The following is a 144179-nucleotide window of genomic DNA, read 5'->3' on the forward strand; positions in this document are numbered from 1 at the left end:
AGTCATAGCATTTAGGTTTGTAGAGTTTCTTTGCCATTTTTGATCCAAGGGGTGCTTTTTTCAACAGGTAGCATGCTCTGGGGGCAGCATTTTAAAGGACAATTTGCCCCCGCACAAATACATTTTTGACAAAAATTGTGTCAACGGACATCAAAGAACATGACGTAGCCCGCTGCTTTACCTGAGGACTTTAAAAGTCTCTGCAGTAGCTTTTGTGCTTGGATTAAAGGGGTTGTCTCGCGAAAGCAAGTGGGGTTAAGCACTTCTGTATGGCCATATTAATGCACTTTGTAATGTACATCGTGCATTAAATATGAGCCATACAGAAGTTATTCACTTACCTGCTCCGTTGCTGGCGTCCCCGTCGCCATGGATCCGTCTAATTCTGATGTCTTCTTGCTTTTTTAGACGCGCTTGCGCTGTGCGGTCTTCTGCCTGGTGAATGGGGCCGCTCGTTCCGGAGAGCTGGTCACCGCGTCGTCATCGTAGCTCCGCCCCGTCACGTGTGCCGATTCCAGCCATTCAGGAGGCTGGAATCGGCAAAGGAACGCACAGAGCCCATGGTGCACCATGGGAGAAGACCCGCGGTGCACCATGGGAGAAAACCGCAGTGCATCCCTGGGAAAGGACCGGCGGCCATCTTTGGGAGAAGATTTTTTAAAGTCCTTATTTCATCGGATCGGTGAGTAGCAAGCGGTTTAAAAACCGCTTTAATTTGCTATTTTATGCCAGGGGGGTGACAGGGGGAATGGGGTAAGGTAAAATTTTGAGGTTTGCCACGAGACAACCCCTTTAAGCCAGATGAGAGTCCTGTTCTGGGACAAAAACGTGTTGCCTTGATTCCATAAAGCTTCAGATCCCTTATTGCTGACCCCTGCTCCTATTCCCAGCGCGCCGTGGTCCCTGGCGGTTTTCTATATTTTTTCATTAGTTGACGGAGGCTGCTGCTGTGCCATTGTGGGAGGCTGCTGCTACTGTACCTAATAGGCTTGTATAGGTGTTGTGTCATTTAACAACAATTTAAGGTACCATTATTTCTTATACTACCATTTATTTATATGGTGACCTTGCCCTGCTGCACCATGGAGCGCTTTCTTTTCTATTGTTTATAGAACTATTGTCAGACAGAATGGGCCAGAGTCTCTTGTTTGCTAGCAACTTGAATGAACATTGATCCCTTCATTGCCCTAGACCACCATTACCCTTTCAGACCAACAGGGATGGATATTGCATGGAAGCCTTACTTGGCATTGTATCGCAGTATTTGGGTAAAGTGTGTGTGCGGCAAGATGAAGAAATAAAAAATTCCAAAATAATAATAAATGTATTTATTTCTTATTATTTCTATTTCTGGGTACATTTCAAGATGGATAATTTTAATGAGTACATGAGTATAATAGTCTTTTATAGTCTCTCCAAAATATAGACAGGAGAATAAAATTATAAATGTTCTAACAACTTCACTGTTGGGAGTGCTGAGCCACTGATATTACTTCTGTTAAACTCTTTATTTCCTTTTCGACCGGGTTATTAGCCTTATTTCTGTTTTGCTTTCCTTAGTTGTCAAATATGTTAATTTATTTACAGCTCTTTTTTTCCCTCCTCTCTTATCTGTCTACCAATATGCAGTTAAAAAAACTAACTATTTCTCTCCCCGCTCAAAATAACTGTCGCCGTTTATGCCAATACGTTCATTTCCATAAGGGAGTGGATTTTTGGCTTTCACAGGGGGTTTGGTAGGCCGTGTCCTGACCAATATGGCACTGGAGAGTTGCGGTCTTAGACACCATGTTGGTTGGGAGCTCAACGATATATATTCCCAGTGCAGGGGTATGTTCATGCTATGTTCTAAGTTTCAGTATAGTTAATCATTTTTTAACTCTATCTCTCAGTGTTTATTTCTCCTTGCGACTATCCTTAAAGTGCATCCTGCCCTTGTGGAACCACCGACCTCCTGGTCTCGCATTTCTATATCCCCCCATCACCCTTTCTCCATCATGTCTCAATACAGAGCACCAATCAGATGTGAGATAAAGCATATTGTCTAACTTGTCTTCTCCGACTGTCAGCCCGCAACAGCTGCATTCAGAGTGAATTCAGCATCCTACACTGCTGGAAGAAGACTCATCAATCTGAGTCGCTGATAAGCACTGTGAGTCCCAACCAGGGTCTTCCCCATACTGCAACCTTCTTCATGCCCCTAAATAGAGCAGTGCAACCGGTCCACTGCATTGATGAGTGGTCTTAACATTCTTTTCTTCTGCTGTTGGCTCACCGTTAGGGCCGCTAACTATCATCATCAATTGTTGTGCATTGTTGGGAAAAGACTGATCATCAGCGAGAACACTTGTGAATTTTCTGTGGATGCAATTTATTAATGCATTTTGGGAAGTGATTTGAAGAGAAAATGTTCGGAACATATTGGAAGGCGATGGTATGTGTTGGCCAGGTATAGTATAGCCTTGTGTGGCACAGAGTGCTGAGGCAGCAGCAATGCAGTCCTAACCCCTCGCTCATGACCTGAAGGTTGCAAGTTCAATCTCTACTTGGTTCAGGTAGCCAGCTCAAGGTCAACCCATCCTTCCAAGGTCAGTAAAATGAGTACCCAGCTTGGTGGGGGTTAATTAATAAATTACCTGAAAGCACTGCAGAATAAGTTGTCACTATACAAGATTTTATATTTTAGTACAGCCAGAATTTACAGTTGGAAAGTCATTATGACAGAGGCAATGTGAGGGGCAGAAGAAGACACCTTACACCTGTACTTATTTTCCAAGGGAACGATAGACACAGTGTCCTGTGGCACAGTTGAGTAAGGACAATGAAGTAGTCAGAAGGGACACATAGAAGATTGTCAGTAGTCTGGAGACATTATTGGATACTACAGCGAAGTGTGCTATTCCATGAGGCAAGGAGATGGTGTCCAGGATTTGCCAGAGGAGAACACTTGAAGAATGAGCCAAATGAACACAGAGCCAAAGTCAGAGAAATATGGAAAGGCTTACGTAAACCTAGGCTGAAAGTACCATGACACAGCCACTTATAATCTGTAGTTACTGGAGTTAGAGACTGTTCATAATAAACAAAAGAATTTCAGCATGGATCTAGATGGTGATATTTCCCATACACAATTTTCTGAAAATACAGGAACCACGGGATCTAGCACATGCTGGACCTGAGCGGTGCTAGATGGAGCCATTGACAATAATGGGTCTGTCCATCTTATGGTACGACCAACACTAATTTCCCAGAAAGAGTAGCACAGCATGTTCCACTATTTCTTCTGAGATTTTGCCCCGGTTAGGGGGTCACAGCAGTATGCTCTATAAGTAGTCATAGCCGAAAGTTTTCAGACTAACACAAATTGTGTCTTTCACAAAGTTTGCTGTTTCAGTGTTTTTAGATCCTTAAGGCTACATTCACACAGGCAAGTGTGATATCTCGCTTGTCAATGTGCGTTTTACCCGTGGATGCAAGACATTTTTCATGCAAAAAACACCCTGCATCACTTTTGTGAAGCTGCGATCCTCCGGCGCTTGTTTCACGCGTGTCAGGGGATCGGTGAGTGTTTCCAATTGATTTTAATGGGAAACATCACATCGCACTCGTGTGCACATCGCATAGCAGGGAATGTGTTTGACTGTCCCATTGAAAATGATGGGTGATACGTTCCTTAGGGCTCGTTCACACGGCCCTGATTTTGGAGCCTATTACACAAGCAATGCACGGCCACGTGACACTCAGTGAATGGAGTAATGAAAGTACATGAACTTTCATTGATCCGTCCACATCAGCATGTAAACACTGCATGTAGATACATGCACGAAAAAGATCGCAGCATGCTCTATTTCAACGTGTATTACACAGCCCTATTTTTTTCTATGGTTAGCGATTGCAATGCTGTCCATACGCAATACATTGAGTATAGGCAACAATACTTATGAAACACCACTATAAAACAGAGCGGGAAATTGAAAAAAAGAAAAAAAAGTCACACTGCACATAACAGCGTGTGTGAGATACACTGTTACGTTCAGTGCACACGCTGCCATACACGGCGATAGCTGGCTCTCTGCCAACTCACACAGAGTGAGCCCTTAGTTAGATGTTTCTGTGGTATACTGAAGTTCACTTATAAATAATTTTACCCCAGTCCCTGTACAGTATTTTCTCTGATGAAGCCCCCTTCATACTGTTTGGGACAACTGGAAGAGTGATTGTCCGGAGAAGATGATTCATGTGTTATGCCAACAGTAAAGCATCCTAAGTCTTTGCCTAAACTTTGTATATCTGTCAATAAAAGTTTAAAAACTTATGAAATTCTTAAAATTGAACTTCTATATACCATAGAAACATTTGACTAAGGCCATATTCTAGAGAGCGACTTCCAGCACACAAACAACCCATCCATGCAAGACATTGCACATTGCAAATCCTATTCTCAATTTAAAAAAGCCAGTGTAAATTCACCCATTGGAGATAATGGGCAATAACATTGTGCAAATTCTGAGCATCGCACAATCGCAGATCTAAAAACACTGAAGCAGCAAAGTTTGTGAAAACCAAAATGTTTGTCAGTCTCTGATCTACAGACCTTCCTAGCTACATTTGGTACTGCATTTGAGGAACTTGGCTATGTTTATTCTGCCAAGTCTGCTCTTTTGCATTTACATCAAGGATCCATGACGGATGACCAGTATATCATACAGTTTCACACACTAGCTGCAGAATTAGAATGGAATGACCAGGCACTCCAGGCAGCATTCTGGGACGGGGTTTCTGGCAGAATAAAAGATCAGTTGACTGGCAGAGATTTACCCTCATCCTTAGAGAACCCCATCTGTTTGGCCTCAAGAATTGATATCTAATTCAGAGAACGTCTAGGTGTCATCTATCATTAGAAAAAGAAAATTTGTCTGGCTCCTAGTTTCTCCAGACCACTTCAGCCTTCTCCTGTTCTGTCTTCTAAGGAACCCATGGAGAGAGAAAGAACTAACCTCTGTCTGAGGAATGCCTGAAAAGGCAAACACAAAACCTATGTCCATATTGTGGGTGTGATGGACATTTCCTAAGATTATGCCCAGAAAAGCTGGAAAACTTCTGCCACTTAGGGCCAGTAGCAGAAGATATCCCAGGTGACACTGGGTCCTCTCCAAACTTTTTACTAACTGCATCTTTGACCTGCGGGAACTCCGAATTCTCTACGGAAGTATATCTGGACTTAGGCGTCGCCGAGAACGGCATTCATCAAGCCTTAGTGATCAAGCACAGGATTCCTACTATACCCTTTAAGAAGCTTATTTGTGTAACTTCTATTGACGGAGAGCTGCTGTTTAATGTCTTCAGGAGTGTCTCAGTTCCATTGGATCAGTAAATTGGAGTTCTGCACAGAGAAAAAGTTTTTTTGCTGGTTCTACCCAGAGCCATAAACTCAGTGTTTTGGGTCTTCCTTGGCTTTGTCTCCATTCTCCGGTCATCGACTGGCATTCTGAGCAAATCTAGTTTTGGAGCACCCACTTTATACTCATTATCTGCATTCTGTTTCTCCAGTTCTGAAGCCAGAAGTTCTTCCTGAGTTCCAGGTCTACCTCAGCCATATGCTATGTTTGCAGATCTTTTTTGCAAGAAAGAGGCTGAGACCCTGCCACCACATAGAACATATGCCCAATTGATCTCCTGCCAGGTGGATCTCCACCTAGAGGTTAAGTGTATCCGTTGTCGATTCCTGAGACTCAAGCCATGTCTAAATATGTCAAGTAGAATCTTGAGAGAGTTTTCATCCAAAAGTCTTTATTTTCCAGGTGGTACAGGGTTTTTCTTCATAAAGAAAAAAGATGTTTTTTTGAGAGCTTGTGCTTATAGAAGTATAAATGCTGTTACCATAGAAAATAAATATCCATTAACTCTAAAATCTGAACAGTTTGACAGGATACAGGGGACTACCATTTTTACTAAACTTGATCTCCATGGGACATACAATCTCATCAGAATATGTGAGGGTGATGAGTGGAAAACTGCATTCAACACCAGGGATGACATTATAAATATCTTGTCCTGCCTTTTGGTTTGTGTATTGCCATTGGTGTTTTTCAAGAATTTGTAAATGATGTGTTCTGAGACCTTATGTATTCCTGTGTGATCACTTACTTGGATGACATTTTAATATTTTCATGTGATACTACCTGGCACCACAAGCATGTCAAAATAGTCTTAAAGCGTTTACAGCAGACCGGCCTTATGCCAAGCTTGAGAAATGTCTATTTGAATAGTCCAGTTTATCCTTCCTGGGGTATATCATTTCAGCTCAAAGCCTCAGTATGGACAAAGAGAAACCGTCTACTGTTCTCAGTTGGCCTTAAACTCACAGTCTTAAAGGGGTTGTCCCGTGCCGAAACGGGTTTTTTGTTTTTTTTAATAGCCCCCCCGTTCGGCGCGAGACAAACCCGATGCAGGGATAAAAAAAACAAACCGGATAGTACTTACCCGAATCCCCGCACTCCGGTGACTTCTTACTTACCTTGTGAAGATGGCCGCCGGGATCTTCACCCTCGGTGGACCGCAGGTCTTCTGTGCGTTCCATTGCCGATTCCAGCTTCCTGATTGGCTGGAATCGGCACACGTGACGGGGCGGAGTTACGAGGAGCAGCTCTCCAGCACGAGCGCCCCATTCAACACAGAGAAGACCGGACTGCGCAAGCGCGTCTAATCGGGAGATTAGACGCTGAAAATTAGACGGCACCATGGAGACGAGGACGCTAGCAACGGAACAGGTAAGTGAATAACTTCTGTATGGCTCATATTTAATGCACAATGTATATTACAAAGTGCATTAATATGGCCATACAGAAGTGTATACCCCCACTTTGTTTCGCGGGACAACCCCTTTAAGGCCATCCAGCAATTTATATGATTTGCAAACTATTACCATCAGTTCATACCACATTTCTTACCTTTGTCTGCTCCATTATCTGACATGACTCTTTAAGGTGCGAACCCTAAAAATTGGATATCTGAAGCTGCAGAGACCTTTGCCAAACTAAAACAAATGTTTGCTAGTGCTCCTATTCTTTATCTTCTCGATACCTCAAAACCATTCTACCTGGAGGTTGACACTTTTATATCAAAAGAATTCCAAAGGAAAAAAAACTGTTTACCTTTGCTGAGAAAAATGACCCCACTGTTGACCATGAGTTACAGGAAGTCAAGTTTGCATTTTAAGAATGCAGACACCTATTGGAAGGAACTGCTCATCCATTCCACATCTACAAAGCTCACAAGAATTTACTTTTATTCAAAAGGACCCGTTCCTGGTTCTTTGATGTGTCTGATGACAGGCCTGAACCTCAATCCATCATCGAACCTGCAATGGAAGTCCTCCAAAATACTTCCAGTGGATTGAGTCTGGTTATCTTCCCGGAACATATGCCTTAAGATACCTGCTTTTAAATTTGCACCCCACTTCTAAATTTTATGTCAAGTCAACCCAGTAACATGCAAGCTCCTCCTGCCATTCTCCTGGAGAATTCCAAAATCATTCCGCGTGTCCCTCCTGAAGCCATTAATTCTTAACAGACATATGCAACCTTCCCCTTCTTCTTCACCCAGCATTGTTGGCGAAGAGGAACATGAAGTCAAAGAGACCTTAGACATCAAGAAGATAAGAGGGAAACTGTTCTACTTGGTGGGTTGGAAGGGATACAATCCAGAGAAAAGATCATGGGAACCTCTGGAGAACCTCTGGAGGGTGGCTGAGGGGGGAGTACTGTCACAGCGTGCTGCTGCTGTTGCTCACCTTGCTCATCTATTGCTGCAGTCAGGCATTGCTGCCATTCATGCTCTGTACACCTCTTCTCTGTTCACTCCCAGACCTCTACCTTTAGGGCTCATGCACACTCCCACCAAGCTTCTTAAAGAACCATTGCACACTCCCATTACTTGTCCCCCTCCATATACTATATTAAGCATCAATCCCCAAGGGTGGATGCCTCAGCAATCTGGTCTCCAGTTGTGAAAAAGTCCTTGTTTTGTTCCTGGTTCTGACACTCTGCCTGTATTTGACTATCTGTACTCTTAGACTTGGCTTCTGTATCCTAGATTCTGTTTTGTCTGCTGCCTGCCCTGACTAATAGCCTGGACCTCATTTATACACCTGTGCTGCCAGCCCTGACCCAAAACTGTTTATGTAGGTTGTCAGCTCGGACCTTCAGGTATCACGCCTTATTCCAGTGCAGTGTCAGCAGCCACACAACCGTGATTATCTGTGCATGTAATGGCCTGGGGACTGAGCAGCATAGCTAGCATTCTATTTGGAGGGGTGACGTGTGAAAACTGGGGTTTCCCAGGCAAACTGGTGTGTGGTAAAGCGGATTCACATCTGTTTCACAGCCATGTCAATTAAAGGGATTTTACCACAATAGACTTTTATCACCTACCCAAAGGATAGGATAAAAAATCTGATCAGTTGGGGTCTCACTGCCGAGAACCCTAACAATCCCCAGAACAGGATTCCTATTTTTCTCTCTCTCCATACTGCTAGCTCACCCACAGAGAGGAGAAGATTGAATGGCACCATTATTTTTAATGGGATTGCCAAAGATAGTTGAGCACTAACATTCCGCAATTTCTGACACCCATGGAAATGAATAGAGCAGAACCCACATGTGCAACCGCTGCTCTATTCAAGGTGACATCACTGCAGGTGGGTGCAGCAAGTCCGTATTGACAAGAAATAGGGACCACCTTTGTTGGGATCGGTCAGGGTTTCAACAGTAAAACCCCCACTGATCAGGCTTTAATCACTTATCCTATGGATAGGTGATAAGAGTCTATTAGAGTACAATCCCTTTTAAGTGGTTCTGTCATTGCAAAAAAGAAATTCCATGCTTACTAATTCCTCCCCCGTCAGTCTTCTTACCAGATCTTAACCTCACCGATCTTCTCCTGGCTCCTCCAGTCCCCCGTGTTATGTCACCTCCAGCCGGCCAGATCCTCTTCTTCCTGTGGCGAAGTGTACATTACCAGCATTCTGCGCAGCAGGTAGCATACACTGACCTGCAGGAAGCATGTGCGATGTCTCACCGCTAGTGTTTCATATACTATATGAAACACTAGTAGCGAGATATTGCGCATGCGTGCTAAAGCAGGCTGCCAAGGATCCGGCATTCCCTGTAAGGCAGTGAACGCTATGTCACTCATAGTGTTCACTGCCCTGCGGGAAGCAGAATGCTGGTAATGTACACTTCATCACAGGAAGAAGAGAATGCGGCCGGCTGGAGCTGAGGTGACCCGGGGGACTGGATGAGCCAGGAGAAGATGGGTGAGGAGGAGATGTGGTAAGAAGGCTGCCTAGGGAGGAATAGGTAAGTATTGATTTTTTTTTTCCAATGAGAAAACCCCTTTATGGTACTACATACAGTTTAGCATATTTAACTATAGTTGGCTTACAATGCATCAGTGCACAGGGGAGTATCTCCACAGCATAAAAGCTCCCAGTCGGGCACTCTCGTGTCAGCGGCAGCGGCAGCTGCACTGACCCCTCTAGGAGCCAATGACAGCTGCAGGGGAAGGGAGGTATACGATATACGCATGTCAGAAGAAGCACAAAGGGTGGATTCACACGGGCGTCGGAGTTTTTAACTTTCACTGCCGGCGACGTAAAAATGCATGAATGGGCACACAAATCTAATGTTTGTGCGCCCGTTCAGAAGGCCCGGCGCATATACGACCGAGGCTGCAGTGGTATTGGGCGGGGGGAGACAGTTTATATCTGCTAAACTGTGTCTCCCCCTTCCCTCCCCCTCGCCGTCTCTCAGCAAGGAGGAAGGATGAGGCGGGAGCTTGTGTGCAAAGCTCCAGCCCCCTCTCCGCCCCTTGTCGCAGCCAGCAGTGGGGGGCGGAGCTTAGCTCAGCCCCCATCTCACCCTCTTCCATTGCAAACAGCTGTCAAGGGGCGGAGAGGAGCAGGGAAGAGGGTGGGAGTTTAGCAGTCACGCTGCTAAACTCCCTCCCACCTCCCTTTTCCAGCAGCTAGCATAGGCTCCCATAAGAGTACATGCAGTCGCCGCCAGAGTAAAAGCCCCAGGCCGAAATGCACTATCTTCGCCGTCCAGGCGCTTTTACACCGTGGAAATATGCCCACATGCACTGATGCATTGTAAACCAATGCATCAGAGGGGCAACGTATATCGGCCAGGCATGAAAACACAGCTGATATATGCCTGTGTGAATCCAGCCTCAATGAAGCAATTAATATCCAATGCTTTGCATGGTCTCTTTTTATGTGCGACTTTTTTACACACCGAAATACCTGCGTAAATACGGTCGTCTGAATAAGCCCCGACACTTAATTAAGTGCAAAAGTGGTGATTAAATAAATATTTAATATAAAAATTGTACTTTCCGTACAGTTTCAGTTTAATAAAATAATAAAAAGGGGAAAAAAACATATTAGTATAAATTTAAATTCAAAGCAAATTAAAAAGTTATGTCTGTTAAACCACGAAAATCACTGAAAAGTTTCTGGTTGTTCAAGATTAGTGGGCAGATTCAGCTCGCTATGTCTGCATATTTCTGGAGAAGTCTGTACTAGTTCCCAGCACTTCTTCCTTATATCACACCTGCTGCCTTCATACCTGCGACACTCTCAAGAAACTTGAACCTGTGCTCTGCAGTCAGCCATTCAGCTCCAGTGTCACATATTCTGCAGTGCTATGTGACACTGAGAAGGATCCGGGCTATCAATTGGCTGTAAGGAGCGAGGCAGGGCTGCTAATAACAGGGAAGTGGTTAGACTGGGAGTCTCGCTGCACCCTGATCTCAGCCACCTTTGGGGACTGGTCGAAGGATCAGAAGTAGGACAAGAGCATTCAGCACCTTGGGGGGATCTTGTGCATTCTTGCAAGCCACAGCTACGCAGCAGGAAGTGTTTGCATTGAACATGTCTCTGCATCTCCTGGTCAGATGACTGTTCAACCCTATGACAATCTAGCATTCAGCTTTTGTGCTTCCCCTTATAATCTAACTACAACGCATTGTGTTCTCGTCTTGTTTCGATGACAGACAGCAGTGACTTTTTCCAAGCAGCTGGCCAAAGCTCCTTCTGGAAGCCACAAGATCATCTTGTCATCTGCCTAGCAAGTATTACATTTTTGCAACTAAGCCGTAGCTGTGCCAAACTTAGCGCAGGCCTCTCTGAAGTGTTTTTGCCCCCTTAAACCCAACATTTTTTTAAATTTTTCCAGTCTTCTCTAAAACATATTATAAACTTTTCTTCTTTTTTTTCTAAGAAAAAGTTTGCACCTAAACTTAGTTTTTGGTGTTTTTTTTCGAAGGGCTTCCATGACCGCATTCTAATCATGTGCCATGTTGCAGCTTGAGTATTTTGTGGGCAAAAAATGGTGAGGGGAGTTCTTATGAGCATTGTGCTTGACAATGAAAGGACAAATGGCTACGCCGCAGGAGAGTCTGTATCTGGAGAGGTGATTCTGGAACTGTCGGAAGATATTCAGGTGTTAGGGCTTCACCTACGTGCACACGGGGGAGCATTCGCAGCTCTTACGGTGAACAGAGGAGAATGGGTTGAATGTCTTAATGAGAAGATTACCATACTGGCAGCATCCACAGGTGAGAAGCCCGAATGGAGGAATATGCTTTGTAAGCTTTGGACATAAAACTTAAAGGGGGAAACGAAAATTTATGTTGCAAGTGTAAGCGGGTGGGCTGGGTCCTCTATGTATATCTGCTACCCATTTGAACTCTACATTGGTTCTATATTCATATAAACAAAGCTTAACTGTACTTCATGCAAACTTTTCACATGTCATAGGGACCTGCAAAAGTTTTAATCGGTGGGCTTCAAGTTCTGAGACTCCCATTGATTGCTAGACCAAAGCAGAAGTACGCATCCTAGCAGAGACAGCGCTTGGATGGGCGCTTCTTAGGCCGGATTCACACAAGTGTATGCGTAATTGTGCCTTGTTATCGCGTATGGTACGCTGGGTATGTGCATGCACAGCTATGTTTTTTACTATACTTTTTGCGCACACAAATCATGCTCATTTGCTCATGCAAAAACACCCACAGCCACAGTGCCTAATTTAGTTTAGTCCCGTATTTTTTGTGCGACGGAATTGCACATGCAAAATACGCAGTTCAGAACGAACCCATCAAAATCAGTTGGTTTTATGTACTGCGAATTGCGCACGCAAATACCGTCGTGTGAATCCGGCCTTAGGATTTATTCTAGCAGCCAGTGGAGGTCTCCGCATCCAGATGACCACCAATTAAAAGTTTTAACAGGTCCTTATAAGAAGTCAAAAGTTTGTTTAAAGTACAGTTACACTTTAATAACAGGGATTTCCACAACAGGAGTAAAAGCCCACAATATCAGTAAGGCCCCCTGTCCACGGGCGTGATTTCGCCGGCGGTAAATCGCCGGCGAATCAGGCCGTCTGAAAGCGCCGGCCCGTGTCCACGAGCAAAGAATCATTGCAATTCTCTGCTCGCCACCGGCAATTCGCAGCATGCTGCAAATTGCTGCGATTCTCCGCGGTCAGCCTATCTGTTAGATAGGCTGTCTGCGGAGATCCGTCTGCCGACTCCTGCTCCCGGGAGGCGGAGATCCGCTGCGGGACACCGCAACGCCCGTGGACAGGGAGCCTGCTGAATGCACACGGCCGGGTGGGATCCCACAGCGGAATCTGACCCTATGCCGGGCTGGTGACCCCTGCATACCTGTCCGGATTCTTGTTATCTGTGCGCAGTACAGATAATGCCGCGCCGACGCTAGGCGATGACGCGAATCCCGCGGCCCTTGTGCTACGGATTCCGCTTTGCAAATACGCCCATGTGCATTCGGCCTAAAGTTTCCATTAATAACTTTTTTTCCTATATGTACCCTTTACCTGTGTGTTTTTGGGTAAACATCTCTTACATGCTGACTTATGACTGTGATCATTTATTATTTATTTATTATAGCATTGGTTCACTGCATTTATAAGGCCGGCTTCACACAGACATATTTTTAATGGGTTCATTCAAATTTCCGTATTTTTCACACGCCTTTCGTTCACACAAAAAAAATAGAACATGCTCTTTCTTTCTACGTATTTGGGCACCAAAGATCCCCATAAGGGCTTATTCATACAGGCATATATCGGCCGGGTTTTCATGCCCCAGCAGATATACGCTGACCATCTGATGCATTGGTTTACAATGCATCAGTGCACAGGGGCGTATCTCCGCAGCGTAAAAGCGCCTGGTTGGGCGCGTGCACGTCGGCAGCAGCAGCTGCATAGATTCCTATGAGAGCCAATGACAGCTGCAAGAGAAGGGAGGTGGGAGGGAGTTTAGCAGTGTGACTACTAAACTCTGTTCCCCTTCTCTTCTCCTCTCCGCCCCTTGCCGCTGTTTGCAATCGGAAGGCTGGCAAGGGGCGGAGCTAAGTCCCATGCATCACATTATATATGCTCGTGTAAATAAGCCCTAAAAGACAATGGAGGGGGCAAAAAGTACAGTAAAATACACCGATGCACATACAAAAAAGTATTGTTCATTCCACAAAGATACAACACTTAGGTGCCGCAAATCCGCTTATGCTGGTATGAAACTCGCCTAAGGGCTCCTTCACACGAGTGTTTGTGCAAGCTACAGTGCAGTGTATTTGCGCTGTAAATGAGGTTGATTAGTACGCGTATCGGGCCATTTTGATGTACTTTTTGTGCAATTAAGGCATGTTCATTTGCGTGCAGCAGACGAACACGTCCTGATATAAGTGAGTATATAGTGTACTGAGGTTCAGAGGTGTTTTTTTCACAGAATCGCGCAGCATATTGTGGCACATATATAAACCTATAAACTTTTATGGGGAACTTTAATGCACAAAACCGAGCACAAAAACTGAAGATGTGTACGAACTCATTGATATCAATGGGTTCTATTCTCTGCGTATTGTGTGCACAAATACACCCGTGTGAAGGAGCCCTAAGAGTACAGTAATGGTCTGGCCTCACTGGCATGATGCTTTCCTTGCATAACAGAAGACCTGACGCTATGACAGATCTGAACAGTGACCAATAGATCCCATGGAGTTATAATGGGATGTGTTGAGTGGTCTATTGAGGGTCAGCTGTTGTAACTGTAATGTAACTCAAGGGTCTGCACCAGCGCAGGTTTTGGTGCTGATTGGATTTGGCCGTGGACAGAAGACCCAAATTCACGTGGATTTCAGGGCAGCGATGGGAAGTACACTGAGTGGGTTTGGCTTCATCTATTATGTGTTTAGTGTTTTAGTCAAGTTATGTAAACAGTGGAACAGTATTAGAATTGCTGACACGGCTTAGTTCACACTTGAGTTAACCGGTCTGTTGGGATTCATGAAGCCAAGAGCAGTGCAGTCCACAGCACTATCCGATTGCCAAAATGGACTCAAGAAGGATTTTTTCCCCTAAATGGGGAAAATTGGCTTCTACCTCATTGGGATTTTTATTGGCCTTCCTCTGGCTCAACATTGGGGGGTAATAGGCTGAACAGGATGGACATATGTGTTTTTTCTGCCTTACATACTATCACTGGCGTAACTATTTGGCATGCAGGGGATGCGGCTGCACCCGGGCCCCGGAGCCTTATGGGGCTCATTAGGCCTCTGTTCTCTATATACGGAGCCCAGTACTATGAATAAAGCATTACAGTTGGGGGCCTTGTTACAGGTTTTGCATTGGGACCCAGAAGCTTCAAGTTACGCCTCTGTGTTAGGCTGCCTGTCAAGAGGCGATAATCCGCTTGCCATAAATCGCCCACGGATGACGCTCTGTAAAGCGGGATTTAAATTGTGGCATGCTGCGATTCTCTATGGTGAGCCTGTCTATTAGATAGGCTCATCTCGGAGACCTGTCAGTGCTCCCCCCTCCTCCCCTGCGGCGGAATATCGCTAGCGATATTCCGCCTTGGCTGTCGACAGAGGGCCATAAGGGGTTAAGAGAAGTTGGAGGGGGGTGGGGCCCAAAATAAACTTTTGCACCTGGACCCATGGGTCTTTAGCTACTCCCCTGCATACTATGCTACTAGTTTGCTATGACAGATACCAGAACCCTACTGATCCCCTTATAATAAGGCCAGTGGCTTCACACTGGCATGTGTTTCACAGCCCAATATGGCCCTTGCAATCCATGTGAAAAACATGGAAACAGCCTCACATCACTGCAGCGCTGAGGGATTTCCCCACTGTGGCTGTCACAGCCGCCACAGAGGATCGTGGATTTCTCCCATCATTTTTAATAGGGCCGGCGCTGCTGCCACCAGCCCCATTGAGAACACTGTGTGATATCGCTGAAAGATAGGACATGCTGCGATTTTTGTTTGTTTTTATTGTCTTCTGCACAGTATTGGATCGCGGTGCCATGCAGGAAAAAAAATCGCCAATGTGAATGAATCCATTCAAAAGAATGGGTTTCAAATCTGTGCGTCTCGAAACGCACAAATCTCGCACAATTTTCTCACCAGTGTGAAGCCGGCCTAAAAGGGATATGTTAGGATTTGCTGCTATATGTTCGAAACCGGCGCTGGCATAATTGTCATGGCTACATTAAAAACAGAAGTCAAGAGACTAGTGTGAGCACGAGTGTCAGCTCGAGTGTCAGCTCAGTTAGGCTGGCTTCACAGGAGTGTATTTATGTGCGCAGTACGCAGTGAATAGAATGATTGATTTCAATAGGTTTGTTCACATGTGCGTATTTTTCGTACGCATTTCAGTTACGCGAAACAAATCACAGCTCTATTTTTCTGCCCATTTGCGCACCAAAAGTCCCTGTAGAAGTCAATGAGGATACACAAATGCACACACAATACATCAGGAAATGCGTAGAACACTGCGCAATTGTGCAGGAAAAAGAACAGCACTTGGACTCATTAGACTAATTATAGCTGAGAACATTGGTGCATATTTCTTTGCCCACGTGATTGCGTGTGACTTGCGCTTGCAAAAAGTACAGTAAAGTACGCTGATTGTGTGAATCCAGCTTTAGGCCGCCTGCAGAAGGGCAGAAATTCTGTCCCCGCAGAATTTCCGCCCCTGGACGCCTGCATAGGATTGCATTCCAGTATGCAATCCTATGCAGACGGACGCGGTTTGTCTGCGCGAAAGCACGCGCAGAAAACAAACCGCGGCATGCTCTATTTCTGTGCGGGGCTCGCAGAAACATCACTCGCCAGCCTCTGGCTCCGGTCTGCGCATGCGCCAGCTGCCCAGCAGCCGGCACATGAAAGAGACGGAGCTGCGAGAGCAGGTGAGTTCCGCGCTGCTCTCTGCAGGCGCTTGGGTCGGGTCCTCGCAGCCGGATCCGACCCAGTCATCTGCAGGCGGCCTTAGGCTACTTTTACATGGGCAAGCACGATATCGGCCCGAGAAACCCAGCCTAATATCGTGTTTGTCAACGTGCGTTTTACCCATGGATTAGAGGCTCTTTTCATGCAAAAATGCCTCGCATCACTTGCAAATTGCGATCCTGTGGCGCTTGTTTCACGCTCATCAGAGGATGGGCCGGTTTTTCCCCTTGATTCCAATGGCAAACATAACATCACACAGCATGCAAAGTGTTTGACTGTCCCGTTGAAAACAATGGATAATGCATTCCGAGGGACATGGAAAAAATAGGACATGCAGCGACTTTTACCTTGCAGCATCGCTCTTGTGTATTGATATCAATAGGAAACCTCGCATCGCGCTCACACGGCATGCAAGAGCTATTCAATGCATTAAAAAGTCCCAATGAAATCAATGCATTCCAAGTGAAAGATAGAGCATGACACAATTTTTTTTCACGCGCCGCGATGCGGTATGGGAAAGCATCACTCATGTATACGAGTCCATTCAAAATTTGCGCTAATGTGAAGGTAGCATCAGTCTTTAGCAGCAGAAATTCTACTGCAGATTTTTGCACAATTCCGCTGCAAGATCCACATGTGTTTTGTGCAGATTTGTATTGGATTTTACTGTGCATTTGCTGATTGCAAAGGGCAAATTCAGCTGTGCAGATCTGCAGCAAACAACTGGCTGGCTGCATCCCGTGGATGCGGGTAAAAAAAAATTGCGACAGATCATATCTTTGAGTGTGCCCTTGCATTGTATCTCCCATTGTTTTCAATGGGGCCGGCGGCATCATTGCACCCTGTGCTAGGTGCACGCTGTGTGATGCAAGGTTTTCCCATTGAAAACAATGGGAGAAACTCTGCGAACCTCCGCCGCGGATGTTCTCTTTTGTCAAGCTTTTAAAAACTCTAGTTAGTAATATTTGTTCTATGGAAAGATGAGTTCCAATTACTATGGCCGCCATCACAATTTCCATATGAGTTATCACCCAGCTTTTCCAGACACTGCAAATAGTAATGACCATAGTCCTAACTAAACCGATGTGCCAACCAGGATTCTTGGAATCTTAGGTGATAATACCTATGAATGGCAATGACTGCCATAATGGTGGTCAACAGCTTTGCCAGGAACTGATATATATTAGAGACGGCACATCATTTTGACAAGAGGGGAGAACCCAAGGCCTAATGTCCATGGGCAGATCAGATTCCGCATGTGGATTTCTACAGCGGGAGACCTGCAGGAACCATTTGCAGAAGACCACGGATGTAATGATTTTTTTGCAGATCATCAGCATGGAAAAATATCCACAACCCCACCTCCCAGCCTTTTTCCCACCTCCCTAATTGATTTTAACCTTCAAATCCGCAGTGCATCCGCAATAGTATTTGCGGATGCACTGCGGATCTTCTGCACCCATTGACTACGGCCCAATGTCCACAAGGAGATTTGATTTGCGATAGTCACGCAAATCATGCTAGCCATAGAGAAGCATGGGCGTCGGAAAATGGATTTAGAATGCGGATTTGTTTTGTGGACCAATGTCAGAAGAGTTGTCTAAAGACTCTTCTGATATTGACTTGCAGGAATGCTGCCTTCCAATAGGTGGCGCTGCAGAAGTGTTGTTCCATCTTACCTATTTGAATAGTTCCCAAAGGAGCATGAATGGCCTTAAGGCTGCATTCAGACGAACGTATATCGGCTCGGTTTTCACGCTGAGCCGATATACGTTGTCCTCGTGTGCAGGTGGGGAAGGATGGAAGAGCCAGGAGCAGGAACTGAGCTCCCGCCCCCTCTCTGCCTCTTCTCCGCCCCTCTGCACTATTTGCAATGAGAGGAGGCGGAATGGGGGCGGGGCTCCACCCCTGTCCCGCCTCTCCACATTGACAGTTTGTCCGCCAGGGTCCTGTGGTATAGCATCACTTTCGAACCCCTTTCCTCTTCGGGTATGAGAGTGGAAAGGTTCTCCTTATACCGTGGGTCGAGCAGTGTGTACACCCAGTAGTCCGTAGTGGCCAGAATGCGTGTAACGCGAGGGTCACGAGAAAGGCATCCTAACATGAAGTCAGCCATGTGTGCCAGGGTACCTGTACGCAACACATGGCTGTCCTCACTAGGAAGATCACTTTCAGGATCCTCCTCCTCCTCCTCCTCAGGCCATACACGCTGAAAGAATGACAGGCAAGCAGCATGGGTACCCTCAGCAGTGGGCCAAGCTGTCTCTTCCCCCTCCTCCTCATCCTCCTCATGCTCCTCCTCCTCCTCCTCAACGCGCTGAGATATAGACAGGAGGGTGCTCTGACTATCCAGCGACATACTGTCTTCCCCCGCCTCTGTTTCCGAGCGCAAAGCATCTGCCTTTATGTTTTGCAGGGAACTTCTCAAGAGGCATAGCAGAGGAATGGTGACGCTAATGATTGCAGCATCGCCGCTCACCATCTGGGTAGACTCCTCAAAGTTTCCAAGGACCTGGCAGATGTCTGTCAACCAGGCCCACTCTTCTGTAAAGAATTGAGGAGGCTGACTCCCACTGCGCCGCCCATGTTGGAGTTGGTATTCCACTATAGCTCTACGCTGCTCATAGAGCCTGGCCAACATGTGGAGCGTAGAGTTCCACCGTGTGGGCACGTCGCACAGCAGTCGGTGCACTGGCAGATGAAACCGATGTTGCAGGGTGCGCAGGGTGGCAGCGTCCATGTGGGACTTGCGGAAATGTGCGCAGAGTCGGCGCACCTTTCCGAGCAGGTCTGACAAGCGTGGGTAGCTTTTCAGAAACCGCTGAACCACCAAATTAAAGACGTGGGCCAGGCATGGCTCGTGTGTGAGGCTGCCGAGCTGCAGAGCCGCCACCAGGTTACGGCCGTTGTCACACACGACCATGCCCGGTTGGAGGCTCAGCGGCGCAAGCCAGCGGTCGGTCTGCTCTGTCAGACCCTGCAGCAGTTCGTGGGCCGTGTGCCTCTTCTCTCCTAAGCTGAGTAGTTTCAGCACGGCCTGCTGACGCTTGCCCACCGCTGTGCTGCCACGCCGCGCGACACCGACTGCTGGCGACGTGCTGCTGCTGACACATCTTGATTGAGAGACAGAGGTTGCGTAGGAGGAGGGTGGTTTAGTGGAGGAAGCATACACCGCCGCAGATACCACCACCGAGCTGGGGCCCGCAATTCTGGGGGTGGGTAGGACGTGAGCGGTCCCAGGCTCTGACTCTGTCCCAGCCTCCACTAAATTCACCCAATGTGCCGTCAGGGAGATATAGTGGCCCTGCCCGCCTGTGCTTGTCCACATGTCCGTTGCTAAGTGGACCTTGGCAGTAACCGCGTTGGTGAGGGCGCGTACAATGTTGCGGGAGACGTGGTCGTGCAGGGCTGGGACGGCACATCGGGAAAAGTAGTGGCGACTGGGAACTGAGTAGCGCGGGGCAGCCGCCGCCATCATACCTTTGAAAGCCTCCGTTTCCACAACCCTATACAGCAGCATCTCCAGGCTGACAAATTTGGCTATGTGCACGTTTAACGCTTGAGCGTGCGGGTGCGTGGCGGCGTACTTGCACTCCAACACTTGCGCTAGCGACGGCTGGACGGTGCGCTGAGAGACATTGGTGGATGGGGCCGAGCACAGCGGAGGTGAGGGTGTGGGTGCAGACCAGGAGACGGTAGTGCCTGTGTCCTGAGAGGGGGGTTGGATCTCAGTGGCAGGTTGGGCACAGTGGGAGAGGCAGCAGTGCAAACCGGAGGCGGCGAACGGCCTTCGTCCCACCTTGTGGGGTGCTTGGCCATCATATGTCTGCGCATGCTGGTGGTGGTGAGGCTGGTGGTGGTGGCTCCCCGGCTGATCTTGGCGCGACAAAGGTTGCACACCACTGTTCGTCGGTCGTCTGCACTCTCAGTGAAAAACTGCCAGACCTTTGAGCACCTCGGCCTCTGCAGGGTGGCATGGCGCGAGGGGCGCTTTGGGAAATGGTGGATTATTCGGTCTGGCCCTGCCTCTACCCCTGGCCACCGCACTGCCTCTTCCAACCTGCCTGCTGCTGCACTTGCCTCCCCCTCTGAAGACCTGTCCTCAGTAGGCATAGCAAACCAGGTGGGGTCAGTCACCTCATCGTCCTGCTGCTCTTCCTTCGAATCCTCTGTGCACTCCTCCCTTGGACTTACTCCAATTACTACTACCTGAGTGATAGACAACTGTGTCTCATCGTCATCGTCCTCCTCACCCACTGAAAGCTCTTGAGACAGTTGCCGGAACTCCCCAGCCTCATCCCCCGGACCCTGGGAACTTTCCAAAGGTTGGGCATCGGTCACGACAAACTCCTCCGCTGGGAGAGGAACCATTGCTGGCCATTCTGGGCAGGGGCCCGGGAACAGTTGTTGGGAGTCTGCCCGCTCCTCAGAATGTCTCATTGTAATGGAGTGAGGAGGCTGGGAGGAAGGAGGAGCAGCAGCCAGAGGATTCAGAGTTGCAGCAGTGGACGGCGCAGAACTCTGGGTGGTCGATAGATTGCTGGATGCACTTTCTGCCATCCATGACAGGACCTGCTCACACTGCTCATTTTCTAATAAAGGTCTACCGCGTGGACCCATTAATTGTGAGATGAATGTGGGGACGCCAGAAACGTGCCTCTCTCCTAATCCCGCAGCAGTCGGCAGTGATACACCTGGATCAGGAGCTCGGCCTGTGCCCACACCCTGACTAGGGCCTCCGCGTCCTCGCCCGCGTCCACGTCCTCTAGGCCTTCCCCTACCCCTCAGCATGCTGTATTACCAGTAGTGCAGAAACAGAACGCTGTAATTAAATGTGCCGCTTATTGGCCTGTGGTTGGAGGCTGACTTCCCTTACGGAACGCACAGCAGAGCCAGGAAACAATTTTGCGCACGCCTGTAGTGAGACGTAGGTGCGTATGACTGAGCTAGTGGAATTCACAGCGCAGAAGCAGTCAAGTTGCCAAAGGCCAGTAGTAGGCCTTAAGTATTTTGCTTCTATTTTTTTTAAAATGCTGAGCTGATACAGCAGACAGATACTGTAGGCAGCGTATAATATTATGCATACTGTTTCCCTCTGGCGGGATGACGGCGATCATGTAACAGAGACAGCAGATCCAGGAAACAATTTTGCGCAAGCCTGCTGTAACGCTTAGCTGCGTATTAATTAGGACTACAACCCCCAGCAGATAGATACTGTAGGCAGCGTATAATATTATGTATACTGTTTCCCTCTGGCGGGATGACAGCACTGATGTAACAGAGACAGCAGATCCAGGAAACAATTTTGCGCAAGCCTGCTGTAACGCTTAGCTGCGTATTAATTAGGACTACAACCCCCAGCAGATAGATACTGTAGGCAGCGTATAATATTATGTATACTGTTTCCCTCTGGCGGGATGACAGCGATCATGTAACAGAGACAGCAGATCCAGGAAACAATTTTGCGCAAGCCTGCTGTAACGCTTAGCTGCGTATTAATTAGGACTACAACCCCCAGCAGATAGATACTGTAGGCAGCGTATAATATTATGTATACTGTTTTCCTCTGGCGGGATGACGGCAATCAACTTTTTGGAAAAAGCCCACTGCGTATATAGCCTGACTATCTCTTTCCCTGCCTCACCAGTACTGCCCCTATACTCTGTACAATGACTGCAGACTGCGGACGCAATGATCTGCACGGCCGATATACAAAAAAATAATTGTGCAACACTGCTAAAAGCAGCCTCAACAGTACTGCACACGGTCAGATGTGGCCCTAAGAAGGACTGTTGGGGTTCTTGAAGCCTAAAATCACTCCTAACACTCTCCCTATAGCAGCTCCGGCACCAGCAGCACTTTCCCTGATCTATGTCAGAATGCATCTGTGGCGAGCCGCGGGAGGGGCCGATTTATATACTCGGGTGACACCTGATCTCGCCAGCCACTCACTGCAGGCTGGTGGTATAGGGCTTGAACGTTGCAGGGGGAAGTTGTAATGCCTTCCCTGTCTTTCTATTGGCCAGAAAAGCGCGCTAACGTCTCAGAGATGAAAGTGAAAGTAACTCGAACATCGCGTGGTGCTCGTCACGAGTAACGAGCATCTCGAACATGCTAATACTCGAACGAGTATCAAGCTCGGACGAGTACGTTCGGTCATCTCTACCTGTAACTTTTTTATTTTTTGATGTACGAAGCTCTATGAGGGCTTATTTTTTGCAAGACGAGCTGTAGGTTTTATTGGTACCATTTTGGGGTACATACGGCTTTTTTGATCACTTTAATTGCGTTTTTAGTGAGGCAAAATGCTAAAAATTAGCATTTTGCCTCAGTTTTTTAGCGTTTTTTTACGCTTTTTTCCGTGCACAGTTAAAAGCATGTACAACTTATTGTACTCTACGTAACGGACGCTACAATACCAAATATGTGGGGTTTTAATTTTTTTCTGCTAATCTGAGAAAAAGTATTTAAAAGAGGTTTTTTTCCTTTTTTTTTACATTTTTTTTAATTCATTTTTTTTATCTTTTTTTTTTTTACAACATTTGTGACCCTCTGGGGGACTTTCACCACAGCCCTGATGATCGCTGTTATAAGGCATGGCAGAGCTACTGCCCTGCCATTAGAGATGAGCGAGCATACTCGTCTGAGCTTGATACTCGTTCGAGTATTAGGGTGTTCGAGATGCTCGTTACTCGAGACGAGTACCATGCGATGTTCGAGTTACTTTCATTTTCTTCCCTGAGAAATTTGCGCGCTTTTCTGGCCAATAGAAAGACAGGGAAGGCATTACAACTTCCCCCTGCAACGTTCAAGCCCTATACCACCCCCCTGCAGTGAGTGGCTGGCGAGATTAGGTGTCACTCGAGTATTAAAATCTGCCCTCCCGCGGCTCGCCACAGATGCCTTCTGACATAAATCAGGGAAAGTGCTGCTGCTGGTGCTGCTGCTATAGGGAGAGCGTTAGGAGTTATTTAAGGCTTCAAGAACCCCAACGGTCCTTCTTAGGCCATAGAAATCGCAGATCGCACCTATGTGCGATCTGCGATTCCTGTTCTCTTCTCTATATGCGCTCAATGGGGCCGGCGGGAGCAGCGCCGACCCCATTGAGAACATATAGAAGACAAATCATTCTTCTCTGCCACAGCAGTAACAGCTGTGGCAGAGAAGAACAATGTTTGCCCATTGAATTCAATGGAGCCGGCAATACAGCAGGTTCCACTGAAAGCAATGGGCTGCCGGCGATCGCGGGATGAATGGTCGGAAAGGGGTTAAATATATAAGCCCTTCCCTGCAATTCATCCAAAAATGTGTTACAATAAAAATATATACCGGCGTATAAGGCGACGGGGCGTATAAGACGACCCCCCAACTGTCACCTTATACGCCGGGAATACAGCGGAGCAAAGAATAAAAATCATTACTCACTTCTCCTGGCGTTCTGCGGCGCTGCTGCAGGCTGTCGCTCCCTCCTGGTCCCCGGCAGAGCATTGCTTTCTGGACACAGGGCTTGAAATCCCCGCCTCCAGAAAACACACGTGCCTTCAGCCAATCACAGCCAATGTGAGCACACTCTGCCATAGAGATAAATCGGGATATGGCACAGGAATGGGGAATTGGTTAAGTATGAAACATCGCTCCCCAGACTGCTTGTTTCCTCATCCTTGAGCCTTATAATGTAGTTTATGGGGCTCAAGGATGATGACAGGTTCTCTTTAATGTAAAGGTATGCTAGCCAATAGCTTAAAGGGGTTGTCCAGATTTAGTAAAACATGGCTGCTTTCTTATAAGTCCAATAGCGCAGGCCGTTTCATACCTCAGGGAGCAGTACACCAGAGTCGCACAGCTCATGGAGGTGCACAGACAATTCTAAAAATGGTATGCACATTTGTAATTCGTCTTTATGGTTGCTCCCGCAGCCTGCTACTTGATTAGGCCATAACTTGGAGTCCCCAGCTAGTAAGGGCGCCTTCACACTGGCGTTTTTCTCGCACTTTTTTTCACGCAAATTTCATGCGTTTTTTTAAACGTGAAAGTCAAAAGGACTTTCTAATGTTAAAAATGCATTGCATCGCACAAAAATCACAATGCGTTTTTAACATTAGAAAGTCCTATTGACTTTTGCATAAAAAAACCCCATCAAAATCACGTGAAAAAAATGTGCGAGAAAAATGCCAGTGTGAAGGCACCCTAAGGCAAGTCTGCATGAAATCTTAAGATCCTGAACCACCTTTTAATGCCATCAAGGCAAGGGCTCTTGGGAAAAGTCTAATCGGACCCCGGTGAGCATGATACGTAGGCTTTTAAGGAGTTACTTTCATTGTTGGAACAGGATTTGCAGCTTCCTGGACTGGATTAGATGCATTTCAGTGACAGTATGTGCAGACCCAACCTTTCATGTTGTGTGTGACACTGTGATATTGGAGTACCAGGCTCCGACATACGGTAGTAGGTTACCCATTGAAACCGAATATGCTACTGCTAATTATAGTCCCAGTATTACAGAGAACCAGCATCTTATTACATATAGAAGGATGTAAGGCACGCACGCACATACAGGGCCGTGTAGCTGCTTTAGCCTTTCAGTAATAATGCTTCAGCTTCCTTCTAATACTTGTGTCAGTTAAGAAGAAGAAATTATGTATCCATAAGTAACTTATTTCTAGTTTAAAAATAAATAATTTCTGCCACATTTTCCTACCACCTTTCTCTACTAGGGCATTAATTCAAAGAGTTGTTAGGCCCCCTGTCCACGGGCGTTGCTGTATCCCACGGCGAATATCAGCCGTGGAAGCTGCCGCCCGGTAGCAGGAGCTGGCACACAGTTCTCCGCAGGTCAGCCTATCTGACAGGCTGAGCACGCAGAATTCGGACAATTCTCTGCTCGTGGACACGCTATGGAAAGCTTCAATCGGCGTGATTCACCGGCAAAATCACTGCCGTGGACAGGGGGCCTTAGTATAAGGCCTGTTTCACACAGGCTTCAAAATCGCGAGATTTTCAATGCTTTCCAATGGTTTCTTTCAGGCTACAAAACCTCTCATGTGAAAGAACCCATTGGAAACCATGAGCTTCACAGACATGCGTTGCATCACTAGAAAATTGTGCTATTTTGTAGCCCGTGTGAAACAAGCCTAAATGTTTGCTATTGTATAAATGAATAAAGGAAGCTGCAGCGTAACCCGCCACAAAGACAGAGATGGGGAGGAAGTCTTTCCCCTTTCTAAGGGCTCCTTCAGACTGGCAATCGCGTCTTTGTTCCTGCAATTTTTCTTTGCTTAGATGGCAACACAAATATCTTATCCAGGAAACGTACAAACTGCAGTAACGAGAAGAGATGAGCATCTCTCAACTCAAATCTCGGGTTTGCCTGGGGGTCTGCAATGATTTGGGGTTTTGTATTAGTTTAGGGGGCTAGACATGTATTTTGGGGTCTGCTATGAATTCTGTATTCATTTTGGGGTGTAATGTAGGGGTCATATGCATTATTTGCAACTTAAATGCTTCAGGCTTGGGGCATGCCCTATATAAATGGATGGGGCATATGTAAAATAATGTTGTACTTCTAGTACCAGTTAGGCTGCCTGTCCACGGGCGTTGCGGTATCCCGCGGTGGATCTCCGCCGCCCGGGAGCAGGAGCCAGCAGACATATCTGACAGTTAGGAGAAGCGCGGCAAATCACAGCATGCTGCGATTTACCGGCCGCGAGCGGAGAATCGCTATGATTCTCCGCTCGTGGACAGGGGGGCTGCACTTTCCATACCAGTGCTATTGAAAACGTGCACTACATTCCCGCGGCCGGACTATCGCCCCGGGGGACGCAATGCAATAACGCCCGTGGACAGGCAGCCTTAGGGTAGCAATACAGCAAGTTGTTACCGTAAGAATGATAGTTGTTTGTCTAACACTGGACTAGTCGATGAAAGACTAATGATTTGCCTGTGTAACCAGACAATAATACATCAACCAGCAACTATTTTTTAGGTTGGCTGAAATGAAGTGACAAGTGAATGAATTCTCACTCGTCACCTTGTTTGACCGTGTTTATACAGAACTCTCGCTTACATTGAATATATCAGATGATAGTTATCACGTGTAATCCCACCTATAATACAATGATCCATGGGATCTCAAAAGTTTGTAAATATCCTTTAAGGGTCCTATAGGGAGCTAAGTGTGGTACAGTAGAACTTCCGGGGACCAGTCTTGCAGCTGTATTACAGTTGTGTGGGACCAGCCTAGAGAATACGTTGCACCTATCTATCCTTCTTTAGGGTATGTTCACACAGGAAAATCTGCACCAAAATTCACATCAAATGGTACAGATTTTGATGTGGTTTTGAGTGTCAATCCGCACTACAGTCCATAGTACAAAATATGCTACGAATATAGGTGCGCATCAGCACCAAAAATACGCTAGGTGTGAACGTACCCTTGAGGCCAGCCTCACACTGGCGTGGGCGGTATCGGTACGTGTTTCACAGTCAGATATCGCCCTTGCAATCTATGTGAAACCTGCGAGGCATTTCCACTGGAAGACAGCTTTGCATCAATGCGGGGCTGAAGGATTTCCACGCCTCGGCAGAGGATGGCGGTGTTCTTTCATTGTTATCAATGGGGTCACGCTGCTACCGCCGGCCCCATTGAAGACAATAGGCGATATTGACAAAAGATAGGACATGTTGTGATTTTTTTTTTTTACCGTAGTCGGCGGTACCATGCAGTTAAACATCACAAATGTGAATCAACCCATTCAAAAGAGTGTGTTTCATATCTGTGCGAGATTTGTGCATCTCGCAACAATTTCTCGCACAATTTCCTTGCCATTGTAAAGGCCCCCTAAAACAGATGTACTTAAAACCCATGCCTGATGAGTACATTTCAACATGCAGTATTTTACTAAGTATATTCTGCTGCTATCATATTTGCAAAAACAAACATATAGTAGATTTTCAAGATACAGCAGAAGGCTAAATTAGCTTTTTGTCAACATTTTGCTTCGCTGTACTAAAGACAGGCCTTATAGGTGTGCAACTACCCCGGGCAAAGCACTCTTCTGGAGACCAAAGGGTAACGTAATACCCCCTCGCTCATCTGAGGCTCCCTCTGCTCTCATGTTCCCTGTGCTGTAATCACAGCCTGGCTATGCCCACTTTATGGAGCCGCAGGGATGGAAGATCTGCCATGTGAAGAGCAGAGGGAGCCTCAGCCGATTGAGGGGTGGGTAAGAGCTGTCATAGGGTGGGGAAGTGGAGGGGAACTAGCATAGTACATACTGAGGGGAGAGGGGTAAATACTGTGCAGGAAGAGGGGCTGGAGTGTAGGGGGCTATATCATACTATGTTATGGGGTATAGGACGTATACTGAGAGGGAGAGATACATATTCTAGGGGAGGGGAGAAGGGCTAGAATATTACATACTGTAGGGGGGATATGCCATACTCTGTATGTGTGTTAGGTGGAGAGATAAATTTGTGTGTAGGGAGAAATACAAACTGTGGGGGAGGATATTTAGGGCCCATTCACATGGCCAATTTTTATCTCCAAGTTTGTTACTGAGTAAACTTGGACAGAACTCGGACCCATTAAAACAAGAGGCAATGCCCACAAGCAATTTTTTTCTCAGACTGTTAGTCCATATGAAAAAAATTGTAGCATGTCCTATTCTGGTCTGATTCACAGATGAGAGTAAGACATGAAATGCCCACCACAAGAAGCTTGGGCACAGTTCGAGCTCTGCCATTGAATAAGACCTTACTTTGGGAGTGGAAGATAAACCACACTACAAAGCAAGATGGATAGATAGATGCAGAGGCGTAACTTGAAGCTCCTGGGCCCCAATGCCAAACCTGAAACTGGGCCCCCAACTATAATGCTTTATTCATAGTACTGGGCTCCCTATATGGAGAAGAGAGGCCTTATGGGCCCCCCAAGGCTCCTGGGCCCGGGTGCAACCGCATCCCCTGCATCCTCTATAGCTGCGCCCTTGGATAGATGTATACACACACGAGAGAAATTATACCGTGGGGAAAAATACATGTGGGAGTGATCTATACGCTATATACTATGGAGGTAAGTCTACTATGGGGAGATTTATACTGGGGGAAGAATGATAATACTACAAGAGTGAGATGATACCCGGGGTTTTACGTAGATAGCTTGGGGGATAATTAATACTGGGGTGGATAATGTTGGTGGGAGGGGAGAGATAATACGGGAGGGGCGGGAGAGTGATAATATCTGGGGTGAGGTATATAAGAGCAGTATATTAAAGAAAATTAAAGATAGGCAGACTATCTGTAAAGCTGGTTATTTTTCATTATTAATACATTGAGTCTATAAGAATACATTGTTTGCGACGGTGACATAGCCATTCATTTTTTTTTATTTTCTGTACTGGTTGTGTGTGTGGTGGTTGGGAGAGCTGGGGCTGGGGGGAACCTAAATAATTTCTGCGCAGAGCTCCGTCTAACCAAAGGCCGGCCCTGGCTGCACTCATTCTTGATTTAATGAGTAGACAACTTTAAATTGGGTTGCCTTCACATGTGGCAGCGAGTCTTTTGGGTCCCCAGTGATGGGTTGCAACAGCTACGCTCTACATCCCCTACAGCTCGGCCCCCATTATATACATTTCACTCATACTTCTAACTTTACACAGCTGAACTGAACTTTGCAATGGCATTCTACCTGCATGAATAGTGATAAACACATAGGGGGACATGAAACTGCAGAAAAGGAAAATTCTCTATTGCCTATAGTAACAATTCACAGTAGAGCTTTCATCTGTGCTGTCATTGATGGCTATGGACACTGTTTCATCAATCTGCACCATTGTATATCACACCCTAAGGTTCATCGGTTGTTACGCTTGGCAGCATTTTTTAGCAAAGCTAGTAGCTGAGTCAACATGGAAGTTGGTCATTTCGCAATAGATCTATCATAACAGTATGTGTATATGTACAATGTAACTATAGGTCACATTTTCTCTTCCTTGTTATTTTCGATGCTTCTATAACCCCTTTAAAGAGACTTTCTCAGCATCTTTTTGCACCTCTATCTGGGGCAGCATAAGGTAGTGTAGGGTACGCTGATTACAGTGATATGTCTGCTGGGTGTATCTGCTGTAGTTCTGGAGAAACTTGAATTTTATCAATAGCAGCACATGCATAGAGGACTACTGAAAAGTCCTGGATATTCATGAGCTGCAGGCTAGTCCCACCCTTCAGCTACTTATTGACTGCTGTCTGCCTATTGCAAAATTGCAAAATTATGAAGCCAATGGCTTCCAATGGCTCCATTCACATGTGCGATGTTTTAACGCTTGTGATGCGGCGTTAAAACCAAATCGCAGCATGTCCGTTCTTTTTGCGATCTCGCCATTGTTTCTAATGGGACTGGCGGGAGCAGTACCGGCCCCATTGAAATCATTGGGAGATGATCATGATCCTCTGCCACTGCTGTGACAGCAGTGGTAGGGCACTCTCCACAGTGATTATTTTGGGGGAGCTTGAAATATAAGCCCTATCCCAAAAATAATCCATAACTGTTGAAAAAAAAACAAATCACCTTAGAAGCGCTGTCATCTCCGGCGCATCTTTTAGCAGGTCCTCAGCACTTTTCTTCAGCTTCTGAGAGCTGTGACCAATCAGAGGCGGCGCTCAGCTGTCATTGAAAGGAGAAGCTGAAGAAGAGTGGCGGGGACCTGCTAGAAGACGCGCCAGAGATGACAGCGCTTCTACGGACAATTAGAGATTATTTTCGGGGTAGGGTTTATATTTAAACACACCTCCGCCTTCCCCAATAAAATCCATGTCAATCCCATCCCGATATCGCTCTCACCAGTGTTACCATAAGAAGTGATTGCATATTTTTGGGATATGCATTCACTACCTGATCAGTGGATGTCCAACTGGTGGCACGGTCAACAATACGTAGAACAGAAGAACCACAATGCTACTTAAAGCGACCCTCTGGTTTGGGGACAAAACTCTGTCCGGGGACCAGAGAAGGGGGAGCTGGTATATTACCTGTAGTTGATTGTGTTGGCCGTCATTCGGTTCTGCCTGTTCGGGTGGCATTTTCAAATGACCAAAGTGGCCACTGATATATTCAAAGTACACAATGCACTACTATGTGATTGGCCAGCAGTAGTGTTGAGCAAATCAAAATGGTCAAACCATTTCTTTTTTCTCCTCCTATTCCTCCAGTACTGATGTTCAACTCTGACCAAGGGCAACATCTGTTTTGGAGTTTGTGTATTATCCATGTTTGTGTGCGTTTCCACAAACTCCATGCAAATGTTCTCCTTTGTCATGTTTGAACCTAAGACGCCAGCACCGCAAGGCATAAGTTCTAACTTAGGAGGAGAAACTGAACTTTTCAAAAGTTTGGTCAGCACTAGCCAGCAGTAATCATGTGAGCAGCGCTGGCCAATCACTGAGCTGGTATATAAATTGGTATTCTAATGCACTGTGGACCATTGCGTAGTCAAAAGATAGTGGCAGTCATTTGAAAATGGGACCCAAACCAGCGGAACCAAATGAAGGCCAACAATATCAACTGTAGGTAATGTACCCCCTCCACCCTCTGATCCTGGGACAGAGGGTTGCTTTAAGTACTGCAGTTCCTTCACAGTATTTCCCTGAACAAAGGCAGCACAACCTCATTCACTAGAAGGTTCCCTGTCCCTCCATTCTTGGGGTCAGTGGCCGTCCCATCGCTCAGTTCCCCTCTGATCATAATGTTATGGCATATTTTTAACGATATGCCATAACATTTCAAGATGATAATGCCCCTTTAGGGACCACAGGGAATCATTTTGTTGCTTGCATCTGTAACATTGCTTTTATGAGGCCTTAAAGGGGTTGTCCCGCGGCAGCAAGTGGGTCTATACACTTCTGTATGGCCATATTAATGCACTTTGTAATGTACATTGTGCATTAATTATGAGCCATACAGAAGTTATCAAAAGTTATTGACTTACCTGTTCCGTTGCTGGCGTCCTCGTCTCCATGGTTGCCGTCTAATTTTCGCCGTCTAATGGCCAAATTAGACGCGCTTGCGCAGTCCGGGTCTTCTGCTTTTCTAAATGGGGCTCCGTGTAGCTCCGTGTAGCTCCGCCCCATCACGTGCCGATTCCAGCCAATCAGGAGGCTGGAATCGGCAATGGACCGCACAGAAGCCCTGCGGTCCACCGAGGGAGAAGATGCCGGCGGCCATCTTCACCGGGTAAGTAAGAAGTCACCGGAGCGCGGGGATTCAGGTAAGCGCTGTCCGGTGTTCTTTTTTAACCCCTGCATCGGGGTTGTCTCGCGCCGAACGGGGGGGGGGGTTGAAAAAAAAAAAACCCGTTTCGGCGCGGGACAACCCCTTTAAGAAAGAGTTTTCTTACATTTTTATTCAAGTTTTCTTTTAACTATGGCGGTGTTTTTGGTTGGCAGTTGGAGCTGATCACACGTACGGCTGCTATACCTAAACAATCGCCAGGACATATATGTACGTTAGAACGAAGGAAAGGCTTCCTCCTTGTGACATACACTACCGTTCAAAAGTTTGGGGTCACCCATACAATTTTGTGTTTTCCATGAAAAGTCACACTTATTCACCACCATGCGTTGTGAAATGAATAGAAAATAGAGCCAAGACATTGACAAGGTTAGAAATAATGATTTGTATTTGAAATAACATTGTTTTTACATCAAACTTTGCTTTCGTCAAAGAATCCTCCTTTTGCAGCAATTACAGCATTGCACACCTTTGACATTCTAGCTGTTAATTTGTTGAGGTAAGCTTGTGAAATTGCACCCCACGCTTCTAGAAGCATCTCCCACAAGTTGGATTGGTTGGATGGGCACTTCTGGCGTACCATACGGTCAAGCTGCTCCCACAACAGCTCAATGGGGTTCAGATCTGGTGACTGCGCTGGCCACTCCATTACCGATAGAATACCAGCTGCCTGCTTCTGCTGTAAATAGTTCTTGCACAATTTGGAGGTGTGTTTAGGGTCATTGTCCTGTTGTAGGATGAAATTGGTTCCAATCAAGCGCTGTCCACTGGGTATGGCATGGCGTTGCAAAATGGAGTGATAGCCTTCCTTATTCAGAATCCCTTTTACCCTGTACAAATCTCCCACCTTACCAGCACCAAAGCAACCCCAGACCATCACATTACCTCCACCATGCTTAACAGATGGCGTCAGGCATTCTTCCAGCATCTTTTCATTTGTTCTGCGTCTCACAAACGTTCTTCTTTGTGATCCAAACACCTCAAACTTGGATTCATCCATCCACAACACTTTTTTCCAGTCTTCCTCTGTCTAATGTCTGTGTTCTTTTGCCCATCTTAATCTTTTTCTTTTATTGGCCAGTCTCAGATATGGCTTTTTCTTTGCCACTCTGCCCTGAAGCCCAAAATCCCGCAGCCGCCTCTTCACTGTAGATGTTGACACTGGTGTTTTGCGGGTACTATTTAATGAAGATGCCAGTTGGGTACCTGTGAGGCGTCTGTTTCTCAAACTAGAGACTCTAATGTGCTTATCTTCTTGCTTAGTTGTGCAACGCGGCCTCCCACTTCTTTTTCTACTCTGGTTAGAGCCTGTTTGTGCTGTCCTCTGAAGGGAGTAGTACACACCGTTGTAGGAAATCTTCAATTTCTTAGCAATTTCTCGCATGGAATAGCCTTCATTTCTAAGAACAAGAATAGACTGTCGAGTTTCAGATGAAAGTTCTCTTTTTCTGGCCATTTTGAGCGTTTAATTGACCCCACAAATGTGATGCTCCAGAAACTCAATCTGCTCACAGGAAGGTCAGTTTTGTAGCTTCTGTAACGAGCTAGACTGTTTTCAGATGTGTGAACATGATTGCACAAGGGTTTTCTAATCATCAATTAGCCTTCTGAGCCAATGAGCAAACACATTGTACCATTAGAACACTGGAGTGATAGTTGCTGGAAATGGGCCTCTATTCACCTTTGTAGATATTGCACAAAAAAACAGGCATTTGCAGCTAGAATAGTCATTTACCACATTAGCAATGTATAGAGTGCATTTGTTTAAAGTTAGGACTAGTTTAAAGTTATCTTCATTGAAAAGTACAGTGCTTTTCCTTCAAAAATAAGGACATTTCAATGTGACCCCAAACTTTTGAACGGTAGTGTACATGTGTATGCAAATATTGGAAATGGTTAAAATAATTGTTCCATTTAAATCTAAACAAGAGATCTGATCTAACTTTGCACATTACATTACTTGTAAGTCTTGTACTCGTCTTAAATGACAGCCTTTTGTATTATATATCATCATAATCCTTTGCTGCATTTGACGGCTTTAGATTTGACATCTCCAAGTTCTCACTAATGGTTCAGCGTCTGCTCAGAGTTTGCTGTTTTGATTATGAAGGCTCAGTTAAGCCACTAAATGTGTCTGACATTACGCCTGGGTTGGTTTCAAGTGACCAGGAAAGGGCAAAATACACACCAGTGTGGTGGCATCAAATGGCATTTGTATCATATGTATAGTTTGCAACAGAGTATACATGGCTATATAGTGTATATATACTAGTCATTTGGCAGATTACACATGAAAACCCTCATGCCTACTTTTTTTCAGAATTGAGGGGTTTCAGGAAACTGAGATGTGTGAAGTTTTTTTATGGGGTCAACACACTGGAAAAGCTTACTCATTATGCCTGCACATAGCATGGAGGGAGTAGTGATCACTGGTGAATTACTGACTAACAAAATACTCACATCCAAGGTTAATCATTCTGTATCCAAACAGTTATCGGACAATGAATAAAACCAAGAAGTAAACCTCTATTGCTGTAAATGGCTTTTTCGTTGGATATACAAGAGATTTTAGCAACCTGAAAGGATGAGTTCCGGTGTCGCCATCTGTGTGGCTTGAAACTCAGATGACCCCATGATGGTTCCACTGGTCTGAAAACACTACATAGAGCTGTGCCTTATGAGTGAGAGAAAAGTTTGGAAATAATTATGCAAATTTGGTCCATGATCTGATTCAGTTTTTAGCAAGATGCATTTTACAGCAAAAACTGCCTAAACACTTTAAAGAATGTTGGACCATTGAGTTGGCCCTGTAGTGTGGCACAGACTGGCACATGAATAGCGGATTACCATATATACTCGAGTATAAGCCTAGTTTTTCAGCACATTTTTTTTGTGCTGAAAAAGCCCCCGTCGGCTTATACTCGAGTCAGGGAAGGGTTAATAAAAAAAAAACCTCCATACTCACCTCCCAACCGGCGTCTGTGTCCTTGGCAGTGGTGCGGCAAGCTGCTTGAATTCCTGTGTTCCCGGCAGTGATGCGGCAAGCTGATTGAATTCTCCTGGCTGTCCTCCCCAGCCATCCTCTCTACTTGGCTCTTCCATCCCCCGCTGTCAATGCTGTGATTGGATCGAGCGCCAACCAATCACAGTCGGCACTCGATCATTCACAGTCAATCAGTGAATGACTGGCGCTCGATCCAATCACAGCGCTTACTTACACAGCGCTGATAGTGGGGGATTTGAAAGCCGAGCAGGGAGATAACAGCGGGGAGAATTCTAAAGCAGCTTGTCGCACAGACACAGACGCCGGCTGGGGGGTGAGTATGGAGGGCTTTTTTTTACCCAGTATATACTCGAGTATAGCTCGGCTTATACTCGAGTCAATAAGTTTTACCAGTTTTTTGTGGTGAAACTTATTGACTCGGCTTATACTCGGGTCAGCTAATACTCGAGTATATACGGTAATTTATTTTCTGTTTTTGCATTTGCTAATATTCTGCAAATCTGTACAGAACTTTTCTCGAACAGAACTCACAAACTACTCTCCCCATCTCAGACACACGCATTGGGACCACATTTTAGGGAGCAATTAACCTTTTGGTATGTTTTTAGATTGTGACAAAAAAGGGGCAAACACAGATAGACTACATAAACCACATGCAGCTGTTGTGCTCTGCTGGATCTGAACCCAGACACTAGTGATTCAAGGCAAGTTTGTGTTGCCCATACTGGCTCTAAAGCTTGATATCCACAGCGGACAACTCTTATTATCTCCATTTCTTGGACCTTTGTGAATGCAGCATGAGGTTTAGTGGGTAACGGCAGATATACAGTACATGAATGTCCATGTTTAGAGTACCATTCGGTTTTTCATTTTGGTGCTATGGTCTCCTTGCTCCACATTTGTGCAGGACCTCCATTATACAGTATGTCCCATGAGCTTTATTGGTGTTGGTTGACATGAAAAGATTATTGACAGTTAATATGTATGTTTTGGCGAAACAAATGCATATTGACCTCCATTGTGTCTTGTAGGTGAATCAAACAGGTTTACAGCTGGGAATCACAAACTTCCTTTCAATTTCCAGCTTCCTAATGGGTAAGTGTACTTCTGGACATCAGATTGTATTCAGTCTGTTCAATGACATTTTATCCTTGTAAAACACTGGCTTTAGTAAACCTTTCTATGCTTTTGGTGTAAAATACTTTGCATGTTCGCATTTGCCTCCCAGAAACTCATTAATATAGGACATGGCGCGCTCCCTAATCTAAGGTAGAAGAATCAGAAGTAGTGCATCTGAACCCACCGCCCCTCAAACTTTTTTCTAAACAAATAGAACCTTAAATAGTGACTCCTAAGCAAATATCCCCTAAATAAAGGAAGACTCCTTATCGGACTTGCCTCTTAATCTTGCACCTTACAGCCCTCTTGCACACAACATCTTGGCGAGAGCGTCCTGACTAGAGATGAGCGAGTATACTCGCTAAGGCACATTACTTGAGCGAGTAGTGCCTTAGCCGAGTATCTCCCCACTCGTCTCTAAAGATTCGGGGGCCGCCGCGGGTGACAGGTGAGTTGCGGCGGAGAGCGGGGGGGAGAGAGGGAGAGAGAGATCTCCCCTCTGTCCCTCCCCGCTCTCCCCCGCCGCCCCCCGAATCTTTAGAGACGAGCGGGGAGATACTCGGCTAAGGCACTACTCGCTCGAGTAATGTGCCTTAGCGAGTATACTCGCTCATCTCTAGTCCTGGGGAAATTATTTGTAGCAGTGCCTGATAGTCAAAAGGACTGCAACAACATGGACATGTGAGTATGTACTCGGGACATAGAAGACTTGTCCAAAAGGTCTGTCTATATTTTTTTCTTTTTTTGAGCCCCAAGAACTTCCCATACCTTCTCGGAGAGTTGGCAAGCATGTTTCAGCTATAACTGTTACTCCCTGTGATTGTCCTCCACAATAAAAGTTCCTGACATTCCATTAACAGTGTGACATCTGGAGGATGAGTCACGTACTAGGATCGCCATCGTTTTCTCATAAGACAGTTGGCACACAGAGCAAATTCACTTCTACACTGAAGTCTATCAGTCTGGCTCCTTTCAGCTTTATTATGCTTCTTCACAGCAAACTTTCACAAAATCACAATGGAAAACAAATCCTGTCCGTCTGGCCTCTTACTAAACATTAGCAATAACCCTCTCGATACTCAAGCCTAGTACCGAAAGCTTCACACACAGGGTGCATCTCCTACCCTGTCTTTCGAGATGGTCACTACCGTACAGTACTTACAGGCCTTTTACATAGTCTGTCTCTTCAGACTGAGAGCCCTAATTGAGTGTCGCACATTTTTCTTTAACAAGCGCTCTTAATCTGACAGCTCCACAACAGAGAAAACTCCTTTGTTACCAATCACACTCCTGACATCTGGCCCCCTAGTAGCTCAAACATGCCACTACAGTGGCTCCTATGCCACAACATACAAGGGACAGGTCTGCCCTCCACCTAGACCTGCAACATTAAAAAGATGCTCACCCATAAATCCTTGTTCTAGCATTACGTTCAAGCTTCCTCTCTTACATCCACATTCAAAGGTACAGGTTATACCAGTCTGGAAGCGCTTATTCCTATTATATGAATGAGCGTAGATTGCATAGAGTACCACAATCTGTTATATTTCTACTCTCCGTGCATCCCTTGAAAAAATAAAAGCCCTGTGACTCCACGATTTCTTGGTTTTACTTCTTTTTATGGTCACAAGTGTTAGAGTGCATTCAAAAGGACAGGAAACATCAGTTGTAAATCTGCTGACAGGACTATAAAATGTTGGCTTGATATTTCAGCTGTCAGGTTCCTGGTGGGGGCGAATGCCTTTAACCATTTTTGCTCTTTTTTATGCATTTTAAACTGGAATGTTAGATGTAACTTGTCATAAACTGGAACATATAAAACCTTGAAAAAACAGAAGCCAGAAAGCCAATAAACTAAAGAGAAGCTCCATTGGAGTATGGCTGTCTGAGCAACAACATCATATCTTTACAAGACCATGGATATCTGGTGGCGTGACCTGCAGGCCACTTCCTCTGCTGCTAAGGATATTCATATTAATACTTGACAGACAATACAGCTAAAAAGTGATTTGTTAGTGCCTGGGTACGGGCTAGATTTCAACGGTGATGTGTCTTCAATGACATCACTACTGACGAGTAGTGTCAATACGCGTCGAGTGCAGAAACTGGACCAACAGTGGTCTTCCAAACCTGGAGCAGAAGTTAAATATAAATGGTAACTACATTACAGATTCTTTGAGTTTATCATTTTATTTTTCCATTTGTCCTTAATATTTTAATATTCTCCCACCACAATATAGTTTCTACTTTATACAGGGTTGCTATTAGAGATGAGTGAGCATACTCGCTAAGGACAATTATTATTTATCCATCGATGTCGCTGTATGAGGGCTTGTTTTTTGCGGGACGAGTTGTATTTTTCAATGGTGCTATTTAATGTACCGTATAATGTACTGAAAAACTTTTTAAAAAATTCTAATTGGAGTAAAATGAAAAAAAAAACGACATTCCGCCATCTTTCAGTGCGTCTTGTTTCTACGGCGCACAAACTGCAACAAAAAAGTAATGATAACTTTATTTAATGGGTCAGTACGATTACAACGATACCCAACTTGTATAGGTTTTTTTTTACTATACTACACTTTTTTTTTTCAAAGACATTTAATTTTTTTCAATTATTTTCTGCGGTCATCTTGTGCGCGCAATAACTCTTTTATTTTTCCGTGGACATAGTTCAGCGATAGCTCATTTTTTGTGGGATGTCCTGTAGTTTCCGCTAGTACTAATTCAGACTACATACGACTTCTTGATCTCTTTTTATTGCGTTTTTTCTGGGAGACGGTGACTAAAAAAGTCTTTATTTTTTTTTTCGGACGACGTTTACCGTGCGAGGTAAATAATGCACTACTTCGATAGTTCGGACTTTTATGGACACGGTGATACCAAATATGTATTTTTATTTTATTATTTATACTTTTTAATTATAGATATGGCAAAAGGGGGGTGATTTAAACTTTTTTTTTTTACAATTAAAAAAACTTTATTGCTCTTTTTTTACTTTACCTTTAAGTCCCCCTGGGGGACTACAATATGCAATACTTTGATCGCTCCTGCAGTAGGACGTAATGCTATAGCATTACGTCATACTGCATTCTGACGGGCAGCCTATCAAACCACCCCACAGGGATGGCTTGATAGGCAGTCTCTCAAGCAGCCCTGGGGCCTTTCAGAAAGCTCCCGGCAGCCAAGACACCTGCACGGCTCCCCCATTCTCACCGCTAGGGGGCCGTATAGGACTCCCGAACAGCGTTCGTGGGCTTTAAATGCCGCTGTCAGAATTGCATTTAAAGAGTTAATGGCCGTGAATGGCCGATCGCAGCTATTGCCAGCGGGTGTCAGCTGTAGTAAACAGCTGATGTCCATGCTGTATGCAGAGAGGTCAACCCGCGACCTCTCTGCATACATACCCCGACGCTCCAGGACATAAATGTACGTCCTGGAGCGGGAAGGGGTTAAGGGCAGCGCTCTGAGTAAGGGCTCCTGCACACTTGCGTTTTTCTTTTTTTCACGCAATACCTCTGCGTCTTTTTCACGCGATTGTCAATGGGACTTTCTAATGTTAAAAACGCATTGCCAGTTGGTGCAAGATCAAAACTTCTGACATGCAACTAAGTGACAACATGGGGTTAAATATCACCACGGGGGTTACATATCACGCCAAACAGTCACTTTCCTTCTTGTTTGGTTTATTTACACACAATCTTTCACAGAAAGATAGGCGACTGGGTCTCCAGGGAAATAATAAATGCTTGAAACAACACAGTCTCTTCCATATAACGTCCCTTCACAGTCCTTTTCAAAGACCCTTCAATATGGTCCTCCACAGGGTTGAAGGTACAGCAATAACAAGTCCATTTGCTTTGCACAGACCTGTGGATGTACAGAGTGCAGCTGGTCCCGTTAGTGCCTTCAGACCCTTAGTCCACGGGCAGGCATACTCCAGGGGTCCTGTTGGAACCACGTAGCTCCCAGTCTGGTCGCAACACAGCCTTAGCTGAAGTCTGGTCCTCCCAGACACACACCTCTGCTAGGTGTTGAGGTGAGGGGCGTCTCCCTGTCCACCTCTGGCCTTCTCAGCCACACACTCTGGGCTAACAGCCCTCCAGCTCCACTGAGCTGTTTTTTCTGGCTCTCTCAGCCAGACACTCTGGGCTAACAGCCCTCCAGCTCCACTGAGCTGTTTTTCCTGGCTCTCTCAGCCAGACACTCTCTCACTTCAGTAGGAACCACCCTTTTTATACCACTGACCCCACCTGTGGGTGTTTTCCCTCTCGCTTCAGGCACCAGACTGATTGTCTGTTGCCCCCTACAGGCCATCTTCTGTAGCACACCCCTACAATGCTTTAACTTAAAGGGTTGGTCCCATGAAATTAAGGTATACCCTATGTACAGAATAAGGAATAACTAGCTGGTTAGTGGAAGTCCAACTCCTGGGACCTTCACCAATCACAAGAATAGGGGTCTTAATACTCCTTGTATGAATGGAGCTGTGACTGCACATGCCAAACAGTGTTTTTTTAATTCATTTCAACGGGATCACCGCAGTTAACTGAGTCCTTGAGCTCGGTTATATCCAGCAATCCCATTGAAATGAATGGAGCAGTGGTGTGGATGTGTGCTGTCTAGTCCAAGTGGTCAGACCACCAATGATCATTTAGTTATCCCCTATCTTGTGGATAGGCTTTAACTCAATTTTGTGGAAGAGCCCCACTAAGGTCAGTTACAGTATGTGAATTTCAAGCTACATGCTGCAAAAGCACTCGGCTCTTCTTGTATCTAAGTTGCAAGGACGTGAGTTGAGTTGCTGTCATGTACATTTGGTCCTATAATAATAAGCAAATGAGCAGCACCAGCTTGTAAGACCCTATTATTATTTCTGTTACACTTGCAGATTTTGCTGTGGATATGTGGCTAAATCCCACAGACTGATATGCATCGGATTTTTGCATCCCATGTAGACATATTTTTAGTCTTGCTGCTCTTTCCAAGTACACAACCTAGTCTTGCTGTGTAGCCACATCTATTAATTTTTCTTAGCAATGCTCTTGTCTAGGGGCAGTGGGCTCCTGGATTGTATGTGACCGCCTTCACCATACAGTAGTTTACCCTATGTAAATAGACAATCTAGCGGGGAGACAGCTTGTCTTCTGCAAACCTCTGCCATTCCAAAATAAATACTTACAGATCTGCATCCTAATTACCATTTTCCATTCCCAGGAAGTCTAGTTTGGTACTGCTTTTTGCAAGTGTAAATATATTAAAAACTCTTATCTTCTGTGACACTGCTGGATCTCCAGAAGAGCGTAAAGGTCTAGTGTTGTCTGATGCAAAGGTTACATCATTGCTTTCTTGCTTGCATCCTCAAAGAGATTGTATATGAGTAGAAAAACAATGTTGCTTTCTTCTAAAAACCTTTGCCTGTGGGCTATGTCTGTCTAGTATTGCAGTTCTGTTCCATTTACTTTAATGGGGATAAGTTGCAATGCCAAGCACAGCCCAAGAGTAATGCTGTTTCATGATAAATGAAAAACTTTTTTTTTTTTAATTCTCGATAACCTTCTTCAAAGGCTATGGGAACCTTACTAAGATGTGTGTATTGATTTTTCATGTACAAATTCCCTGCAGAAAAAAAAATGATGCACTTAGACAAATTTTTTTGCATGGAGTTTTCCTTATCCTGCATTTAGAAAGCCTCATACTTGGTTTGCAGGCTCTCCTACATTCAAGTTTCTGGCTGGGGGCCATTCTCAGCACTGATTAGCAGGTCTCTTTCTCATGAATGAGCATAAGCTCAGCTTTCCCGCCTCTCTCTTCTTTCAAAGGAGGATTCGTAGCATAACCACACCCACTCAATACTTCATAGCTATCCATCTCTGAGTGGCTAATGGTCCATTCCCCCTACTGCTGACAAAATCAGAAAATTCACCCAAGTGAGTGACAGTCCTCTGTAGTAATAGCTTTCTCTGCTCTCTGTCCTCCTGATCTAATAGCTCAATGCAAAGGTAGTGAATGCACATTCACAGCAGGGGAGGAGGGTAGGAGAGGAGACAGTCAGTTTCTCTGACTGATGGAATTTGCTAAGATTTTAGTCCTCCAGTCTGCAGTGCCTTGGAAAATCATACAAGAACAGAAACCAAGCAATCAGAATTTTTTTATGAAAAACAATTCGAAAAAGTCTTTATTTCAAAAAATGCATTGTTAAAAAAAGAGTGCAAATTTGTACACAGCTTTTAACAGTGACTACAAAGTTTTCAAGTTTTGAGAAATATAATCCTAAAAAATAACAATAATAAAATGGTATTTCTGGAGATTCCCAGAACTGATAAGTTGAGATAAAAGTAGTCATCATTGGAGAGAGACAAAGGCAAAGATTCGGGTGTCGGCGGGGGAGAATGGTAGGGAGATCTCTCTCCCCCCCCCCCCCCCCTCCCCGCTGCCTCCTGCTCACTCCCGCAACACAGCGCTCACCCACGTTGGCACCTGAATCTTTCGAATATCTGTCCTTACCGAGTATGCTCGATCATCTCTATCAGTTTCCCTTTAAAAGGGTTGTCTGAATTACAGCTAATCTGTAAAACTCCTTTCCCATGCATTAAAATAACATATAGTCTGATCGATCATCGAACTCTGTTATTGGCTGAAGTACCTGTAACGTCCCGTAAACAGGCTGGGGCAACCTGTAAACTTGGCGTCGGAAGATGACCCAGAGCAGCAGTGTGGGACACGGCGGGTAGAGGTGAGTATATGAATTTTTTTTTTTTATCTTAGTGAATGTGAAAGGCATTTTATAGATGAGCTATAACTTGAACAATCCCTTTAAGTACCATAAACTAAGTTACTATGCATATAGTTTAGGTGATGGGGATTCGGGGACTTGTCTCATACTCGCCCAGCCACCCATTCCTGCTGTATTTCCCGGCAAAGTCAGTGCACATACAGAAGTGTGACTTCTTCCGGGGGCTTTAGCCCACACAAAGCCTTCTGAAAAGAGTCAAGCTGGTGTGCAAGCACTGATTTCACTGCGGAACAATGGAGCTGCAGAGTATGAAAAAAGGCTTCCCGGACGTCACATCACCTAAACTATAAGCACCATAACTTAATTTATGGTGCTTTTAGCTCACAGTCCCTTTCAAGTCTTTCTTAGACTGTATAGCAATTGTAGATTTAGGTTTATTATTATCCCTTTTAATAACTTCTTTCTTTTCTTGCTACTTTTAGACCTCTGGTAACCTCTTTTAATGGCAAATATGGCAGTGTGCAGTATCGACTCACCTCAGTCTTGGAAAGACCACTATTACCTGCTTACATTGTCCACCGCGAGCTACGAGTCAGCAGCCGTATTGATGTCAACTCTCCATCACTGCTCGTAAGAATCCCGTTAATCACAAGAAAGTTTTTTTTTCCTTAAAACCTTAGTTCTCTCTGGATGACTCCATTTTATTTGTGTTTACCTTCTAATAGCAAGTACTTTTATGTGTCTGCATTTGGTATCTGTACTGGTAATGTATGCAGGTGTGCCAATTTGTTTTATTAGCTCCACATCACACAGTCCCATTTACCGCAGAGTCTGCATTTGTAAGGCTCGCTGTCCTAAACGTGAATAATGACAGCTGCAGAAGACATAATTATGGGAGACTTATTATTAATCATTGCAGGTCTGCTGTCTAACGCAGACCATTATATGTCACGTATCCATCCATTTTTCATGCCATTTTCTACCACTAAGTAAGTGTATGCAGCTGCTGGCAGAATCCTTTCAGCTATCATGCCCTAATGGCAAATTGGATCACATTAAAGCATTGAACTCCATAATGACTGCAAATACATACTATGGCTGGGAGGATCAGAGCATGAGTAACAACACAGTGGTGAGATGTGGAGCTAATGAGCTTTATTCTTTTATCTGCACCCATTTTATCAAAATAATATACAATTATACCTTGCACTTTCATGACAGCTATACAGGAGCCTAATGCTTCAGTATTTAAATATGAATGATATCATCACAGAAAAATACTCTGGCGGTTAAAGCCGATTTTAAACAACACCAATTTGGCATAAAATATCATGGAATTTTTTTTTTCTTGTTATTGGAAGGGAAAAAATATATAAAAGAAAGTTATAGAACTTTACAAACTCTAGGACTTTTTTTTTTTTTAGCCATTTCACATTTCCGATACAAAAAGTGTTCAGCCCTTTGGACTTTCATATCTAACGATATTGGATTGACTTTTTTTTTTAATCGTTTAACTCGATTATAGAACACAAATGCGTCCAGCTCCCAAGACCCCCAAGTCATATTAGTTATTAACTGCTAGGTGAAGTTACAGTCAGACATATTTTCCCCACAGACTTGGCTTCAAAATTATTGAGCTTAGACTCTGAACAGCATTCCATTTGGTGTATACAACAGGTTAAACTCCCGGCGGAAACAACAAATGTATTCATAAGGTTCCATTCACTCAACAAAGGCTAAATGAGTGGCTTTTGGCTCAGTATACCATTTTTATTGTTCAGCTAGAAAGAAAATCGCAGCAGACTGTCAAGGATTACCGGACAACTATGCAAGGTTTGGGTAATTCCAAAAGTTGTCTGCCAATTCACAAAAGTTCTAGAAGTGCTGTGAAGTGGCACTGGACACGGGCCTGGGCTCTCCCTTACACACTGGAGGAGAGTGGCAGATGGGTTCAACCCCCGCAGGGTTACCATTGTCTCCTGGTCTACATAAGTGGGTGCTGGCGCCAACAGGACTTTTGTGGCCTGGTTTAGGCCACACAAGTTCAAAGGAGGGCCTTATTTTAAAGTAGGGCTGGGAAGTAGCAATAGCTCGAAAACTCCATGGAGAAGTTGCAAATGGGTCCGACATTATTGTTGAAGAACTTTTTAATAACAGAAGCTACTGGAACTAACCGGAAGAGATGCCTGCCCATGAGCCAGAAACAAAAGGTGAAGTCCTTGTCTGTTTGCCAGGAACAATAGAATGACTGTTCTGGTAAATGTGGAACTGTCTCTAGCCCAGCTACTGGGTCTGTAATACAAGTCCTTTTCCTTTCAATGAGCCTCTCCACAGTACTTATAGCACTTAACTACATACCATGGTATATATGGGGGCAGTAAAGAAGGTGCTAGCTGCCCAAATTTGTGGAACAGTAAAGTGGTTTTCTGTTCGTCGTGGATATTGCTTCACCTCTCATACTAATGCCAAAGAAGGCAATCATTTTTGTGTATTACGCAGCAATTCTAAGAAATACTGTGTATACATTCCTGTATACTGTGGGTGGTGAAGAACTTGTTAAATTTGATGTGGTAAAATGCTCCATGTGTAAGAAGGGAGGGGGGATTAGAAAAGTTAACTTGGTGTACTCAAAAAAATAGCATAGAATTTAGTTATGGAGACTTAATATGATGGTGATGATTACTAAAGGATGTGTTCTAGGTGCTCAGATTGTAAAGAGTAAAAGCCCTAGATGCTATCATACATTTACGAAAGGTGGTAGAAAAGCTATGCTTTAAACATTAGCAGGTTACTCTCAGCTAAATGTTGTCTGGAAGGTTATTTAAAGTTTGATATGTTTTGAGGCATATGCCAGGGTTTATTATGAGATGCTGCAATGATAAATGACTATTGGTGAGCTTATGGGGGTTGTTGTACAATAACCATACACATAAGCAATATACAACTGCTGTGGATTGTGTGTAACAGTGTAGTTAAATTTATGTAACAGGCTAAGTTATTGCCTCCGTGGAAGTTGTGTGAGCACTTCTGATTCCAGACATAGTGGCCATCGGAAGGTGCACATCACCAGGTCACCGTGCTTGGCAGGCCATTGTGTGTTGGATGGATAAATAAGAAGACACATTGTACTCTGCAGACTGATGCATGTTTAGGTATAAAAGGCAGAATATGTCAAACCCATTGGCTGTTGCATTGGGGTGGTAGAGTGAGCAGAATGCTTGGTTATGGCCTAGTCATCAGCCATGAGTGAAACCCTAGAAGCCTGTATAAAGAAATTAGGTTCAGCTGTTAATTGCCCATATTTTTTGTCCCAAAGATAGTCTTATCTCCACTTTGTTGCTGAGAGTGTGGAAGCCCTCCCTTAAGAGACTGAGTGTTAATTCCATGAATTTTCAGCACGTCTCTAAAGGCCCTTTTACATGCAATGATTATCGCTCAAAATCCGTTCAAATGGCGGAAAACGAGCAATAATCATTACATGTAAATGTGGGCATTGTGCACTTTGCATTTGAACGATGATTTTAAGGTTAACTTAAAATCCATCGTTTCGCCACTGAGAGATAAAGCAAACATATTTATCTCTCAATAGACCCACACTGTTTTCCCCACCACATGTTTTAACTAGGCGGAATAGAACAATGCAGCTGGACATGTGTTTAAACACAGGCTGGGCTCTGTAAACAACTCGTTGAGGTCCTTTAACATGCAAATGAAGATGATAAAGTGTTAATGGCAATTAAACCTTTATGCAAATAGATCACAAAATCTTTCAGTTGTTTGAAAATATTATCTTTGCATGTAAAAGGGCCCCTAGTGTTTATGTTAGGCCTGCTTATTTGTGAAAAGACTGAGTAGCTAAAGAGTCGGTAATGGAGATAGTATTGCTTTATGAAAAGACTGTAAGTACAAAAAGTCTGCTGTGTAGTAAATAGAAATATACTTTTTCTTGCCAGGATCGGCAAGTCTAGATACTGTTGCTAAGATTCTACAGTCAATATTTTTGAGCATTAGTGATTTGCATTGCCAAGGTGTGTGAAACGGTTATGCAATGTTCTGAAACTATGTGCCAAACTAGTGACGGGTCAATTAAGCTACCAAGTAAAGATTGTTATCTAGTTCTAGTTCACTGCAACGTGTTCTCCATCGATTTACTGTCCTGCCCTCGGGGCACTCCAACAAATGTTCTATGGTTGTCATTGTGATAGGGCCTGGTGATGTGCCAGTGAGAGGAACCTGTTTTGCACTTCATGAGTGCATGATTCTTAGAACCTTCTGCATGCTGCAGAAGTACTGCACTCATCTAGCCATCTACTGCCAGTATACCAAAGTCCTGTGTCCAAAATCTCATAAATTAAATAAAACGACCAATGGTGAAGGCATATATAGGTTATAAAAACATAAGTGCATAGCTATAAGTTACAGTGCAAGTAATCAAAATGGCATTGTATATAAAATGTCTCATGTTTTTACATATTGCTGTATAGTAGCAATATCCAAAGTACAAAAGTTACAGGTGGTAAGGATTAAATAAATATATGCATACCTATAGTTGTCAACGGCTATGACCTTCAACTATAGAGTATGCCATATGGATCTAATGAAAATAATGTGGAAGACTTTATAACTGTCCTCCTTTTTAATGGTTATAAAGTATACTGCATGGACCAAACATACAGCAGATTCATTGTAATGGTGGAAACGGAGAGTAGAAACGGCAAATGACGTAGTATCTGGTGTAGCCTATCACAGCTTCCAGAATTTAAAGGATCTGCTGCTGATGTCTTGGTGCCAAATACAATAGGACCCCTTCAGAGGTCTTGTGGGGTCAGTGCTCTTGTGTTTTCAGAGTTGTTTTAGCGACATGAGGGGACCTACAAATGATTATGTAGGTGGCTATAATATTAGTGTGTGTGTGTTACCTGTGGCAAAACATTTTTGTGGTCACGGACATAGCTTAGAGCAAATGAGAGTTATCATACTGAAAGGCAACTTCAAGTCGCAGTATCATAGAAGAATTTTGGAGTATAAATTTATGGCTATGTTTGATACCCTCAAGAATGGAATGAACCTCGGCCCGGGATGCTTGCATGAGTGGAGAATATGAAAGGTTATATTTCTTACACTTTATTGGAAATACCCACCTTCCGAACTGAAGCAATTCATGGTAATGTCCATCCACAGGTATCAGGGTGTGCTACGAAAATATTTCCTACACCATTACTTCACACCTGCAGTCTAATGACACCATTCTCAGTTTACTCTTGACACATTGGCATAAAAACCAATGCTTGCTCAATTTTGTTTATTCTAATGTAGATTCACACTGAAACTGATCCATGGAAAACTTGCCTCCAGGGTCACATGTTTAATTTCCATACAGGGAAGCTCCAATTGTGAAAGGACAGCTGTCTCTAATAAAGTGGCAATTCAGTGTATTAACACAATATACACTCGTTGACAAAAAAAACTATGCACCCAGATAGAAATGTCTGATGGCTGCAAAACTTGTCATGCAGTTATGTCATAGGCAGATATGTAAATGATTACAGTTGTGGTCTGATTGGACACTGGGTCTTGCGACCAGAGGCCATAAAAGTACTTCTCACATTAAAAGGCTCTCAGGGACTACTTTTTGTGTAGTGTACCTCTTGTCAAGAGATTGTTGACTGCTAGGCAGGTCTCTACAATGTACGCAGACATTTTGCCCAGTTAATAGACTTTGAGAGGAGGCGCATCTCTGAAATGAGAGAAACAGCATGGCCCTGACAGACCACCAGTAGCGAGAACCATTTGATTTGCCAACCAGCACGAGCAGATCCAACGGTTTTGTTGTCCACCATCCAGACAGAGATGGCACCTTCATTATAGACCCCAGTCTCTGCCTGGACCATTTCCAGCTGCTTAGCAGATAGAAACTTGGTTTCTAACCATTACATGTCCTGCCGTTAACACCCCAACACCGTCCTCTTTATTTGTAGTGGTATTATGAACAAGAAACTTGGACTGCTATAGACTGGAACTGTAGCATCTTTGACAATGATTCCAGGTTCTGGTTGGGAGCTGATGACAGTAGGCTTCAGCAGCTGAGAGTATGCAGAATCTAGAGGCCCAGTTCCAACATGTGTAGGCAAATGTGCAGCAGGAAAACATACAGAGCCTGTATGCCTCCATGCCCAAACGCATCTCATCATGTATCCAAGCTAGAGGTGGCCCAACAGGGTACTAGAGCCTCCATGCCCAACCGCATCTCATCATGTATCCAGGCTAGAGGTGGCCCAACAGGGACCTAGAGCCTCCATGTCCAACTGCATCTCATCATGTATCCAGGATAGAGGTGGCCCAACAGGATATTAGAGCCTCCATGCCCAACCGCATCTCATCATGTATCCAGGCTAGAGGTGGACCAGCAGGATACTAGAGCCTCCATGCTCAACCGCATCTCATCATATAACCAGGCTAGAGGTGGCCCAACAGGTTACAAGAGCCTCCTTTTGAATAGTTTCAAATAAACTTATCATTTCGCTCTAATACTGTAATCCCTTACATATATCATCATTACATTCACATTAATGAAGTTTCATCCAATTCCACCAACTCCTTCTTGGTGCCTTTATTTTTTTGTCAATAAGTGTATATTACTACGTGGTCTAATTAAATAAAAGTTTCAGTAGTTTGAAAAGAACCACATTTAAATAATGTTTTTCCTATGTGTTTATACCTAAGCGTGTCTTTCAGCATAATGTTATCCTGTTGAAAGCAAAAAAGTGAAATCCATTAGCACCGCAGGTGATCAATGCTGTATAAACATTGTAAACTGTGACCATGTGATAGATAGACATAATCCTCTGTTTGCCTTTGATATGATATGCCTGCTATGTTCCTATCTGGATAACCTATTTGCTATCTCGTAAATGCACCTTTTAATCACAGCAGATTTCCCTTAATGCGTGTCTGTTTTCACCATCCCTGCTTGCGTTGTGTGTGTGTTTATATTCCATAAATGCAGTATGGGAACTATTTCTTTATTTTCTAGACACCTGTACAACAATCCAAAGAGAAAACAGTCGGCTGCTGGCTGTGCACCTCAGGACCAATTTCTTTAAGTGCCAGAATTGGGAGAAAAGGTTATTGTAATGGTAAATGTAATTTTTTTTATACCACTTAAAGTGTTTAAAGAGGTTTTCCTACCGAAATCATTTATCACCTTTCCACTGGATAGCAGAAAAAAAGACCAACGTCCTTTTAAAGTAAAAAGTTTAGTTCAAGCTTTACTATGTAACATTCAATCCAGAAGACGAAAGCACTTCTATTTCAGGCATCTGTTGCGCCTTCCTCATTTGCGCTCCTGCTGTATCCACGGGATAGGTGATAAATGTATGAACGCTGCGGGTTCGAATGCTGGAACCTCCAAGGATCGTGAGAATGATGCCACTCTTCCCCATAGTGAATGGAGCTTGGTGCACATAGCTGCATTCACTTTTAATGGGACTGAGGGAGATGGTCAAGTACGTCACTTGGCTACCTCCACAGATAGTGAATGGAGCAATGCTTGAGAGAAACTGACAGTCGAAACATCTTATGAGGAAGGAATAATGATTTTTGGGGATTTTTTTAGTGCACCAAGGATGATGCCTTTGGAAGTTTTTCTAGTGACTGGAGCGGTGGTCATGCATACACACTAATGCTTCATTCACCAGGGAGGACTAATGGTGTGCCATCTGGGCAGTCTCAGTGGACGGACACCCAACGATCATACGTTTATCAGCTACACTATGGATAGGTGATAAATGTGTTTGGTTGAATAACCTCTTTATGATAGATTGGATTATTGGATAAAGGGTTTTCTCAGTAGCTCAAAGATGGACCTTGCCTCCTAGCTCATGCAATGAGCACTTTTCTGCTTTCTTATGTCATGATGGTCCTGTGTGTTGCACAGAATAACTATAGGCAACTACAGATATTGGAGGAGATTTGCTAAAGTGCACCAGAAGGGTCATAAATAGTACCAAAATAATGGAGTACACAATGAGTGTCCGAATATCTGATTTGGGTTTTAGTTGTTTTTCGTTAAACATTTTTTACATCTACCTCAGCAGCTTTAAGAAGTGCCTAGAATGGGGCCATGGCAGAGAGGAGTCATATAATGAACCTAATTTACTAAAGACTAGAGATGAGCAAACCTACTCGCTTAGAGTAATTACTCGATCGAGCACCGCGATTTTCGAGTACTTCCGTACTTGGGTGAAAAGATTCAGGAGGCGCCGGGGGGCGGGGGAGGCGTGGCGGAGCAGGGGGTAGCACCGGGGAACAGGGGGGAGCCCTCTCTCTCTCCTTCTCCCCCCCACTCCCCGCTGCAACCCCCCACTCACCCACGGCGCCCCCGAATCTTTTCGCCCGAGTACGGAAGTACTCGAAAATCGTGATGCTTGGGCAAAAAAGGGGCGTGGCCGAGTAGGTTCGCTCATCTCTACTAAAGACGTGTACCATTGTATGGTGCAAAATATTGTTCTATAGGTATGCCAGCCATGAGGTGGCCTAAAGAAATGTCTAATCTGCCTAGCAAGTTAGTCGCAACAAATTTTGTCATGTTGTGTTCCATTATCATAAATTTGGTGCAATCGTCTCTCCATCAAATTCTAAAACGTATGTCTCCTCTAACATATTGATAAAGCTTCCCTATTGTGTCTACTACAATATATCTATAGGCACTTAGGCCTCATGCCCACGGGTGGGTTGGATTCCTCATGCGGAAGCCCGCAGCGGAATATGACCCTGCTCACGGCTGGCAATCGCACATACCTGTGCCGCCTTCTTTTTTCTGTACTGTGGATGTGTGCGGAAGGGCCGGCTGGCACACATGCACAGTATAGTTTGTTTTTATAAGCTCCTGTTTTCTTGTGGAATCCGCAGCCCGTCGGACAGCCTGCATCGACTTTAATGGAGCATGCTGCTATTTGTTTTCCGCATGCGGAATCTGGAAAACTAATTTGTATGTTTTAATTGAGGTTTGGATGCCCATGCTTTCCTATGGACGACTTGAATTGCGGGAAGCCCATGCGGATTCCGCGAATCAAATCTGCCCGTGGACATTGGGCCTTAATCTTCCTCTCTATTCAGTCTATGTAAAGTTATTTATATGAAGAATCTTCATGAAAACTGACTTTTAGTTCTATCCTTTTAGGGGAGGCCATACCGATCTATGCAGAAATTGAAAATGGGTCATCGCGCTTAGTAGTTCCCAAAGCTGCTATATTCCAAATCCAAAGTTTCATTGTCCATGGAAAGATGAAAACACATAGACAAATGCTGGCCAGGGTGCGCGGGAATCACATAGCATCTGGAAGCACTGAAACCTGGAATGGAAAGACACTCAAAATACCTCCAGTAACGCCCACAATTACGGACTGTCACATCATCCGCGTGGACTACGTTCTAGCAGTATGTATATGCTTGGCATTTTAGACACCTTTTACAGTAGGGCTTGTACTGTCCTTGTCTTGTATTCAAGACTCGACTCCCTCTAAATGTATACAATTTATCACAAAGTCTGTAAACTAGATTGGATGAGGGTTGTAAACTTTACCCAAAATTCATGGGGAGTTATCATCCCCCTGTCCCTCAGTGTCATTCACACTAACTTTCTTTTTATGAATGGCTAAGAACACAGAGGGGCAGAGTAAGTTTCATTGACTGTTTTCTTTTCTTTATCCTACTCTTATTCTCCTTGTTCACATTGGATGAGCTAGCAGATTTTAACTACTAAACGACTATAAACACCTTGCGGCCCTGAAGTGTATATGGATCGGGAGCTGAGTCCACTCGATAACCAGTTTCTGATAGCTAACAGCTGCCGTCAAAACTGACCGTACATCTAAACAGTTAGCAGGAGGGTACCCCATTGTTATCCCCCACAGTGCGATCGAATGATGTCATCGGGTGACGTCATCTCTAGTTGCTTGTACAGTATGTTTAGACAGGTAGATCATTGTTCAGAATCACTCACTTCTCACTAAATTCTCGCTCAGTGCTTCACATTCTATGTGAGACCCTGAACGGGGAGCCTTGAGACGCAGGTTCATACCATTGCTTCTAGTCTTTCCTTGTGCAAATGAGAATAGGGCTGATCCCTCTGCAGTGTGACAACCCTTCAGATATTTGTTGACAGTTATTACGTCTCCTCTCAACCTTCTTTTTTGCAAGCTAAACATTCCCAGATCCTTTAACCGTTCCTTATAGGACATGGTTTGCAGACTGCTCACGATCCTGGTAGCTCTTCTCTGAACTTGCTCTGGTTAGCCAATGTCTTTTATTTTTATTTTTTTAATTGGGGGTGTCCAGAATTGGACACAGTATTCCAAATGAGGTCTGACTAAGGAAGAGTAGATGGGGATAATTACCTCATGTGATCTAGACTCTATGCTTCTCTTAATATGTCCCAGAATTGTGTTTGCCTTTTTTGCTGCTGCATCACACTGTAGACTCATGTTCAGTCTTTTTTACATGTGCTGCTGCTTAGCCCAATTCCTCCCATTCTGTATGTGTTTTTTTGTTTGTTTTTCTTGCCCAGATGTAGGACTTTACATTTCTCCCTATTAAATACCATTCTTTTAGTCACCGCCCAGTGTTCAAGCATCTCTAGATATTTTTGAATTCTGTCTCACTCACTTCTCTACTGTTAGCTATCCTTCCTAGCTTTGTGTCATTGGCAAATTTGATTAGTTTCCCCTCAATTCCCTCCTCCAGATCATTTATAAAAATGTTAAACAATACTGGGCCTAGGACAGAGCCTTGTGGTACCCCACTTGATACATTCTTCCACTAGAATGTGCAGCCATTTATGAACACTCTTTGAGTACGATCACTCAGCCAGTTGTGAATCCACCTAACAGTTGCCTTGTCAAACCCATATTTGGTCCTTTTTGAGATACTTTGCATGTTGAGATCGCATGTTATGAGATACTTTGTCAAATGCTTTACTAATGCCAAGATATACTATATTGACTGCATTTTTCTGATCAACCCGATCCGTTATTCTGTCATATAAGCAAATTTGATTAGTCTGCCTCTTACTTTTGCCTGAAAGAGATTCCCAACAAATGTCTGGATAGTTAAATTCTCCCATGATCACTATGTCATGCTTTTTTGAGAACATGGCCATCTGATATAGAAAGAGTTCATCAATATCTTCTGCTTGTCCAGGCGGCCTACAGTAAATGCCTACAATGGTGTCCTTTCTGTTGTTCTCTCCTTGTATTTTTACCCAAACAGTTTCTACAGAACTGCCATGCTCTGAAGCTTGAATCTCTGTGGAGATGAATGTTTTACTAACATACGATGCTATACCTCCTCCCCTTTTTAGGTCTATTTCTTATAAATAAGTTGTATCCTTCAAGCCTTGTATTCCAATCATGTGTGTCATTCCACCAAGTTTCTGTGGTGCCTATGGCATCATATTTCTCTTCCTGTGTTAGGAGCTCCAATTCTCGTTGTTTGTTTCCCATACTCTGTGCATTTGTGTAAAAACATTTTAGTTTGTGATCCGTGTCTCTTGCTCCTCTGCTTTCCTTCTGAATTTTTTTTGTCTTTGTTCTTGTTTTCCAATTTTAATAGCAAAGTTCTCAATTGTATTCATTTGCTGTATATTTTTGACTGGCCTTTTACTTCCTTTCCCATATTGTTCTAGGTATTCAGAATCTTTTTACTTGTTCAGCCTTAATTTTAAATAGTGGTCAAACAATTTTGATTTAAAAATGATTGAAGAGCTTTTTAGAGCCCTAACCCTCTTCATGGCATTATGTATTCTAGTGGCTGCTAATGCATGTTGTGATGGCGTGATATTGACAGATGGAGACAGAAGCATTTTATTGCAGCAATAACAATTTTTACTAAAACTTAAATGTGTACCTTGTATCACTGAAGGGTTTGTATTTTTGAACTTTGCATCATAACATTACGTTTTGCTCCAACACAATCTATGGCCTAACAAATCAATATAGAAAATCCTTCTTAATTTCCCTAAAGTGGCAGCAACAAGGCACATGTCAATTCTGGCTTTCACTATATTAGCCCATCTATGTAGTACCTGGCAGTTCATTTATCATTAGTTCCAATTGATACATATGCAGGGCTTTAACTATGATTTTGGGTACAGGCAGCTGCCGCGATTCCACATCCACCTTCCTTGACACAATAAAGGCATTGAAGCCTTCATTTAAATATGCGGAAGTCTTTACTTTAATTTATAAACGGAGTGCCTTGTTGCATCATAACCGTAATAAATATATAACCATTATATCATCTCATTAACTAACTATGCTAAGCCTTACATGAAGGATGATGCCGTATTCAACACCATTCTGTGGCATTAACCCTTTCGGTAATCTCATAAGGTCCTAGACCCCCACCCTGATCAGGGATTTAATACCAGGAAAAGGGTGCACTCACAACTGCTACCAGTAGCTGATTATCCATTTATGTTCCTCTCTGTGACACTCGCTACTTTGTAGCGGTTTCCAAAGTGGTGGTCCAGCAGTGTACTCTTCCGATATAGTACTTTTTCTCATAGCATATCGTGTTCGGTACAAAGTTCTCAGTAATAGGCCCTCAGGGATACTTTCAGCAGTCAACTGTTGGCCTACCATATCAACCCCAGCAGCACTTGAGATAATGCTAAGTTCAGCAGCACTTGGTCGTTCAGTTTTGCAGCAAACCATAGGAGTATGGAACGTTTCTTTCTGCCCAGACTACTCTCAGTTGTGTTACTCCACTTGTGGAATAGATTGTGGCAGTTGAGTAATTTGCATCATACTCTCTGTGGTGATGGCCTCTGCCACTTCAATAGGCTGCCTGGTTGGCTGCATAGGAAACTCAGCTCTTTTCCTTTTATATGCTGCATCAGTCTCTCTCAAACTGCTGCGTCACTCTGATTTTTATATTCTTCCCCCTGCTTTTCTCTCCTTCTCCTGAGCTTTCCCACATTGAGTGGAGCTGCAGTTCAAGTACTTTATTTTAATACCCTCTGGATGCATATGCCCTTTTCCAAGATGGGCTCCACTGAAGATTCATATGAGGGTGGGGCCAAAAGTCATTTTCACTATTCTCTGTCCGCTTACTCTATCAGAGGTGAACCCACTTGCATCATGTGATCTCTCTGGAAGGCCCTGAAAAACACATACAATTTTAACCATATGAAGCCAGGCATAATAAAGGGGTTAGCCCCTTGCACTAACAAATTTCTATGTTACATTAAAGCTCCCAGCTAAGCGTACAGACTGTTTTACCTGGAGTATTCCTTTAAACCATGCACTTCTGTTCATCCTTGTCTTGCCTATTATTAGAGATGAGCGAACACCAAAATGCTCGGGTGCTCGTTACTCGGCACGAAATTTTCGCAATGCTCGAGGGTTCGTTTCGAGTAACGAACCCCATTGAAGTCAATGGGCGACCGGAGCATTTTTGTATTTCGCCGATGCTCGCTAAGGTTTTCATGTGTGAAAATCTGGGCAATTCAAGAAAGTGATGGGAACGACACAGCAACGGATAGGGCAGGCGAGGGGCTACATGTTGGGCTGCATCTCAAGTTCACAGGTCCCACTATTAAGCCACAATAGCGGCAAGAGTGGGCCCCCCCCCCCCCCCGCACTGTCAGCGTAAAGATCGTTCTCCTCTGGCACAGCTGTAACAGCTGTAGCAGAGAAGAACGATGTTAGCCCATTGAATTCAATGGAACCAGCAATACATTGCATTCAGTGGAACCTGCTGGTCTGCCGGCGATCGCAGGATGAATGGTCGGGAAGGGGTTAAATATATAACCCCTTCCCTGCAATTCATCCAGAAATGTGATACACTAAAAATATATACCGGCGTATAAGGCGACGGGGCGTATAAGACGACCCCCCAACTGTCACCTTATACGCCGGCAATACAGTGGAGCAAAGAATAAAAAGCATTACTTACTTCTTCAGACGATCTGCGCCGCTCCTGCAGACTGTCACTCCTTCCTGGTCCACGGACTAAAGCTTTCTCTATGAAAGGCTTGAAATCCCCGCCTCCAGAAACACAGCCAATCACAGCAATTCAATGACATCACTGTCATTGGCTGTGATTGGCTGAAGGCACGTGTGTTTCTGGAGGCGTGGATTTAAAGCCTTTCGTAGAGAAATCAATGCTCTGCCGGGAACCAGGAGGGAACGACAGCCTGCAGGAGCACCGCAGAACACCAGGAAGGAGTGACAGTTAAGAGTAACGAGCATCCCGAACACCCTAATATTCGCACGAATATCAAGCTCGGACGAGTACGTTCGCTCATCTCTACCTATTATCTTTCCGCCAGCAATGTACCTAACATCGGTTGCATTAAATCTTGGCATGTATTATAATTCACAGAACTACAAAAGAAGACATTAAAAAACAGAACAATATATCTTTCAGCTGTGTGTTGTTCTGTGTTTTCCACAATAAAATGACATATTCTTTCTTACAGGTTTACATACACATTCCTGGTGCAAAGAAGTTGAAGGTGGAACTACCTCTAGTTATCGGCACAGTCCCATTTAATGGATTCTGGTACAGGAATTCAAGTGCTACCAGCCAGTTTACTGTAGATATGAGCTGGCTCGCCTTAACATTGCCAGAGCAACCAGAAGGTAAAACTATAGCAGAAGAGAATATTATGATTAATGTAAGAATTTATCTTGCATAACATATGGTTATATGGTGTAACTGGTGCCCTGGGCTTATAACTATCGTTGCTGAAGTCCAACATACCCCTTCCCTATTCCTACCAATAATTACTGGCTTACACTATGATTGGTGGTCTTCCCCCAGCCTTGATAAGACCACAGATTGAGTAGCTGTCTTCTCAGTGGTCCTACAGTCGGCAATAATGAGCAGCAAAGTGCCAAGGAGCAGCAAAGCTACATATGGAAAAAGGAATGTAATCAATGCTAAAGCAAGATCATGTAACTATAACTATAAAATGTACATTTTCTTATGTTTGTTTTTAATAGCACCACCAAATTATGCAGATATTGTGTCTGAAGAAGAACTTTCTTGGGGAGCCCCTATAGGCACTGACCAAAGTGACCTAGTTGAAGGACTTCACTTACCCCCATTTACCGTAATCCAGGAGTTCAGGTTCCAGCCACCCCCATTGTATTCAGAGGTACAGTTGACTATGCAAGATAAAAAACATTCAAACAGTTATTCTATACTATATGGCTACATAGTTCTCCAGCATACTGGCCTAATTGTTTCCTTGTAGCTTTCAAAGACTCTGCTTGGAACCATTGAATGGAAGCACATTGATTACTTCTAGATGATGAGAATCTGTTGTAGTCTTATGATAAGGACAGTGTAGCTTGGTAGGAAAGGTATAGCTAGGTCTTCTTGCACCCTGTGCAAAGATACATCTCACACCCCCCTCAACCAATGAATTGATGTAACGTAACCTTTTTTACTTTAGTTATTTTGTTCCTACATTGTGGAGTCAGGATTTGGACATCTGAGCATAACATAGTATGAAAGGCCGAAAAAAGACGCATGTCCATCTACTTCAGCCAATTATACCCCCAATGTTGATCCAGAGGAAGGCAAAAAAAAAACAATGAGGCACAAGACAATTTTCCGAAGTTAAGGGAAAAAATTCCTTCCTGACGCCAATCTGGCAATCGGCATAATCCCCGTATCAACAACCCTTTTGAAGTAATTAATGATAATGACATTTAATATTGTATTTTAAGGGCTTTTTCACACGAGCGCATATATGGCACATTTTTACACTCGGGCGTATATACGCTACCCATGTGAAGCATTAGTTTCCAATGTATTTGTTCACATGGGCGATTATACGGCGCGTAATTACGTCAGCCCAGTGAAATACGTCCGACATATATAAGGTGGCCAAAAAGATAGTTCTGGAACTACCTTTTGGCCAATATACACCAGCGGGTCCCATAGGGTCCTATGGGGGCAGGGAAAAAGAAGGGAGGGGTAGGCATTTTTGCAGCGTCCAATGCTGCGAAAAGCTTACAGGTGCCTCTATATAGGCACTGGAAGGCATCCCGAGGATTTAGGCAGAGCAAGGGTTTTTTGGGGCGCGGTGTATTTTTTTTTGCTAAAAACGACGCGGTCGTGTGAATGGACGAGAAAATGCTGGCCGTGATCACCGAAAAACGCCCATTCAGGTACTTATATGGAGCAGGCATGAAACGTAAAAACGCCGTTGCCGTTTATGCGCTCGTGTAAAAGAGCCCTACGGGTGCTTTTACATGTAGCGAGAAGTTTTATGCTCAAGCGAATGAGCAAATGATGAGTTTGCTCTTTCACTTGAGCGATCAGTTTAAACACTAACATAAATAGTTGATTTTTTTTAACAGGATCGTTCAGTTCACCGTACCAGTGAATTAGAACGACTGAACAATTTGTGTTTAAACCGAGTGATTAGCAGAGAGCCAGCGATAATTTTTATGTTTCCATGAAATGAATGGTAAGTGAACGAATTTCGTTCATCGTTCAACTGTTTGCTGTGTTTTGAGTTTTTTTAAACGATAATCTTAAGATGCAACAAGCAACTTGAAGCTGTACCAAACAGTATACTGGCATGATTCTCAGCTGTACATGCTGCTTCGTGGCCCTATTCCAAGCCCAGGTGTGTAGCTAAAGACTCACAGATCCTGGTGCAAAAACTTAGTTTGGGGCCTCTCTTCAGAACTTCTTTTTATGGCTGCAGGCGACCTTCCATCAGTAACTTACCTCTGCATCGTTGGGTCTCTTAGAATATTCACACACACTAAGTTTGAATGAAAATCCACATCAGAAATACGTGTGGTTGCTGCACATTTTTGACATGGGTTTTTATTTGTTAGAGCCGCAGATCCAAATTGTCATCCACCGCATGCACTACAGCTCAGATTCTCATAAAGACTAATGAGGCACTTCAGATACAGATTTTGCTACGGATTTCATGTGGAACTCCTGCAGATTCCACTTCAAATCTTCAGTGAAAAACGCTATGTGAACAGGATCTTAAATGACCCATCAGTGTAAACTAGCAGCCAGGAGTGTTACTAGGATCTTAAGAGAAGAAGGGCACAATCTCCAAGATTTATGTTCACCCTGTTATTCCCACACAGTAGTAATACCCCTTTAGCCCCTAAACAGTGTTAGATCTCTGTTACCAGGTCATGAGGATGTTAAGGACCGTTACACATGACCGGTCACATTAACCTTTCAAGCCTTGGGTTCCAAATTAGTTCGTACCTGGATGCATCAAGGTGGCCAAAAACTATATAATTTATAGTTATTAGTTCCCACAGATACGTAGAGTTGAGCCACGGCAGATATACAGCTCACTCTGCTTAAGGCGTGCGTACTCTGAAAGTTTATTCACTTTGGTATAGTTCTAATACAGGAAAGGAATACGTCATTAGTCACGGGGTTAATCTTATTGGGTTAGAAAAACATTAAGAATCATATATTGTTCAGCAATCAGCGTAGTGAGAATATATCTGTTATGTTCTCAAGTGTCTGTTTCTCCCAGCGTTATCTGGTCCTCCCTTGTATTCACTTTGTGATTCAGGTGGCTGTAGTACAGTCAGTTCCTTTGTCCAAGTCTCTGAATCGAGGTGTGGGAGGACGTCTTCTGATAACTGCGTCCAGACTTGGTTCTCATGAAAAAGAACAGAGACAAATCATTACTCATTGTAGCGCACCTTCTGCTCTAAAGCTACTTCTGCTTGAATTATTGTTTCACTATGCACAAGCTTATTTAAATCTTATAATGCTCCATTTTGTATCTAGCGGCCATTTTGAGACAGATTCTTCCATTTTATGGACATGTACTTTCTCAAGGATCTTCATATCATGTACTGTAGAGAACTGCAAGAAACTCGCCTGACAGTAGGACAGCCTAGAGTCTGAATCCTCCCGCACATGTGACTGATCACCTACTCATGACAAAATCAAAGGTCCTTGCGATTCTCCAGAAGCCCTCCTATATATGCAATTGGTCACCTAATTATCATGTTAAAGGTCCTTTATCCCTAAAGCGATTTCTTCCTTGGCTTTCCTGTAGCAGGCAGCTGATGCCTCCTTTGACTCTAGGCAGTTCTGGTTCCTCCCCCCTCATTGCGCCCAAGGCAAATGCCCCCCTGCCCCTCTCTTTGCTACACCCATGCTTGGTAGTACAGTCATCACAGCTCTGTTTTCTAAGTAACCATGCAGTTGTGTGATTATCAGTTTTGTATTTTTTTTAAATATTGTTATACAAAAAAGTTTACAATGAAAACAACAAACAAAATAGACAAACGGTGACCTTAGGTGTGTCCTACTTGTTTGTCAAGGGTAAATAGAATGAGAGATCCAAAACCAACATCCATACATCTTGTCTGGTTAAACTCAACCCAGCCACCGGAATAAAGTGTATGCATACACATTCGCGGTATAGTTAACCTGTCATTGAGAACGGAAGTGGCTTTATGAAGGATAAACTTGCTCTGAAACATAATCCATGAAAGAGGGTGGCGGCTGGGCAGAATCCTGACCAGATTCTTATCTCTGAGAAGTACATAGTCGCCGTTCCCACTGAGTCAGCTCTTGATCTAGAAAGTATATTGGTAAATTATATAACCTTTCATTAGGCAATGAATGACCCAGATACCAGTTTAAATATAAATACTTTATAGCACATATATAAAACACCATATGAGATTTTCATAACTTACCCAGTTTTATATTTTGTCTACACAGATAGATCCCCATCCCGCCAACCACCCAACTGTACAGAGGACTACGCCGCTTATCCAGGAGGGATGAGACCATAATTATAACTCCTTTCAATACTAACGGTTTACATTAAACATGGCGCATCATCTCAGGCACAAGGCATATAGTTTGGTCCATGTAATAAATTGTCAAAGTTCCTTGTTCAGCGAATCCTTGATATTTTTATTTTACTAGGAAAAGGTAAAAATTTGTGTATGTTAGTTACAAAAAGTGCAGCAACATGGGTAACCGCTTCAGAAATCCTGCGCATGGCTATTCTATTACTTTAAGGCCGGGCTCACATGAGCGTAATTTAATTGAGTATTATGCGCGCAATGTATGTGCACATAATGCACAGTGAATGCAGTACATTGATCCATTCGTGCTTGAGCGTAAAAGAGTACGCAGCTTGTTCCCTTTTAGCGTGTGATAGAGCCCTATTGTTCTCTATGGGTGCGTATGAAAACGTACACACGCAATTACATTGTGTTTTACCATATACTCGTGTAAGCCCGGCCTAAGGTTGATTTACAAGCAGCAGGGAAAGGGTGCCTTATTATGTAGCAGCACATGCTGTGCCAATCAGGGAAAATATACTATATACAGCACCTGATCAGGTGTAAATTAAAGGGAAATTGTGCAACATGTCGACAATTTTTTGTGGATGTTTTTGTAGATTCTGTAGTTACTGTACATTTTGAGCTGTTTAATGACATCATTGCCAAAGATTTAAAGTGCCACCTTTTGATTAGCATTTACCATATATTCGTCGAAATGCAGCATAACACGTAATATTGTGTTTACATATCAGGAGCCTATAGGCACAAAATGTTATCTGACTAGTATACAAATGTAACATACGCAGGAACCTTACTAGTTTTCCATAAGAGTTGGCGAAGTGCATGACGGGTATCTAATGGAGTGGGCATAAGCTGTTATACAATCCAGCTCCTTTTTTGAAAGTTGCCTAATCGTCATGCATATGAGAAGATCTCATTAGAGAAGTCTGACTTCAAACTACCATTGCTTTTCAGAATGCAAGGGATCTATACTCAGAGTTCTCCGACATTGATTTTAATGACCGTTTTTCTTAGCTTGTTGACATATTTCCAGGAGCAGAAATCTCTGAGGAGTGCCAAAGGGCTTTGATATATTAGAAATCCAATGGTAATCGCCAATCTCAGACTTTGCCAACATGATCTTGTGGCATTGATCTAGGTTTTTTTTCCCCATAAAACTTGTCAGAGCCTTCCGTTTCTTCCATACCGCTGGTTTGGCCAGTAGGCTTCTACTTAAAAGTCACATTGAAAATGACGCCCAATCTGTGAGCAGCAAGCTATAGAGAAAGAGCTGCTGAGCAGATTGAAATATAGGTTTGTGAGAAAATATTCAGTATAAGGTCTTAGGCCCAATATCCACGTGCGGATATTAATTATAAAATCCACGCATGTCTCCCACACGGGCGATCCGCAGCTCCAGAAGCCCATAAGGATGCATTAGCATCCGCAGGGCAAATAAATGCATGCAGATGTGATTTTATTTTTCCTCGTGTGCCGGTTGAAATCGCAGCATGCTCCATTTTCCTGCGGATCTCCCACACAGATGGCTTCTATTAAAGTCAATGGAAGCTGTCTGGACCCGTGGCACACCAGCAGCTGTTTTTGTGCTGTGCTGCGCATCCCTGGGAGAGCAGGAAATTAACAAAATAAAAGTGTGCACAGCGCACGCATGCGCTGTGCACAAGCCTTGCCCTATCTTTGGACCGAAAGACACCGGTGGCTCCATAGACTTCTATATAAGAGTCTGTGGGAGCCATCAGAAAAGGGAGGGGGAGGAAGTTTAGCAGTGGCTAGCACTACTAAACACTAACCGGTGCCTTTAATAAGGCATTTAAAGTGCCGACCAAGGGATTTTGGGGCTGTGGCGTAATTTCCCTGCAATATGCCACATTCTGCCACGTGAATGGATGAAAAAATCGAGAATAATAGCCGCAACTTTGTCGTGGCTATCCTTTGTTCATGCCATTTTCAGCAGAGATGCAGGCAGCGTTAAAGCGCAACGCCTGTGTGAAAGACGCGTAAGGATGGATTCACACAGGTGCATGCATATTTGCGCGCGTTTAAGAGTAGCATTTTTGCGGAACGAACGTTGCTTTTTTGTGAATTCATTAATGTATTTTATTGTATACTTTTCAGTATACGCAAGGTATGGGCATTTGCATGCGGCAAAAAAAATAAGCACCAATTGAAATGGCTAATTAATCTAATGAATTCCAGATGAGTTTATCCTGTGCAATTACGCAGTCTTTCACGCACCCTCTAGCAGAAATGTGCAGGAAAAAAGAGCACGCAGCATTATTTTTTTGTGCAGGAAAAATACACGCATGTGAATGAACCCATTGAAATCAATAGGTGCTATTCGCTGTATTGTGCGTGCAAATTTTGCATGTGCAAATATGCCCATGTGAAGCCAGCCTAACCTGTATGTTCCCTTTTACACTGAACGACTATCTTTCAAACAATTGCTGAATTATGCGAAAATCAACGATAATCATACTGTATAAACCCGGCCAACATGATTGAACGATAAGTCGTTCGCTTATCATTTATCGTTCATTTTATGCAGTTATCATTGTTTGCCAGTTGTTCTGTATAAAAGGGGATCATTCAGTCCGTCACAAACATTCCCAGACATTTCCAGATTTCCCCTACAGACCAACGATGAACTGAACAAGTAGACGAAAAAGTGCTGAAAAAGTTTAAAATAATGATCTACTTATGTAAATGGACATTGCTTGAAAGCAAAAGACTCATTGGGTAGGACAAACAATTAATTGCTCTATGTCAAAGACCCTTATCCCTGTTCTCTCCATGCTAAGGGGTCCAGTAAGCGGTGGTCTTATCGGGGTTAGCCAGCCCTACCCTGCATGTCCATACAGAGATAGCTGACTGGACTCCTATGCACAGAAGGAGAAGGAGTGAAAAAAGTACAAGTTACACCGATTCTTTTTCCCCAGAACTATATATCAGCCTGCTCAGCTCCTCCTGTTCTATAACTTGCTGCCCATAGATTGGACTGCATTCTCAATGTGACAGGTTTCCTTTAACGACTTAGTTCTTAAATTGCTTTGAACAAAAGTTTTATTAAAGGGGTTGTCCAGTTGGAAACTATTAATGTGGACATAATCGGGTGTGGAGCACATTTGCACATGTATGATAGGCCAGCACAGTTACATATGTGTTATAACCATGTTCCATTTTTGCAAACGTAACCAATTATTTGACAACCTTTGCAGATACATACATCTGTATTTAGTAATATGTCCCAATATGAGATGATATGATCCCATATTGGTTGGTTGGACAACCTGGAATACTATTTTTAGGAGGTTTTTTGATTTGTTCTGTGTAGGAAAACACTTTAGTGCATAATATGCTAGTGAACATACCAGTATGCAATATGTTGGAGACATAGGTGTTGCCTAGATTAAGGTCCACCATTTGGATAGCATGGCTTAATATGTGATTGTTGTGAATTGAGACTAAAAGTTAAGTACTGGATATTCTCATTCCATAGGGTCGGAACACTCCACCATATGTGGCTGCGTTTTTGTGTCAAATGATGTAGCAGATTTGTTATATGAACCTGGACTGTGGAGTCGGTAAACCAAACCTCCGACTCAAAATAATCCAGCTATTTGAATAGAACATAAAATATATTTATTGTAATACAATTTCAGAACACAAAACTTTCCTAAATTCATATGAAAGGAAATATGCAACAAATTCTGCATTAAAGTAATTATACCATATTTATTTTATATATATATATATATGTATATATATATATATATAATATTTCCTATAAGCCGGAGTCTGTACATTTCTACCAACTCCACCAAAATGGGACACTGACTCCACAGCCCTGATGTGAAGAACGGCTCTATAAAGCTCTGTCCCTTATATTAGGCAATGTATTCTTCGTAACGTCCAGCTATTAACTCCTGTTGTGGCAGGGTTAAACTCTTACCTATCCAATAAAAGTCTCAGAACTGCCCATTCAAATCCTAATATTTTTGCAAAAAATGTTGAAACCACATGTTTTTCAATATAAAGAATATAAGAAAAGTTGTATTTTTTGTTGTGTAATGACAAATTGAGAGAAAAGAGTGTTCATAGTTTTCAGCAATAGGTGTTCAATCTTAAAAAAGAAAAGTATTGGGGAACAAAGGATAGTTAAATGTTAATGGGCAACACTGGATAGTACTATATACTGTAATATAGTAGTCTTGCAGTGTATAGTAATTAATGTTCAAGTAATTCATGTTCAAGTTCCCTATGGAGACTATTATAGATATTACTATATAAGATATTAAAAGTTCCACGAACCTCCTTCCCATTTTTCATATAAGAAAACACATACATGTGCTTGGTATTGTGTCAATAAAAGTCTGAACTATTAAAATATTAAACTATGCATCCATAAGAAAATGCCAAAGTTGCAGTTTTTGGGGCACCCAGTCTCTTTAACACTTTTCTTTATTCCAATTTTTTTGTGCTTAATCTTGTACATGTGATCCATTTTTAATGACTAACAAAAATTCTTCTAGGCTTAAATGGAACTGAAACATCTTCTGAAGAAATGGGCATTTGGTACATCAAAATGATACCAATAAAAACCACCGCTTGCCATGGAAACCGCATGCCCATACACAACAACATCAACAGGAAAATAAAAAATAAAAATATAAATTTGATGAGACCTAGAATTCTTTTAAATAGTCATTTTTTTCTTTATTTGCTTTCTGTACCCATTTTCTATTGAGATAATCGTACTGAACCGCAGAGAAAAGTGAACATGGAAATCTTACAACACCTCCTTCCAAAAAAAAAAAACTAGTACAGTTGCACTTTTCAGTACATTACATGATACATTTAAATTGTAGCATAAACAAATGGAACTCATCCCTTAAAAACAAGCCCTATGCAGTAATAATAATTAAAAATAAAAAAATAATGGCTCTTAGAAGGCAGGGATAAATAGACAAAAATCTCTGGTCTGGAAAGGGTTAAAAAAGCTGTATGAAAAACGATGTGAATCCAACGTAAAATTGATTTTAAAAAAGTTTCAATTACTGTCAATTTGTACTCCGTGTTTCAGTCTTCTAGCCATTGACCTGTAGGATATAAGAAAAAGTGAAAAAATTAAAATCTTGACTAAAATAATTAAGACTGTTGCAGTTTGTCATTTAAGTCATTTTTTAAATCTTATTAAAGTATAGTACTTTACATTTTTCTCTCAGGACAATACATATGGATGCTTAATAGGAAATGCTATACAAAGTACATTTGTGTTATTTTGCTAAACTTAATGTTACTACATCATAAACTGCTGTGGTGTTTGTTTGTTTTTTTGCATTTTTTTTTAGCAAAAGCCAGAAGTGGATCCATCAGGAAGGAATGGTAGAAGTCCTTCCTTTTCATGTTTCCCCTATTGTGATTCCACTTCTGGTTTTGGCTTAAACTGCATAGAAATCTGTTACAAAAACGTGTGTTTCTTTTTAAAAAAAAAATGTTGTTTGTGCAACACCCTAAAACACCTTTCACATGTACAGAATATTTTGGCAAGACACCCCTAAATTCAGCACCAAAATTTGCACGCACACATTCGGGGTATGGAGCAAAAATCCACAGCAGCAGATTAAGCTGCATCTTTAGGGCATCTCTCCTTTTCCTTCTATATCCACTCTCTGGCCCGAACATGTCACCTGCACCTCAAAAACATCACAATAATGCGCCCTTTTTTCGCCGTGGTAAAGCTAAAAACGCTCACTGTTGCCCTCATCCAACCTCCGCTCAATTATTGTAGCTCGCTGCTGATCAGCCTCCCCTGTGCCAGACTCTCCCCTCTCCAATCCATCCTAAATGCAGCAGCCAGGCTCATCTTCCTGTCCAGCTGCTACTTGGAAGCCTCTGCCCTGTGCCGGTCACTGCACTGGCTGAATTACAGAAATCAATTTAAACTCACTACCCTCATCCACAAAGCTCTCAACAGCACCACATTGCCCTACATTGCATCCCTCATCTCAATTCACCACCCAGCCCATGCCTTCCACTCCACTAACAAAACCAGATTAAGTGCCCTTTAACCCGAACCTTTCATTCCCACCTCTAAGACTTCTCCAGAGCAGCTCCGGTGCTCTGGAACGCTCTACCCAAAACTATCAGGGCAATCCCTGACACACAAAACTTCATGCGTGCTCTAAAAACGCACCTCTTCAGGGAGGCATACCACATCCCCTAAACCAAACCCCTCTGTACTCCCCTGATAACACGCTGCCTGTCCTACTGCCTGCAATCCCTGCTAGTCGCCATCAACCTCCCCTTGCAGTCATCCTGATTCAGCCACTATATGGCCTGATCATTGTCTATGTGTATAGCATCCCTCACTCTCCACCTCCCCATACCGTGCACATCTCCAGCCCCTGTACCTTCTGTATCCCCCCATTACTTGTAGTATGTAAGCTCGTTGGAGCAGGACCCTCACCCCTACTGTCTCCATCAACTGATTACCTCATGTAACCGTGGTTTTGTTTCTGTTCCCTTGTCTTGTAAGCGCTGCGGAATATGTTGGCCCTATATAAATAAAATTATTATTTAGAGTGGATTCAGACAAGCATAGTTAATCACTGCACTATAACGGGACAAACAAAACCACAGATCTCTATAGGATTTCAATTGTTTAGTTTTCACCACCTCTTTTCCTGGCTGTGATTTGTACGGACAGTAAAAGATGTGACCTGCCACAGACAGGGAAGACTAGGCAGTCTCTAGCTTCCCATGGCTTCTTTCAAACTCCTGCACTCTGGCGCGGAGTTTGAATTGCCGGCGAAGGTGAAGGTATTCCCTTCATTCGGGTGCAACTACGCTCCTTTCGGCCATGTGCATGTTGGGAAAGTATTCCACAAGTGTGAAAGGAATATTTCTACTGGACTTTTTGGTGCAGAATTTTCGGCGTTTTTAAGTACACCTTGTAGACCTACGCTGCATGTGTGAAGGTCCCTCAACTCGATCACCCACAGACATAATGTGCACATTGTATCTGCATTAGGGCCGCAAAGGCTGAAATCCTTGCGGTTCAATTCAACCAACCTTAGATCATCATAGAACCATCCAGATGTTGCGTCTATACTACGGTTGTGTGATACCAGCCTAAGGCCGCTATTATATGAGCCTTGCCAATGTTTGTGCTTTATAGATTATTGCTGGGCTTTACCTGGACTTACAAGATCAGTCTGGAATATGGCTGTAAAGTGTGATTGTTAGTAGCAGCCGCTAGTGCTTGTCTGCTAGCGTCCTCAAGCTGCTGAACGGTCTGTAAATGGTCTGCATACACGTACCGTATGTGTGGTCATGGTGGATACACTCCTGCATCTAAGGGTTTTCAGCACTTGTACCCTACTGTTACATTGACTTCTCAAACAAGCTGGGACATACTACAAATTCCTAAACTGTAAGCTTAAAGGGATTTCTCAACATTTTAACTTTTTTACTTTTACATTGAAGCTTTCGCAGAGATCAGGTGATTGCAGTGGGTCTTGTTTTGTAACTTCTCAGGAATCAGATCTGGCTGGCCATACAGCATATTTCCCCTGCAATAGCTGGGCAAACATAGCATTAACTGCTGTCCATCTAAAACCTTGAGTTTTTCACTAAGTCCATGTAAGAAGTACAGATTGTGAACTGTGCTTCTTCATTGGTGGCTCTATTTGCTGTAATAAATCTCTAATGTGTGTATCTATTTAATGCTTCCAAAGTGGTTTCCTCAAGAGCCAAATCCAATTCTGTGCATTCATGTACACTTATTTCAGATTAATTCTGATCAAGGGGTATTCCTATCTCGCCATTTCCTGGCTAAAATGACCACCTTGCCAGGTGTTATAGAAAATGCCAAGAGCCTTACGCTGTTTCTGTATCTCCCATTGAGGTGAATTGGGTATTATGGAAATGGTGTAATGCACTGTGCTTCTATGGGCATTACAGAAATGGCATAAGGCTGCCACGCTCAGCTGTTTTCATAATGCCCAGTGAGGTGGTCATTCTTCATTCAGCCAGGAAACTCTGAGATGGAGCAACCCCTTTTAAAATAATCTTAAATAGGTCTATGTTTTATTATGGCTTGAATAACGGAGTACATCAAAAACTTTAAATAAAAAAATTTAAATTGTGTATATATATATATATATATAGCCCACGCAGACAATATTGGCTTTGTTTCCTATGTACTAGTAATGCAGGTGTCAATGAAAAGCACACAGAGTGTATTTAAACATACAAAGACTCTGGCAATGCAGTGCTTGAAGGCAATTTTAAAGGGGTACTTGGGGGTTTTGCTATTGATGACCTATCCTCAGCACAGGTCATCAATAGTTGATCGTCGGGCTGCACCGCTTGGGATCTCAGCCAGCCAGCTGATCCTCCACCCTCAGTCAGTGTAGTAGTGCTGCATGTCATCATCGGTGGTCAGGGTAGGAAGTGTAGTAGACTGCTTCACTCCTATTGAAATCAATGGGGGTGATGCCTTCTGCTACACTTCCAGCTCTGAAAGTATTGAGGAGCCAGAATTGTAATAGGAGGCATCGCTCCTATTGATTGCAATGGGAGTGAAGCGGTTTGTTACAATTCTGGCCACAGACAATCGATGATAACATATGGACCTGGTGTACTGGCAGCAGGCTGGAGGATTAGCTGAGTGCGGGGGGTCCTGAGTAGCCGATCAACTATTGATTGCTTAAAGATAGATCATGACTAGTAAAAGCCTCGACTATCCCTTTAATACATTAGTCAATGACAGTACTGTATCTGCATATGTAAATATTACAAGGCCTTAAATGTAATGACTTCAACGAATCACAAAAGTTCTATATTCTATTAACGAGTGTTACTATTGTGACTGTATGCATTTATGCTTTGTAATTGTGTGTTCATGATACTTTGTCACAACCCGTGGCCTTAAAATTGCTCATTTTGTTTTTGTATTTCTTAAAATAAACCTAATGTTTTCTATAAGATATAACTGTGTTGTCCTTGGTGTATATGTCTCACACTTAAAAAAAATGATCCTGGCCCACAGCAGACACTTGTACAGCTCCTAGTATTTAATCAAGGTTTTATATCCTTGACTATCATTATGCCTAATGGTACTTAGACTTAAGGCCCATTTAGACACAACGATTATGACTCAAAATTCACTCAAAAGCCGTCTTTTGAGCTATAATCGTTGCATCTAAACGCGTGGCCATCATGCACTGTTCGTTCATCACTTATTTCTAGCCAGCTAGAAATTAGCGATAAGCCTTATCAGCGCCGCACGCTGATATCTCACTGGGCAGTGCTGATAGCATTATTTCAGCTGGTATGCCCTCTGGCAGTTCTCAGCGGGACACCAGCTGAAAGCTCCAAGAACAATGCAGCTGTTTGCATATTCAAAACAGCTGCATTGTTTTTTGAGCTATCGCAGTGGTATCCAGCTCCCCCTGTACAACTGTTAAGTAGCTAATTAGCGTTATGCAAAGATGAGTGCTCAAAATTGTCACACAAACTGTCGTTTGAGCAATTATCGCTCCGTGTAAATGGGCCTTTAATAAGACTTTGCAGGGCACCAGGGACAGAATAGATAGATGGGCAAGGTGATTATAGATTTTTGCTTTATTCACCTGTTCTTTCCACCGCCAGCAGTACTCCTGGTCATCTAGCCAGCCCTCCTTGTCGGGCTGGGTTTCCAACATTGCAGCAATGATTTAACAGACTATTTGGATGATTGCTGCAGCCATTCACTGGCCGTGCTAGAAAATGAGAACCGGCTGGGGTTCTATCATTAGAAAAAAAACCTTCCAAGTAGGTAGGACTGGCGGAAAAAAATAAATAAATAAAGCATACTCACCTCTCCTTGACCTGAACAGCTCAGGTTTCCAGGTAGATGGCCGAACAGAAGTCAGATGAAGCTGCTGTCAATTGGAGACTGCAGTGTCACCGTCCCAAACTCTTGGCATCATGATGCTCAGGATGGGAGTGCTGATGCCAGGAGTGCCAACGCACATGCTGCGGCCTCTGACTGCAGCATCACCTGACTTTCACCAGGTATCTACACGGAAATCAGCATAGTGGTAACCATTCAGCTGAGTATTGGGGGGCTAAGGAAATGTGAGTATGCTTAATTTTCTTTATTTTCCGCCGGTCCTAACTGCGTGGAATTTTCCCTAATGATAAAACCCCTTTTAAGTTTATGGGGGTCTCAGAAAACTCCTTTTAAGTCATTTATGATCTCCTATACAAACTGTGTAACTCATCATAACCAAGACCCTGGGTTATGCATAAGCTTTTGACTGCAGTTTTACTGCAATAGTAGGAAATCAACAGAAGTGAACAGGAGCAACAGCTGCCATACACCCATTACCTGTAATCCTTCCTATGCAGTTCTTTATAAGCATAACAAAAGAAAGTCACTTCACTACAATACTTACCCTGAGCTAGTGGCAGTAATCTGTAGGAATGTATATATAGTCCCAAAAGTTCCCACTATAGTTTTATAAAATAAATAATTGATAGTTACCTATATTTATACAGTATACACTACCGTTCAAAAGTTTGGGGTCACATTGAAATGTCCTTATTTTTGAAGGAAAAGCACTGTACTTTTCAATGAAGATAACTTTAAACTAGTCCTAACTTTAAACAAATGCACTCTATACATTGCTAATGTGGTAAATGACTATTCTAGCTGCAAATGCCTGTTTTTTTGTGCAAAATCTACAAAGGTGAATAGAGGCCCATTTCCAACAACTATCACTCCAGTGTTCTAATGGTACAATGTGTTTGCTCATTGGCTCAGAAGGCTAATTGATGATTAGAAAACCCTTGTGCAATCATGTTCACACATCTGAAAACAGTCTAGCTCGTTACAGAAGCTACAAAACTGACCTTCCTGTGAGCAGATTGAGTTTCTGGAGCATCACATTTGTGGAGTCAATTAAACGCTCAAAATGGCCAGAAAAAGAGAACTTTCATCTGAAACTCGACAGTCTATTCTTGTTCTTAGAAATGAAGGCTATTCCATGCGAGAAATTGCTAAGAAATTGAAGATTTCCTACAACGGTGTGTACTACTCCCTTCAGAGGACAGCACAAACAGGCTCTAACCAGAGTAGAAAAAGAAGTGGGAGGCCGCGTTGCACAACTAAGCAAGAAGATAAGCACAATAGAGTCTCTAGTTTGAGAAACAGACGCCTCACAGGTACCCAACTGGCATCTTCATTAAATAGTACCCGCAAAACACCAGTGTCAACATCTACAGTGAAGAGGCGGCTGCGGGATTTTGGGCTTCAGGGCAGAGTGGCAAAGAAAAAGCCATATCTGAGACTGGCCAATAAAAGAAAAAGATTAAGATGGGCAAAAGAACACAGACATTGGACAGAGGAAGACTGGAAAAAAGTGTTGTGGACGGATGAATCCAAGTTTGAGGTGTTTGGATCACAAAGAAGAACATTTGTGAGACACAGAACAAATGAAAAGATGCTGGAAGAATGCCTGACGCCATCTGTTAAGCATGGTGGAGGTAATGTCATGGTCTGGGGTTGCTTTGGTGCTGGTAAGGTGGGAGATTTGTACAAGGTAAAAGGGATTCTGAATAAGGAAGGCTATCACTCCATTTTGCAACGCCATGCCATACCCAGTGGACAGCGCTTGATTGGAACCAATTTCATCCTACAACAGGACAATGACCCTAAACACACCTCCAAATTGTGCAAGAACTATTTACAGCAGAAGCAGGCAGCTGGTATTCTATCGGTAATGGAGTGGCCAGCGCAGTCACCAGATCTGAACCCCATTGAGCTGTTGTGGGAGCAGCTTGACCGTATGGTACGCCAGAAGTGCCCATCCAACCAATCCAACTTGTGGGAGATGCTTCTAGAAGCGTGGGGTGCAATTTCACAAGCTTACCTTAACAAATTAACAGCTAGAATGTCAAAGGTGTGCAATGCTGTAATTGCTGCAAAAGGAGGATTCTTTGACGAAAGCAAAGTTTGATGTAAAAACAATGTTATTTCAAATACAAATCATTATTTCTAACCTTGTCAATGTCTTGACTCTATTTTCTATTCATTTCACAACGCATGGTGGTGAATAAGTGTGACTTTTCATGGAAAACACAAAATTGTTTGGGTGACCCCAAACTTTTGAATGGTAGTGTATATAGTATGTATGTGTGTGGTATTGGCTTTTTTTCTATCTATATTACCAAAGTTGGTCAGCACTTCCTGGCAAAGTAAACCCATGACAAGGTAACCTCACTCAGAGGGAACCCTACACTATATAGTGTACCTGTAAGAGAGGAGACTCACCTGGGATAGTTGTCTGGAGAAGTTTCACTGTCTACTATGTGTGGAACAGCCAAGAATCAATTATCGGTGGTCGTGCAGAATCAATATGCACTCTAGAGGAAAATCTGGAGTAGTCCAGAAAGCCTGATCACAAAAGTTTAAGTTTGTGTCAATATCAAGTAACCAAGCGCAAATTAAAACAGAGTAAAACACCATTAACTAGCACAGATGCTAGTATGGGGCAATTTCAAATGGACCCCCTAGAGCAGTGGTGGCGAACGTATGGCACACGTGCCAGAGGCGGCACGCAGGGCCCTACCTGCTGGCATGCACTGCCATCGGCCGGTCACCACTTGTGAATACTGGCAGGGGCCGCGGCTCCCTTGCTGGCATTCACTCCGCTGCGCTGCTGAGCAGAGGAGGAGTGGGTAAGTATATGGGTCTCGGGGAAGGGGGGCGAGGGATGTCACTATTATTCTGGGGGCCACTGTGGGGTGTCACTATTATTCTGGGGGCCATAGTGGGGTGTCACTATTACACTGGGATACGCTGTGGGGGTGTCACTATTACACTGGGGGCCGCTGTGGGATGTCACTATTACACTGGGGGCCGCTGTGGGATGTCACTATTACACTGGGAGCCGCTGTGGGATGTCACTATTACACTGGGGGCCGCTGTGGGGTGTCACTATTACACTGGGGCCCGCTGTGGAATGTCACTATTACAACTGGGGTACGCTGTAGGATGTCGCTATCATACTGGGGGCCGCTGTGGGATGTCGCTATCATACTGGGGGCCACTGTGGGATGTCGCTATCATACTGGGGGCCACTGTGGGATGTTGCTGTCATACTGGGGGCCGCTGTGGGGGTGTCACTATTAACGCTGGGGCCGCTGGGGGGGGCACTATTACCGCTCGGGTATGTTTACATGTGGCAGAAATAGCCAGGGCTGTTTCAAAATAGGCAGTGTGCAGATTTTGACTGCTTTTTGGATGCGGAAATACTGCAGAATTTTCCACAGAAATTTCCGCTGAGGACGTTCTGCAGTATTTCTGCATACAAAAAGCAGTGAAAATCTGCACGCTGCCTATTTTGAAGCGACCCCGTCCTTTTAAAAACGACGGGGGTAAAATCATATGTCGTGATAAGCCTCGCCCCCTGACATGTTGGCACTTTGCCATAAATATGTGAGTTTTGGGTTGCAGTTTGGGCACTCGGTCTCTAAAAGGTTCGCCATCACTGCCCTAGAGCTTTAATTGGCCATAAGGCCAGAAAGATCTGCGCATGCTCTTCCTAGTATCTCTGACTGCCCTACTTGTTGCGGCGGTGGCTTCGGGTGTGAAAGAAGTGGCATAGGAGCGTGGTCAGGTAGGTACGTGTATCTACGAATGAAGCATCCGGAAACAACCTTGCTGCAGGACTGTGTTGAAACACATAGTTTTCAGATTTCATGTTCTCTGTACTTCTGGAAAGCCCGGCAGCTGGTCTTTTTAGGCTTTTTGGATTTGTGTATCAACCTGTGACCTCCATTCATTTTTACTTCATAGGAGTTAAAATGTGATCTGCGCAGACAAAAAATGACTCTCGACGGCAATGTCACCCTATGGATGGGACAAACCTCTGCTTTTAGTTGTATGTGTTTTTATTAGCGGGTGTCTTTCTTTGTAGAACTAATTATGATGCCGTCTCCTAGAACTATTGCTGGGCCTAATTCTCATTAACAGCGGTGACATTGTACTGTACGCACCTTTCTGATTCAACCACCGGCTCTGTTATTAATCACAAAGAACAAAGTGCTATCATCAGGAAATCTCATTATGCCTATTTACAGAGTGGAATGAAAGACTGAGATTATTTCTGTACTTATGAAATGTACTCAACACATGCGTCTGACTGCTGCAGAGGACCAGATGGAGCTTGTTGCAAAGATTTGGAAACTTTTTTTTTTATCTCGGAGGAGTTGGTAAAAGTAAGGAGGAACCAATCAGATTTTCTATGCAGTGTCTATTGGTAACACTTAAAGGGGTTGTCTCGCGAAATCAAGTGGGGTTATACACTTCTGTATGGCCATATTAATGCACTTTGTAATATACATCGTGCATTAAATATGAGCCAAACAGAAGTTATTCACTTACCTGCTCCGTTGCCAGCGTCCTCGTCGCCATGGTTCCGTCTAATTTCGGGGTCTTCTTGCTTTTTTAGACGTGCTTGCGCAGATGGGTTTTCTCCCTTCGGCTCTGCTCGGCAGCATCTGCGTTTTGGTTCCACCCCCTTGTACGCGTCATCGCGTAGCTCCGCCCCATGACGTGTGCCGGTTCCAGCCTCCTGATTGGCTGGAATCGGCACGTGATGGGGGAGGAGCTACGCGATGATGCATACAAGGGGGCGGAGCCAAAACGCAGATGCTGCCGAGCAGAGCCGAAGGGAGAAGACCGCACAGCGCAAGCGCGTCTAAAAAGGCAAGAAGACCCCGAAATTAGACGGAACCATGGCGACGAGGACGCTAGCAACGGAGCAGGTAAGTGAATAACTTCTGTATGGCTCATATTTAATGCACGATGTATATTACAAAGTGCATTAATATGGCCATACAGAAGTGTATGACCCCACTTGATTTCGCAAGACAACCCCTTTAAGATCAGTTGGTAAAAAGCAAAGGAAGCGTGACTGCACAGGATGGAAATTCAGCCCTGCCATTTGAAAGCACGCAAGCTCACTTGATGTATAGTGAATATGAAATATAGTCATGCATTGGACAGGTGATAAATACTTGATTGGTAGGGATTGGACACTACTGCTGCAGCTCATCCAGAACTTGCAGTTGCATCTCTGGGTCTCTTAGGGATCTTTCACACGGGACAGAATAAGACGCACCACCAGCCATGGGTCAATTCTCATTTGCACAAGGAAAGACTAGAAGCAATGGGATGAAACTGAAAGGGAGGAGACACAAATTAGATATTAGTAAAAAACTTTCTGACAGTGAAGGTGATGAATGAGTGGAACAGGTTACCATGGGAGGTGGTGAGTTCTGCTTCGATGGAAGTGTTCAAACAAAGGCTGGACAGACATCTGCCTTGGATGATTTATTGAATTCTGCATTGAGCAGGGGGTTGGACCCGATGACCCTGGAGGTCCCTTCCAACTCTACTATTCTATGATTCTATGAGTTGCATCTCCGGGTCTTTTAGGGATCTTTTACACGTGACGAAATAGAACGCACCACAAGTCATGGGTAAATTTCACAACAATATCTGCAGATTTTGTTGCAAAATTGAAAATGGCTTAAAACCTGCTTGCGAATCTGCATCAAAATCCACAGTTAGACCTGCAGATTTTGGTACGGCATTTCATAACTACAGATTTTGCTGTATCCTGTGACATAATTCTGTCTCGTGTGAAAGGTCCCTTAAGTTACCCATTAAGGGCAAAGTCAGACGAGCGTATTTTGCAAACGCTGATGATCGCAAACAAAAGCGCATCTGATAGAACCATTGGTTTCCTATGTAGTGTTCACATGTCCATCTTTTACAGGAGCAAAATACTTGCACCTGCTAAAGATAGGACATCAATGCAGTGGCAAGGTCTGTTCTGCACGTAAAATATCTCTGCTGTGTGTCCCCTCATCACTTAACACTGTGACAGCACTGTCACAGTGTTCAGTGACAAGGGGACTCCGGCGGGGATGAAGGAATCCCCTCTCACTGCTGCGGCAGATGATCGCAATATTCTCCCATTGCTTTCAATGGGGCTCGCACTGCAGCCAGCCCTATTGAAAGCAATGGGATGCAGGCAACCCCCGCAGTGATTTTCGGGGAAGGGCTTTAAATACAAGCCCTTCCCTGAAAATCATCCCTAGCAAGTGTAAAAAATAAAAAAATATATATATATTCACCTCTCCATCATTGTCGGGGCTCTGGTGAGTCTTATCGCTAGGTCCCTGGCAGTGTTCTGAAGCTCTTTCAGCAGATGAGGATTTAAAAATCCCCGCCTCCTGAAAGGGCTGTGTCTGATTGGGTAAGCGCTCAGCCAATCACAGACAGCACTCAGCCATTCATTGAATGACAACTGAGCGCTGCCTGTAAATGGTCACAGCGCTCAGCCATTCATTGATTTCAAGCTGTGACCACGGCTGCATCTCCCATTTAAGCGCCCAGGCTCTGCTAAACTCCCTCCCCTTCTCCGCCCCTTGCCAGCCTTAGGCCAGTTTCACACAAACGTATTACGTGTGCCAGCCTGACCGCTGGTCTGCTAATGTAAAATCAGAGCATCACAGATCCAAATGATGCTCTGAGTTTGGTAGAACCATAGTTGGGCCAAGACACTCATCTGCATTATAGGCACATAAATACTCCCGTAATAGGCTCCTGTAAAAGTGACCTAAAAGTGTTATTTAGAGTCCTTGGCCATTTATAATGTATGATGCCATTATGCACACAAAGTACAGTACTAAACAGTGATAGGAAATCTATTAGAAGCAGCTTGTTGATTGTTTCCAGGTTACAATGGAAGTTTTTTCTACAGTGCACAGAGTATAAGCAAACAGAATAAAAGAAGATCAGATATCCATGAAATTCACAACGCTGTAAACTGATTTTAATTATACATCCATTAAATGTGACATTTACTCTCCTTTTTCATTAAGACGAACAAGAATCGTCATTGCCTTGTACCTGTTTCCAGTGTCCACTACATAAGTAGCCTGTGAGAGCCTTTCTATTGGCTAAGGATGGAACCATTTAGGGCTTCTAATCACATTACAACTCTAATCATTTGCATTTCTCCCTGAGATGTAACTGCATGCCGAGTTTTGCAGCAAAAAGAAGAAAAGTTTGGTACCATTAGCCAGTAGAGCAAATGTGACTATTCTCAGCAAGAGAAACCAAGTAATCTTGTAGATATGATACCTTTTAATGGCTAATAAAAAGACATGATGTTACAGCAAGCTTTCAAACCTATTTAAGGTTCTGCCTCAGTCTTAAAAGGGTTTTGTCATAAAAAAAAAAATCTATACTCACCTATTCCTCCACAGGCTGTCTCCTTATCTTCTCATTGCCCCGGGTCATGCCACCTCCAGCCGACCGGCTTGTTATGAAGCCAGCATTCCTCGCATTCTCTTCCTGCCGGGTCAGTGAAGTTCACGTCCCTGTGACGTAGCCTTCATCGGCTAGGAAGTTATGCTGATCTATTGCAGAGATAGTGTGCATGAGCAATAGCTGTAATAGCTCGGCACTCCGTGCTAACCTGTGATCTGTGATGTAACATACATTGTTGGACAGGAAGAAGACTGACTCTGAATGTACATAACCTCACAGGAAGCAGAAGAATCAGCCTGCTGGAGGTGAGATGAACCCCCGGAAACTACAGAAGACACAAGAAGATACTGTAGTGGCCTGGAAAAAGGCACTACATAGCGCTGTTTAGCTATGGGGACCGGTGATATAATGACCGGCCCTAGAGGGTTAATCTGAGTAATTTTACACAGCTGATACAGGTAACCTAACAACCAGTTAGTCATTTTTATTCAGCTGCACAAGATAGAAAAACATGCTTAGAGACTCAGATGATGCAGGTAGCCTAGCAACTAAATAGGTTGTGATCGGCTGCAGACAGATTGGTCAGGTGACAGAGGCGATAAATAGCCGGACAACAGTTGCAGAAGGCAGAGTAGTGACAAGAAAGTGAATCGCCAGAAAGAGGAGTAACAAGGAGAAAAGAAAGTGCCAGGCAGGAGAGAGAAGAGGCAGAGAGAGCAGAACAAACAGGAGCAAGAAAAAGAGAGAGACAACAGAAGAAAGAGAGAAATCAGAGAAACAGTGAGTAACAAAGAACGAGAATCAGCTTTGGCAGTGAGGGAGATAAAGAAATAAAGAGATGTAAATATGAAGAGGGATAGAGTAAAGAAATCTAGAGTAAGCTCGCAGTATATAAATGTGCTACATACAGGTGTCTTCGTTCTGGCAAATTGTGTAGCATTCATTATTTCCTGAGTGTGTGGAAGGAAATTGTCTCATCTCCCAGCTTCATTTAATAATACCGTGCTTCTAACAAGTTAACCCCTCACTGACCAAGCCTGTTTGCGCCTTAATGACCAAGCCAAATCTTGGAATTCTGACATGTGTCACTTTGACATAGAATAACTCCGTAAAGGTTTTGCATATCCAAGTGATTCTGAGATATTTTTTTTTGCCGCATATTGTACTTTATTTAGGCAGTAAAAATAGACCAATAGAATTTAAGCATATTTATTAAAAGCTCCAAAATTGGGAACATTTTGAAAAAAATCATTTTTTCACATTTTCAATTGCGATATCTCAAACATGTGCAAACATACTGTACAAATTTTTGATAAGATATATATTTCCATCTGTTTACTTTATTCTGGCACATATTTAAAAAACTTTATATAAATATATATATATATTTTTTTTTTTTAACCGGCTTTCAGAACAGTAATTTTGCTTGAAGGCACACTTGCAGAGCCCTGGAGTGGCCAAAATGATAGAGAATAGAGATGAGCGAACGTGTTCGGCTCCGCCCCTTTTCGCCCGAGCACCGAACTTTGCGAGCAATTCCGTGCTCGGGCGAAAAAAGTTCGGGGGTCGCCGTGGCAGCGCGGGGGGGTGCGGCGGGGAGTGGGGGGGAGAGGGAGAGAGAGAGGGCTCCCCCCTGTTCCCCGCTGCTGCCGCCCGCGCCGCCGCGCCTCTCCCCGCCCCCCGGCGCCGGCCGAATCTTTACGCGCGGACACTGAAGTCCTCGGTAAAGCCGGTGTCTGGGTGCGTAAGTGTTCGTTTAGAACACGTTCACTCATCTCTAATAGAGAACCCCCACAAATAACTCCATTTTGAAAACTAGACCCCTTAACGAATTCATCTAGGGGTGTACTGTTTATTTTGACCCCACTGTTTTTGAATGAATCTAAGCAAAACAGAAGATAAATTAAGATTTTTATTTTTTTGCAAATTGTGTCATTTTAAAAACAGGGGTTTTTTTGTACAGCACACATATGAATGAAGACTTGCACCCCAAAATGGATACCTCTGTGTTCAGAAACCTACCAATTGCAGCTCCATTCTGCATATAGGACACATGGCTAGGCCTATAATGGAGGGAACACCTGTTGGATTTCAGGGCACAACTGAATAAATTCCAGGCCCCATTGCTCACTTGTGTGGTAAAAAATTGACTCCCTAAAAATAATTATTCCCTCACGCCCACTCCGCGCCCTTTTTGGCATTCCCTTAATTTTAGATATAAGTAATAATGTAAACTCTGTGGTATGTCCGAAGGCAAGGGTAATTATGGGGGCCTGGTTTGAATGGTCACATTGGGCAATTAAACCGGGTATCCCTCCTCCACCCATGCTTTTTTAGGGAGTATTTTGTGACCTCAGCAGCAGGGATGGGGTGTAAAAAGTGGCGTCTTTGAGGCTTCGTAAGCTCACTGAGGTGCGGTGGTCTCACACAGAAGGCGCTCAACATGCTGCTCCTGGAACTACAGGAAGGAGAGCATTCCCGGGGCTTCTTGTAAATGATACATTATAGGTAGCAATCTGAATAATGCCGGGCTCACACGGCCGTATGTGGAATCTGCTTGCGCAGGCGCGCAATGTACTGCGCATAATTGTGTACTAACACAGGTGGCCATGTGCAGTATACAGTTTTTTGTTTGTATTTCCCTCGCCGTTGCTTAGCAATGACGCGGGTAGCCATCTACAATTAGGCCGGTCTCATATGACTGGACAGGAATTACGGATTCCGCATGCAGATCAATCAAATGCATTGGATCACACAATTCCGCTCACATTAGCAGGTTGGAATTACGTAATCACTCGCAGAATCCAGGGACCTTAGTTATATAATTTCATCTCCCATCACAGATACGATCTATAAGGGGAGATGAAACTTTAATTTTTTTAACTTTTTTTTTTTACACTTTTTAACTTTACATGATCACTGTTATCCAGTGGATAACAGTGATCATGTGACCGGGAACCGCATGTAGTGGTCTCAGGTCACATCACCCTGCTCTCGGCTATCTTTGAGAGCCTGCTACAGGCAGATTTTAAATTTGACAGGTTCTCCGACTTTCTGCGCATGCGCAGAAGCCTGCGTCAGGTCCCGATTACCATGGGATATCACGCAGGACCAGCGTATTTTCAGCTGCCCCATGGATCTGATCCATGGGGGCAGCTGAAACTAACTTTTTAAAAACTTTTTTTCATTTTTCCACTCACCGCGGTCCCCAGTGACATCTCCTGCCTCCCGTCTACCTTCAGGAACCAAAAGCCAGGAGATTTCAAATTTGCCGGGGCTCCTGGCCTTCTGCGCGTGTGCGTGATGTCATACGTCTGGCGCGCATGCGCAGAAGAGCGGTGTTAGGTCCTGGAGGACCAGTTCACCGTGGAACATCACGGAGGACCAGGGTGAATAATCTCAGCTGCCCTGATGGATCCGATCCATCAGGGCAGCTGAATCTTTAACTTTTTAAAACTTTTTATTGACTTTATTGCAATAGCATTGCCGGGAGGGGGTGCCCACGGCCCGAGGTTGACAGCTCCATGTTGTCGGCTACCTCCGGGCACCGACAGCATGGAGCTGTCACATCCATAGCCCACGGAGCTTTAATCCTAATAGGATGCATGTGAGCACCTAGCTTGGTGTGTGTGTGTGTGTGTGGGGGGGTAATGAATAAAAAAAATTACGTAAAAACGCTGCGTAATAAGTTGGGGCTATACAAATAACAAGATTTTTATTTTACGTCCTGTAGGATTAAAGCCCACTTTAATAGTAGGACATAAAAACACTATGGGGCCGTCACTACGGTGTTAAGCAAAATATCTGACTCTGTGTACTATTTAGCACCTCACCACTTACAACTACAAATTGTGCCCAAGGACACTGGCATCTGAACTAAAACAAAAAGAGAAAGCAAATCACAATTCATTGCTCACAATAAAAGTTAGCGTCCACCATAATAAGTGAGGTGAAGATCTGGTAAGTAGACTGACGGGGGAGGAATAGGTAAGTATAGATTTTTTTAATGACAAAACCCTTTTAATGTGATAGATCTGAAGAAATATGTGTGTATTTGAATAGTTGATTTCTAGGTATCCTGGTGGCTCTGCAGATTTGATCATCATTTGAGGTGGGATGGTAGCTCTGATATAAAAATGTCCTGTTAAGATGGAATAAAAGTTCATCTGTTGGGTTGGAGCAGATCCGGTTGTATCTGATGGACTGGCTGTAGACAATGGACTTTTTGATGTGTTTGGGATGGAAACTGCCCCTTATGAAGTATGTGGGCCGATCAATGGATTTTTGATACAGGGATGCCTGTATTGAGTTGTTTAAAATTTTTATGGTGGTGTTCAAAAAGTTGATTTCTGTATACGAGTAGCGTAATGTCAGGTTTATGGTGGCATGGAATGCATTGAATCTCTCCTGGATTTTTATTAGTTTTTGTTCAGAGTTGGTTCAGATAATTATGATGTCATCACTGTAGCAAAAATAGTCTAATAGTTTGATGGAACAGGAGGCCAGGAAGTCACTCTCCAGTTTTCCCATGAAAAGGTTGACATATTGTAGTGTCATTTTACTGCCCATGGCGCTTCAGATGAGTTGCAAGTATATTTCTTTGCCAAAGGAGAAATAGTTGTGTATGAGGATGAATCTTGTGAGTTGTAACACTGATTCACATGCAACCCCATTGGCCTCAAGGTGCGCCTGGCAGACGGTCAGTCCATCTTCGTGTGGAATGTTAAAATATAAGGATTTCACATCCATGGGGGGAGGGGACCTATGGTTGACAGTTTGTTCAGTAGGTCAGTGGTGTCCTTCAAGCAGCTGGTTATACATATTTTTAACCAGTGGTTTTAAGACATCCTGAGATTCTTTCAGTGAGGATTCCTACATCTGAGATAATTGGCCTCCCTGGATTGCCAGCTGTGTGTATTTTGGGAAGCATATACAATATTTTAACCTTGTGGTTTTCTGGTATCAAGTTCAAAAGATTGGTGGAACCCACATACAGGCCTCATATGACCATTCTCAATTCCATTATATAATTTTGAGTTGGTCTTGATCCAGTTTGGTATCTGGTGTCTGTCAGCTGTCTGTCTGCTTCCTTCATGTAGTCAATGCATTCATGAGGACTATAGCCCCACCTTTATCTGCAGGGTTAATGGTGATCTCCTTGTTGTTTTTGAGGATATAGATGGCCCTTCTTTCCTGCACATTCATGTTGAATACTTCCTTTTTCTGCTTATCCAGTAGAGTTGCCTGTACCACATGTCTAAAGGAGTCTATATATTTGTGCACAGTGGGATTACGACCAGGTGGTGGTGTCCAATCAGATTTCTTCTTGGTCCCTTATTTCTCCTGTGTTTTGGTGCTCGAGAGTCCTATCTCCTCTTTGTCATGGAAGAACTCTTTCAGTCTTCGTTTCCAGAAGTATTCCTCCATGTCACTGCAGAGTTCTGTTTTATCAAGAGTTTAGTAAGACAGAATGTAAGCCCCCTGGAGAGCACAACAAGGTCCATAGCTGATGCTATCTGTGTCTGTGTCTTGTTGGGGGTTCATCCTGCCAGACTTGGGGTGCTCTTGGTCAGTGTTTGGGTACAGCCCTGCTTTGAGTCGAAGTTTGTGGAGTTTATTTTCTTTGTTCTTTATTAAGCACAACTGTAGTATTGTATAATATGGTTGCATTTTCTGTTTTAAGTCTGTAAGTGTGTTCCTTAAAATTTGTATCTCCATAAGGGCCTTTCTCTTGATGCTGTAGGAGATATGGATAAGGTGGTTTCGCAGTCTCTTAGAAGTCATGTTGCATAGGCTTCATGCATAATGACTATTATAGGTATGCAGAATGGGATTCCATAGGCCAAGTTCTTTGGAAATTAAATGTTCCTTCTTGCATCTGGTTAAAAAGAAAATGTTGCTGTTAGGAGGAAACTTACCAGCAGCGGGGTCGGGTCTCGGCAGCACGCCAGTCCAGGTGTGGGGGTCCAGGCAGGGCGTTCTTCCTTCCGGGTCCGGCGCCGTTTCCATTAGGGCGGCTGCGCAGCTCTGGGAGCCTTTTCTGATGTGAGTCGGTGGGTCTTCTTCCTCCACTCACCAGCATGTCATTGGCTCCGCCCCTTTGCTAGGGATAAGAGGCAGTAGCTGGCAAGTTTTATTGCCAGTGTTTGTATTTAGTGAGGTTAACTAGGTCTCTCTGGTCCTCTTAGTCCTTGTGCTTTAATCCTTGCCTTCCGTTGCTGTGGTTTCTTTTAGCCTTTTGTGTTTCTCCATGGTAGGTTCTTTCTTAGTTTTGTGCTCCTTTTTTCCCCCTATAGTATCAGGTTATCCCTAGACAGTATAGGGACTGCCGCGCCCAGTTGTCCCCCTGGGTTTAGCCAGGGCGAGGCAAGTAGGTAGGGTCAGAGGTGTGGGTGGTTTTTAGGGACTCCCAGTCTTATCTCCATACTTGCCTAACAGTCGCTGTGCAGTTGTGTCAATTTCTTCAGAAGATGTCTTAATTAAAATATTAGTCCACTGATAAGGATGTGAAAGTTTTATAGAGTTTTGCAGCAAACTGATAACTTCTTCTAGGTGCTTGATTTGTTTTGACAAAGAGTGTAAAATTGTCATTGTTTATATTTATGCATTGTCTTAACTATGGAAATCCCTAAACTGAATATTTTGAAGGTGTTCTTCAAGTGTTAATGTGTTTTCAATGGGCAAAGGGGGGTAAGCCGCTGTCAGACAGCTCTGGTGGATGCTTATCTTTATGGGGGACAAAAGGATTGAAGTTTTAAATTTAGCATGACTGATTTTTCTTTCTCCTGGCATTATCTGTAGTGAAAGAGTTGAGAGCCCCCCATACACTATGCAATAGTTGGCTGATCCCTCCAACATCAGTGAATTAAAAAAATTATTCCGTAATCTCTTTTCCATCTACCTGTGGGAAAGAGATTTTTAGATGCCTGTGATTTTTTATAGCGCTGGTTCATCAGTAGTTGCATAATTAAAATCTAATTTTCCGAACACCAGTTCAAAATGCTACAAATTTACCGAACATGATACAAAAGTTTGATAAATTTATCACATCTTGAGCTGTTAAGGAAAAAGAAGAGCACAGCAAAACAAAATTGCGGGGAATTTATCATTTGGGGAATTTTTGATGACAGTTTTCTGACAGCTTTTTCTCACTTTTTCAGTTTAAAGATGTGACAAATTTATGAGTTGCCACACAATGTTGACAAATTTGTCTCATCCGCTAACAAAACCAGACTGAGTGCCCCTTTAATTCGAAGCTCTCATTTCCGCCTCCAAGACTTCTCCAGAGCAGCACCAGTCCTCTGGAACCTAATACCCTAAACTATTCGGGCAATCCCTGACACACAAAACTTCAGGCATGCCCAAAAACGCACCTCTTCAGGGAGGCATACCATATCCCCTAAACCAAATCCCTCTGTACTCCGCTTGATAACATGCTCCCTGTTCTACTGTTTGCAATCCCTGCTAGCCGTAATCAACTGGCACCTGCAGTCATACCGAATCAGCCACTATACGGCTTAAGTATGACCATTGTCTATGTGTATAGCATCCCTCACACTCCACCCCGCCATACCGTGCACATCTCCAGCCCCTTTACCTTCTGTATCACCCCACTATTCGTAGTATGTAAGCTCGTTGGAGCAGGACCCTCACCCCTACTATTTCCATCAACTGATTACTATGTACTCGTGATTTTTGTACTTTTGTCATTCAGTATCCTCCTGTTTTTGTAGGCACTGCGGAATATGTTGGCACTATTTAAAAAAAGATTATTATAATTATCTTTAAATATGGCTAGAGATGTGGGGTCACTTTGTATACCACCCAGCTACCGGAGTGAGATTGCAACAAATTTTGCAAATGTTTCTAAAAATCTCACTCCACTAAAACTCGCTCCCTTTTCTAGATACTTTTGAAAAGTGAAGCAAGAGACTTAACATCTGTTCTTTTTGGTGCAAATCAGTAGTAAATTTGTAGAAATTGATTTGCATTAGGCCGCCTGCAGACGAGCGGGTCGGATCCGGCGGCGAGAATTCTCGCCGCGGGACCCGACCCGAGCGCCTGCAGGGGCGAGCGTGTACTCACCCGCGCCCGGCGGCCCCGGCTCTGTCATGTGCCGGCTGCCGGGCAGCCGGCGCATGCACAGACCGGAGCCGTCAGCCGGGTGAGCCCCGCACAGAAATAGGACATGCTGCGGTTTGTTTGTCACGCAATATTTCGTGCGGCCAAACCGTGCTTGTCTGCATAGGATTGTGTTTGTTAACGCAATCCTATGCAGGCTTTGAGCGGCAGAATTCCCGCCAGGGGATTTCCGCCCATGTGCAGGCGGCTTTAGTCAGCAGAATGTTCCAGACTCGAACCTCCAGTGCATGGAAGAAATCACAGAGCGGAGTAAGATTCAGTCTATGTGCACCAGGGATCTAAAGAATGTAAAGAAAAATATGTACCTTTATTGGAAATTCATGATAAAAACGCATACAAATATACAAACTAACACAAACAATTCAGACTTTAACCAAAAAAGTTGCAACTTATGCAAGAATTTTGGGACAGCACCAGTAATAAATGTGCCATGTTATGCCTTTCATAATAAATCTGCCCAGAGAAGGCATGGCAGCTCAGCACTGAAATGTGCTTTTGCAAAAACTTTGCACCTTTTTAAAAAGTCACAAATGAGAAATGTGCTCTATTAATTGACTCAAGTGAAACGACTCCCCCTTTCACCCTTATAAACAAATCAAAAAAGGGGGAAAACAGCCAGAATCGGGAGAAACAATATAAATCAAGTGCAAAAGGTGTAAAATAATGTAAAATGCCCAAGAAAGTGAGTCATTTGTATGATGATAATCAACTACTGAAAAGGGTGAAAAGATAACTGAAATAAATCTGAAACACAATGATAAAAGAACATATATTGTATATGAGACTGAAAAAACCACCAAGTAAAAAAGGTAATTCAATGAAAGATCATTAAATGCAGTTGCTACTTTAAAATAGGTTCTGCTGCATACAATTGAAGTACAGAACAAATGAATAGGAAAATAGTCAACATTTTGGTTCATTTTAAGAAACAACATGACATATCATCACTCTGCACGGCCAATCCGAGTTACTTCACTAGAACAGTCCGGTATATTGTAATAACCTTCAGTTCAGACATATACTTGGCAAATAGGTATGGTTCATGGCTGGTTCATCTCAACCACCCCCTTCCATATTGGCAGCTATACATGAGCAGTATCTCTACCGCAGTGTAGTCAATACTAAATGGTGGCACAGAGGGGGACAGCCCCCCCACCACCACCATGTGCCATTTATAGTACTGGTATCTATTTATGTGGCAGATTAGCCCTGGACCCCCTTAGATAGCAGGACCCAGATGCATTTGCCATTTTTGTTCCCTATATAGTTAAGGGCCCTTTCACAAGGAATGGCTTAGACGTGCCGGACAGCTGACGCAACGATAATAGCTCCTGCGCTTCTACATGGGAGCAATAATCACTCAGTGAATCGCTTACATCCGTTCACAGTAAATTGGCCGATGTTGTCTACTTTTTGTCTGCACAATCTGAATGGCGAAGACATTATTATTTGTCATTCAGATCGTGCGGGCATTTATACTAAACAATTAGCGTTCAGATTCAGCAAGAATCCGAATGAATCAGTGTAAAAGGATAGTAAGCCCCTAATGCCATCTACCGCATCATAAGGCATTGAAATAGGGCAGTGTGCCATGATGTTCAGCTTCAACAGCATCATAATATGTAAAGCTGAAAAAATGTCTATCCAGTTCGGCATTTTAACCCTCAATGTTGATCTAGAGGAAGGCAAAAAAAAACTATGAGGTAGAAGCCAATTTTCCCCAATGAAGGAAAAAAAATTCCTTTCTGGCTCCAATCTGACAATCGTAATAATTCCTAGATCAACAACCCTTCTGAAGTTATTAATGATTATATTATATTACTCAAGTAAGGTATCCAGGCCCCTCGTGAACACTTATCGAATTTGCCATCACCATGTCCTCAGGCAGAGAGTTCCATAGTCTCACTTCTCTTATAGTAAAGAACCCCCTTCTATGTGGGTGTGGAAAGCTTCTTTTCTCTAGACGTAGAGGGCGCCCAGTCACAGTCCTGGGTATCAACAGATGATGGGAGAGATCTCTGTATTGTCCCCTGATATATTTATATACGGTTGTTGGGTCACCCCTTAACTGTCCTTTTTCTAAACTAAATAACACCAATTTTGATAACCTCTCTGGGTATTGTAGTCCACCCATTCCATTTATTACTTTAGTTGCACGTCTTTGTACCCTCTCAAGCTCTGATATGTCCTTCTTGAGTACTGATGCCCAAAACTGTACACAATATTCCATGTGTGGTCTGGCCAGTGACTTGTAAAGAGGAAGAACAATGTTCTCATCATGTGTCCCTAGACCTCTTTTGATGCACCCCATGATCCTATGTTCCTTGGCAGCAGCTGCCTGACACTGGTTGCACCAGTTAACTAAAATTCCCAGGGCCTCTTCCATGTCAATGTTTCCCAGTGGTTCCCCATTAAGTGTGTAATGGTGACATGTATTTCCCTACCTGTGTGCAGAACAGTGTTCAACCTCATTTACCACTTTTCTGCCCAAACCCCCAACTTATCCAGATCCTCTTGCAACCACCTTGCGTCCTCTCTTGTCTTAATATCTTTATATAGTTTTGTGTCATCTGCAAAGATTGATATTTTACTGTGCAATCCTTCTACTAGGTCATTAATATATTAAAAACAATATGACCCAAAACCAACCTCCGTGGTACCCCATTAGTAAAGGGTCACCCATTCAGAGTATTACCATAATATCATTCTTTTCTCCTTACGCCATCCATCTTAAGGGCTGAAACAAGAAATCATAGAGTTGCATAACAACTTCAAAAGTGGACCCTCGAATTTGTTGACTATCTATCAATCTCATATCTATCTATCTATCTATCTATCTATCTATCTATCTATCTATCTATCTATCTATCTATCTATCTATCACAAGGTATGTACTAATTTTTTACTAGTTAGAAAACATTCACAGAGTGCATAAAACTTTGTATATGTGTCCCGTTTTCCTCTCCATATTTTTTTTTGTTTTGTTTTTCTGTTTTCGGGGGTATTGAATCAGTTGTCAAAAAATGCTGAACCGTGCACTTTATACAGCAAAGATAATAAAAGGAAGAATTTAATTGAATACCTGCAGCCTCCCTTCATCCTTCTGTTTCAATGTGTTTTCTAGCTTGGAGTTCACACTGACTGCGCCCCACTGTGAAATTCTCTGCTCATGGTCTACATTACATTCATCTTAGGAGGACAAATCCAGAACAGAGACAGCACATCTCTTAGCCAACAATTTTTAATACAATTAAAGAGCTTAATATGTCACCCTCCTCAGCTTCTCGTTGCACTGCATTGGATAAATGGAGCCTTTCTTAATTTCTGGGTCAAAGCAAATTATGACCTGTAGTTGGAGACACACTTTTGTGATGAAATTGCCACCAAAGCTTAATTAGGTTTGACTTTAAGGCACAAGAAAGCACATTGTGAGCAAAGATTTGACTGCAATCCACCTTCTTTATCCATTTTCTCTAATTGTATCATGCTTAATGCTCTGCGGGGATTACTACATTATTAAATAGTTTTGCATCTGTAAAAGTAAATAAGTTTAGTGAAATACTATTCAAAATCAATAAGTTTCAGACTATCATGTTCTTTTTTAAAGAGTAACACCCAACTTGTAGCCCACGAGACAAATGGAGTCTTTTCAAATCTACTGAGAGCCAAAAGCTAGAAAACAGCAGGGGCAATGCGGTTGTTGCCATTATAAAGGCAAAGTGGGCAAAAACTGAAAAGTATGGACGTTTTTTCTTTTTAGGCTCTGCAGCAATTTAATCCCATTTGGGGCAAGGAAAAAAAATGGCTTTAAAATGGACTGCAAATATAGATGTGTAAATAAGCCACATGTATGTGTCTATGACGAACAGTTGTTCCGGCCAAGGATACATGTGAACTTCCGTCTTACATAATATTTCAGATTGACAACTACCTTAGAACTTTTTGTCTTGTGTAGCAATCTGCGATTAAATAATTCTTAAAAGAAAAAAATTGTAGAGCGGGGAGGGGTGGGGGGGGGGGGTGCAACACTGCAAAAATTACCTCATTTCGAGGCTCTGCAGCAAAAAGCTTTTAGAAGAGATAAAGAGAACCAGAATCACAAGTTATCCACTATCCACAGAATAGCGACCCCGCAGCGACAGACAGAGGGAGACATGGGTCTCCCACTCTCAAAACAGAAGTGAGACCCCCATCGATCAAGTTATCCTGTGGATAGGGGACAACTTGCGATTCTTCTACAACCCCTTTAAATTATAAAATGTAGGCTGACCTTTTCTATATCTAGGAGCAATTTAGGCACTTACTGCATATGGTCTTATTATTAAGAGTGAATCTGTCAGCTCGAACATGCTGTTCAAATTGCAGGGCAATGGGCGGAGCTATCAGTGATTGGCAGCTACCCCTGTATGTAAAGTTATATACCGATAGCCGTCAATCACTGATAGAACCGCCCATTGGACTGTTTAATCTATGTGTTAGGGAATTTGTTGTTCCGCATTAGAAAGCAAAAGAGCTCTGCCATATGTGTAAGTGCATGAGGTTTGACGTGTGCAGTAGCACAGCATGCAGCACTATTCTTCCCATGAAAATAACAGACACCAATACAGAAGCCTGATTGACCCCATCGTAAGTCATTGGGTGTCATTACTATCCGTTGTACAATGGAGCATTCTGCTTTCTTTTATAAGGAGAACCCAAGAATTACATGTGATCTGTGCCTAATATGGCTATGCTAGTAACTATTAGGAAATTATAGTACCAGTGCTTCTGGAGATGAAGGACCTGTGACGACATCAACGTCTTGCTCCGACCCTTTTCACATGATGGTGACGCTCATTCCGAGTGAATGACTTACATGCTCCACCCCTGATGACATCAAGGTAACGTCATCAAAGGTCCTGCATCCTTGTGCAGATTACGGGCGGACTACAAATTCCCTGTGGCCTCAGTTACTATGGAATACTAATGAACACCTAGCCGGACAGCAGCCGTGTGTGTACAGGACCTGTGATGATGTCACCGTCATATGATCAGGGGATGAGCACGTGACTCCATCACTGGGGATGAATGACCTTTGATTGCATCACCATCATGTGATCAGGGCCGGAGCGTGTAAGTCACTCACAAACCCACTCACTCACAGACGGACAGGTCGTTGTTAGTCGTTTGATTCACATCTGCATTAGGAATCCCATTTCTTTATTCTCTTACAAAGGCAAAAAAAGGGATTACAAGCTGTAATGTACCCATCACATGACAGACAGTAACAGCACCGGACGAACTGTCTGGTAATGTCATAATGGTTATCATTGTTGCAATATTTGTTTCTGGCAAACCTGACGCAATATGCAATGGAGGTGCCAATGCGGATCTGAACGGAGCCAAGAATTATAGCCTATAATGTACTTGGTGTTGTGGGCCACAACCTTTCCAGGAAGACATATAAGTTCTTCTGACAGGGCATATTGCCTGTGTTTTATGCACTTTTAGTATTGCAAGTTCTTCTAATAATTGGGCATGCATGCAAAAAAGCAGAACGGGCTGCAATATCTACTCTTCTTTCCGTGTTGTATAAATGGTAACTCCGCAATGAAACGACCTCTGAGCATCACCGTTCCACTGATGGTCATTTTTTTGCCATGATGTTTCAAGTTTCTTATTGCGCAGACAATGTTTTATTTATGACAAGCTGGACAAACTCTGAAGACATTGGTTAGATTTACGTTCTCCTTTGGTTTAAAGCTCGTTATTCTCCACTGTATCACAAACGACTCTTGCAGACAGAGGAGACTGCCGGGAGGTGTAATGGGACACAGACTCTTTATTTGTCAAATCTAAGTGTTCCACTGAATATTGCCCATCTATCTGCGGCGCTGTAATATGACCATCGGGTCTATTGTGTCTTCAGAAACATCCTTCCAGTCTATCTAGTATCTTTATAGGGTTATTATTTTGTTTCCAGATTTAGTGAAAAGATAAGGATCATCAAAAACTGATCTGGAATAGACAAATGTGACATGTCTCATTGAATCCTATTTTGCAGGGTGCGTTTCTATAATTGGAACGTCCTGTGTCTACGCCAGGCTGTCACTGTGGGCTCCAAAGGCTGTAACTGTGTTTTATAGCAACTACTGTTTTCTCTACTTTGCCGGAGTTGAAGAAAGTCTATTGAACACAAGTTCTTGTTATTTCCTAGCAGACTGCCTAATTGGTTCAAATGATGCACTCTTGACAGAGCACTATACAAATTTGCATGTCGCCCTGAGGAATGAACGAAGAGCTGGCAGCGAGCACACCTTCTATTGCATTATGCAAATGCCAGGCAGCATGCACTTGTTAAGTTTTTAACTTTTCATGTGCTGTCATCTGAGCTTATGAGACAATTGTCTAAATGCTTGTGTTTCAGATGTTTTCACATCGAGCTCCTAATATATTTAAAGGGTCGTTCAAGGCTTTGAAAAGAAAAAGAATTCCCACAGATAAAGGCTGCAATCTGCCAATCTCACATATTTCTACTGTAAAATATGGACTGCAAATTTGCACTTTGTACAGAACTCAAATGTGCCTTAAAATTCACCAAACGTTGGTTCAGATTATCAATATGAGTGACACTTTAACTTCAGCTTACTAACTTTCTGGATATTCTTTGATTATAGAAGTTCCAGTTTGGGGGTAGTTTAATTGTTATCCTAGAAAATATCATATCTAACAAGTCCCTAATTTCGGGGTCCATATATATAGTATTGGTACGTACACAGATCTTACAATGTCTTAGGAAAGAATAAGTCACGCGATGAAATATATTCTCACAGGTTCCATCTAAGACCCCATTTACACTGACAGATGATCGCTCAAAAGTCGCTCAAACGACAGTTTGAGTGACAGTTTTGAGCGATCATCTTTGCATAGTCTACAGTAGCTAAGTAGCCACTTAAGAGCTATGCAGGCAGACCGAGACACCACCACTATCGCTCGGCTAACAATACAGCTGTATTGCTCTCTGCGCTTACAGCTTGCGTCCCGCTGTGAACTACCAGCAGGACACGAGCTGAAAGAATCTTATCAGCACTGCCGATTGTGAAAATAGCCTGCGCCGCTGATAAGAGTTCATCGCTCAATTCAAGAAAACTAGAATTGAACGATAAACGACTTGTACACAAAAACTGCATGATCTCCGTGCATTTAGAAGCAATGGTTAATTGCTCAAAAGATGGTTTTGAGCTAATTTTGAGCGAAAATCGTTGTGTCTAAATGGGCCTTAAGTCTGTGCCTTTCTATAAAGTCTCGGGCACATACAGGTACAATATAGGCCTATCATTGTTTTGGGTGTCGTGTAGAGATGAGCGAACTTACTCGGCCACGCCCCTTTTTCGCCCGAATGCCGCGATTTTCGAGTACTTCCGTACTCGGGCGAAAAAATTCGGGGGGGCGCCGTGGGTGAGTGGGGGGGTTGCAGCGGGGAGTGGGGGGAGAGGGCTCCCCCCTGTTCCCCACTGCAACCCCCCGTGCCGCCACGCCTCCCCCCGGCCCCCGGCGCCCCCCGAATCTTTTCACCCGAGTACTGAAGTACTCGAAAATTGCGCTCTCGATCGAGTAATTACTCGCAATGAGTACGTTCGCTCATCTCTAGTGTCGTGTTAAAGATCCATCCAACACAAGTGTTCTTGAGCCTTTGGGCAAATGTATATTCTGTCCATGTGCCATCCATGTATTTTGTAGAGGGATGCATTATATACACATGGAGCGTATCCTATTCTGGTCCATGTCATGCAATGTCTATACGCCCGTGAGTTCAAAGGGCGGGCGGCATACCACTGCCATGATTTATAATGGCTATAAACCTTAATGAGGTCCCAGTGTGTGTTTTTTTTTCCGGTGGGTTTATGCAGCGTATTGCGCATCCCATTACATATTAAGTGTGCATTTCCAAACCTCCCATAGACTTCTATGGGGGCGCTTGAGCAAATATGCAGGAAAATAGTGTAGGCTCTATTTCTTTGTGCGCACTAAAAAGTAAATGAGAACAGATCTATTGATATCAATGGATCCTATTCTCATGCAAATACAGCCGTCTGAAGCCGCCCTTAGGCTATGTTCACATAAATGATTTTCACACACAAGTTCTGTGTGATTGCAAAAAGAACTCAATCGTTTCAATGAGTTAATTCACATGAGTGAATTTTCTCTCGGACGATAATCTAAGATAGAAAAATTGCAGCATGTCCTATTATTGAGCAGTTCTGGTTCATGAATCATCCTATTGCCTGTGTTCCCCACCCCTTGCACCTCCTGTACCACCCCCAACCCATTTGTGTCTAACCCAATGTACCTCACATTGTAACTGTTATATTGTTTTGCATTTATCCATGCCTGAAAGCGCTGCGGAATAAGTTGGCGCTATACAAATAAAGATTATTATTATATTATCCATTATTTGCTATAGAAGTGGGGAAAAAGGCACCACACTCGCATGTTGTGCGATTTGCATGCAAGTGCTATTTTTTTTTATTTAATATTTTAATTATAGTGCACATTTTAACCCCAAAATGCATCGTACATGCCTGCAATTTGCAGAAAAATCATTGCAATTTAGGTCAGATTCAGAGGCATAACTTGAAGCTCCTGGGCCCCAATGCAAAACAGGGCTCCAACTATAATGCTTTATTCATAGTACTGGGCTCCCTATATGGAGAAGAGAGGCCTTATGGGCCCCCTAAGGCTCCTGGGCCCGGGTGCAACTGCATCCACTGCATCCTCTCTAGTTACGCCACTGGTCAGATTTTCATTAATCTACATCACACTCACCTGCGTGAATAGAGCATCAGGGCTCTTTCACATGAGCGTATATTGGCCACGTTTTCACAGCCGGCTGATATACACTGCCCATCTGATGCATTAGTTTCCAATGCATGTGTTCAGATGATCGATTTTCCGCTGCGTATAAGCGCCCAGCCGGCCAAGATAGCGCATATGGTGCACATTCCAGCCAGGCGCTTTTACGCCGGCCAGGTGTGATAGTTCTGGAACTATCTTTTCTGGCCGGGATATGGCTGATCCCATAGACTCCTATGGGAGCCTATGACAGCTTCCGGAGAAGGGAGGTTGGAGAGAGTTTAGAAACGTGACTGCTAAACTCCCTCCCCATTCTCTCCTCCTCTCCGCCACCCTTGCTGGCTGACTGCAATGGGAGGGGGCGGGGTGGGAACTAGTGTGCTAAGCTTCTGCCCCACCCCTCTCATTGCTGACAGCTGACAAGGGGCGGAGAGGGGGTGGGAGTTTAGCACACTAGCTCCCACTCTGTCCTGCCCCCTCCCCTTGCCAACAGCCAGCGAGTGGGTGGAGAGGGGGAGGCAGTTTAGCTCTGCTCCCAATGCCTGACGGTATTCTGAGTGCGGCGTATAATTGCCGCACTCAGCCGCCTGAACGGGCGTTAAAACGGGAGTGACCCAGCCAGCCAAAAGTAGCTAAATACTGCACTGACATGCAAATCGAATGGCATGTGAGTGCAATGCGTTCTTTCTTTACTGCCATGGCAAATAATGGGTGATTCTTGAACAAAAATCACCAAAATATTGGACATGCTATGATTTTCTATCAATCTGAGAGAAAAATCGCTCATATGAATTAGCAAATTGAAATTAATGGGTTCCTTTCACATGCAAGTTCCGTCCTTGTCACAACTCGCGTGTGAAAATCATTTGTGTGAATGCAGCCTAAGGGCTCAGTCAGACAAGCCATTTTTCTGCGCGCCGAAAAAATGCGCTCCACGCATGTTGGCAATGCGCTTGACCGCAGCTCCGTGCCCATTGGTTTCAATGGGACCGGCGCTACAGCCACCCCATTGAAAGCAATGAGATGCAGGCAACCCCTGCAGTAATTTTCGGGGAAGTGCTTGAAATATAAGCCCTGCCTTGAAAATCATCCCTAGCTGCTGTAAAAAATAAAAATATATATACATCACCTCTCCGCTGCTGTCGGGGCACCGGTGCATCTTCTCACTGACTCCCCACTCTATTCTGTGTGAACTCTATTCTTTTGAATGGAGTCCTACACATGAGTGATGTTTTCCCTCGCAGCATCTCTGCTGTGGCATGTCCTGTTTTTTCGCCTTCATCAGAACGCATTGCCCATTGATTTAAATGGAACCTTAAATATATTGCATGGTTCTTGCATGCCATGTGAATGCGATGCGAGGTTTCCCATTGAAATCAATGGGAAACACTTCCAATCCTCTAGGATCGGAATTTCACAGAAGCGTTGCGAGGCATTTTAGCCTAAAAATCGCCTTGCATTCGCCGATAAATCGCATGTAGCCAAGTGTGATATTGGGCAGTGTTTCTTGGCCCGATATTGTGCTCACCCCTTGTGCAGTTAGCCTAAAGTACACAAAATCTGTAATTTTGCATAGATGAGACTATCCCATTTTTGGACACAGGACCAGAACAATATTTCATGTCATTGTTTATATATCTAGTTTGTATTTTATTACTGCATATAATTCCAGGGGGGAAAATTTGGTATTTCAGGTAATAGTAAAAAGATTTTATACTGTTCCAGAACTTATGAAATTTGTTAATAAAATAGTGCCATCTAGTGTTGATACAGGGCCTGGTAGCAGAAAAGTACATGCCGAGCAGTCTGCAATATCATCATTACCTAATGTCCGACTTCACACGGATGACTTCTCTCAGTCATCACGCAAGGGCTGAACAGTGGGAAAGTAGCAACTTGAAAGAAGATACAAACTTAATTTATCACTTTCCTACCAGCTAATTTAGTCTCCTGTAAACATGAACAGGTAGAGTATCTCCTTGGAAATGTCCTATTAATGAATCATAGTACGTAGCCTGGAGGGACTCTCAAGGAGCACAATCTGAGATGAGTTGGGGAGAAGATCAGAAGCAATGTCAGGAAATATCATTGTACTGAAAGAGTAGTAGATGCTTGGAACAAACTTTGTATTATACTTAAATTCATCTAAAAACAACGTTCAAATGGAATTATGCAGTTTCTAAAATTTAAATGTCATAAAAATGACAATGTATCAATTATACACCAATATCATAACATTAAGATCACCCAAGATAAAGTGAACAACATTGATTTTTTAGTGATAATGGTGCTGGTCAAGGGGTGGGAAGTCAGTTTGTGAAGTTCATATGTTGCAAGCTAGTTAACCCCTTTAGTGGCACACCCGGAAAATCTCCAGGGCTTGCTGCACTGACCATGCAGTTAAACCCCGGAAGATTTCCGTGGACAGCTCTAGTGCTGAAATGTGCAGAGCACTGAGTTGTCATCTGAAATCTTCTGGGGTTTTTTACTGCATACTCAGTGCAGCAAGCCCGGAGATTTCCCTGCCATAATACCAACTGTCAAAGTAGTACAGTACTTTCAAATAGTTGCCAGATTAAATTGCATTGCTGACAATGTTAAAGGAGATGTCCCGAGGCAGCAAGTGGGTCTATACACTTCTGTATGGCCATAATAATGCACTTTGTAATGTACATTGTGCATTAATTATGAGCCATACAGAAGTTATAAAAAGTTTTATACTTACCTGCTCCGTTGCTAGCGTCCTCGTCTCCATGGAGCCGACTAATTTTTGGCCTCCGATGGCCAAATTAGCCGCGCTTGCGCAGTCCGGGTCTTCAGCAGTCTTCTATGGAGCCGCTCGTGCAGAATGCCGGCTCCGTGTAGCTCCGCCCCGTCACGTGCCGATTCCAGCCAATCAGGAGGCTGGAATCGGCAGTGGACCGCACAGAAGAGCTGCGGTCCACGAAGACAGAGGATCCCGGCGGCCATCTTCAGCAGGTGAGTATGAAGACGCCGGACCGCCGGGATTCAGGTAAGCGCTGTGCGGGTGGTTTTTTTAACCCCTGCATCGGGGTTGTCTCGCGCCGAACGGGGGGGGGGGTTTAAAAAAATAAAAACCCGTTTCGGCGCGGGACATCTCCTTTAAAAAAACCTGCCCTGTGAGGCATGACATGGTAATAATAAACCTGGCACTGAAGGGGTTAAATGGGCAACTGTAAAGATTTGACCTACTCTGACAAGGGCCATATTGTAATAACTAGACGGCTGGGTCAGAGCATCTGCAAAAAGGTGGATATTGTGGGATGTTGGAAGTATGCAGTGATTAGTACCTACCAAAAGTGGTTCAAGGAAGAACAACTGTTAAACCCATGACATTACCTTTCTACCAACCACCTACCTAAACATTGCTGCAAACCAAGTGTTAATGAGGTCCAGATGTGTTCTTTTTTTCACGGAATTGCGCAGCATATTACGCATCTCCGCACACATTGAGCGCGCGTTTGCAAACCGCCATAAACTACTCTGGGGATCCTTGGTGCGTAAATGCGCACAAAAGTGAAGCAAGTACTATTTTTTTGCGTGCGCATGCAAAAAAAGGAAATTAGAACAAACCTATTGAAATCAATGGCTTCAATACTCTGCGTATTTATTGCCCACCCTGAATGTCTGGAATGGAAGATGGGCCCTCCAATCTTACATACATTTCCTTTTCTAAAGCCCCTTTTACACTGAACAATTACATTCAGAATCTCACTGGATCGTGCGAATCCGAACATTAGTCATTCAGTGTAATTGCTGCCGGCAACTGAACTGCAAGCAAAAATTTGTTTGCTTATCCTTCGTCATTCAGTTTCTGCAGGCATAAAAATCAAACAACGATCGGCCGGTGTAAACAGGTAGTTGGTCATCTATAAAGGACTGCTGGTTTACTGTCAATGGAGGTGGTCAGCTAGAAGAGATCTCCAGACCACTCCGTCTCCTACACTGAAGGATTATCGCCTCTGTGTGGAAGGACTGGAGCGATAATCGCTGTGACGACTTGAGTGTCCAACAATTGTCCCATGTAAAAGGACCCTCACAGACCAATTCTCTAATTGCATCTAAGCATTAAAATAAACTGCCTAATCTCTCTTGTCTCTCAATGACAATTGTGGACAGGCTGCGGGCCGGACGACTTCCATTGACTTCAATGAAAGCCGTCCGTACGGGAAAATGGAGTAGTTGGTTTCATCTCGTGTGCATGAAGAATCACTTTACCATTGCATGCTATGGGCGGTATTTGCTGCGGAATCCAGAGGCGGTCACACGGCAGTCGATCCTGGAACGATCAGCAAAATATAGATGCCATATACAATAGTCTGTATCCTGAGACTGGTGGAAGAAAATAGTGTTTTATGTGTACTGATAGAAGCAATTCTAGTAATATGTTTATATTACAGCATTTAACCCCTTCTCACCCTGTGATGTACTAGAATGACAAGGAAGATCCAAAATATGCATTTTTTACGAGCCGCCACACCGTGCCCACACCGTGCCCACACCGTAATTTGCAGGTACCATCTGTCACCTTGCTCTAGTAGCCAAAATAAAAGATAACTTTGATTTTTGCAGTTTAGTCTCATAGATGCTGTGGTCGATGTTGGCCATGGCATCAAAGTGAGGTAGGGGGCTCCCAATCCCCCATAACATGATCATGGAGTGTTGATGGGCTGTTATGTCAGTCAAAGGCCTTACATTGGCCTCTGTCATATGTTCAATAACAGACTTAATACATTGCAGTACAGAGGTATTTCAATGTATTATATGAGTGATCAGAGAATTGCATGGTCAAGTCCCCTACAAATAAAATGTTTTTTTTTCACTTCTTTATTTTCATATATAAGAATACAGAATACATACATTGTACCACTAGATTTGTAATGACCTGTTCAGTAAAATCAACGTATTATTTATCCTCCCTGGTGAACATTGGAAAAAAATCAAATAAAAACATTCAAAAATCCCTTTTTTGCTTATCCTACTTCCAAAAAAAGTGATCCAAAGTTGTATGTAACTAAAAATGACATCTTTAAGGGATCAAGTACTTATGTTTTCTGCAATGAGACTTAGTGAGCTGCGAATACTGCCATGGTATTGCATGGTTAACTCTGTTTCAGAATGCAAAGATTTCTTTATAGAGAATATATAGTGGTGGAAAAATGTCTTGTTAGCTCCTCTCTTCATCAGATATTTCTATTAAGGCTCCTATTTTTCCGTTTCCCGTGTAAAACAGGAGGATAATTGCAGATGCATAATTGATGCGTGCAGTGACAGAATATGGAAAAGTGTTCCATTAGGAAGGTCACCTCATTAGCATACATTACATTCAACAAGATTGCTCTTCGACCTGCAATTTATTAACGGGTTAGACCAGCCTCGCCACTTGCCGGCTGAGCACATAGCTGCACCAAGACTTCTGTGAGAAGGTTACAACTTTTTTATGAGTGCAGTAGGAAGTATCCTGGGCCGCAAAAACCACTTGACTACATGTATGAGAAAGTCATTTGCCTTTTTATCTATCTAATGGAAACAGACATTTGAAAAGGAAAGCCGTGTTAATTGACTATTTCATTGCTTTGCCGAACATCTGAAAATGCATTGCAAGCAAATAGAAATGAAATTTATGCAGCAAGTTTGTCTGTGTGTTCACCAAATTTTCATTATATATAACTTATACTTTAAAAAAGTGTACTTTGAGGAAGGTTATCTTTCTTTCCTTTGTTGGGATCCGTTCCCACATTTGTTGGGAAATCTACAGATGCAGCATGCACCCTTCCATGTATTGCCACTTGCATTGACATTTTATGGTGAAACACATATAGGGGCACATTTATTATCTTGCTGATGCCACAAGGATGGCATCAAAAAGGTGCAATTTTGTCAAAAATGACAAAATGGAAAGTTTTGTAAAAAAAATGCTTATGGTTAGCTGTAGAGATGAGCGACTATACTCGCTAAGGCACATTACTCGAGCGAGTAGTGCCTTAGCCGAGTATCTCCCTGCTTGTCTCTAAAGATTTGAGGGCCGGCGGGGGGCAGGGAGCGGCGGGGGAGAGCGGGGAGATCTCCCTCTCCTTCTCTCCCGCCTGTTCCCCCCGCTCCCCGCCGCAACTCACCTGTCACCCGCACCGGCCCCGAATCTTTAGAGACGAGTGGGGAGATACTCAGCTAAGGCACTACTCGCTCGAGTAACGTGCCTTAGCGAGTATACTCGCTTATCTCTAGTTAGCGGGCATAGCCACTCATGGGCCATCACATTTACTATAAATTACACAAGAAGGCTTACACCTCTTAAGTAATTTGTCACACTTCATGGCAGTACAAACTTTACTTAGACGGTATATTACGTGTCAATCTTAGTAAATATTCCCATATGTCTCTTTGGGTCCATACTACAGACCCATAAGCACTGCGTATGCTGCAATATGATGACTCTGTGAGGGACTGCATTCTCCTTCATACTATGACATAATAAGGCAGATAGAATCTATAACATAAAGATGTCATGTACCTCTGTGAAAAATTGGAGGCATGTGGCAGTACAATATGGGTACAGGGCAAGCTATGGGTGCCATATTAGCTTGCATCTGTAACACAGCAATTTCTATCATTATTAGGTTTGTATAGTTGAGCACAGAACATGCATGAAGGTATACCTATTGATTCTTACCATTCAGGAATCTGGGAAACCTGATGGACAGCCACTAAGAGAGCTGTAACGCTGGCCATATTGGTTATCACCTAGCTTTCCTTAAAAACTAAATATAACAAAAACATGGCTGATTTTCTGTAAAAATGGCTGCCATGTAATATTACAATTCTTCAGAAATGGCTTTTTGTGGTACTAACACCAAGGGTTAAAGAAGCTGCACCCAGTCTGCTTCTGTTACATCTATTCAAAAAAGAAAAATAGCGAGCAGCGCCAGAGATGGATACTTGTTCTTTAAAAATGCATCAATGGATGCCTCTTTATTGCATTAAGAAAATCCAGTAGCGCTACTGGATTTTCTTAATGCAATAAAGAGGCATCCATTGATGCATTTTTAAAGAACAAGTATCCATCTCTGGCGCTGCTCGCTATTTTTCTTTTTTGAATTGATGATCTTTTGAGGACTCAAGGGAGTCGGGTCCTCCTGTGTGAGCTTTTTGCGCACTATTTCTTTGCCTTCTCCCATTATTGTGGTTGGATCCAGCGGAGTGCTGCCGCGACTCTGATGATTGAATGCTTCTGTTACATCTGACCTAAATGTATTGGTTGTAACAAAGTAAAAAAAACATGGATAGCACAAAAATAGACAAAGGAAACACAAAACTGGAAATCTAACCCTTAACCTTCTAACACAAGAAGATCCCACTTATAAGAGGAGCTCTTGCCCTGATAAGGGTAACCCCACATCGAGAACATGGAGCGATTCTGACTTTCCCTAGATGGTGACAGGGAATGTGGAAAAGGTTAGGTGACCTATTAAACCACTAGAGTACAGGAAAAAGATGTACAAACACCCCAAATAAATAAATCACTAGCAGACTCATCTTAACTAAGTGCCAGGTCAAACCCAGGGGCCGCTGACAAGAGTACAAGCATCTCCTGACAGAAAGTGTAACCAGCACCTTTACTTTGCAAGAGCTGGTTTAAATTGCCAATCAATTGCTGACTGACTGGCAGAACAGCCTGCTATATCAGCCAGACATTTAACCAATCAACAGCAAGGAGTAGGTAACTAATTTTTGACCAGCGCTGACAGAAAATGAACACAGGCCGATACAACGTATTACATGGGCCAATGATGTGAACCCACCCTGGACCAATACTGTCCGCCAGCTGCACTTTTTTAAAAAATAGGTCTCCTTGGTGAGACAACATACTCTAAGTGGTATAAAGCTGATCAGCTCTATCCAACGTACCACTGCTATCTATTAATACCAATATCTGAACTAGAAAATATATACTGGCCACAGCCGTTTAAAGAAAATTAGCTAAATCATTTTTCCATTGGACACTTCAACATTTTTTAATCTACAAGGGATTATACAGGTTTTGATTCAGAAAAGGTATTAAACATTTTGTACATGTAAATGTAGGAAGTGATGTGTAGATAATAGAGATGAGCGAGTATACTTGCTAAGGCACATTACTCGAGCGAGTAGTGCCTTAGCCGAGTATCTGCCCGCTCGTCTCTAAAGATTCAGGGAGCGGCGCGGGTGACAGGTAAGTTGCGGTGGGGAGCGGGGGGGAGCGGGGGAAAGAGAGGGAGAGAGAGATCTCCCCTCCGTTCCTCCCCGCTCTCCCCTGCCGCTCCCTGCTCGCCGCCGGCCTCCGAATCTTTAGAGTAATCGCTTGAGTAATGTGCCTTAGCGAGTATACTCGCTCATCTCTAGTAGATAACTTAAAAGGTTGTCCCTAAAGCTTTATTCACATGAGCGTATATCGGCCGCTGTTTTCACGGCCAGACGATATACGCTACCATCTGATGCATTGGATTCCAATGCATCAGATCAGACGGGTGTATTCCCGTGGTGTAAAAGTGCCCGACTGGCCAATATAGTGCCAGGCGCTTTTACGCCAGACAGGAAAGAGCTTTGCAGTGCTCCAGTTTAGTACTACAGGCACAACTCTTCCAGTCACCTGCCTTCATTCACAGTAAATAGTCGTTCATCGATGAATGACTGCCTGTTTAAATGGACCGATCATCATTAAGCTTTTATGCCTCCATAAAACTAATGATGAACGATAAGCAAATTAATTATCGTTCAATTGTTGGCTGTGTTAACACTGAAGGATATCGGTCAGTTATGCATGATCTAACGATTAGCTGAATGATAATTGGCCTGTGTAAAAGGGTCCTTTGTTTGTTATGACCCATAATACTGCTATCTAAATTGTTTTTAGTGAGGAGTATAGAGATAGAATGATCGTTATCTGTACGGCCAGCCAACACTTTTTACGATACGACTAGAGATGAGCGAGTATACTCGCTAAGGCACATTACTCGAGCGAGTAGTGCCTTAGCCGAGTATCTCCCCGCTCGTCTCTAAAGATTCACGGGCCGGCGCGGGTGACAGGTGAGTTGCGGCAGGGAGCGGGGGGGGGGGGGGGTGAGAGGGAGAGAGAGATCTCCCCTCCGTTCCTCCCCGCTCTCCCCTCCGTTCCTCCCCGCCCCCCGCCGGCCCCCGAATCTTTAGAGACGAGCGGGGAGATACTCGGCTAAAAGGCACTACTCGCTCGAGTAATGTGCCTTAGTGAGTATACTCGCTCATCTCTAGGTAGGACCAATTCCCACATTAACAAATACTTTTTGCTCATTTTAACATCCATGTTACTTCAATAGATGGACAATTCAAAAGCAATGTGAAGGTAAGTTCTGCTAGCCGCCCTTAGCTAACGCTCCACCAGATTATTATTAAAATGGCTATTTTATTAATGGTCAAGTCATTGCATTCTCAACAAACCCCGGTGGAATTTATAGGATCCATTATAATGGACAGCTTTATTTTATGGTTATTATTAAGTCCACTTCCATTTAAAGCCCATGAATGTATACTTATTGAAAAGTAGCCATAGGTGCACATAAAAGAACATCTGGAAAAGATACCTTCTGTAAACTCTGTGAGCTTAATATGGGATAATTTCTCCCATCACCAGTGTACAGTGAAATGGCCCTTGCAAACAACATTAATATGCATACAGATCTGCATAATTAGCTGCCACAGGTAACCCCTCTCTGACTGCATGAACTGAGTTAATGCACAAATACTGGATTGGAAACGCTGCAAGCACATATCTCCAGTTCATAAAAGGAAATATTTGAATAATATGCAAATGAGCTGCAAGTTATTAACAGAGTGTCAAGGTTTGACAGTCTGTGTTATTGTGGAAATAAATGAGTTTTGACACAAATAATTTAGGTATGCATTGATTCTTAAGCAAACGTTATAATGAGATGTTATGCAGAAGAGCTAAAAGGGTTTGAAGACTATTAGTAAAAAAAGAAACTCTGTATCAATTATTAATTTATTCATTAACATGGCTCGAGGTGTAAAAAATAAATGCGTGTGGGTATATTTTTGTGTATATATATATATATATATATATATACACACAGTATATTATATATATATATATATATATATGAACACAGAACGCCTTATTCTAACAATATGGTTCAGGTCCTTTGCTGGTCATTAGACACAGAGGCACCAAATATGTACAATTGGTGCCCACAGGTAAATGTCGGGTTACAGGTGTAGCAGTAATAATTTTAGTTTAATTATTTTTAGTTTACAGTCTTTTTTTTGGATTGCATTTAAAAACTATTATCCATATACAAAACAACAAAAAACGAAGCCGATTAGAATCAGATTCATAATTCAGAAAACACATTTTTCAACTCGCAAACTTTGTTATTGCTTCCTCAAAAGAAACCTTATTGGATAATTCCAACTCACCTCGAAAGACAATTGCTGCAATGACATCTAAGCCAGTCTGCCCCATTGTTCTCTATGCTGCTGTTATGTCTCTATGTGTGCTATAGAGTGTTAGAGAAAAAGAAATCCTGTTTTCTTTATGTGCAGTGTATAGAAGATAGGATAACAACAGGCTCCTCCGACCAACTTAGAGAGAACTGAGAATTAGAACTGCAGCCTGCAGAGGAGAAAACTGGTGATAAATGCAAGATGCAAGTTATACAGTGTAAGGGCTTAAACAGATGAGTGTGTTTTAGCCCCATTATGCGGCCATGAAACCAATGGCTGATTTTAATGATTTCATTTTCACTATTGGGTTTCCCACACAGGGAAACCCAATAGTGACTTATCCTATCTTTCTTGCACTTAGTTAATAGGGGAGGACCAATCTTTTCGCTTTTTTCCAAGTTGCGTGCTATAGTGTAAAGTTTGAATAGTCTGAAAACAAAACCCAGTTCATGCGCTAGCAATGAACGTATTAGCGCATGCGCCCATGTTATTTACCCTAATAGCCAAACGTAGGGCTATGCCTCATGTACACACGCATGGCAGCTCAATCTGAAAAGTCACTTGAAGTGCAGGTACACTTTAACTCTTTGCTTATTTGCTTACTAAACCGATTTATTGTGACTATCAGATACGACTTTTCTTACCTTGCTTTCTGTTCTCATAGACTCTCATCACAGGCACATCAACACGCTACACAACCTAGTCATCTGCGCATACGTGCTACAGTACTTACATGTGGGAAGCTGAAAAATACAGATCTGAAAAAAGTGGTGGTTCATGTGACCAGACTGTTTTTTTTACAATTTCCAAAGCTTTAAAGCGGTGTTTCTCGGGTTTCTTTGGCTTAATGGTTAAATTATTCCTGATTGCCATGCAGAATTCAGCAAAATAGTAAATAGGCTGATAGTTTCATATGAATGACCAGATAAATGCTACACATGTTGCTCCTCAGTGTTGTCTGCTGTCCTTTGTGCTTCCCTCCATCTTTTCCCCCTCCATGCACCAGAGGCATGGCTTTCGTAGGTGCAGAGGTAGCAGTCACACCTGAGCCCTAGAGCCTGATGGAGCCACATAGGAAAACAGCAGGATTATAAATGTTAGATGGTAGGTGGGGGTCTATTACAGATTTTGCATTTTGTCCAAGAGCTTAAAGTTAAACCACTGCTATATCCTAGATCCTTGTTTGCACTCTCTGCATTGCCTCCATGTCTGGAGCCAATGCTGCTTCTTACTAAGGCCTGTGTGGACACTTCTGAAGTCTGCTGGAGTCGTTCTCCTGGAGGCAGAGAGGAGGGAGAACAGAAAAGCTGAGCATCACCTTGGGCTCACTGCTGGTTAGGTGACCACTCTTTCTGTAGGGATTGGTGGGATGCTTGCAGGGAGCAGGTTGTGCTGAGTCGTGTGCCCGCATTTTGGCATGTTCTATTTTTTAGCATTCCTCGGAACACATCACCCATTGATTTCAATGGGACCTTAAATACATTGCATGGCTCTCACCTGCCATGCAATGTGCATGCGAAGGCAATGCGAGGTTTCCCATTGAAATTACTTCTGATCCATAATTGCACGTGAAGCTTGCACAAGTGGATCGGAATTTCACAGAAGCGGCGCAAGGTTTTTCTGCAGGTAAAACACACATTTCCAAGCGTGATATCGGTCCGAGTTTCAACTTTATCTACATTTCCTGTTGACAATCTACAATCTTTTTGCTCTTCCAAGTTGTATTTAACAGTGGTCTATGGTGTGCAGAATCAGAGTAGAGGAATTAGTTTTACCTCTTCCAGGTGATCCTGTTAACCAGTGCAAGCACTGCTGCTGCTTTTTTTTGTAAAATAGCTCAGATAAGATACTACCGTAAGGGCTGCTACACACTTGCGTTTTTTTAACGCTGCATTTTTTTAAAGGCGATTGTCAATGGGACTTTCTAATGTTAAAAACGCAACGCAAGTTTGTGCTTTGCGATTTCTGTGCGATACGTTTTTAACTTTAGAAAGTCCCATTGACAATAGCGTTAAAAAACACAGCGTTAAAAAAAACACAAGTGTGTGGAAGCTCCTAGTGGTTTCACATCTGCACTCAGGGTTCTGCTTTCCTGCTTCGTTCGGGGAGCAGGAAAGGGGAATTCTTGTGGCTGAATGTCTCTGTCTTAAGATGGAACCGAACAGTACTGAACGGCCCCCATTGATTTTAATGTGGTTTGTTTGACTTCTACTCAGCTGCCCTACTTTTTGCCAGAAAAATAAGGGCTACATGCAGGTATTTTGTACCGCATCTGTGGCGGAACATCCAACTGGAGATTCCAACATAGATGTGAAACCGGCCTAACCTATTCAAATAATAAACTCTGCTTACATAAAACTTTTATTGTGTCTAAATAAGATGTGCCATACATTCTCCTAGTTATTTACAGAATAAGATATGTTCCCTTTCTGTAACATAATCTTGCATCCTACAGATACAGAAAGAAAGCCAACAGATGAACATAAACCTTTATTTTAGTGCCCTCAAGGAATACATCTGCATCATTCTGTATTGGGACATAGACTAGAGATTCAGGAGACCGATTGACTGTTCAAGGAGACAGTTGAGATAAAGTTCAGATAGGATATAGGCCAGGACATATTTCCTCTAAAATATAATTGTATTAACATGGTTGTATTGACATGGAAGATGCGAATTGTGCCCGAGACTCTAGGATGCATCTTGCATCACACAGCACACTAACGCCCCATCCAAGTGAGATGCAAGGTGAAGGACTTTGCACATTACATGTCTTATTATCATGCGAGACTCACACAAAAAAAGAACACCCTACGATTTTTCAAACTCAGACCATCACAACAAGTAAAAAAAATCGCTTGTGTATATGAATTCATGAGCCCATTCAAATGAGTGGGTTCTTTACTTTTGCGAGTTCCGTCCATATTGCATGGGATAGAATTCGCACAAGTTTTTTGTCTGTGTAAACACAGCCTCATACCAATAATAATAATCAGATCATCAGATCACATTTGAGTCAACAATGTGATGATGCAGCAGCCAAAAAGGCAAACACAATTCTGGGATGTATTAAGAGAAGCATAGAGTCTAGATCACATGAGTTAATTATCCCCCTCTACTCTTCCTTGGTCAGACCTCATCTGGAATACTGTGTCCAGTTCTGGGCACCCCAATTTAAAAAAGACAGACAAACTGGAGCAAGTTCAGAGAAAAGTTACCAAGATGGTGAGCGGTCTGCAAAACATGTCCTATGAGGAACGGTTGAAGCAGGGGCGTAACTAAAGGCTCAGGGGCCCTGATGCAAAAGGTGAGCTGGGGCCCCCCTCTATCTGTATCTGTACCCATACCCATACCTAAACCATGCTGCACAGAGGCATAACTTGAAGCTTCTGGGCCCCAATGCAGAAGCCCCAACTATAATGCTTTATTTATAGTACTGGACTCCCTATATGGAGAAGAGAGGCCTTATGGGCTCCCTAAGGCGCCTGGGCCCGGGTGCAACCGCATCCCCTGCACCCTCTATAGTTACGCCCCTGGGTTGAAGGATCTGGGAATGTTTAGCTTGCAAAAAAGAAGGCTGAGAGGAGACTTAATAGCTGTCTACAAATATCTGAAGGGCTGTCACAGTGCAGAGGGATCAGCCCTACTTTCACTTGTACAAGGAAAGACTAGAAGCAATAGGATGAAAATGAAATGGACGAGACACGGATTAGATATTAGAGAAAAACTTTCTGGCAGTGAGGGTGATGAATGAGTGGAACAGGTTACCACGGGAGGTGGTGAGTTCTCCTTCAATGGAAGTGTTCAAACAAAGGCTGGACAAATATCTTTCTGAGATGATTTAGTGAATCCTGCACTGAGCAGGGGACTGGACCCGATGAACGTGGAGGTCCCTTCCAACTCTACCATTCTATGATTCATATGCTGTAACCTGTGATGTATCTGACTTGTGGTGACAATTTATTTACAAAAATTGAAATGTGCCACATTTTAGTTGGCTTGATTGGCTCTACACTCTCTAACAGCTAAACCTTTGGGTGTTCTAAAGGGATAGTTTCACTATAGCTAAATTCACACATGTGAGCACAATGTCTAGATGACAAACTTGACCCAATACCACTCTTGCCAATGTACATTTTTCACGCCAATGTGAGACATTTTTAATTCAAAAACACCTCATTTCCTTTTTGTGAAATAGCAATCCTCAGATGTGTGCTTCACATGCGTCACAGGATTTCAATGAGAAACATCACATCGTACTCATATGCACATTGCATGGCATGCAAGTGCCATGCTATGTCTTTTAAGGTCCCATCGAAAAAAAAAAAACACACGAGGCGTTCCGAGGGCACGTCAAAAGCTAGAGCAGGCATCACTCCACCATTTGTGGTTTGGGATTGGCCCCCTTTCTTCTACTCCAGTCAACAGAGATGGTCACGTGATTGGGACCAGTAACATTTGTCACAGGTGGCCAATCTCCAACCACAAGCAGCGGTGTATTCTCTTCGTGAGACAAACTATGAAAAAATCCCAAAGCTCAATGCTAATAACGGTACTGTCATTTTAATAACATTTATGTTGCTACTTTAATTGTGCCGTTACTTGTTGGACAACATAGTCTATACAAAGGCTCAGCTGCTACACTTTTAAGAAATCCTCAAGAGCTACTAGAAGTCCAAAAAAACACTAAACATGCACTACCTGTTGACAGTCCAATCAATCCCCCCAAAGCATCTACTGCCAATTGTAGGCTTATGATGGCATACTGAAGACTGCCAATTATAGACTATGATGTTACAACTAAGTCAAAGTTTTTTCTCTATGCTCCTCACTCTTTTACATGCAGCCACTGACTAATGAATGGAATACCTTGATATAGAATTCCTAACACATAACTACATTGCCTATAAGTCATACAGTGAGCAGCAAAAAAATTATGATTAAGTAGCGAAAAATAGGAAGGTCACAATGGTCTGGTCTCTGTAGTGCAATATTAAATGGAAACAAAACAACGGACCCCATCCTCGTGAAAAGGCTTGTAAAAATCCACCTATTATTTCTGACTGGCTTCCCAGGGGGCTCACGGGCTGTGCAGAATTGATTTTTTTTATGTTTTCTTTTAAATAATTTTGCCCAAATGAGCACTTTTATTCCTTGTTATTGCCTGTCCTGATTAGCCGCTTTCTGGAAACTAAAACGAGCAAAGCTAAAGCAACACCTCATGAGTTAGCAGACGGAATCGCACACAATTAGCTGCTCTCTGGGACAGTTTAACAGAATTTATTTCGCTGGAATTAATAAGGCTTAAGAATTTTGAAGACTTATTAAATATGCAATAAAGCGAAACCATTAAGAAATTAGTTGCTTTAATACCAGATCATTTCAAGAGTAAAAGTTACTTAACACCTGGCTCATGACTCATGCACTTTTATTGGAATTGTATATTTTATTCATCCGAGAACAAGACAACATGGGAGCAGCTCTCATGATTAGACAAGCCCACAAACGTCTTCAGCGCAAGCAATAACGGTAAATGTTGGTTAACGCAGCCAGATAGGTGTCATCTGAGTAAATCGCCCAACCGCACTTTCTAATCACAAACAGTCCAATATTCCAAAAATTTGCAAAGTGGAGGCCAAAGACAACTATTAGAACAGGAAGGCAATAGCATGGCAGAAAAGAGGAGGAACCAAGGATGTCCAGAGCGTGCTAGATTACAGAACTATAGATAAGTAAAGATGGAGTCACACAGCCGTAGAAACTTGGGCGCAACTCGCATTGAACAGAACATGGACACCTGTTGTGTACTGTCTGATCTCTATGGACCCTGCGCATTGCATGTCCTGTCCTCATCCATTGGAATAGATGTAAATAGGACATGTGGTGATTTTTTTTTTTCAAACGGATCATTGGTCAGTGCAAAAAAAATAATTCATGTGAATAGTCCCATAGGCTTCAGTATAATGGGGCTGTGAGTTGTCTTTGAAATACATAGACAGGACTTGGCCCGAAAATACGCACATGTGAATGGGTCCTATTATTGTGAGGAACAGGGGATGAGTAAAGCTGCATTCACACTTGGCATTTTTTTTATGTGTTTTTGAATGAATCAAAAAAGTGAATGTGTTTTTTAAAAAAAGAATGCATTTTTTTAAACACATGCATTGTTAAAAACTGCGTGTGATTTCTGCATGTGGTTTTACAATATATGTGTTCTTTTTTTTTTTTTTTTTTTTTAAACATGCGTTTTTATCCTGCGGTTCAAAAGCCTAGGGAAAAAAACTATCGGGCAAGTTGCATAGTCAGAGGTTGGTACACAAGTAGGTATATCAGGTAGCAGTATGTAGGAGCAGCTGGTGGGAAAGCTGGACTACTGGCTGGGAGCACAATAATCCCGTACTGAGGGAGAGACGGGGCTAGGTTTATATAGTGTGGCTAATCAGTACGGACAAGGTTAGGTAGGGGAGCTGTCCAGTACCCTGAACAGCTCACCAGGAGGAGAAACCGCCTGGAGCATAGGAGTTCCCAGGTTCGGACCCTGACACAGCTTGCAATGTATTTGACTGTCCCATTGAAAACAATGGATGATGTGCTCCAAGGAATGTGAAAAAATAGGACAAGCAGTAATTTTTTACCAAGCAGCATTGTTGTGAGGGGAAAAAGAAAGCGCTCATTTGTATGACTCCATTCAAAAGAACAGAAAACTTGCAATGCGCAAAATTCACGCTTGCCTGAATGTAGCCTAACTAATACTTCTATATTATAGTACACTATCCCTTTAAGACTATGTTCAGATCTGCTTTAGAAGCTCCATTCAGAGCCTCTGGCACATAATCACAGGTGAAATAATGCAGCATGCTGTGCTATTTCATCCAGGAAATACCAAGAAGCGCAACCAACCCCATTACAGTCAATATGATATTCATGGGGTAGTCTAGGATGGTTGTGTCCCTAGCTGGCATTCTGTTTTTCTTTTTCCTATGATGGAACAGGAAAATGGATTGTTTGAACACAAGGTTTAAAAAACTTTATAATGACAGGCAGCCTAGTAGGGTCTGATAAACTTAATGGACTTTTTAGGTACCTGCCTGCCATGGTAAATTATAAGAACCCTGCAATCACATTGCCAGGGTGCCAGTTGGCTTACAAAGGGAGTGTAAAATTACTTTGGTATAGCAGTTGCTATTCACTGTGGGCATATAGCTGGGATTAAAGTTATCTCCAGTCCAGGCTGGGTGTGAATTGTACATTACAGCTGAAATCTGTAGTGGGCTGTATTGAGTACAGACCAGTGATAAGGAAGAAGAGCAGCGGGAAATTAAATGTAAGTCATGGTGGCTCTGTTGCTCCCCTAAAACGTGGTCAATTGTGATCTGGGACAGCATGCCTCGTACAGTTGTAAATTTGGCAGTTCTTGTGGCCTACTGCCCACAGAGCTGGGTAGGGTAAGATGGTGATACCCCAGTGGAGTGTTTACCCCCGGAGTCAGGAAGGGGAAGATATTGACTTGCCATGACGCCAGCTTGTGTGCAGGTAGGGACCCATTCTGAACAAAATAATAAAATACAACAAGTGGAGAACTAAACAAAAATGGGGGTGAAACCTCTTTCCTGCCTGTAGTGCTTAGTGTGGTACCACAGTGCAGATGTTGTAGATGGAATTGATGGTAGGAAGGGACACCAGTAATCGGGTGTAAAAGTAAGCTAAAACAGCTTTATTCTTCAAGAGCAGAAAAAGGAAGTAACTTGACTTGTTGCATACAGTTCACATTAGATGACCTTGGGAATAACAGTTACGGTTGCAGGAATTAAGTACTTCTGCAGTTGTTCAGGGGCTTGATACTGGGAACTACATTTATCCTTTGTGCTTTTCCTTCCAGCTTTACTCCTTGGCTGTGCCTATGTCTGGCTCACTTAGTTTCCTTGCTTGCTGTGCCTATGTGTGGCTGACTTAAATCTCCTTCTGCTCTCCTCTTCTCTCTCTCTTTCCTCCTCTATTGAACCATTCTTGCTCTTGAGTACTCACACTTTGGATGCTCTCCTTCCCACCTCACTGGCTTTCTTCTTGTTCCTCCCCAGCCTCTCTTAGGACTTTTTTCTCACTTGGCCCTAGAAGACTGACTTAACTCCACCCACTCTCTCATTTTGTACTGTTACACTAACCCAGTCTATCAAAGGATTCCACCAACCACAGGCCCTCTACACCTGACTGTGTCTAGATGATTAGTACTCACTATGGGCTGGAGGATATTACCACAATACATAAATCAGTGGAAAAATATGAACACTGTAACATCATAACATTGCACACATATCATATATTACATTGGACCTGTTAGAACGCTGTAATCATCACAGAAAGTGCTGGAGTACCCCAACTCTGGGATACTACACATCCACTGCTGATACCTGTGGACCTAATTATTGAGCATCATCACATTGAAATAGTCTGGAGCAAGAAGAAGTTAAAGCATCACTTCTAGAGTAAGACATCTCTGTACTAAACAGTGGCATACACAGTATTTTGGAGCCACAGGGGCTTTACCTGCCTCCATGAACTCTGCCTAATGCTCATAATGCTTCGCCCTTATCTTCCATAGACCTTTATTAAAGTTTATGATCTCTCCGAAATTACTGGTCAGCAGTAGAAGCCAAAGGCTTCTGAGTGAAGTTCACAAGTGAAGCCGCTATGATAGGAAGAGGACAAAGGATACATATAGATACATTCTTTGCTGCTTCCCACTGCACTACAAGAGCATTCATCAAATTAATTACTAGAAGAGGACTAACACCTCGGCTTGGGAGACAGTAAATGAGAGACTGGGGCAGCCTGACAGGACCTGACGCAGTCTGAGCTGTTTGCTTGTGTAATTAATTGGAATCTCGCCAGCTTGACAAATTGGGATGATGAATCTATCTGGGGTGAAGAGATAGGGGGAAAAATGCATAATCAGTCAAAGATTTAGTCCAGACAGTTTTCTACCTGACTCCACACGACAGCAAATCCATTAAAGCAGAGAAGCATCACTTACTTAAAAGACAGTGTCCTTTCCGCATGTTCATTTAACCATATCCACACAAGAAAGGGAAACATGTTTTATTTACAAACTGTATCATTTTTTTACAATAAGCATAAAAGTTGGGACCTTAACATGTTTATCATAGCAGGTCTTTCATTGTTTGAACTGGTTATTAGAAGAGGAGGTGAGTCAAACAAGCATGCAGGTGAATTTGGGTTACTCTCACCATCGGTGACACTGAGTGGGTTAATCGTATTAAAAGGATAAAACTGACACTATGTATTGTAAACTTTTGGCAGAGGCTCTCTTGTATTTGCGCTTTTTCTAAAGTGAGTTTAGACAAGGCCACCTGCAGTTTAGGGAGTTTGTAAAGCGAAATGTTCTGTAGATATTGAAATACTGAAAGTAAAATAAAGGAACGTGAGACGAGGGAACCTCTTGGCAAGGTCATTAGCTTTATCTTTGATCCATAGCTCAGTGTCTGGTTTATCACGTAGAAAGTAGTTTATTATAGTATTATTTGCCCTGTCTACATTTCGAGATGGTATCAGCCAAGATCTGTACTATGTACACTCCATACTAATCTTTTAAAATAGAGGGTCTGCTCAGCAAAAAAAAAATGCACATTTGGAGGTCAGGTCACTTTTCCCATAAAACAGAATTCTCATATTTCCATGTTAATTTAAAACACAAGAGGATAGTCTGTCAATGGACTACAGACTTGTGTGCCCTCTTTAGTGGCACAGAGGCAGTGCACACATGAGCCAGTATAGCCAGTGGATCTTGGGCAGAAAGTCCCGCTACATTGGCGCTGTTAGTACCAATGACAAGCCGCAGTCTCTGTAGACTCTGTAAAATGTCATGGCAGTGGAGGTGGCGCTGAGAGTCCCGCTGCATCACTACTCTGCTCGGGTAGTAGTGCAGTATGTCTTGAGCACCGGGGAAGATGTGTGTCCAGCAGCCAATCAGCTGCTGTGGGCATTCCCTCTAACTCCGCCCAGGCAACCCATGTCTCTACCCATACTTCTGGTGGAGACATACTGCACTAATACCCTCCATACGTAATGGCCCTTTTACATTTAATGATTTGTTCAGATTCCTGTTGAATTGCACAAATCTAAATGAATCGTTAAGTGTAAATGCTGCCAGTGACTGAATGATGAATGATAATTTGCTTATCGTGTTTGTAGGGTGGCTTTATATGAGCGTATGTGCAAATCCACACGTTTCAGCACAACGTAATTGCGCAGTGAACAAGGTTGATTTGCATGCATTTCGGTGCATTGTACGGTGTATTTTTGTGCACGCAGGGTCTATTCACATGCACACGCAACACACACATTCATTCCCTGATTTAAAAGGGTATTTAAACTAATGAGGTCCAGGTAAGTTATTTTTTTACATAATTGTGCAGCATTTGCACATCGTGTTGCATATTGTGCATGCATTTGTGCATCTCCCATAGACTTCTATGGGGACCGTTTGTGCGCAAATGTGCAAGAAGATAAAGCATGTTAGATCTTTTTTGTGTGCGCATGAAATGCATGCAAAAAATATGTTAATGTGAATGAACCCATTGACATCGATGGGTTCTTTTATCTGCGTATTGCACATATATTTTGTTCTAGCAAATACATCCGTCTGAAGTTGCCCTTGTGGCATTAATTGTAATATACATGCTATCTCTTTAAGATTGTGTTGTGAGTAGAGATGAGGAGCGTACTCGGTAAGGACAGATACTCGTGCAAGTATCGTCCTTATCGAGTACCTGCCTGCTCGCCCGTAAAGATTCGGGTGCTGGCGTGGGTGAGCGCCGTGTTGCGGGAGTGAGCAGGAGGGAGCGGGGGGAGAGGAGAGAAAGAGATATCTGTCCTTACCGAGTACGCTCGCTCATCTCTAGTTGTGAGTAATGTTCCATTTAAGTACTGTACCCCCTGGGAGCTGAGAGGCACAACCCGTGGCTTGCTCAACATGCTGAAATTTCCTGTTGCCCTGGAAATCAAGGAGTGAAATATATAGTTGGGGCAGTACCCGCCCTGTTCAGGAAGTGTGTAGGCTAGCCAGTGAGAATGCGTATGGGCAGCAAGTGTACTATGCATGCCCACATATCACACGCACACCGTCCTGCGCAGTGTGACTCTGTCTTTATTTTTAAATTCCCCGCTCTGTTTCATAGCATGGTGGCGTATGAAATGGCCACCCATACACAATGTATTGCATATGCACAGCGCTTGCATACTCAGCCTATACAAAAATATAGGGTTCCCGCTGCATGGTAGGCCGAGAAATAGAGCATGCTACAATCTATTTCTCATGCGTATCTAGACGCAGTGTCTACACGCTCATGTGCATAGATCAATGAAAGTCCACTGACTTTTATTGACTTCATTTACCGTGTATTATAGGGCCACGAATCGCACGCGTAATAAGCGGTGAAAAACTGGATGGATATTGGCCCTTGAGTTTAGGTGATGATAGCAGAGGAACCATTGATAAGCTGGGCAGAGAATGGGGATCCCAAGTTTGCTGTGATCTTCAGATCTAGGTAGGCCCCTGATCCTTCAGGGATCACAACACTTTTCGGCTGGTCCCAATCCTGGGGTAGAGGACTCTGTCGTAGCAGCCCCATTCACACAGTCATAAAAATCAAACGACAAGTGGTCTGTGTAAACGTCTATCTATTGCAGTGACCCCGAACTAGGAGGCATCGAGCAGTGAGGGCAAAAAATAAGATGGTAGTCACAGTGGCTCTACTGCTTCTCCTGGGAGATGGAAAAATGGTGTCCATGGGCCAAGCTACAATCAGTGGTAAAAACAATAAAATTAAACAATGAACTAAATAATATGGGCAGTTATTGAGGCCCGCTACCTGCAGAGTCAGGTAGGGTAAGATGGTGGTATATCGTGACGCCAGCCTGTATACGAGTAGGGACCTGTTCCAGGCAGAAATAATAAACATAAAAATTGGAGAACTAAACGAAAATTGGGGAAATAGTCTTTGCCCTCCTGGAGTGTTGTGTGGTACCTCAGTGCAGTTGTCGCAGATGATAGGAAGTACTACAGGAAGCAGACTTTAGATGGTGAAAGAAAGTTAACACTTTATTAAGATGAATCTTTGTCCCATGTGCGAAATTACAACCTTCTCCTCACGGTGATATATTTTAGATCACAGACTCCATGTGCATCATACACAATAGATAGAGTTAGCGTTGGGGAACGTGAAGGGCTAACTGGTGACTTGCTCCTGTCTCTGTTCCTTCTCTCCTTCTTCCTCAGTTAACTCTCTCTTCTTCTCTCTCTTTCCTATCAACTCTCTCTCCAGCATAAACTTGGTTTTGTACTCACACTTGGATGTTGCTTCCCACCACAACGGCTATGGTAGATGTTCTCCTTAGGCTGCCGTGGTCTCTATCTCTGGCTGTCTTCTCTTTATCAGCTCCAGGACAAGACTGGCTAACCCCACTCAATCCCTGTATTTTATACTCTACCCACTAACCAATTCTGAGCTTGGCGAATACTGAATAATCAATCCCTGACTTGGCTAGGGGTAACCAACAGGTGTGGGAGCAGGTTACAGTGTATTCTGCAATGTCATGCAGTGTTAGGTAGTAGTAACACCAAACATTAACCCATTATCAACCATTTAAGCCAATAAACATAATTTCACACAGTTATGCACACATAATTACACACAAATAACCATATCCATATACATTGCATTAGGTGGTAGCAGTGGTACTGTGGGACCCCAACTCTGGGGTACTACATTATGAACAACTTCCTCTTTACTGTGAACGGAGGTGGGAAGCCGGAAGTAGCCTCATATCTGCTCTGCTTTCATTTACTAAGCAATCATCACTCCTGTAAGCACACAAGCAATAATCGCTAAGACGACTATTGGGTGATTAAACACCCACTAATTGTCTTGTTTAAAAGAACTCTAAGCCGCTACCAGACACCTCTGGTGGCAGCTTATCTCCCCAAGAACAAAAAGATCAGCCAAGTTGAAATCCAACTGCCAGATTCTTATCTCCCCACATCTTCTATCAAGAGAGAGTATGAAGACCCTTGTACACATTAGATGATTAACAAGTCCCACTGAATTCTAATGTGTATGGACAGCTTACGGAGACTCTGTCACCTGCTTTTAGTCCTATAAGCTAAGCTTATGGGCTAAAAGTAGGTGACCCACTGAATCTAGAGATACAAGTGTTATACTTACCTCCCCTGTCGTTCCCCCGGTTTGAGTGTTCAAAGTTGCTGCTCAATACATTGAGCAGCACTGCTAAATAGTCCATCCATTATAAAATTAGAACGGGCAGACTACTTAGCGCATCGATCAATGCATTGAGCATCGGCTTTCAGCACTGACACTGGGGGAACAATCAGGGAGGTAAGTATAACACTTACATCTCCAGACTCAGCGGGTCACCTACCTTCAGCCTATAAGTTTAACTTATAGGGCTAAACATAGATGACAGATTCCCTTTAAAGGCCCATGTAGACAGGACGAATGTCGGGCAAACGATGCCCGACACTCGTCCCCGCATACACTCCCTCCCGTACTGTTGCACGGGAGCTAGTGTCGCTGACTTGCTCACAGAGCTGTCAGCATAAACGATGGACGATGAGCTGAACGATCATCATTCAGTGTAAATAGCAGCCATTCAGTACTGAACAGCCGCCATGTTAAGCCAATGGAGAGGGGCGGGGGAAAGCGAGGAGAGAAATCTCCTCCAGCCTCCCTGCTTTGAGCCAGCGATACTAGCTCCCATCCAGCAGCACGAGAGCGAGTATGTTCGGGGACGAGTGTTGGGCATCATTTGCCCGACATTCATCCCATCTAAATGGGCCTTAACTCCCATCAATTTCTGTGGATATCCGTAGAAAAATAAGACAATTTTCAAGATTATTATGGGTTGTAATTGTTGAACCCCTATCAGATTCATGATATGTCTGATATCCCATAAAGGTTTTTCTTTAAAGGGGTTGTCTCCAACAGCTGATTGAGGAACTCCCTCCATGATGTCCGTATGCCCTAAGTTCCTCTCCCTGCTTATGTATAAGTGAAGGGCTGTCAGTCTTAATGACGTGGGCAGGGAGAACCAGTGTGGAATGCCTCTTTGACTCGGAGCTTCTTTCCAGCTCAGTCAAGTATGTTTTTCCTGAAACGCAACAGAATTTTGTAAAGGAGCATACATGATCTGAATGGGCATATGTATCCCAGGTTTATGCTGTCTGTGGTTTGGTGACAGGTTCACTTTAAGTATTTGAAGTTGTAAATATCGGACTGGCTCCCGATTCTACGCCTGCGGTATTTGTCAAACTTGCTTCGGTGTAGACTCTCTCGGTAACTAATTATTTACTGGCATATATTACAAAATGTGAAGACTCCTTAACTTTCAAAATGACAGAATTCTGACTCTTCAACATAAGGTATTACCGCTGTTCTTCGTTTAGTTTTTATACATAACCCTTAATGAATACTGCAGTATGTCACGGACTATAGTGTTACATTTTAAGGAAATACTACAAATTAGACTGGCCAATCTTGTCTCAACTGCCTTTAAATCATAGGTTTCTTTAGTGTATGCAGAATGGTGAGTGCATATGTAGCAAAGTCAGGGTTAATATACGGTTGTTCCTATAGCTGACAAGATATAAATATATTTGAAAACTGGGAAAAAGGATTGTGTGATCTCGCAATGAGTCCTCGTCTAATTGGATCTGATGAAGAACCATGCACTGGATACAAATTATCTGACATAAAAAAATAAAAAATCATATGAAATAAGAGAGATTCATTATATGAAGGACACTGTATCCTTCGTCTTTGCTGAGATTCAGCATGGTAAGTACTCATTCCTAATAGGTTGTGAGCAGAGCATGAAATATTTGTATGCCACCATCATCTAATGAGTGTCTGCACTCCTGAGGGAGGATGCTCAGGTATCCTAGGAGGAAGGCGACAGAAGAACAGGTCTCTCTATAACAACACTTGAGACTCCGGCTCATAACCCACTCTTTCTAACTGATAGGAACAACCCTGAAAGTCAAGTCTGGTTAGAAACGTGTCCTAAAAATAAATGATTCCATATGTGTGACACATTAATTAGATTGATGCTTAGAATGAATGGCCCTTGGTGTGCTTCTAGAAATTGAGTAGCATGGGCAAATGCAGGATTTTTAAAAGGGGGAGATCTCCAAAGAGGGGCAGTACATGTGACACACGTGGCGCACCAAGAATATTTTTTTAACATTAATCCATGTCTCTAATTCCATCTTTTCCCATTCACTGCACTTTGTGCTCCTCCATAGAAAAAAAAGAGTCCCTTTAAAGCATCTCTGCCTGCCACAATATAAATACAGTACCAGACTCAAGCTCATAACATAGATACAACCCCAGAACCAAGCTTAGTGGACATTATCTTATTTATGTACTAGGGGTTTATTGTGTGGGCTCCCTTTGATCTCTCTACCAGGATTGGCCTTGAAAGTTATCTAGCGTGGGAATATTCTGTCCTTTTGTCTTTGGACTGGATATAAGTATAGACGACATAGAGAGACAGACATACTCATTACTGACTTGTCGGTTTTTCACTGACTCGTCATTCAATAACTAAGTCTGCCCCTATTGACATCAGGGTGTTTCTGTTGGGATTTATCTCCACTTCTAATGTCCCCTGGTATACCAGTCCACTTCAAGACTCTTTCTCAGGCATTACCCTATCCTGTTAAAAATCATTCTATGGTTGTAGGGGTAGATGTCTAAGGCCGTATGTTTTAAATACAGAATATTTTAAGTGTCTATACTGTAAAAGGCAGCCCCAGAACGGAGTTTATGACATAAATACAGTACCAGAACCAAGATCATAACATTGATACAGTACTTTAGTCTGTGCAAGATAAAGAACTAAGCCGCATCACTCACATGTATTCCTCCACGAGAAAAATCAGCTAATTCAGTCAAACTTCTTTTCTTCCAGACTTGTTAAACAAAACATGTTATCCAAAGCTGTGATGTTGTATCTGTGTTTTCATTATTTATTGTGCAATGTATAAATATTTTGTTTTTATTGTATTATTGGGAAACTCGTTACCAAAAAATGTTGGAAAGTATATTTGACATTTGTTAAAGTAACCTTTTTTTGTATAGGGTGGACCACGGAAGACTAACCCGGCACCACACTCTTACGAAGTCTTGTTTTTTTTTGTGGGAATAGTTGCAATTTTTATTGGTACTATTTTGAGGTTTATGTGGCTTTTTAATTGCTTTTTTATTGTGTCTTTTGGGAGGCAAGCAGAACGAAAATTGGAATTCTGGTGTTACCTTTTAAAATAATTTTTACAGTGTTTATTGTGCGTGATAAATAACAAAATATTTGCATTGTTTGGGTCGTTACTAGAGATGAGCAAGCACCAAAATGCTCGGGTGCTCGTTACTCGGGACGAAATTTTCGCGATGCTCGAGGGTTCGTTTCGAGTAACAAACCCCATTGAAGTCAATGGGCGACCCGAGCATTTTTGTATATCGCCGATGCTCGCTAAGGTTTCCATTTGTAAAAATCTGGGCAATTCAAGAAAGTGATGGGAACGACACAGCAACGGATAGGGCAGGCGAGGGGCTACATCTTGGGCTGCATCTCAAGTTCTCAGGTCCCACTATTAAGCCACAATAGCGGCAAGAGTGCCCCCCCCCTCCCAACAACTTTTACTTCTGAAAAGCGCTCATTAGCAAGGCATACCTTAGCTAAGCACCACACTACCTCCAACAAAGCACAATCACTGCCTGCATGACACTCCACTGCCACTTCTCCTGGGTTACATGCTGCCCAACGCCCCCCCCCCCCCCCCCGCGCATGACCCAGTGTTCACAGCGCACACTAAACTGTCCCTGCGCAGCCTTCAGCTGCACTCATGCCACACGCTGGCCTCATAGCCACACCACCCTCATGTCTATTTATAAGTGCGTCTGCCATGAGGAGGAACCGCAGGCACACACTGCAGAGGGTTGGCACGGCTAGGCAGCGACCCTCTTTAAAAGGGGCGGGGCGATAGCCCACAATGCTGTATAGAAGCAATGAGAAATATAATCCTGTGCCACCGCCATCAGGAGCTGCACACGTGGGCATAGCAATGGGGAACCTATGTGCCACACACTATTCATTCTGTCAAGGTGTCTGCATGCCCCAGTCAGACCGCGTTTTTTTATAAATAGTCACAGGCAGGTACAACTCCGCAATGGGAATTCCGTGTGCACCCACAGCATGGGTGGCTCCCTGGAACCCACCGGCTGTACATATATGTATCCCATTGCAGTGCCCATCACAGCTGAGGTAACGTCCAATTAAATGCAGGTGGGCTTCGGCCCACACTGCATGCCCCAGTCAGACTGGGGTTCTTTAGAAGTGGACACATGAAGTTACAACTCCGTGTGGACCCACAGCATGGGTGGGTGCCAGGAAGCCACCGGCGGTACATAAATATATCCCATTGCATTGCCCATCACAGCTGAGGTACTGTCATGTTTAATGCAGGTGGGCTTTGGCCCACACTGCATGCCCCAGTCAGACTGGGGTTCTTTAGAAGTGGACACATGAAGTTACAACTCCGTGTGGACCGATAGCATGGGTGGCTCCCTGGAACCCACCGGCTGTACATAAATGTATCCCATTGCAGTGCCCATCACAGCTGATGTAACGTCAGCTTTAATACAGGTGGGCCAAAAATTAATTGGATTACACTGTAGGCGAGGGCCCCAAAAAATTGGTGTACCAACAATACTAATGTACGTCAGAAAAATTGCCCATGCCCAACCAAGAGGGCAGGTGAAACCCATTAATCGCTTTGGTTAATGTGGCTTAATTGGTAACTAGGCCTGGAGGCAGCCCAGTTAAAATAAAAATTGGTTCAGGTGCAAGTTTCAACTCTTTAATGAGCATTGAAACGTATAAAAATTGTTTACAAAAATTATATGACTGAGCCTTGTGGGCCTAAGAAAAATTGCCCGTTCGGCATGATTACGTCAGGTTTCAGGAGGAGGAGCAGGAGGAGGAGGATGAATATTATACACAGATTGATGAAGCTAAAAGGTCCACGTTTTTGATGGTGATAGAGAACAATGCTTCCATCCGCGGGTGCAGCCTACGTATTGTTTAGGTATCGCTGCTGTCCGCTGGTGGAGAACAGAAGTCTGGGGAAATCCAGGCTTTGTTCATCTTGATGAGTGTAAGCCTGTCGGCACTGTCGGTTGACAGGCGGGTACGCTTATCTGTGATGATTCCCCCAGCCGCACTAAACACCCTCTCTGACAAGACGCTAGCCGCAGGACAAGCAAGCACCTCCAGGGCATACAGCGCGAGTTCAGGCCACATGTCCAGCTTCGACACCCAGTAGTTGTAGGGGGCAGAGGCGTCACAGAGGATGGTTGTGCGATCGGCTACGTACTCCCTCACCATCCTTTTACAGTGCTCCCGCCGACTCAGCCTTGACTGGGGAGCGGTGACACAGTGTTGCTGGGGAGCCAGAAAGCTGTCAAAGGCCTTAGAGAGTGTTCCCCTGCCTGTGCTGTACATGCTGCATGATCTCTGCGCCTCCCCTGCTACCTGGCCCTCGGAACTGCGCCTTCGGCCACTAGTGCTGTCGGATGGGAATTTTACCATCAGTTTGTCCGCCAGGGACCTATGGTATAGCATCACTCGCGAACCCCTTTCCTCTTCGTGTATGAGAGTGGAAAGGTTCTCCTTATAGCGTGGGTCGAGCAGTGTGTACACCCAATAATCCGTAGTGGCCAGAATGCGTGTAACGCGAGGGTCACGAGAAAGGCATCCTAACATGAAGTCAGCCATGTGTGCCAGGGTACCTGTACACAACACATGGCTGTCCTCACTAGGAAGATCACTTTCAGGATCCTCCTCCTCCTCCTCAGGCCATACACGCTGAAAGGATGACAGGCAAGCAGCATGGGTACCCTCAGCAGTGGGCCAAGCTGTCTCTTCCCCCTCCTCCTCATCCTCCTCATGCTCCTCCTCCTCCTCCTCCTCAACGCGCTGAGATATAGACAGGAGGGTGCTCTGACTATCCAGTGACATACTGTCTTCCCCCGCCTCTGTTTCCGAGCGCAAAGCGTCTGCCTTTATGCTTTGCAGGGAACTTCTCAAGAGGCATAGCAGAGGAATGGTGACGCTAATGATTGCAGCATCGCTGCTCACCATCTGGGTAGACTCCTCAAAGTTTCCAAGGAGCTGGCAGATGTCTGCCAACCAGGCCCACTCTTCTGTAAAGAATTGAGGAGGCTGACTCCCACTGTGCCGCCCATGTTGGAGTTGGTATTCCACTATAGCTCTACGCTGCTCATAGAGCCTGGCCAACATGTGGAGCGTAGAGTTCCACCGTGTGGGCACGTCGCACAGCAGTCGGTGCACTGGCAGATTAAACCGATGTTACAGGGTGCGCAGGGTGGCAGCGTCCGTGTGGGACTTGTGGAAATGTGCGCAGAGCCGGCGCACCTTTCCGAGCTGGTCTGACAAGCGTGGGTAGCTTTTCAGAAAGCGCTGAACCACCAAATTAAAGACGTGGGCCAGGCATGGCACGTGCGTGAGGCTGCCGAGCTGCAGAGCCGCCACCAGGTTACGGCCGTTGTCACACACGACCATGCCCGGTTGGAGGCTCAGCGGCGCAAGCCAGCGGTCGGTCTGCTCTGTCAGACCCTGCAGCAGTTCGTGGGCCGTGTGCCTCTTCTCTCCTAAGCTGAGTAGTTTCAGCACGGCCTGCTGACGCTTGCCCACCGCTGTGCTGCCACGACGTGCGACACCGACTGCTGGCGACGTGCTGCTGCTGACACATCTTGATTGCGAGACAGAGGTTGCGTAGGAGGAGGAGAAGGAGGAGGAGGGTGGTTTAGTGGAGGAAGCATATACCGTCGCAGATACCACCACCAAGCTGGGGCCCGCAATTCTGGGGGTGGGTAGGACGTGAGCGGTCCCAGGCTCTGACTCTGTCCCAGCCTCCACTAAATTCACCCAATGTGCCGTCAGGGAGATATAGTGGCCCTGCCCACCTGTGCTTGTCCACGTGTCTGTTGTTAAGTGGACCTTGCCAGTAACCGCATTGGTGAGGGCGCGTACAATGTTGCGGGAGACGTGGTCGTGCAGGGCTGGGACGGCACATTGGGAAAAGTAGTGGCGACTGGGAACTGAGTAGCGCGGGGCCACGGCCGCCATCATACCTTTGAAAGTCTCCGTTTCCACAACCCTATACGGCAGCATCACCAGGCTGATAAATTTGGCTATGTGCACGTTTAACGCTTGAGCGTGTGGGTGTGTGGCGGCGTACTTGCGCTTGCGCTAGCGACGGCTGGACGGTGCGCTGAGAGAAATTGGTGGATGGGGCCGAGCACAGCGGAGGTGATGGTGTGGGTGCAGGCCAGGAGACGGTAGTGCCTGTGTCCTGAGAGGGGGGTTGGATCTCAGTGGCAGGTTGGGGCACAGGGGGAGAGGCAGCGGTCAAACCGGAGGCGGTGAACGGCCTTCGTCCCACCTTGTGGGGTGCTTGGCCATCATATGTCTGCGCATGCTGGTGGTGGTGAGGCTGGTGGTGGTGGCTCCCCGGCTGATCTTGGCGCAACAAAGGTTGCACACCACTGTTCGTCGGTCGTCTGGACTCTCAGTGAAAAACTGCCAGACCTTTGAGCACCTCGGCCTCTGCAGGGTGGCATGGCACGAGGGGGAGCTTTGGGAAACAGTTGGTGGATTATTCGGTCTGGCCCTGCCTCTACCCCTGGCCACCGCACTGCCTCTTCCAACCTGCCCTGCTGCTGCACTTGCCTCCCCCTTTGAAGACCTGTCCTCAGTAGGCGTAGCAAACCAGGTGGGGTCAGTCACCTCATTGTCCTGCTGCTCTTCCACCGAATCCTCTGTGCGCTCCTGCCTCGGACTTACTCCAATTACTACTACCTGAGTGATAGACAACTCTGTCTCATCGTCATCGTCCTCCTCACCCACTGAAAGCTCTTGAGACAGTTGCCGGAAGTCCCCAGCCTCATCCCCCGGACCCCGGGAACTTTCCAAAGGATGGGCATCGGTCACGACAAACTCCTCCAGTAGGAGAGGATTCGGAACCATTGCTGCCCATTCTGGGCAGGGGCCCGAGAACAGTTCCTGGGAGTCTGCCTGCTCCTCAGAATGTGTCATTGTAATGGAGTGAGGAGGCTGGGAGGAAGGAGGAGCAGCAGCCAGATGATTCAGAGTTGCAGCAGTGGACGGCGCAGAATTCTGGGTGGTCGATAGATTGCTGGATGCACTTTCTGCCATCCACGACAGGACCTGCTCACACTGCTCATTTTCTAATAAAGGTCTACCGCGTGGACGCAATAATTGTGAGATGAATGTGGGGACGCCAGAAACGTGCCTCTCTCCTAATCCCGCAGCAGTCGGCTGCGATACACCTGAATCAGGAGCTCGGCCTGTGCCCGCACCCTGACTTGGGCCTCCGCGTCCTCGCCCGCGTCCACGTCCTCTAGGCCTACCCCTACCCCTCAGCATGCTGTATTACCAGTAGTGCAGAAACAGAACGCTGTAATTAAATGTGCCGCTTATTGGCCTGTGGTTGGAGGCTGACTTCCCTTACGGAACGCACAGCAGATCCAGGAAACAATTTTGCGCAAGCCTGCTGTAACGCTTAGCTGCGTATTAATTTGGACTACTACCCCCAGCAGATAGATACTGTAGGCAGCGTATAATATTATGTATACTGTTTCCCTCTGGCGGGATGACGGCGCTGATGTAACAGAGACAGCAGATCCAGGAAACAATTTTGCGCCAGCCTGCTGTAACGCTTAGCTGCGTATTAATTAGGACTACTACCCCCAGCAGATAGATACTGTAGGCAGCGTATAATATTATGTATACTGTTTCCCTCTGGCGGAATGACGGCGCTGATGTAACAGAGACAGCAGATCCAGGAAACAATTTTGCGCAAGCCTGCTGTAACGCTTAGCTGCGTATTAATTAGGACTACTACCCCCAGCAGATAGATACTGTAGGCAGTGTATAATATTATGTATACTGTTTCCCTCTGGCGGGATGACGGCGCTGATGTAACAGAGACAGCAGATCCAGGAAACAATTTTGCGCAAGCCTGCTGTAACGCTTAGCTGCGTATTAATTAGGACTACTACCCCCAGCAGATAGATACTGTAGGCAGCGTATAATATTATGTATACTGTTTCCCTCTGGCGGAATGACGGCGCTGATGTAACAGAGACAGCAGATCCAGGAAACAATTTTGCGCAAGCCTGCTGTAACGCTTAGCTGCGTATTAATTAGGACTACTACCCCCAGCAGATAGATACTGTAGGCAGTGTATAATATTATGTATACTGTTTCCCTCTGGCGGGATGACGGCGCTGATGTAACAGAGACAGCAGATCCAGGAAACAATTTTGCGCAAGCCTGCTGTAACGCTTAGCTGCGTATTAATTAGGACTACTACCCCCAGCAGATAGATACTGTAGGCAGCATATAATATTATGTATACTGTTTCCCTCTGGCGGGATGACGGCGCTGATGTAACAGAGACAGCAGATCCAGGAAACAGTTTTGCGCAAGCCTGCTGTAATGCTTAGCTGCGTATTACTTAGGACTACTACCCCCAGCAGACACGCAGTAAACTGAAGACGGTCACAGGCAGCCCAAATATAGTATTTTTCCCCAATTTTTTGGAAAAAGCCCACTGCCTATATAGCCTGAATATCTCTTTCCCTGCCTCACCAGTACTGGCCCTATACTCTGTACAATGACTGCAGACTGAGGACGCAATGCTCTGCACGGCCGATATACAAAAAAAAATGTGCAACACTGCAAAAAGCAGCCTCAACAGTACTGCACACGGTCAGATGTGGCCCTAAGAAGGACCGTTGGGGTTCTTGAAGCCTAAAATCACTCCTATCGCTCTCCCTATAGCAGCTCCGGCATCAGCAGCACTTTCCTTGATCTCTATCAGAATGCATCTGTGGCGAGCCGCGGGAGGGGCCGATTTATATACTCGGGTGACACCTGATCTCGCCAGCCACTCACTGCAGGGGGGTGGTATAGGGCTTGAACGTCGCAGGGGGAAGTTGTAATGCCTTCCCTGTCTTTCCATTGGCCAGAAAAGCGCGCTAACGTCTCAGAGATGAAAGTGAAAGTAACTCGAACATCGCGTGGTACTCGTCATGAGTAACGAGCATCTCGAACACGCTAATACTCGAACGAGTATCAAGCTCGGACGAGTACGTTCGCTCATCTCTAGTCGTTACACATGTGGTAATACCCATTATATATTGCTTTTTAGGCATTTTTTTGTATGTTACATAGTAACATAGTTCGTAAGGCCAAATGAAGACAACGTCCATCTAGTTCAGCCTGTCTATCCTCCTGTGTTGATCCAGAGGAAGGTAAAAAAACCCAAGACAAGAAGCCAATAGCCCTTTTGGGGAAAAAGTTCCTTCCTGACTCCCTAATGGCAATCAGACTGTTCCCTGGATCAACCCCTAATAGTTCCTACCTGCCTGTATACCTGGATTAACAATTAACCTAAGATTTATATCCTATAATGTCCTTCCTCTCCAGAAAGACATCAAGTCCCCTTTTAAACTCCTCTATTGATTTTGCCATCACAACTTCCTCCGGCAGAGAGTTCCACAGTCTAACTGCACTTACAGTAAAGAACCCCTTTCTATGTTGGTGATGAAACCTGCTTTCCTCTAAACGTAGCGGATGCCCTCCGCTTTAAATTGGGTTTTATGGGGAAAATGTGTATTTTATTTATTAAGCTGAATCTTTATCTTTAAATGACACTTTATTGAACCTTTCTTGATGTTATTTTTTTAAGTCCCTGAAGGGGGCTTGAAGATGTGATCATTCAATCACTTGGATAATATACTGCATTACTTATGTAGTGCATTCTATTAAGCCTATGACAGCAGCCTATTAGATTCTGCCTGCGGTGGGGTCTAATAGGCTGAGGTACATGACAGACATGGAGGCCTTTATCAAGCTTCCATTTGCCATGGCAACCCATTGGTACCTTGCAACTGCACTGTGGGGTGCTGATAGGTGACAAAAAGAGCCCGCTCTCCATGTTATCTGCTTATATGCTACAGTTGCTATTGATTGCGGTATGTGAGGGATTAAACTGCCAGAATCTGGGGTTTCTCTGCTCTTTGGAGTTAGAGCAGGAAAATCGCTGTAAGATGTATGGGCAGCTTTAAAGCCCATTAGTGAAGTCAATAAAAAGGCGTATTGGCCATCACTAATTCTTCTTAGTATTGGTTATATTGTTCAAAGGAGATTCCAAGGCTTCTCAACCATAAATGGGGCTACATGGGACTTTACCAGAAATGGAAATATAAGAAGCTTAGGCATTTACCAATGGGTGCTTCCAAATACTTCCCAAGGCGAAAAAGATACACTGTTGAGATTTTACACACAGACATATATATATAGGGAGTGCTGATATATATATATATATATATATATATATATATATTTATGAGGGGGTGCTGTTTATTATTATTATATATATGTATAGAGTATAAATACATGTAAGGATGGAAACTAAGACGTTAACTATAGCTACCATGTGTAATGCTGTGCATACATGGCTACTCTTCTCATCTTAAGTATGATACAAGCTTTCTCTGGCGTTTTGTCACCGGTGACAGAAGTTAACCCCTGCATTGCTGTAATGACCTGCAAACAACTCTTTCCCTTTTGCATTTGTTTAAACACAACAAAAAAAGGCAAACAGCATGAAATTCAGTGTTTCATGCATTAGTAATCATTGCCAAGTGCATTGCTTGACCCTTTAAACTCTGTGAAATTAATATAAGTAGACAACCCAAATGCACTTGGCCCCTGAAGACGTTGGGAAGTTCACTTAAGCTTCCAAATCCCTTTAAAGTTTTATAAGGCAGCTTTTAAAGCAAGTTCTTTGTACTTATTAATGGTGACAGGCAGCATTGCTGCCACTACCGAACCTTTGCTAACCTCTGACCTCACAACAGTGAAGTACAGTCATCCAGGGAAATATCACAATCACAACTTGTATATTACACTGAGGTCCTGACTCTTGAAAAAGGCCCCTGAAGGCTTCTCCGAGGATGTTAGTGAAACACGGAGCAGATACCATGAAGTATTCCCTGGATAACCCCCTTCTGTCCCACTCAAAGCATTTAGCTAAATTCGCCCTAAATTCCAAGCATACAACATGAACTTGTTTCAGCCACTCTGTGCACTACATCTTCTCTTGGGCTTCTGATTACTCCAGTCATCTACCTAAAGAGGACCCTTCACTTTGAATTTATTTACTATGCAATACCAGGTTCATAAGTGCACCAATGTCACTCCCCTTGTTTCACCTTATTTGCACTGGCTTGGCCAAGGAGAGACATTTTTTTTGGTCCTAAAATAAAAATGACTATTGTAAGGGATTAAAGGAAGTCTGTCAGATCGATTTTGGCCTAGTAATCCAATACACATTTAAATGTGCAACGTCCCGAGGATTACATCATTATCTTTATTTTCTTTCAGTCCAGCTCCCATGTTGAGATATTGCCCTATAAGTTTCTTGAGCACTGTATGGAAATTACCCCAGACAGTCCAATGGGCGGTGCCCTCTCCCAGCGGTCTGGGCTCTCTCTATTCTGCAAACTCCCCCCCTCCCTTTCCAGTTGAGTGATGCCTCTAGATCTGACTACTGGAGACATCATGCATTCTTACTTCTAAGCACTTGTGCCACACTGACAACAATGCAGGCATCTGTCTCAAGCGGGCAGAGATGGAGGCATCAGTCAGTATTGCGAGAAACTTATGAGGTAATATCTGGATGTGGGAGTTGGACTGGAAGAAGATAAAGGTATTGCCCTAATCCACGGGACAATGCACATTTAAAAGTTGTAGAGGTGCACTACAGACAATGGCCTGTAGGGGGCAACAGACAGGCATTCTGGTGCCTGAGAAAAGGGAAAACACCCATAGGTGTGGTCAGGAAGTGGGATATAAGAGTACATTCCTGCTACACCCAGAGAGATGTTGGCTGAGAGAGCCAGAGAGGACCAGTGTAGCAGAGCTGACGTGCTGCAGACTGGTGGCCTAGCAAAGGCCAGAGGTGGATGGGGGGACTTGACCACCCTAACCTCAACACCCAGGTGGGGTGTGTGTATGGACTCTATTTACATTGTTTGTACTGTAAATAAAGGTTGGCAGGAGCCAGATAAAGAAATGCACCACTCCTGAGCTGTCTCTTTGTGTGTGGCTGTCACTCCGGCTAGAAAGGTGGGCGCTCCGCAGGCAAGTGTACCCCAACTTGCCACAAAGTGTATTGGGTTACAAAGCTAAAATTGAGCTGATAGATTTACTTCAAACACCAATGCATGTATTATATATTGTACTAGCTGATATACCCGGCTTCGCCTCAGTTAATTTGGTACAGGTGTTTTACCTGTTGGTCGCAAGGAAAATTTTCATGAAGTCATGGTTACTTCAGAGGAATTGAGGAATAAAATATGTATAGACATAGAGGAGCGTTATATTCTCCTCAGACTGCATGTACCGATGTCCCTCTGCAGAATGTGCCATCCCTCCCACTCTCTTCACTTTTTAACCCGTAAATGTAACACCCCTCTTTATTCAAATTTAACTACAGACTGGAGGTTGCAACTCTTTGTTAGCCTTAAAGTCATGCTCCATCCTGCAGTCCACGTCCGCTTCCTTATATACTTTACAACCTTTCAATATATGCACATAGAAGTCAGTCAGATTGTTCTGAGTATATAAACATAGAGGTGAGGTAGATTCTCCTTAGTATATATACACAGAGGTCAGTTAGATTGCTGTGTCAAATTTCACGCTTGTACAACACCGGGAAGTTACATTACTCAGGGATGCACTTACTTTTGCAATTAGCATTGCATAACCAAGTTGTGACCCCTTTACTTTTCCTATTTAGGACCTAAAGAATGGTCGTGCCAAATTTCATGTTTGTATGACACCGGGAAGTTAGAGAATTAGATTAGGTACATTACACAGAGGTGCCATTACATTTGCACTTAGCATTGAATAATCAAGTTGTAACGCCTTTACTTTTCTTATATAAGACCTAAAGAATGCTTGTGCCAAATTTTTATGTTTGTACAACACCGGGAAGTTAGAGAATTATAGGTTAGGTACATGGGCAGAAGAAATGGATGCCACCAATATACACTAAATGGGGTACTGCTAGGGAAACGTGAGATAGAAAAGGAACTTGGGGTACTAGTTGACTGTAGACTTAATTGGCGCAATCAATGCCAGTCAGCTGCTGCAAAGGCAAATAAAGTTTTGGGATGCATTAAAAGAGGTATAGGGGCGAGGGCCAAGAACATTATTCTTCCGATACTTAAGGCACTTGTCAGGCCTCACATGGAATACTGTGTACAGTTCTGGACACCGGTGCTCAGGAATGATGATCAGTGCTTGAAGGGGTCCAAAGAAGGGCAACTAAATTAATAAACGGAATGAGAGGACTGGAATACCTAGAGAGGCTAACAAAACTGGGATTATTAACCCTGGAAAAAAGACGGCTAAGAGGCAACCAAATAGCTATGTATAAATACATCAGGGGACAATACAAGGATCTCTCCCACGATCTGTTTATACCCAGGACTGTGACGGTAGCAAGAGGGATTCCACTACGTCTAGAAGAAAGCATGTTTCATCACCAACAAACAGAGGGGTTCTTTACTGTAAAAGCAGTGAGACTGTGTAACTCTCTGCCTGAGAACGTGGTGATGGTAAAATCAGTAGAGGAGTTTAAGAGGGGACTAGACATCTTTTTAGAGCGCTATGATATTACAGGATATAAACATTAGGTAATCAGTGGGCTTGTTGTTCTGGGTCTTGAAGTTAGGTAGAACTCAAATGTTGATCCAGGGATTATTCTGAAGGCCATTATGGAGTCAGGAAGGGTTTATTTTCCTCCAAAGGAGCTAAATTGGCATCTGTCTCATTGTTTGTTTGTTTTTTTTCCTTCCTCTGGATCAACAAGGAGAGGGCAGAGACAGGCTAAACTAGATGAACGTTGTCTTTTTTCAGCTTAGCATACTATGTTACTATGTTATTATATAGGGGTACCAATACTTTTGCACTTAGCATTGAATAATCAAGTTGTGACCCCATTACATTTCCTATTTAGGACCTAAAGAATGGTCATGCCAAATTTCATTTTTGCACAACACCAGGAAGTTAGAGAATTAGATTAGGTACATTACATAGGGGTGCCAATACTTTTGCACTTAGCTTTGAATATTTAAGTTGTGACCTCTTTACTTTTCCTTTTAGTTGTGACCTAAAGAATGGTCATGGTAAATTTCATGTTTATGCGACACCGAGAAGTTAGAGAATTGGTGTCAGTATAGATAGATAGATAGATAGATATGAGATAGGTAGATATGAGATAGATAGATATGAGATAAATAGATAGATAGATAGATAGACAGACAAGTGGGATCCCAGGACGTTAACCACGCTTCTGATTGGCTATAGACTGGGTTGATAAGAACAGGACTTTTTTTCTATGCTGGGTGGTGTTGCAGCAGCTGGGAACTCATCGAGAGTATGAGACTTGTGCCAATGTGTTGGCAGCATGGATTGAGAAATGTGCTTTGTGTGAGAGCAAGGATGTTGCACAGAACACATTTGTCAAGGAAGCCAAAGGGATTGGTGGAGAGAGCATCCATGCATCAACGCTTCGGTGATAAATATTCATCAGTGTTGGCACCCATCATCACCCCCAGCATAGTGGACAGCTTTTGACCCAGTAAGAGCAGTGTTCAGCTGAAGGTACTGTGTTAAAGAGTTATTTGCTGGATAGAGACTGTCCCCAAGGCTAATTGCATACATCTACTAACTGAACAAACTTGCTATATACCAAGAATCTTCAATACAGTCATAGGAAAAACTAAGTACATCCTCTTTGAATTCTATGCTTTTACATATCAGGACTTTAAATAGTCATAAAAATCAGGTAACTATAAACTCAGATAAACAACAACTCACGACAAATTGCACCATTATTTATTTAACAAAAACTAAGACAAATTAGAAGCGGTATTTGAAACATTAAGTGCAACCTTACTGCTTCTATACGGATTAAGAGGGTATGCATCAGCCAGGTACTGCTAATCAAATGCCCTTGATTAATGGTACTGCTAATAAAATGTCCTTTATTAATTGATCATCAGCAAGTGTGATCACAAAAAGTAGAGATTTGGACAGTTTGCTGGTCTGGAGCATTCAGGCATGTGTCCCCATTGCCACTTTGCATGTGTCCACGTAAGGTTTTTAATAAAGAACCGGTCAAGAAACAATGTCAAACAACAAGAAAACAAAAACAAAAAGGAGTTTTTTGTCATCGTTTATTAACCAGTTCTTTATTAAAAACCTTACGTGGACACATGCTAAATGGAAATGTAGACACATGCTGTAGTAATATCAGGCATGTGTTACCACAATGCCAAGGAGGATAGATATCAGCAATGATCTTAGAGAAGCAATTGTTGCTGCCCATTAATCTAGGAAGAGTTGAAAGGCAATTTCCAAAGCATTTGGAGTCCATCATTCTACAATGAGAAAGATTATTCAAAATGGAAGACATTCAAGACAGTTGACAATCTTCCCAGGAGTAGACGTCCCAGCAAATTCACCTCAAGGTCAAAGAAATTGCAAAAAAGAAAACAAGAGCTACATCTACGACTCCAAGGGCCTCAGTTAGCATGTTAACTGATCAAGTGCATGACAGTACAATTAGAAGAAAACTGAACAAATATGGCTTGTTGCTAGGAGAAAATCTCTGTCTAAAAAGTTGCATCTAAATAAACCACAAGACGTCTGGAACAACGTCTTATGAACAGATGAGACCAAAGTGGAGACGTTTGGCCATAATGCTCAGTGCCACGTTTGGTGAAAACCAAACAGCATAACAGCACAAACTCCTCATAGCAGCACGGTGGTGGAGGAGTGATGATTTGGCCTTGTTTTGTACCTGCACCTTATCAAATTATTCAGCCAACCATAAACTCCTCTGTATACTAAAGTATTCTGAAGCTAAATGTGAGGCCATCTGTCCAAAAGCTAAAGCTGGGCAGAAACAATAGACAATGATCCCAAGTGCACCAGCACATCTACATCAGAATGGCTGTAACAGAAAAGAATTAAGATGTTGCAATGGCCCAGTCAAAGTTCAACCCTCAGCCCAATTCAATTGCTCTGGCATGACATTAACCCCTTAGTGACCAAGCCTGTTCGCACCTTAATGACCAGGCCAAATTTAGGAAACATGACGTGTAACTCAGTTAAGGTTTTGCATATCTGAGCGATTCTGACACTGTTTTTATTGCCACATATTGTACTTCATTTAGATGGTAAAAATAGACCAACAGAATTTGTGTATATTTATTAAAAGCGCCAAAATTGGGAAAATTTTGAAAAACGTATCATTTTTTCACGTTCTCAATTGCAAAATCTCAAATATGTGCAAACATACTGTACAGATTTTTGTTAAGACACATATACCCATTTTATTTACATTATTCTGGATGCACATTGGAAAAACTGCAATTTCTTTTAACCATTTAGGAGACGTACAAATTTTACATTAATTATTAACATTTTGAGGAACATTTTGTTTTCCTGCACCCAGCCAAAATTACAAAGGCTCATAGGTGTCAGAATGATAGCTACCCCCACAAATGACCCCATTATAAAACTACACCCCTTAATGTATTCACTGAGGGGGGTCAGGAGTATTTTGACCCCACAGTTTCTTTTCAGGAGTTAATGAAATTTAGAGAAGAAAAAAAATCATATTTTTGCAAATATGTCATTTTACAAGCAGATTTTTTTCTAAAGTGAACATATGAATCAGGACTTACACCCCTAAATGGATACCCCTGTTTGTCCCGTGTTCAGAAACATACTTATTGTGGCCCTAATCTTATGTTTGTTTGCACAACGGGGCCCAAATCAAAAGGAGCAGCTGGTGGCTTTCAGAACAGACATTTTGCTTGAAGGTGATTTAGGCCCCATTGCCCACTTGTAGAGCCCTTGAGCGGCCAAAACAATGGAGAACCCCCACACATGAGACCATTTTGAAAGCAAGACCCCTTAACAAATTCATCTAGAGGTGGGCTGCGTATTTTGACCCCACAGTTTTTGAATTAATCTAAGCAAAGCAGAAGGAAAAAATTACGATTTTCATTTTGTTGGCTATTGCGTTAATTTAAAAACAGTTTTTTTACACTTGCACCCCAAAATGGATACCCCTGTTTGACCCGTGTTGAGAAACATACCCATTGTGGCCCCAATGTACTTACTGGACACATGGCTAGGCCTATAATGGAGGGAACACCCATTGGATTTCAGGTCACAACTAAATAAATTCCAGGCCCCATTGCTCACTTGTGCAGAAAAAATATAGACTCCCTAAAAATAACCCCCCACCCTAATTTTTTGGCATTACCTAAATCTTAGATAAAAGTAATAATGTAAACTGTGTGGTATGTCCGAAAACATGGGGAAATAACGGGGGCCTGGTTGGGATGGGCACATGGCGCAATAAAACCAGGTATCCCTCCTCCTCCCATGATTGCTGCAAACCCGACACTTTTTTGAGGGGTATTTCTTGGCCTCAGCAGCAGGGATGGGGTGTAAAAAGTGGCACTATGCGAGGCTTCGTACGCTTGCTTAGGTGCTGCGATCTCAAACAGAAGGCGCTCGACTAGCTGCTCCTGAAACTGCAGGAAGGCAAACGTTCCGGGGGACTTCTTGTAAATTATGTATTACAGGTAGCGATCTGAATAATGCTAGTCTCACATGGCCGTATGTGGAATCCGTTTGCGGAGACCCGCAGCGGATCCCAGCTGTGAGCCCGGCTGTGGCCCTGCGTACGGCTGTGTAATGTACTGCACATAACAGCGAACTTACACAAGCAGTCATGTACAGTACATCTTTTTTGTTTGTATTTCCCGTGCCGTCACTTAGCGATGACGCGGGTATCCACAGCCGTACACAATCTAGTATCTGGAACCATAGAGCACAATGGGCTCTATGTTGCGGATAGCAGCTGTAAAATAGAACATGCTGCATTCTGTTTACTGCGAGCGGTTTACGTAATTCCGTCCCACTAATGCGAGCGGAATTGTGTAATTGAATGCATTTGATTGATCCGCTTATTACTGCTAATCAAATGCATGCAGAATCCTCAATTTCTATCTGGTCGTGTGAGACCGGCCTAAGGTAGATCGCTACCTTTTTATCACGTGACCAGGGGCCACTCAACGAAGCCACCGGTCACTGCTCCAGGCTCTCGGCAACCTTTAGTAGCCTGAAGCAAGGAGATTTTAAATTTCCCGGGCTCTCCAGCTGCTGCGCATGTGTCCGGCAGCTTGCTGGCGGATGCATGCGCAGATGCTGGGGAAGGTCCGTGGAGGAGGATTGCATCGGGGTTCAAATGCAGAGGCCTCCAGTAAGAAGTTTCATCTCCTCTCAACGATCGCATCTTTTTAACTTTACATGATCACCGTTATCCAATGGATAACAGTGCATGCACATGTTTTCAGGGTATCTGATTTATAGTGCGTGGACTACTAATTCTTTGTACCAAACTCAGAGAACAATTTCCATTATCTTTTACTTTTTCATATACTGTATCATATGCGTGTATTACATTTGTTCAGATCTATTTCATTATGCTCGAGGAAGAATCCTGAAAGATTCGAAAGCTAGCTATAGCATCATGTATTTTTGTTAGCCATTAAAAGTTATCATATCTACAAGAATATTTGGTTTCTCTTACTGAGAACAATCACATTTTGCTCTACTGGCGAACACGGTTCTAAACTTTTTTTCATTACATTTGTTACCAAACTCTAAGCATTGTATTGCATACAGCCTTCTCCATATACGGTGACATATCCGGCACCTGTTACACTAACACTAGCTGAATCATGCACATTTTCATCAGGACATAACTTCTGCAATAGGTCAAATGTAGAACCTATGCTAGTTCTGAATGGTCACCTCCTCCCATAAAGAGCAGACCCACAAGTTGGAGTATGTTGACCCTTATAAGTCATTTCTCCCAAGGTTTCAAGACCTGCAAAAGCTTTCAAGAACTTTTGGAAATGTGATGCTAAGAAATGAGATCAAACAACACTATTATAATTCAATATGAAAATGTCTCCTCTCAATGAAAGTTCAGCTGCTGACAAAGAATAGTAGTCTGTTGCTGGACAAGAGATCTGCTTACATCTGCAACATCACCCATGAACTTCTGACATTAATCTGTATTCCTTCGGGCAAGTGTGTTCTTAGGCAGCACAAAAGAGTCAACTAAATGGCCATGCACGTTCTGTTTAATACACGACTAAAGAGCTTGTCTGGTTTAGAAAACTAATGTCTTTTTAGTGCATTCTAAGAGTGGGGTCCTAGTTCATGAACTCCATCAATTAGCTGGAGCAGAGACTGCTCTAAAGAACATCTCTCACTCTGGACGATCCGTCTGTCTATGCATTACACAGAGTCCACTAATTGCAATAGGCACCATGTAATGCTTCATTTATCCTGCGGGGGTGCCATAGGGAAACTGAACACTTGTCCATCGATTCTTATACAGATAACAGTTGATTGCAGGATGTTCCAACAGTAACACAGCGTGTGATCATCTTTTATTTGAGGGACGTTGCTAGAAAAAAAAAGCATGGTATAGTAGTGCGCAAAAGTTTTAGGCAGTGTGGAAAAAATGCTGCAAATTAAAAATGCTTCAAAAATAGAAGTATTAATAATTTATTTTAGTCAATTAACAAGATGCAAAGTGAATGAACAAGAAAGAAACCTAAATCAGATAAATATTTGGTGTGACCACTCTTTGCCTTCAAAACAGCATCAGTTCTTCTAAGTACACTTGCAAAAAGTCATTGATTTTATATAGTGAGGTAAATGATTAACCAATAGAGATGAGCGAACATACTCGGTAAGGCCGATTTTGCAATCGAGCACCGCGATTTTCGAGTACTTCACTACTTGGGTGAAAAGTACTCGGGGTCGCCGGGGGGCAGGGGGAGGTGCGGTGGAGCGGAGGGTAGCAGCGGGGAACAGGGGGGAGCCCTCTCTCTCTCCCTCTCCCCCCCACTCCCCTCTGCAACCCCCCACTCACCCACAGCGCCCCCGAGTACTTTTCACCCGAGTAAGGAAGTACTCGAAAATCGCGGTGCTCGATTGCGAAATCGGCCTTACCGAGTACGTTCGCTCATCTCTATTAACCAATCACACCAAACAGGTGATAATTATCATAATTTTCATATGTAGGTTGAAACACATTCATTAACTGAAACAGAAAGAGTTGTGTAGGAGGCTTAGGACTGGGTTCGGAACAGCCAAACTACATATACCATGCCTAAACTAAGCACAGCAATAAGACACTACTAGAGATGAGTGAGCATACTTGCTAAGGGCAATTACTCGAGCGAGCATCGCCCTTAGCGAGTACCTGCCCGCTCGGAAGAAAAGATTCGGGTGCCAGCGGCGGGGGGCAGGGAGGGGCAGGGGAGAGCGGGGGGAACGGAGCGGAGATCTCTCTCTCCCTCTCTCCCCCCTGCTCACTCCCGCAACTCATCGCTCACCCAAATCTTTTCTTCCGAGCAGGCAGATACTCGCTAAGGACAATAATCGCTCGAGTAATTGCCCTTAGCGAGTATGCTCGCTCATCTCTAGACACTACTAGTAGCTCTACTGCATTGGCAGTGTCTCTCCCAGGCAAAGATTTCAAAGCAGATTGGGTTTTCAAGATGTGCTGCTAAACCTCTTTTGAAAAACACAAATAAACGAGCAAAGTTGAGGACTGTAGATGCAGTGGTTGGCCAAGGAAACTTAGGCCGCCTGTCCACGGGCATTGAGTTTTAACGCAAGCGGATTTCTGCCACGGGAGAACACTTAAAGTCACTGCAATTTTACGCGATAAACCTATCATTTTGATTGGTTCATCGCGGAAAATTGCAGCATGCCGCGATTTTTATACATGAGCGGAAAATCGCAGCGGATTTCCGCTCGTGTACATCGGGCTGCACTTTCCATAGTTATCATATGGAAAGCGTTTCATGCTTTACCATGTGCGGATTATCCCCGTGGATAACGCAATGAAGAATCACATATGGACAGGAGGCCTTAGTGCAGCAGATGAAAGACACATCATGCTTGCTCCCCTTTGAAATCAGAAGATAACCACAAGTGCCATCAGTTCAGAATTAGCAGAAACTAGTGGGACTCAGGTATACTAATTTACTGTTTGGCGTGGTCTTCATGGTAGAATTGCAACCAAAAAGTCAAGCAACTCATCTAGGCATGACAACATAGGAACTGCGGTGCAGAAAATGGCAGCAGGTGGTCTGGACTTATCAATCAAAATATGAAATATTTGTCCGTAACAGAAGGCAATTTGTTCACAAAAGGGCTGGAGAAAAGTACAATAATGAGTGTCTGCAGATAACAGTGAAGCATGCTGAAGGTTTCTTGCAAGTTTGCGGCTGCATTTCAGCATATTGAGTTGGGGATTTGGTCAGGATTAATGGTGTCCTCAATGCTGAGAAATACAGCAGATACTAATCCATCATGCAATACCATCGGGGGGGCACCTGACTGGCTCCAAATTTATTCTGCAGCAGGAAAACAACCCCAAACATACAGCAGTCATTAAAACTATCTTCAGCGTAAAAAAAAAGTCCTGAAAGTAATCATATGGTCCCCGCAGTGCCCTGATCTTCATACCATCCAGTTTGTCTGGGATTACATGAAGAGATAGAAGGATTCGAGCTAGCCTACATCTACAGAAGATCTGTGCTTAGTTCTCCAAGATGATCTGAACAACTTCCCTACTGAATCTTTCAAAAACTGTGTGCAAGTTTACCGGAAGAATAACTGATGTTGTTTTGAAAACAAAGGGTGGTCTTGCTAAATTTTGATTGGATTTAGATGTTTTTTTTATTCACTTTGCCTAAAACTTTTGCACAGTATTGTAGGGGATCATGCCCGCAGACGGATACACCCATGGATTCACGCCGCGGGAATACCGCGGTGGTAAACAAAAACTCCCCACTAGTGATCGCGGAAAAAAGCGCTATACTCTATTAATGGAGATGTCCGCTGCGGGAAAACGCTGTGAAATAGAACATGCCGTGATTTTTTTTTCCAGGGCGGAAATTCGCGGCAGAATCATGCGTGTGAGCACTGAAAGGCAGAAAAGCTATTAGGTTATTAGGGAGCGCGGTAGAAATCTGTCCATGGACATTAGCCCTAATAAAGCACATTTCACATTGGAAGACACATATCAAACAACATATAAGACTGGAAGCTGTAGCATGTCATAAATATATTGCAGCATTTCCATATCTATATATAGAATCTATATGCTATACTATATATACTATAAATCAAAATCGGTAAAAGAAACAGTTTTGGACAATATCAGATGCAGACTGCTCTTTTACAAATATCTCTAAAGAAGATGTGCTGCCAACTTTTCTGCTGCCTGAGGTGAATAGCTAAATGGCACCAACTCCCCGCACCCCCCCCCCCTCCCCCCCACACACACAAAAAGGATTACTTCACTGATGACAAAGAAAAAAAAGAGTAATTATTTAAATTAAATGATCCCTAACCTAGTAGTCTAGTAAAAGAATTACAATACTGCAAATATATATTATTGTATTCATTACTACTAACACTAAGGATGAGCGAGTATACTCGCTAAGGCACTACTCGTCCGAGTAATGTGCCTTAGACGAGTATCTCCCTGCTCGTCCTTAAAGATTCGGGTGCCGCTGCGGCTGACAGGTGAGTCGCGGCGGGGAGCAGGGGAGAGCAGGCGGGAGAGAGGGAGAGAGAGCTCGCCCCTCCGTTCCTCCCCGCTCTCCCCCGCAGCTCCCCGCCCCGCGGCGGCCCCCGAATCTTTAAGGATGAGCAGGGAGATACTCGGCTAAGGCACATTACTCGAGCGAGTAGTGCCTTAGCGAGTATACTCGCTCATCCTTAACTAGCACACTTCACGATATAAATACAGCACCAAAATCAATGTCATAACTTAAGTACAACACCAGAATCATGTTCATTACATAAATACAGCACCACAACAAAGATGAATAAATGGATAAACTGTAAAGCCAAGTCAGCCCCTGCTATTAAAGGGGTTGTCCCGAGGCAGCAAGTGGGTCTATACACTTCTGTATGGCCATATTAATGCACTTTGTAATGTACATTGTGCATTAATTATGAGCCATACAGAAGTTATAAGAAGTTTTTCACTTACCTGCTCCGTTGCTAGCGTCCTCGTTCCCATGGAGCCGACTAATTTTCGCCGTCTAATGGCCAAATTAGCCGCGCTTGCGCAGTCCGGGTCTTCTTCTGTTCTCAATGGGGCTCCGTGTAGCTCCGTGTAGCTCCGCCCCGTCACGTGCCGATTCCAGCCAATCAGGAGGCTGGAATCGGCAATGGACCGCACAGAAGCCCTGCGGTCCACGAAGAGAGAAGATCCCGGCGGCCATCTTCAGCAGGTAAGTAAGAAGTCACCGGAGCGCGGGGATTCAGGTAAGCACTCTCCGGTGTTCTTTTTTAACCCCTGCATCGGGGTTGTCTCGTGCCGAACGGGGGGGGGGGGGGGGTTGGAAAAAAAAAAACCCGTTTCGGCGCGGGACAACCCCTTTAAGTTTGTACTTCCTAATACAACCTGAATAATGGTAAAATGCTCGTATGATGGAAGTTTTCCCTTCACAAACAAGAATGCTACTACTGATCATCACTATACAGACCATACAGTGACTACATGACTGATCAGAGGCAGCCAGTAACAGAAGAAATAATGACACTGTAACTCACACATGATCTCATCTCTGATTAGCGTTGTTGTTTTCTTCTCCCTCCTGTCCAGATTGGCCTGACAACTTCTCCTGGACACAATTTGTCTCTTCAAAGGTACATTTTTAATAGTG

General features: G+C 43.7%; 1 protein-coding gene across 1 annotated transcript; it reads left to right on the forward strand.

Annotated features, from left to right (window-relative positions):
- The first annotated feature begins 10765 nt into the window (after positions 1-10765).
- On the forward strand, positions 10766-70292 carry ARRDC4 (arrestin domain containing 4). The gene is made up of 9 exons (XM_066592839.1): positions 10766-11136; positions 11331-11622; positions 35639-35702; positions 42945-43092; positions 49496-49598; positions 51644-51900; positions 56945-57107; positions 57471-57625; positions 61210-70292. The coding sequence occupies exons 2-9, from the start codon at positions 11394-11396 to the stop codon at positions 61273-61275; spliced, it is 1185 nt and encodes a 394-aa protein (XP_066448936.1). The 5' UTR covers positions 10766-11136; positions 11331-11393; the 3' UTR covers positions 61276-70292.
- Positions 70293-144179: the final 73887 nt, after the last annotated feature.

The sequence above is a fragment of the Eleutherodactylus coqui genome, chromosome 2 (genome assembly GCF_035609145.1).
Source record: "Eleutherodactylus coqui strain aEleCoq1 chromosome 2, aEleCoq1.hap1, whole genome shotgun sequence".
Classification (NCBI taxonomy): domain Eukaryota; kingdom Metazoa; phylum Chordata; class Amphibia; order Anura; family Eleutherodactylidae; genus Eleutherodactylus; species Eleutherodactylus coqui.

Coding starts and splice junctions, on each gene's coding strand:
- ARRDC4 (XM_066592839.1), top strand. CDS start 11,394: ATGGTGAGGGGAGTTCTTATGAGCATTGTGCTTGACAATGAAAGGACA. Junction 43,093..49,495: donor TCAACTCTCCATCACTGCTC/GTAAGAATCCCG, acceptor TTTATTTTCTAG/ACACCTGTACAACAATCCAA. Junction 49,599..51,643: donor GAGAAAAGGTTATTGTAATG/GTAAATGTAATT, acceptor CTATCCTTTTAG/GGGAGGCCATACCGATCTAT.